The sequence below is a fragment of the Microcaecilia unicolor genome, chromosome 1 (genome assembly GCF_901765095.1).
Source record: "Microcaecilia unicolor chromosome 1, aMicUni1.1, whole genome shotgun sequence".
NCBI classification, from domain to species: Eukaryota; Metazoa; Chordata; class Amphibia; order Gymnophiona; family Siphonopidae; genus Microcaecilia; species Microcaecilia unicolor.
The window spans coordinates 323,057,629-323,201,807 of NC_044031.1; the positions used below are offsets into that span (position 1 = coordinate 323,057,629).

General features: G+C 44.3%; 1 protein-coding gene across 2 annotated transcripts; it reads right to left on the bottom strand.

The window, feature by feature from the left end:
• Positions 1-5,837: 5,837 nt before the first annotated feature.
• On the bottom strand, positions 5,838-95,601 carry BLOC1S5 (biogenesis of lysosomal organelles complex 1 subunit 5). 2 transcript variants are annotated; one of them, XM_030208982.1, is made up of 6 exons: positions 95,337-95,601; positions 91,029-91,111; positions 49,733-49,862; positions 43,816-43,874; positions 35,210-35,231; positions 5,838-7,497 (listed from the first exon to the last, which is right to left on the bottom strand). In XM_030208982.1, exons 1-6 carry the CDS (start codon positions 95,428-95,430, stop codon positions 7,340-7,342), a joined length of 546 nt encoding a protein of 181 aa, XP_030064842.1. In that variant the 5' UTR covers positions 95,431-95,601; the 3' UTR covers positions 5,838-7,339. The 2 variants fall into 2 exon arrangements, with proteins under 2 accessions (XP_030064842.1, XP_030064832.1); XM_030208972.1 differs by lacking the exon at positions 35,210-35,231 and having other exon boundaries at positions 7,406-7,517; positions 95,337-95,598.
• Positions 95,602-144,179: the final 48,578 nt, after the last annotated feature.

Consider the following 144,179-nt stretch of genomic DNA (forward strand, 5'->3'; position numbering starts at 1 on the left):
GATCTTGCAACTTATTGGCTTCCAGGAAATTCACTATCCTTTCCTTCAGCATTGCTTCCATTACTTTTCCAATAACCGAAGTGAGGCTTACCGGCCTGTAGTTTCCAGCTTCTTCCCTATCACCACTTTTGTGAAGAGGGACCACCTCCGTCGTTCTCCAATCCCTCAGAACCTCTCCCGTCTCCAAGGATTTATTAAACAAATCTTTAAGAGGACCCGCCAGAACCTCTCTGAGTTCCCTCAGTAGTCTGGGGTGGATCCCGTCCGGCCCCATGGCTTTGTCAACCTTTAGCTTTCCAAGTTGTTCATACACAGAACTTGCCCCCCACCCCCCTGAACACTTTGGTTCCTTCAGTCTTTTAAAACTCTCCTATGTACCCTGTGTGCTAATGGCCAGCATTGAGATTGTTTTCCTGTCCCAAATTTGCATGTCTTTCAGTCATTCACAACTCCCCCCCCCCCTTCTCCAGTTTAACACTTTCGTTTCCTTCAGTCTTTTAAAACTCTCCTGTCTACCCTGTGTCCTAATGGCCAGCATTCAGATTGTTTTCCTTTCCCAAATGTTCATGTCTTTCAGTCATTCAGAACTCCCCCCTCCCCCATTTAACACTTTCGGTTCCTTCAGTCTTTTAAAACTCTCCTATCAACCCTGTGTCCTAATGGCCAGCACTCAGATTGTTTTGCTTTGCCAAATTGTCTGTCACTGATGTCAGTGCGTGCCTGCCTAGCAGACCACTTCCGGCAAGCACGGTCCCAAGCACATCCTGTTGGAGGTGAGAATTATTATATAGGATAAGTGAGAGTTTACAAGTAGAAATCAGCTGGCAGTAAATGCTGAGACACCCACAGGAGTATCATAGCTTAGTGAAAGACCCCCTAAATTCCTTAAGATCTTTGGAGCTGGTCTTCTGGCATTTGGATAATTCATAGTGAATTATTTTATAAAACACACATGTACATTGCAATTCTGCCCCTGCTCTTCCCCAACTTCATCCTCAAGGACACCTATATATGGCATTTGTATGCACTATCTTGTTGGTCTGTGCATTTATATATACGTATACCACCATGCAATAAAGCCTTTTCCACATGTAAAACAACCTTTTCATAGGGAAAAGCCTTTATAAAATAACCCACAATATGATTTTCTTGCTGCTGAACAAATAATATTCATTCTTATTTGTCAGTTATTATAAAGGGAAGGAGGAAACCTAATACCTTTACTCTAACAGGTAAATGGAGTTATGACCTTGTCTAAAACTCGTCTCCCTTTCATGTGTCCCTTTCTAATTCATATATAAGAATCAGATCTTGAATTTTGGTCTTCCTGATAAAAAAAAATTAGTGAGTCCTGAACTTAGAAACAACCATGAGAAAAAGGAAGATTTCAAACTGATGTTGATTTTGAACAAGCCAAAGTTTGATAAGGGCGGAGTTGAAAAGAAAACCAGATCTACATCCAGGGATGGTGCTAGCTAGCAGTTGTGGGACCAGTTTAGAGGGGGCAGGCAGCCCCCCCCCCCCGCAACTGACAATCTGCCTCGTCATGCTGAAACAACCCTTCCCCATTCATTCTCACTTTTTGCGCATGCATGTGTGTGTGTGTGGGGGGGGGGGGGGGGGGGGGGGGGGAGGCTGGTATGGCAGTGACACATGAAAGGTGCCACAGACTGCCAGTTCATGGATGTAGGACCACTTCTGCTGGGAGGACATGGGGCCCATTGGAGCACAGGGCCCGGCGATACGGCCCCTAAAACTGGCCCTGCCTAGATCAATAAAGACTGCAAAACCCATCTAAATTGTACCTCATTTGATCTGGGGTTACCTTTGCTTTTTCGACAGGCTGAGCTGAAGCTGGAGCAAGCACTCTGTAAACTTGAATAGACTGTGAATCTAGTAAACCTGAAAGCTCCTCCTTCAGCATATCCCAGATATCCTCAGTAAAAGTAGGTGTCAGTACTTGCAGAGAAAGCGGTGTGGATGCAGATCGAGTTACAGCCTGTGCAGGCATAGGAGATCTTGAAGACCTTGATGAGAAATGAGCTGGAGAGGAGAAAGGTCACTGCACCATGGACGCTTCCTATACATTTAGGATATAGTTTTTCTACTTTTGGAACAAGTAAAACATCGATTCACTTCTACTTGTTTTATAACACTCAGGATTTTGTAGAGTTCAATCATATTTCACCTCATCTGTCTCCTTCCTAGCTGAAGAGACCTAACCTCTTAGCCTTTCCTTATGAGAGGAGTTCCATCCCCTTTATCATTTTGGTTGCTCTTCTTTGAACCTTTTCTAAATTTTGCTATATCTTTTTTGAGATATGGCTATCAGAACTGAATGCAATACTCAAGGTGAAGTCACACTATGGAGTGATACAGAGACATTTATAGTATATTCGGTCTTATTTACCATCCCTTTCCTAATAATTCCTAGCATTCTTTTTTGGCTGCCGCTGCACACTGAGGAAAATAATTCAGCATATTATCTACACCACCACCTAGATCTTTTTCTTGGGTGCAGTCTACTTGATCCTAGAAACTTCACAGTCCTCCTGTTTGGAAGCATTTCTATTAGTTTAGTCACCATTGAGGTCATACTAAGATGCCTGTACTTCCCAACCTCTTCCTTATTTCTGCTCTTGTGCAGAGGGACCACATTCACCTTTCAGCAGTCCTTCAGGCCACCCCAGACTCTAAAGAATTGAAAAGGTCAAACAACTGAGCCACAAGAACTTCTTTGAGTTCCTTGAGTATCCATGAATGTATCCCTATCAGGTCCCTTTGTTTTATCTATTTTTAGTTTAGCTAGCTGGTTTTTAGAGGTATTAGGGGCAATTATTTCACCACAATCCATAATCTCTTCTCTCTGATGTCTTTCATTGTTGCCCTATAATTCATAACCTGTAGTATTTATTATAAATACATTCCTGCTTTCCAGAGAACCCTGTTGTTTTTTTGTATATGTGTTGTAGAAGGACAATTCCCAAAACTGTACCCCATTTTCCAGAGCCCACTGTAACATTGCTAGCCTCCCAAATTATCCACAATTGCTCTACCACTCCTGCAATCTGCCTCCACTCTGAAAACCTATTACCCCCATCCACGATAATTATCCCCTGCAACTGCCTTAACACATGCACGTATGCACAGTTCAAAGGGGTTAGAAAAAAATCCCACGACCAATGCTCTGCATGCTTTCTTAACTTGATTTATAATTTCATTTTTTAAGTATTTGTATGCTCTCTGAAAATGTTTGGAAGAGATATACAATATTAGAAATCTGCAAGAGTGGAGGCGTGGCCTAGTGGTTAGGGTGGTGGACTTTGGTCCTGGGGAACTGAGTAACTGAGTTTGATTCCCACTTCAGGCACAGGCAGCTCCTTGTGACTCTGGGCAAGTCACTTAACCCTCCATTGCCCCATGTAAGCCGCATTGAGCCTGCCATGAGTGGGAAAGCGCGGGGTACAAATATAACAAAAATAAGTAAATACTGAAATGTCAGACATAAAGCAAAAAATGTAATCCTTTGGCCTGCTCCTGATGTCTCTTGATTGAAGATTTTGCTACTATGAAGAATGAGTATTTAAATTCCCAAGGAGAACAAAGAAAAACATTAACAAGCTTATTTGTTAAATTTAAATATAATAATTATTTATAGGAAGCATTTCCTGGGTATTAGTATACATAGGACAACATTACTACTTACATCCAAGGGCAGGTGACACAAGAAACCACAAGTTACTGGCCAAGTCTCGCTGAGTACCTTTCCGTGATAATCCTGCTGTACATCTAGACCAAATCACAAGAAGGTAACGACTGTTCCTAAAGTATGAAAGGAAGTGAAAAGCAAACTTCATGCAGGGGCCACCCTTGTCCTCGGCACTCAATAAGGTGACATGGTTCATCCCCTGGAATGTGTGTGAAACAGCGTAACATCGCTGTGCTAGAAAAACACTGGTATAGTGACCTTGAAGGAATAGCAGAGAATGAAAATGTTACATGATCACATTCATATTCCAGCTGATAAAAAGCTGGATGCAAGAAAACCAACGTTGTGATAAAGGAGATAAACACAAAAAATGGCATGTTCTGTCCAATGTATGAAGAGAAAGGCCTTAGAGAAGACCAAGAACACACGCGTATGCCTTGATACAAAAAACTAATGCAAAAGTATTTATCCTATATATTTAGATTGTAAGTTCTTTGATCAGGGACTGTCTTTCTTCTTCTATGTTTGTGCAGCGCTGCGTACGCTTTGTAGCGCTATAAAATGTTAATTAGTAGTAGTAAGTTACTGGCTTTAAACATTTGTTGTTTTTTCCCCCTTGAGGTAAAAATCTAATTATTGGGCTCAAACTGATGCAAGTCACAACATTAGCAATGAATAAGTGACCTTTAAAATTATTTGGCATGAGCTGGCTCCAATTTGGGTCCATCTAACCTCCTCTATCACAACACTGAACAATGAATGCACTGAAATATTGGCAGAATGGCCTCACAATGGATGAATTCATTGTTTGGCTCTATGATCAAATAAACATAAATAAGGATGGGAATACACTTAAACCCTAGCAGCATTTATAATAATTAATATCCTCTGACTACGGCTTGTTCTGTGTTAACAGACTATAGAGAAGCTTTATCAAACATTTGCTCTATATTTATTACTTTAAAAAAGTCCCTGTAAATTACAATGAGAAAAAAGATAGTATAAAACTAAAATAATGTTTGTGCTGGGGCATAGTTTTGATACCCTAATCCTTTGGGTTCTTTTAGTGTACTCTCCAAATTATAATTTGTGGAATGGCCCTGAGTACCCGATATGAAATATAAGCAAGCATAAAAATCTTTCATGAGATCCATTTTGTAGGCAATATTAAAACAGGAATCTTACAAAACTGCACTGTGAATCGGGATTTTTCCAAACTTCATTTTACATCACAGAAGCAATTGCTCACTCACATGTTTAACATAAGTTTTTCATAGCAATAGTACTCAAAGCCTATTAGTTTTAGACAGCATTAAGCATCATATACTTCAGCATACTCATCCCAAGATGTAGTTTTAAAATGTTAATATATTTTAAACAGAATTCTATTGTAATTCCTCTACGAAAGTTAAAAAGAACTTTACAAACATGTGGATGTTATTTAGATTTCTTTTCAAAAATCTCAACAGACACTATTAAAACACCATGACTCTTTGACAGACAGGCAGAAGTGCCTGCATATGAACACACTAACTTTGTTTGTAAGCTATAGCATCCATTCAGTGCTAGGCAAATTAGTGTGCACAGGCATTCCAGAAATCACCTCCATCAGATTAGGGAGGTGCATGTTTATCATATGGTCCCCTAGATTTTCCTATGTGGGGATTACTTTAGAGTGTGTTTTTCCATCCACCAAAGAGAATTAGAAAATTCCAGCATGTCTCTGTGTTGCTGAGCTCTCTTTTTAGGGCAGGTAGCTGCTGATGATTGATGAAGCTGTCAGACCTACAGTAGCGGATGGAGAAACTTGGCCAAGGTTCAGTGTTATTGAAAGAAATCTCAAATATTTGCTCCGTCTCCTCCACTAACTTTAATCACATTTTCAACATGCTGCCAAGAATGGAGCTTTGACCCCAAGCCATAAATTACAGAGACAACCATTGTTGGGCCGAGGCAGTCACAACACGGAGACAATATGAATGGATTTATATTTTCTTACCATTCTGTTCTCATTGCATAATGGTTATAATAATATTTCAAAGACCTGGTTTTCCCACAGATCAACACTAAAAAAAAAAAAGAATCTCAAATATCAGTTTTTTTATTATCATATTTAATTGTGCTATTTTATACCAGTCAATTTTAAAAAAAACAAACACTGTTCACAATATTCAGTTAGATTTTGGTACAAAATGGTAGTGATGAAACAATTGGGTGTACTATGTTCCCATTCATCTTGAACTGATCATGCAGTAAATGCAAAGGATCCCCAACTCAACAACACTACTGATCTGTCAGGCTTAGACCCTCTTTTCTTGCAGACTGAAAACTTTTTTGTGCTGGCTACCTTGGCAACTACACCCTTATAAGGCGACATCAAGTATTATTAAAATATCCTTCTTATGAAAATTGTTCCTATATAGTCTGCATAAAAAGTAGCACAAGAAATCCCTGTACCTGTTCTGCTAACCACCTTCTTACTAGTAACTATGGAATCAATATTCAGCAGTGAAGTATCCAGTTGAAGTTAATGTATTGAGTTAAACCAGCAGCTTATCTGGTTACAGTTATCTACTTTTATGCTGTCCTAAACTTAACTGGGAACCCCCAAAGAAAACCACCAAGTTGGGAGAACAAGAACACTACAATCCTGAAGGGAAGACAAGGAGTGTATGCAACAGGACACTTCCACACTCAATGAAAGACGACGATGCAGTCAAGATGTTCACAAAAAGGTGGTCTTTATTCTAAGAGTAAAAGACTCGACATGGCACCGTGTTGCAGTCAGATGCCTGCCTCAGGAGTCTTTAAAACTTATCACAAATGATGTATCAACCAATAAACCATATGCAAAGAATGCAGCAGTCGATATGCAGGATAGCGATAAAACACTTATGCAGCTATGTTTATGAAAGCCTTGTATGTTGTCTGACTTAAACTGGACAAAGTATCAGATAGTGCTAACCATCAATCTGGTTACTTTTAGGCTATGTCCGTTACTCTTCAAAAACTTAACCAGTAAGAAATTGTCAGGTTAAAATGTAACTGGTCACAAGTACAGAATTTTTAAAACAAAAGAGTTGTGCAGTTAACTTTGAGTATTAACTGCTCTACTCTTTTGAAAAAAACTGAACACTTGCTGTTATCGTAGATAGAGATCCATACCCTACATAAGCTTCAAGATACTCTAAATTGCCATTATAAATGCTTCTAGTATATATAATGTACACATGTCTTTCTGTACACGTTAATACTGGGATCCTACCTTCAGGACAGACCAGACATGCACACTAATAAGGGCTACAAGTTACTCACTATAGGCACGTTTTTCAGGAGAGTAGCCGGAAATTCCAGCTGATAGTCTTTATACTGGATCAAATTAGGAGCAGTTTCCTCCTCCCTCCCACAAAACGTTCAAATATAGATGTCTCCATCCTGACTGCCCTGGAAACACAGCAGGTAATATTTACAGGAGGTAATATATGCAAGCTATAATCTATTTTCCTTCCATAAGGAAACTTGGCACTGGTGGTTTGGTTTTATTAATGTGCATCCAGTAACTACAGAGCCCCATATAGCCTTATTTGTTTAAAGCAATGGCAAGATAACCTTAAAACTAAAAGGAAGTTCCTAGAAAGAAACACATTTAGTCAGATCCTTCTCCATCTCGGTGTACTGTTCTTTCAGATGCTTCATAGCTTTCCTGTGCTCATCGTCAACTTCTGCTTGGCAGCATTCTTGTTCTTTCATGAGAAGTTCTCGTTGGGCTTTATTTTCCATTTCATAGTCTTAAGTTGCTACCTGAAAGCTGATAGGAAAAAAAAAGAGATTAAAAAATCACACAGAAAACGGTGATGGCAAAGAACCCTACTAATTTGTTTTTTATAGCCACTCTGTGTGGTACTGGTATGAAACTGAGGAAGATCTTAGAGGGGTCTGTGTAAATAAAAGGAAAATTAAGTGCTGCAAAAGATGGAGGGGTTAAAGCCCGTTGGTGCTTGACTTTAATTTACATCCAAAATGTAAAACAAAGACAACTTTAAGAACTGCACTTCATTCCTAATGATTAAGCTAGTTAAACATATTAAATTACCGTCATGAGTCTTGGGATGGGGTTTATCATACGTGCAATTACCCCATCATAAATCCTTAAGTTCATACAATTCAGGTTGGATTTTTCACATTTATCATTCCACTATTTTATTCTAGTTTCAGTTTTTACTTAGTTTCTTATTGTTAATTGTAGTTTTATACAGTTTTAGTTTTTATTCTAGTTTTGTATTTATATTTCTAATTGTTAATTTTAGTTTTTATTCAGTTCTTTGTTTTTTATAAATAATTTGTGTTTCATGTTAACTAATATATCACTGTTTCATGTCAGGTACCTCAACTGGCAGTGGCTCAAAATGAGCTTTTATCAGCCGGTTAAGAGCATCGAAGTACACAAACCTGCTTATAATCGAAAGAGAGAAAAACGCCTATATTGACTACCCAAATCGGGAGATGGGCGTCTTTCTCCCCGTGGGCGCCCAAATCAGTATATCGAAAGCCAATTTTGGGGCGTTTCCAACTGCAATCCATCGCGGAAACGGGTAAAGTTGATGGGGGCATGTCGGAGGCGTGGTTGACGGCGGAAATGGTGTCGTGGTTAATCGGGCCAAGGAGAGATGGGGGTCTTTAGCTGATAATCGAAAAAAAAAAAAGGCGTTTTTACCGCGATTTTGGGTCACTTTTTTTGGACCCTTTTTTTTCACGAACAAGTCTCCAAAAAGTGCCCCAACTGCCCAGATGACCACCGGAGGGAATCAGTCTCACCTCCCCTGACTCCCCCAGTGGTCACTAACCCCCTGCCACCAAAAGAAACCCACTTTAAAAACTTTGTTTTTCAGCTTCTATGCCAGCCTCAAATGCTGTACCCACCTCTATGACAGCAGAATGTGTTCTATCCTCTGACAGCCTTTCCCTGGTTCTGATGTGGCTCTCGGGTGAGTGTGACACCTTTTCTGTTATGCGCACTGCAGAGTCACATCAGCAATGCATTGTGGTGGGTGTAGGGTATTGGGCTCCGTGATTCCACTAGCTTGTGTTAAATGCTCACGATGTTGGTAGTTGGTAACTCTACTCCCATGGTGCTTTTCCCCCTGCTTACTGGGTCAGAGTGTTTCCTGTTTTGTTTCCGGTAGTCCATGAGGTAGTGGCCATTTTTGTAAGCCAGTTTTAGTTCCCTTTTCTTGTGTTAGCCACGTTACAGAACTTAGTTCTTACTTTGAATGTGGCTGAAAGAGGGCATTGTACACCATTCTGCCAGCTCTGACCTACTGCTCATCTCAGTACCAGCGAGACTCGTTGCCAGTGGGGCAAAACCTCTGGGGTGGGGAATGGGGAGAAATAGATGGGTGATCAGAAGGTGAAGAAGTATAAATTTATGGTTTATAATGCAATAGGAAACCCAGACCTTTGCTAATTCCTTTCTTGTTGGTGTTAAAAGTATCTTATTATAACTTCAATTTACATGTCTGCATTGTTTTAAAATTTCCTCTTAGCATTCTGACCATAAGATCATTGATGTAGTGCTCTGGTCCTGAAAAACACTCACAGGTGTCACCTTGGTATGTTCAGTAGAGTGGACGTGGTGTTATGAGAACTTATTCTTGTTTAGTATCTTGTCTGTCTCTCCAACATATTACCATCTTCATGTTTTCTGCACTGAATATATATACTGCATCTCAGAAAGAGCATAAGAAGGATCGATCCCCTTATGTTGAATGTTTTTCCCATGTAGGTAATTATGGGGTCATCTGAAGAAAGTATGTGCTGGCACAATTTGCATCTTAATGTATTGCAAGGACTTTTGCTATTTTTGTTCTGAATGGGGAGCTTTCTTTTCACTATTTGGTGATTATTGGAAGACCAGTATTGGTGGAGATGGTACTCTCTCTCTCTCTGTAATTTATCCTTCAGGAGGAATAGTGACTGTAGACCTTTTATAGTTTTTCACAGTTTTCCCAGAAAGAGGCAAGAGTTAAGAGTGCAAGTGAAAAGGAAGTACAAATTCTTCTTTCTTGCCATGCTATCTCCTGTCTGCTGTTAGCATGAGATTAAGTGCTTTGCCTCAAAGTATACCAGTATTGAGAGAGGTTGGTAAGAAGGCCCTTTACCTTTGGTGAGTAGGGCCACTGACATTCCCATTGGGAATAGCAAGGAGAATGAGATGCCACTTGACAGTTTGGCTCATAACTTGCCTTAACCTTGGATTTGGGAAAAGCAAAAAATTAAATGTAAAATCCTAAATCTACTTTCCCATCCAGGGTACCACCCACAACAGAGCTGGCCCGATTAGAAGACTATGAATTTTCATGTGATCTATTATATGTCTCCATTTTCTGTACCACTGAAGAATCCTTAACTTGTCACATGGGGTAAGAAATGCTCTACCTCAGTAGTGCTCACATCCAGCAATTTTTACAAGTGTCAAGTGAATGGAGGAGAGGACATTCTCATACACAGCACTATATTACAGCTACAGAAGGCAGCATTCCCAAACCAAAATCCTCTTCACAAAGAATGTGGAGTCTCATTGTGGCCTTCACTTTGCCTAAGAACTAAGTACATCTGCTAAAAACAGCTGACATCATATTTATTATGCGTTTTTGCTAGACTGATGAAATAATTGCTTATTCAGCTGCTAATGAATTCTGCTTCTTTGCCAATTTGCCATGCCTAGTTTTGATGGGCGATTCCAGGAATACAGAAAACATGTCATCATGCTAGCTACAACATGGAAAAAGTAGACAGCAGGTAGCATTAGAAACAATTTCTTCTATAATTTTGCAAAATCTGAATATGTCCAAATCTCTAAATCAAATAACCAAAACACAGCCAAATTAGTGACACCAATGAGACTGGGTTTGGCATAAAAACAGAAAAATGAAGGCAGATAAAGACCATGTGGCCTATAGTCTGCCCATCCATGCCATCTACTATCCCTTCCTCTCCCTTAGAGCAGGGCCAGTGCTAGGGACTCTGGTGCCCACCTGCAAACTATCAGTAGGTACCTCCCCCCATTCCAGTATCTCATTTCTCTCTTCTCCCTCCCCCATTCTCCCACCTGCTTCCAGGTTTACAAAGTGCTAAAGGACATTTACCTATTACCTGCACCTGTTAGTAGATGTTCTGTTGCATCTCTCTCACCTGCTCGGTCTAACTTCCAAATGTTTATTTTTCTAAACAGAGGGTTTCTGGTGAAGGAGCGATTAAATGGAGGAAAGTCTGGAAATATGATAGACACATGTAAATACTTACGTGGCATAAATGCACAGGAGGAGAGCCTCTTTCAACTGAAAGATCTGGAATGAGGTGGCACAGATGAAGGAGAAAGGGGTTAGACTAAGAAGTAACCTGAGGAAATTCTTCACATAAAGGCTGGTGAATTTGTGGAATGGCCTCCTAGTGGAGGTGGTGGAAAAAACCTGTAGCTGAATTCAAGAAAGCTTGGAAAAAGTACATAGGATCTGTAAAGCAAGGCTGGCAGAATGTGGTAAGCAGGATATGCATGGTGGGGCACCAACATTTGGGGGTACCAGAAACAGTGCACGCAGCACAGCATGTCTTCCCCTTCTCTCCACACCTGTCCGGCGTCTCCCTCACCTGTTCAGTCTAACTTACAAATGTTTATTTTCTAAACAGAGGGTTTCCAGCGTGGGAGCGATTCAAACATGCTGCCTTTGGCCTCCTCAGGATTCTCCCTATGCCGTCCCAATGACCATCGAGTGAGGCCCATGTAAGGTGCCCAAATAAAGGGCACGTTGGTATCGAAACACCATGTCTACAAAAGCAAGGACATCCAGCTTGGGCATAGGAAACTGTTATGAAAACCAATCATGGCACTCCAAAATAAAATGACTCCTAGTTGAGTTATGAAATCTAAAGCCAGAAGACTACCCAAAGGAGATCCGAGGGTCAATGACTGCCAAACAGAGAGAAGATGCCAGCACCACCAGCTAACAGAGCTGCCATACAAGAACCATTATGGTCAGAGATGTATTGAGAAATCAAGCAAGGCAACAGGAGGCTAATAGAACCCTTCAATAAAGAACTTGCTGCAAGAAAACAACCATATATGAGAAGGAGGTCCTCCCAAGCCCATACCTGAGCAAGTCCTTTAGTGATATTCCCTCTTCTTTGTTTTTTTAATTCTCTCTCTTTTAATCTAAATTAATTTCTCATCGGGGGCACCCTTGGGAAAGGCTAAATCCTTCAGCTAACCGCAAAGTTCAAACTGGCAGTAGACTCAGACCTAAGTCTCAGTGAGGGGCAGAATTAGAATTAATTTCTAGAGACCAATGTGAAAGCCAAGCAAACTTCTCCTTTTGCACTTTTTTTTAAAAAACATTGCCAAAAGGTACTAATCACTCAAAAGGTGAAAATTTCAGGTTAAATAGAAGGTGGAACCAGGCATAAAAGCTAAGACATTGAGAACTGCAAAATTTGTAATGACCTATACTGGACCATGCAAAGCCTGGTGAGGATCTAAGACATCTGGATTCCATAAAGCACCTAATCCAGAAGCTAATTCTAATCTCAGTGCTGGTCATTCTATTCTGGCATCTGTATTCCGCCTACATATCAACTGTGGAATCAAAGTGGGTAACAAAATCTATATCCCTGAAAACAGTTGGTTTATCATTAAGAGGAAAGTAGAATACAAAATAATAATAATAAATTCACTAACAAATTATAAAATTTACTAAAAAGAAACATTTTCAAAACTTTTTGAAACTGAAAATAATTGGATAAAAGCTGAATCTGCAAAGATAAATTCCAGATCTTACTAGACAAATAACAAAAGGTGCTATCATGAAAGCGTATTAGCTGAATATTCTTAGCCGAAGGAAAATCCAATTTAACTGTGGCACTAAAACGATAACCTCAGTCTTAAAGAATGGAAGGTTAATAAATCAACAAGAGATAATGGACAGCAGCCCGTAGTAACTTTATAGATCCAACAGGTCACCTTTCATTCCACCTGAGCTTCTATGGGCAACCAATGAAAGTCTCTCAACAAAGTTGATGCCCGATCAAACTTTTTGCATCTGTAAATCAATTTAGCCACAGTGTTCTGTAAAAGTTGAAGTTTGTATAAAAATTTTTGTTGTAATCCAAAATTTAGAACACTACAATAATCAATCTGAGTCAAGAACAAAGCCTGCACCAGGTCCTGAAAATTCTCTAAAAAGAAGAAACCTTATGGTTCTTAACTGACACAATTTACAACCTATCCTTTTACATAAGCTATTCACTTGATTTCCTAAAGTCAGCTGGGAGTCTAAAATAAACCCTAAGACCCTGGATGAAGTTTCAAAGATAATTCTTCGCCTTATTGTAATGTAATAGGTTTGGATATATCTGAAATAGAACTACCAAAATATAACAATTTGGGTTTAGTGGTGTTAATTTTTAGTAAATTCTAGGAATTGAGTTTTTTCTATGCTATCCAAAATCAATTCATAACCCACACCGTAATCAAACCTATTGGGACCAAAATAAAGATATCATCGGCATAAGATCGAACCAAACAGTGTGAAGACTCTATAAAAGACCCCAAAGAGCTCATAAGCACATTGAAAAGCATCGGTGACAATGGAAATCCTTGGGAGACTCCATTTTTTTTTGTTACATTTGTACCCCGCGCTTTCCCACTCATGGCAGGCTCAATGCAGCTTACATATTGTATACAGGTTCTTATTTGTACCTGAGGCAATGGAGGGTTAAGTGACTTGCCCAGAGTCACAAGGAGCTGCCTGTGCCTGAAGTGGGAATCGAACTCAGTTCCTCAGTTCCCCAGGACCAAAGTTCACCACCCTAACCACTAGGCCACTCCTCCACTTTTTAGGAGTCCAGGACTTTGAAATTATGGCATTCTTCTTTACTCTATAGCTTCGTTTGGTAAGAAAACCCTCAAACCACTCCAGGACCTGCCCAGTAAATCCATGCTTAATTAGCCTTTCTAAGTATATGGTCCACTGTATCGAATGCCCCAGAGACATCGAACTGAAGGAGAACAGAGGGAATTTTTTGGCTTAAGGAAAATTCCCTTCACGAAACAAAGTGTTAACAAAATCAGTCAGCCAACTCACTTTCTTATTTGGAATGCTTCATAAAAAAAAGGACAGCAATCTAAGAGGCAAAATTTGCCTGCTAATGATTTCAATTTAAACAGTATTTCATTTTCTTGAACCACGGCAAAAGAGGGACCATAATCGGTGAACAAAGATTCCATCGCTTTTTGCAAGGTCTGCATCAGAAGACTGGTGAAGAAGTGAGTTTTGAGTATGACGTTGTTGAACTATAGATAAGCAGCCTGTAGCCTATTGAGTTTGTTGCCTCTATTAAGTTCTGATAAATGAGATAAAAGATATGCAATATTCTTGTTACTGAGGAAAGGAAAGAAGGTCCAGTGGCTCATTTCTATTTTATGTGACACTTTGATTTTACTTTTAAGAAATGTAAGCGAGTATTGAGGTAAGTACATCCATTGTTTATTTCAGCATCTTTTATTGGACAATGATCTATAGATCTTCGTCCTTCTGTGACTATTCTCTTGTGCTTGACTGCTTAAATACTTTAATTTAAATGCTTTACTTTGTCTATTAGATTGTAAGCTCTTTGAGCAGGGACTGTCTTTCTTCTGTGTTTTGTACAGCGCTGCGTACACTTTGTAGCGCTCTAGAATGTTAAATAGTAGTAGTAGTAGTAGTATATTTTTAGATGGAATACCATCATCATCCATAACCAGAACCCAACGTAGACTCTATAATGCTAATGCATGATCTTTATTGCTGAAGATGCCAACTTGGTAATGCCAAAATCCAGGTATCGACTACCTTAAGTAATGCAAGGATCACCAACCAGACAAGTCCAAAACATCCGCACAACCAGGGGGCTTAACTGGGTGGACAAAAGTGAATTCAGGGGTCACAATCCACAGGTCATATACAGGACCCCACAGCCTGGAGTCCCCAACCTGAAGAACAGAATGCTATAGAAAGAATAGAACAGGAGCACCAGGTCTGAAGGAAGCAGTTTGAGTCCCTGCAGATAAGTCCACAAAACTAAGGCCTCCTAGAAGACAAGAAGTGGAGGAGCAGTGGGCTGCAAACCAAGCATGCCCAAATCAAATGTCGCTGCATCTCCTTGTGACTCTGGGCGAGTCAATTAATCCTCCATTGCCTCAGATACAAACTTAGATTGTGAGATATCTAGGGACAGTGAAATACCTACGTACCTGAATGTAAACCATCCTCAGCGACAACTGAATAGGCATGAGACAACATCTAAATAAACAGAAATAAATACAGAGGTGTGGAATCTAGTGAATGCATGGTTAATTTTAGTCTAGAATATTTAAGGAAATATTCTACATTTGGTGGTAGAAAATGCTGAGACTGAATTCTCTTATCAGCCCTTTACCTGACCCCAGAAATACCTCAAGCTATTGCTCTTGGGGTTTGAAAGACCCTAGGTGCCAGCTGCATATCTAGAAGGTTAAGCTTGCCTACAGCAGCAAAAAACAAACAAAAAAACCCCCAAAAACAAACAAAAGGTAAACTCACCATGGGGCCGGACTCCATATTGGCAAAGGCTGCTGGTTCTGCGCCGGAACAAGAATTGCCATCAAGGGGGAGGGACCTTCAGCCACGCCAATGGAGAGTCCAGACCATGGTGTGCTTTAGAGCAGCAGCAAAAGAAGCTAGAGAAGCCTGATGTAGAAACTGGACTGGCCTATTTGGCAGATTCTTTGTATGATCTCAGCACGCATCGGCCAAACAGATCTCCATTGGAGTTTGTTGCATGACGCTTGTTATGGCTGCACCATGGGCAGCGGATGCAGCTTCCAAACATTGGCTCATTAGGCTACCATTTAAGGGCAAGCTTTTGTTTGGGGAGGACTTGGAAAGCGAATGCTACATACCTGTAGAAGGTATTCTCCGAGGACAGCAGGCTGATTGTTCTCACTGATGGGTGACGTCCACGGCAGCCCCTCCAATCGGAATCTTCACTAGCAAAGTCCTTTGCTAGCCCTTTCGCGCCCGCGCGCACCGCGCATGCGCGGCCGTTCTTCCGCCCGAAAACCGGCTCGAGCCGGCCAGTCCAGTATGTAGCAAGACAATACAAGGGAAGACACAACTCCAAAGGGGAGGCGGGCGGGTTTGTGAGACCAATCAGCCTGCTGTCCTCGGAGAATACCTTCTACAGGTATGTAGCATTCGCTTTCTCCGAGGACAAGCAGGCTGCTTGTTCTCACTGATGGGGTATCCCTAGCCCCCAGGCTCACTCAAAACAACAACCATGGTCAATGGGCTCGCAACGGCGAGGACCATAACTGAGATTGACCTAAAAAATTTACCAACTAACTGAGAGTGCAGCCTGGAACAGAACAAACAGGGCCCTCGGGGGGTGGAGTTGGATCCTAAAGCCCAAACAGGTTCTGAACGAACTGACTGCCCGAACCGACTGTCGCGTCGGGTATCCTGCTGCAGGCAGTAATGAGATGTGAATGTGTGGACAGATGACCACGTCGCAGCTTTGCAAATTTCTTCAATAGAGGCTGACTTCAAGTGAGCTACCGACGCTGCCATGGCTCTAACATTATGAGCCGTGACATGACCCTCAAGAGCCAGCCCAGCCTGGGCGTAAGTGAAGGAAATGCAATCTGCTAGCCAATTGGATATGGTGCGTTTCCCCACAGCCACTCCCCTCCTATTGGGATCAAAAGAAACAAACAATTGGGCGGACTGTCTATTGGGCTGTGTCCGCTCCAGGTAGAAGGCCAATGCTCTCTTGCAGTCCAATGTGTGCAGCTGACGTCAGCAGGGGCAGGAATGAGGACGGGGAAAGAATGTTGGCAAGACAATTGACTGGTTCAGATGGAACTCCGACACAACCTTTGGCAAGAACTAGGGTGAGTGCGGAGGACTACTCTGTTATGATGAAATTTGTGTAAGGGGCCTGTGCTACCAGGGCCTGAAGCTCACTGACTCTACGAGCTGAAGTAACTGCCACCAAGAAAATGACCTTCCAGGTCAAGTACTTCAGATGGCAGGAATTCAGTGGCTCAAAAGGAGGTTTCATCAGCTGGGGTGAGAACGACATTGAGATCCCATGACACTGTAGGAGGTTGACAGGGGGCTTTGACAAAAGCAAACCTCTCATGAAGCGAACAACTAAAGGCTGTCCTGAGATCGGCTTACCTTCCACACGGTAATGGTATGCACTGATTGCACAAGGTGAACCCCTTACAGAGTTGGTCTTGAGACCAGACTCAGACAAGTGCAGAAGGTATTCAAGCAGGGTCGTGTAGGACAAGAGCGAGGATCTAGGGCTTGCTGTCACACCAGACGGCAAACCTCCTCCATAGAAAGAAGTAACTCCTCTTAGTGGAATCTTTCCTGGAAGCAAGCAAGATGCGGGAGACACCCTCTGACAGACCCAAAGAGGCAAATCTACGCTCTCAAAATCCAGGCCGTGAGAGCCAGAGACTGGAGGTTGGGATGCAGAAGCGCCCCTTCGTCCTGTGTAATGAGGGTCGGAAAACACTCCAATCTCACGGTTCTTCGGAGGACAGAGGACAACTCCAGAAGAAGAGGGAACCAGATCTGACGCGGCCAAAAAGGAGCAATCAGAATCATGGTGCCTCGGTCTTGCTTGAGTTTCAACAAAGTCTTCCCCACCAGAGGTATGGGAGGATAAGCATACAGCAGACCTCCCCCCAATCCAGGAGGAAGGCATCCGATGCCAGTCTGCCGTGGGCCCTGAAGCGTGGAACAGAACTGAGGGACTTTGTGGTTGGCTCGAGATGCAAAGAGATCTTAACAAGGGGGTGCCCCACACCTGGAAGATCTGTCGCACTACTCGGTGAGTTGAGCGACCACTCGTGAGGGTTGCATAATCCTGCTCAGTCTGCGGCCCCAGACTGTTGTTTACGCCTGCCAGATATGTGGCTTGGAGCACCATGCCGTAACGGCGAGCCCAGAGCCACCTGCTGACGGCTTCCTGACACAGGGGGCGAGATCCGGTGCCCCCTGCTTGTTGACATAGTACATGGCAACCTGGTTGTCTGTCTGAATTTGGATAATTTGTGTGGGACAGCCGATCTCTGAAAGCCTTCAGAGCGTTCCAGATCGCTCGCAACTCCAGAAGATTGATCTGCAGATCGCGTTCCTGGAGGGACCAGCTTCCTTGGGTGTGAAGCCATCGACATGAGCTCCCCATCCCAGGAGAGACGCATCCGTAGTCAGCACTTTTTGTGGCTGAGGAATTTGGAAAGGACGTCCCAGAGTCAAATTGGACCAAATTGTCCACCATACAGGGATTTGAGGAAAACTCGTGGACAGGAGGATCACGTCTTCTAGACCCCCAGCGGCCTGATACCACTGGGAGGCTAGGGTCCATTGAGCAGATCTCATGTGAAGGCGGGCCATGGGAGTCACATGAACTGTGGAGGCCATGTGGCCCAGCAATCTCAACATCTGCCGAGCTGTGATCTGCTGGGACGCTCGCACCCGCGAGACGAGGGACAACAAGTTGTTGGCTCTCGTTTCTGGAAGATAGGTGCGAGCCGTCCGAGAATCCAGCGAGCTCCTATGAATTCGAGTTTCTGCACTGGGAGAAGATGGGACTTTGGATAATTTATCACAAACCCCAGTAGCTCCAGGAGGCGAATAGTCATCTGCATGGACTGCAGGGCTCCTGCTTCGGATGTGTTCTTCACCAGCCAATCGTCGAGATATGGGAACACGTGTACCCCCAGCCGCGAAGCGCCGCTGCTACCACAGCCAGGCACTTTGTGAACACCCTGGGCGCAGAGGTGAGCCCAAGGGTAGCACACAGTACTGGAAGTGACGTGTGCCCAGCTGAAATCGCAGATACTGTCTGTGAGCTGGCAGTATCGGGATGTGCGTTATAGGCATCCTTCAAGTCCAGAGAGCATAGCCAATCTTTTTCCTGAATCATGGGAAGAAGGGTGCCCAGGGAAAGCATCCTGAACTTTTCTTTTACGAGATATTTGTTCAGGGCCCTTAGGTCTAGGATGGGCACGCATCCCCCCTGTTTTCTTTTCCACAAGGAAGTACCTGAATAGAATCCCAGCCCTTCTGCCCGGATGGCACGGGCTCGACCGCATTGGCGCTGAGAAGGGCGGGAGAGTTCCTCTGCAAGTACCTGCTTGTGTTGGAAGCTGTAAGACTGAGCTCCCGGTGGACAATTTGGAGGTTTTGAAGCCAAATTGAGGGTGTATCCTTGCCGGACTATTTGGAGAACCCAATGATCGGAGGTTATGAGAGGCCACCTTTGGTGAAAAGCTTTCAACCTCCCTCCGACTGGCAGGTCGCCCGGCACTGACACTTGGACTTCGGCTATGCTCTGCTGGAGCCAGTCAAAAGCTCGCCCCTTGCTTTTGCTGGGGAGCCGAGGGGCCTTGCTGAGGTGCACGCTGCTGACGAGAGCGAGCGCGCTGGGGCTTAGCCTGGGCCGCAGGCTGTCGAGAAGGAGGATTGTACCTACGCTTGCCAGAAGCATAGGGAACAGTCTTTATTCCCCCGAAAAATCTTCTACCTGTAGAGGTAGATGCTGAAGGCTGCCGGCGGGAGAACTTGTCGAATGCGGTGTCCCGCTGGTGGAGATGCTCTACCACCTGTTCGACTTTCTCTCCAAAATGTTGTCGCACGGCAAGGCGAGTCCGCAATCCGCTGCTGGAGTCTATTCTCCAGGTCGGCGGCACGCAGCCATGAGAGCCTGCGCATCACCACACCTTGAGCAGCGGCCCTGGACGCAACATCAAAGGTGTCATATACCCATCTGGCCAGGAATTTTCTGCACGCCTTCAGCTGCCTGACCACCTCCTGAAAAGGCTTGGCTTGCTCGGGGGGGGAGAGCATCAACCAGCCCGCCAACTGCCGCACATTGTTCCGCATGTGTATGCTCGTGTAGAGCTGGTAAGACTGGATTTTGGCCACGAGCATAGAAGAATGGTAGGCCTTCCTCCCAAAGGAGTCTAAGGTTCTAGGGTCTTTCCCCGGGGGCGCCGAAGCATGCTCCCTAGAAGCCTTCTTTAGGGCCAAATCCACAACTCCAGAGTCGTGAGGCAACTGAGTGCGCATCAGCTCTGGGTCCCCATGGATTCGGTACTGGGACTCAATTTTCTTGGGGATGTGGGGATTAGTTAATGGTTTTGTCCAGTTCGCCAGCAAAGTCTTTTTTAGGACATGGTGCAGGGGAACAGTGGACGCTTCCTTAGGTGGAGAAGGATAGTCCAGGAGCTCAAACATTTCAGCCCTGGGCTCGTCCTCCACAACCACCGGGAAGGGGATGGCCGTAGACATCTCCCGGACAAAGGAAGCGAAGACAGACTCTCAGGAGGAGAAAGCTGTCTTTCAGGGGAGGGAGTGGGATCAGAAGGAAGACCCTCAGACTCCTCGTCAGAGAACTATCTGGGGTCCTCCCTCTTCCTTCCACGAGGCCTCACCTTCGGTGTCAGACACAAGTTCACGAACCTGTGTCTGCAACCTCGCCCGGCTCGACTCCGTGGAGCCCCGTCCACGATGGGGGCGTCGAAAGGTAGACTCCCTCGCCCGCATCGGCGAAGCTCCCTCCGCCGACGTAGTCAGGGAGCCCTCCTGGGAGGTGGCCGCAGTCGGCACCGCACGCGGTACCGACGTCGGGACCTCACCCCGGGCGATGGGCCAGCCGGCGCCACGCTCGACGGTACCGGAGGCGCAAGCACCGCCGGGTACCGGAGGGGTAGGGCGCAACAGCTCTCCCAGAATCTCTGGGAGAACGGCCCGGAGGTTCTCGTTCAGAGCGGCCTGCAGAGAAAGGCAGAGAGGTCGATGCAGGCGTCGACGTCAGAACCTGTTCCGGGCGAGGAGGCTGTTCCGGGCTGTCCAGAGTGGAGCGCATCGACACCTCCTGAACAGAGGGTGAGCGGTCCTCTCGGTGCCGATGCCTGCTGGGTGCCGACTCCCTCGGCGACCCAGAGCTCTCGGTGCCGACGCGGGGAGGAGACCGGTGTCGATGCTTCTTCGACTTCTTCCGAAGCATGTCACCGGAGCTCCCCGGCACCGACGAGGAGGACGTAGAATCCAGCCGTCGCTTCCTCGGGGCCGAGGCCGAAGGAGGTCGGTCTCGGGAGGGCTGTACCGCAGGAGCCCTCAGGGTAGGAGGAGACCCACCCGAAGGCTCACCGCCACCAGCAGGGGAATGGACAGCCCTCACCTGCACTCCCGACGATGCACCACCGTCCGACGACATCAGCAGACGGGGTCCCGGTACCACCGACGTCGATGCAGCTATCCGATGTCCCGGCGCCGATGCAGAGGGCCGATGCCTCGATGCACTCGATGCACTGGCGGCCGAGGATGAAGCTCTGGACGCTGACGACGTCGATGCACTCGATACCCTCGGTGCCGATGCCGACGAAGAGCTCGAGAACAAAACGTTCCACTGGGCCAATCTCGCTACCTGAGTCCGCTTTTGCAAAAGGGAACACAGACTACAGGCCTGAGGGCGGTGCTCGGCCCCCAGACACCGAAGACACGACGCGTGTCTGTCAGTGAGCGAGATGATCCGGGCGCACTGGTGCACTTCTTGAAGCCGCTGGAAGGCTTCGATGTCATGGGCGGGAAAATCACGCCGGCGAAATCAAATCCGAAATGACGAATTTGAGCACCCAAAAGTTTTAGGGAGAAAATCTCGACCGAGGCCAAAAAGAGGCCTACCCCGACGACGAAAGAAAACTTACCGGGGCAAAGACTGAAAATACGGGAAGGGGCAAACGAAGCCCGGGGGCTTCCGGAGTACTTCCCGACAGTTTTTAGGATTTTCCGAAGAAAAAAATAACACGCCAAAGAAAAGGACGCGCGAGGCGACTTTCCGGGGCTCGACACGGCGAAACACGACCGTTACCGAGTGCGGACAAAAGAAGACTGGCCGGCTCGAGCCGGTTTCGGGCGGGGAAGACGGCCGCGCATGCGCGGTGCGCGCGGGCGCGCGAGGGCTAGCAAAGGACTTTGCTAGTGAAGATTCCGATTGGAGGGGCTGCCGTGGACGTCACCCATCAGTGAGAACAAGCAGCCTGCTTGTCCTCGGAGAAAAACTGGTTAAGGATCTGGGGAACTCTAAGTCTCAGTTGTCTGCTGGAAGACAACCCCCAGGTGTTCTGGAAAGCCTGGGCAGTCAAAGCTGTGGTTCCAGGATAGTAAGGAGTACAGGCTGGGATGCTCCAGTTTTTCCCAGTGATCTCAGTATCAGCAGAAACAGTCCTTATGGTCAGAAAGGCGTTCAGAGGGGGGGACTACTAGAGCCCCCTCGGTCCCCTGGCCTTTATACTGATGGTGTCTCAGCCCACTCCAGTCCAGTTTCTCCGAGGGAGGCTGCGCTTTGACTCCAGCATGGCATCTGCCATCTGCTGTACCCATGAAAGGCAAGCTGGGGCTGCGTAAGAGCTGAAAAACTGCTGCACGGAGAGACAGGACCGAGACCTCAAACGAAAGCTTTAAAGCCGACTTCAGATTACAGTCCTGGACATCCTTGAGGGCTATGCCCACTTCTACGGGTAAGGTAGTCTTTTCAGTGAGTGCCACCACTAAGGCATCCACTTTCGGCAACACCAAGCAGTCCAGCTCCTCCTGAACCACCAGGCAGATGCGAGACATCACTCTGGCCATCCGGAGGCTAGCCTCCGGTGTGACCCACTGAGCAGAAATAAATTCCTGCATCACCTCATGGACAGGAAAGGTCCTCGGTGGCTTGTGGGAACTTGCCATCTTAAGATTACCCACTGCTGCTGGCTGTGCCTCTGGGGCCGAGATATTTAAAGCCTGCAAGGCTTTAGTAAAGAAGGTTGGGAGCTCCCCCTTATGGAAAACCTGGACTGTCTTGTGATCGCCCGATTCATCTCTGACTAGTTCCCCCTCCTCCAGGTCTTCTACCCACTGTGAGGAAAGGAAAGGCGCAGAAAAGCGAAGATACATACCTGTAGCAGGTATTCTCCGAGAACAGCAGGCTGATTGTTCTCAAATGTGGGTCAATGTCTGCGTCGGCCCGGGAATCGGACGGCATTTTGCAAGCAAAATATTATAAAAAAGTTTTTGCCAGAGTCTTCAGCCGCACGTGTAGCGCGCACCACACATGCGCTGACTGATTTCCTGCCCGTCGCGCGAGCGTGCCTCTCAGTGAAATCAAAAAGCATAACAAACTAGCAACAACTCCAAAGGGGAAGTGGGCGGGTTTGTGAGAACCATCAGCCTGCTGTCCTCAGAGAATACCTGCTACAGGTATGTATCTTCGCTTTCTCCGAGGACAAGCAGGCTGCTTGTTCTCACATGTGGGGTATCCCTAGCAACCAGGCTCACTCAAAACAATGAACATTGGTCAACTGGACCTCGCAATGGTGAGGACATAACACAGATTGAGCTGAAACCATAAACCACTAACTGAGAGTGCAGCCTGGAACAGAACAAAAAAGGGTCTGGGGGTGGAGTTGGATTCTAAACCCCAAACAGATTCTGCAGTACAGACTGCCCAAACCAACTGTCGCGTTGGGTATCTTGCTGGAAGCAGTAGTGAGATGTGAATGTGTGGATTGATGACCACGTTGCAGCCTTGCAAATCTCCTTGATGGAGGCTGACTTTAAATGAGCCACTGACGCAGCCATGGCTCTAACATTGTGAGCCATGACATAGCCCTCCATTCAGCCCAGCTTGGGCGTAAGTGAAGGATATACAATCTGCTAGCCAACTGGAGATTGTGCATTTTCCGATGGCGACTCCCCTCCTGTTGGGATCAAAAGAAACAACAACTGGCGGACTGTCTAAAGGGCTTTGTCTGCTCCACGTAAAAGGCCAATGCTCTCTTGCAATCCAAGGTGTGCAAACTGCTTTCGCCAGGACGGGTATGAGGATGGGGAAAGAATGTTGGCAAGACAATTGACTGGTTCAGATGGAACTCCGACACCACCTTTGGCAGGAACTTAGGGTGCGTGCGGAGGACTACTCTGTTGTGAGGGAACTTGATATAAAGGTGCATGCACTACCAAGGCTTGAAGCTCACTGACTCTACGAGCTGAAGTAACTGCCACCAAGAAAACGACCTTTCCAGATCAAGTACTTCAGATGGCAGGAATTTCGTGGCTCAAAAAGAGCTTTCATCAGCTGGGTGAGAACGACGTTGAGATCCCATGACACTGGCGGAGGTCTGACAGGGGGCTTTGACAAAAGCAACCCTCTCATGAAGCGAACTAAAGGCTGTCGAGAGATAGGCTTACCGTCTACACGGCGATGATAAGCACTAATCGTACTAAGGTGAACTCTTATGGAGTTGGTCTTGAGACCAGACTCTGACAAGTGTAGAAGGTATTCAAGCAGGGTCTGTGTAGGACAAGAAAGAGGATCTAGGGCCTTGCTGTCACACCAGATGGAAAAACCTCCTCCATTTGAAAGAGTAACACCTCTTCGTGGAATCTTTCCTGGAAGCAAGCAAGACTCGGGAGACACCATCTGAAAGACCCAAGGAGGCAAATTCTAAGCCCTCAACATCCAGGCTGTGAGAGCCAGAGACTGGAGGGTTGGGATGTAGAAGCGACCCCTTGTTCTGAGTGATGAGGGTTGGAAAAAACAGTCCAATCTCCACGGTTCTTTGGAGGCCAACTCCAGAAGAATAGGGAACCAAATCTGGCGCGGCCAGAAGGGTGCAATCAGGATCATGGTTCTGCAGTCTTGCTTGAGTTTCAGCAAAGTCTTCCCTACTAGAGGTATGGGAGGATACACATACAGAAGGTCTGTCCCCCTGTTGTGGGCCTGAAGCCTGAAACAGAACTGAGGGACCTTGTGATTTATCTGAGTGGCAAAAAGATCCATTGAGGGGGTGCCTCACGCTCGGAAGATCTTGCAGACTACGCCCATGTTCAGTGACCACTTGTGAGGTTGCATTATCCTGCTCAACCTGTCAGCCAGACTGTCATTTACACCTGCCAGGTAAGTGGCTTGGAGGAATATTCCGTGATGGCAAGCCCAAAGCCACATCTGGACGGCTTCCTGACACAGAGGGTGAGATCCGGTGCCCCCTGCTTGTTGGTGTAATACATGGCAACCTGACTGTCTGAATTAAAATGATTTGGTTGGACAGCCAATCTCTGAAAGCCTTTACAGCGTTCCAGATCGCTCTTAATTCCAGGAGGTTGATCTGCAGACTTCTTTCCTGAAAGGACCAGGCTCCCTGAGTGTGGAGCCCATCTACATGAGCTCCCCACCCCAGGAGAGATGCATCCATCGTCAGCACTTTTCGTCGATGAGGAACTTGGAATGGTCGTCCCATGGTGAAATTGGATTGAATCGTCCACCAGTGGAGAGAATTCCGAAAGCCGGTGGACAGTTGGATGACATTCTCTAGATCCCCCGCAACTTGAAACCACTGGGAAGCTAGGGTCCATTGAGCTGATCTCATATATAGACGTGCCATGGGCGTGACATGAACTGTGGAGGCCATGTGCCCCAGAAATCTCAACATCTGCCAAGCCGTGACCTGGTGAGACGCTCAAACCATGGACACCAGGGACAAAAGATTGTCCGCCCTTGTCTCGGGAAGATAAGCTTGAGCTGTCTGAGTGTTCAACAGGGCTCCAATGAATTCCAATGCTTGGACTGGGGTGAGATGGGACGGGATAATTTATGATGAACCCTAGTAGCTCTAGCACCCGAATAGTCATTCACATGGACTCCAGAGCACCCTCCTTCGAGGTGCTCTTCACCAGCCAATTATCGAGATAAGGAAACACATGCACTCCCAGTCTGCGTAGCAATGCTGCAACTACAGCTAGGCATTTGGTAAACACTCTGGGCGCAGACGCCAGGCCAAAAGGCAGTACACGGTACTGAAAGTGCTATGTTCCCAGCCGAAATTGAAGATACTTCCTGTGAGCTGGAAGTATCGAGATGTGTGTGTAAGCATACTTCAAGTCCAGAGCATAGCCAATCATTTTCCTGAATTATGGGAAGAAGGGTGCCTAGGGAAACCATTCTGAACATTTCTCGGACAAGAAATTTGTTAAGGGCCCTTAGGTCTAGGATGGGACGCACCCCCCCCCCCCCCCCCCCGTTTTCTTTTGCACAAGGAAGTACCTGGAAAAGAATCCCAGCCCTTTCTCCCTTGGTGGAACGGGTTCGACTGCTTTGGCCTTCAGAAGGGTGCAGAGTTCCTCTGCAAGTACCTGTTTGTGCTGGGAACTGTAAGAATGAGCTCCCGGTGGACAATTTGGAGGTTTGGATTCCAGATTGAGGGTTTATCCTGACCGGACTATTTGAAGAACCCACCAGTCGGAGGTTATAAGAGGCTACCTTTGGTGAAAAAATATCAACCTCCCCTGACCGGTAAGTCGTCCGGAACGGATACTTTTACTGAGGCTATGCTGAACTGGAGCCAGTCAAAAGCCTGTCCCTTGTTTTTGTTGGGGAGCCGCAGAGGCCTTAGGCCGCACGCTGTTGACAAGAACGAGTGCGCTGGGCCTGAGCCTGGACAGGCTGCCGAGAAGCAGGAGTGTACCTACGCCTAGCATAGGAATAGGGAGCATTCCTCCTCCCTCTAAAAAACCTCCTAGATGAGGAGGTAGTAGCAGAAGACGCCCGACGGGAGAGAGAATCCATAGCATCATTGTGCTTCTTGAGCTGGTCAACCAGATCCTCTACTTTCTCACCAAAAAGGTTATCCCCCCTCCCCCCGGCAAGAACATCCGCCATCCGCTGCTGGACCAAATGATCCAGGTCAGAGACACGCAGCCATGAGAGTCTGCGCATCACTGTACCTTGGGCAGCGATCCTGGATGTTACATCAAAAGTGTCGAACGTACCCCTGGCCAGGAATTCGACACGCCTTCTGCTGCCTGACCACCTGGCAAAAAGGCTCGGCCTGCTCCAGAGGGAGTGCATCAACCAAGCTAGACAGTTGCCTCACCGAGTTCCACAAGTGGATTCTCGTGAAGAGCTGGTATGTCTGGATTTTGGCAGCGAGCGTGGAGGGGCATAATCGAACGCGAACGCCCATCTCCATGGGCGTCTATGTCCGAGAACAGGTACGTGAAGGGGCGGGACAGAACGTATTTTCGAAAAAAATGGGCGCCCATGTTTTTTTTCGATAATACAGTTTGTGACCGGCAAATGCATCGGATTTGTGTGGATTTGAACTGGGCGGTTTCGTTTTTCAGCGATAATGGAAACCGAAGGCGCCCAGCTCAAAAACGAACAAATCCAAGGCATTGAGTCATGGGAGGGGCCAGGATTCGTAGTGCACTGGTCCCCCTCACATGCCAGGACACCAACCGGGCACCCTAGGGGGCACTTGTAACAATTAAAAAAAAATTAAAATACCTCCCAAGTCCATAGCCCCCTTCCCTTGGGTGCTGCGCCCCGCAAATCCCCCCCAAACCCACTGCCCACAAATCTACACCATTACCATAGCACTTATGGCTGAAGGGGGGCACCTACATGTGGGTACAGTGGGTTTTGGGGGCGGTTTGGAGGGCTACTATTTACCACCACAAGTGTAACAGGCGGGGGGGGGGGGGGGGGGGGGGGGGGGGATTGGCCTGGGTCCACCTGGGTGAGGTCCACTGCACCCACTAACAACTGCTCCAGGGACCTGCATACTGCTGTGATGGAGCTGGGTATGGCATTTGAGGGTGGAAAACAGGTTGGAAAAAAAAGATGTTAAAGTTGTTTTTTTTATGGTGGGAGGCGGTTAGTGGCCACTGTGGGAGTCAGGGGTGGTCATCCCTGATTCCCTCCGGTGGTCATCTGGTCATTTAGTGCACTTTTTTGGGAGTTGTTCGTGAAAAAACAGGGTCCAAAAAAAAATGACCCAAATTCTTTTTTCGATTATCGGCCGAAGGCGCCCATCTCTCCTCGGCTGATAAACATGCCCCAGTCCCGCCTTCACCATGCCTCCGATTCGCCCCCGTCAACTTTGCCCATTTCCGCGACAGATTGCAGTTGAAGACGCCCAAAATCGGCTTTCGATTATACTGATTTGGGTGCCTTTGCGAGATGGGCGCCTATCTCCCGATTTGGGTTGAAATCTGGGCGCCCATCACTTTCAAAAGTAAGGCTGATAGTGGCCTGATACGCCTTCCTCTCAAAAGAGTCCAAGGTTCTAGATTCTCTGCCTGGGAGCGCCAAGGCATATTCCCTAGTACTCTTGGCCCTTTTGAGAGCGGAGTCCACCACTATGGAATTGTGATGTAGCTGAGACTTCATGAATCCAGGCTCCCCGTGGATCCGATATTGGGATTCAGTTGTTTTCGGGATCACGGGATTAGACAGAGGGAACGACCAGTTTCGCATAAGGACTTCCTTCAGTACATTATGTAAAGGAGCCGTTGCAGCCCCTCTAGGTGGAGAAGGATAATCCAGGACCTCGAGCATCTCAGCCCTGGGCTCATCCTCAACCTCCATAGGGAAGGGAATAGCCGCAGCCATTTCCAGGACAAAGGAGGTAAGGGATAGACTGGACCGAACGCCGGCCTCGGAGGAGGAAGCACGCTGGCCAAGATGGCGGCCCCGGCGTCGACATCGCCCTGGTTAGGGGCGGATCAGCAGCGCAGAAGCTCCGCCCCCTCGCGCCGGATTGGAGCACCGGCGCTAGGACTCCGCCTGCATGGCAGTTCGGCCAATCGAGCCCCCTGTTGTCTGCCAGGACCAGGGGATTGGCTCTCTCTCTGTGGGAGGGGCGGATTGGCGCTAAATTTAAACGGACAGACTGGAGGAGTCCAGTGCTTCCGGTTCTTTTGTCCGAAGCCGACGCCACGGATCTGGGAAGCTTGATTCTTCAGAGACTGTGTTCCTTTGACTTGCTGGCCGTCCTTGCCAGCAGCCTTCAGAGACTGTGTTCCTTTGACTTGCTGGCCGTCCTTGCCAGCAGCCTTCAGAGACTGAGTTCCTTTGATTTGCTGGCCGTCCTTGCCAGCAGCCTTCAGAGACTGAGTTCCTTTGACTTGCTGGCCGTCCCTGCCAGCGGCCCCCAGAGATTGTGTTCCTCTTCAGGCTAGCCGTCCTTGCTAGCCACCTCCAGAGATTGTGTTCCTCTTCAGGCTAGCCGTCCTTGCTAGCCACCTCCAAGAGATTGTGTTCCTCTTCAGGCTAGCCGTCCTTGCTAGCCACCTCCAAGAGATTGTGTTCCTCTTCAGGCCAGCCGTCCTTGCTAGCCACCTCCAAGAGATTGTGTTCCTCTTCAGGCCAGCCGTCCTTGCCAGCCACCTCCAGAGACTGTGTTCCTCTTCAAGCTAGCCGTCCCTGCTAGCCACCTCTAGAGACTGTGTTCCTCTTCAAGCTAGCCGTCCTTGCTAGCCACCTCCAGAGACTGTGTTCCGCTTCAAGCTAGCCGTTCTTGCTAGCTGTCTGCAGAGACTGTGTTCCTCCTCAGTGCTAGCCGTCCTTGCTAGCTGCCCTTCAGAGACTGTGTTGCTGACTACCAGCCAGGCCGGCCGTCACCCTGCGGTTCCAGCAGTCCTGCTGACCGCCTGCAGCTGGGGGCTCAACCCTTGGTGAACGGCGGTCGCCGCGGGTGAAGATTCGGGGTGCGCGGCTGTCCTCGGAGGTCTTGCGGGGCCTCAGGGGACCTAAGGGCTCACCAATAACCGAAACAGGACACCTGGGATCCTCCTCTTCCTCCCACGAACGCTCATCTTCAGTATCGGACAAGACATCTCTCAGAGCAGTCTGAAACTGAGCCTGCCTCAACGCTGAGGAACGATGTCCTCGATGGTGGTGCTGAGAAGTCGACGCCCACCTGGACTCTGGCGAAGCTTCCTCCACCGACGTCGAAGGGGAGTCGACCTGGGTGGCAGCCAAGACCGATGCTGCAGGTGGCACCGAGATCGGGGACCTCACCACAGGCGAAGGGCCAGATACCACTGCAGCAGTTGGTCGTTCTGCAGCCATTACCTTTGCTCCAGACGTCGATGCGTCCCTCGATGTCGACGCTGCCGACCTCGGTACTGATGTCGAAGGACCAGACCGAGCCCCAAAAAGCTTCTCTCGTTGGGCCTCTCGAGACACTTGAGTCCATTTCTTCATGCAAAGACACAGACTACAAGCGGCTGACATGGGTACCGAGTACAACGTTTGAAGCCGCTGGGTGTCTGATGACATGGAAGGAAAAACGGCTTCGGCAAAATCAAAAGATGCGATCGTGCCTGGTAAAAGAAAAAAAAGAGCACGAAAAGAAGGGAACAAGCCGGCCGCGTCGAAAAAGAAAGGAAACTTTAAAAGGGCACAAAAAACCTAAAGAAAACTATGGGGAAGTTTTTTTTAAAACGGTAAATTGTTAATAAAAAGAAAAGAAAAAAAGGAAAGGCCTCAAAACGAAACAGATGCTTTCCCGGGCCTGAGAGGAGCGGGGAAAAAACTTGACCGCACCTCAATGCGGAGAAAAAAATAACTGAGAGGCACGCTCGCGCGACGGGCGGGAAATCAGTCCACCCACCAGAAGACTCTGGGAAAACTTTTTTTAAAAATATTTTGCTTGCAAAATGCCGTCCCATTCCCCGGCCGATGCGGACGTCGACCCACATGTGAGAACAAGCAGCCTGTTTGTCCTCGGAGAATACGTTACCCCTTCTTTGAGAAAGACCCCAAATGCGGCCTTTTGGACATACCCGCTTTTAAGTGAGACAGAGGGCCAACGAAGTTGCAAATGTACCTCAGGACTCTACTGTGTTCTGTTTAAGAGGAAAGCTCTGTGTAAGAGCAAAACAAATTCCGGGAAAAATGGGGCCTCCGTTTCTCCCCCCTCTGGGCCTGTAGAAGGAGCCCAGTACTCAAAGCATGCAAGAAGAGCACGTCCCAAGTCTGCACCAGAGCTCTGCAAAACACTCCCCGCTACTGCAGTGTCTGATGCAAGGGAATCCAAGATGGTTGCCGACACCGCAGGAGCGAGGGGAGAAGCTGGACTATGTCCAAAGCGTGGGATGAACTCATGCCTAAATCTGCTGCCGCATCCGAGGCCGAACACCCCCCCACCCCACCAGACAGTTCCCCGAAGCTGTCCTCCTACTACTACTGCTACTACTACTACTATTTAGCATTTCTATAGCGCTACAAGGCGTACGCAGCGCTGCACAAACATAGAAGAAAGACAGTCCCTGCTCAAAGAGCTTACAATCTAATAGACAAAAAATAAATAAAGTAAGCAAATCAAATCAATTAATGTGAACGGGAAGGAAGAGAGGAGGGTAGGTGGAGGCGAGTGGTTACAAGTGGTTACGAGTCAAAAGCAATGTTAAAGAGGTGGGCTTTCAGTCTAGATTTAAAGGTGGCCAAGGATGGGGCAAGACGTAGGGGCTCAGGAAGTTTATTCCAGGCGTAGGGTGCAGCGAGACAGAAGGCGCGAAGTCTGGAGTTGGCAGTAGTGGAGAAGGGAACAGATAAGAAGGATTTATCCATGGAGCGGAGTGCACGGGAAGGGGTGTAGGGAAAGACGAGTGTGGAGAGATACTGGGGAGAAGCAGAGTGAGTACATTTATAGGTTAGTAGAAGAAGTTTAAACAGGATGCGAAAACGGATAGGGAGCCAGTGAAGGGTCTTGAGGAGAGGGGTAGTATGAGTAAAGCGACCCTGGTGGAAGACGAGACGGGCAGCAGAGTTTTGAACCGACTGGAGAGGGGAGAGGTGACTAAGTGGGAGGCCAGCAAGAAGCAGATTGCAGTAGTCTAAACGAGAGGTGACAAGGGTGTGGATGAGGGTTTTGGTAGAGTGCTCGGAAAGAAAGGGGCGGATTTTACGGATGTTGTAAAGAAAGAAACGACAGGTCTTGGCAATCTGCTGGATATGAGCAGAAAAGGAGAGAGAAGAGTCAAGGATGACCCCAAGGTTTCGAGCTGAGGAGACAGGGAGAATGAGAGAGCCATCAACAGAAATAGAAAACGGGGGGGGGGGGGGGGGGGGGGGGGGGAGCGGGGAGGTGGGTTTGGGGGGGGAAAATGAGAAGCTCGGTTTTGGTCATATTTAATTTCAGGTGGCGTTGAGACATCCAGACAGCAATGTCAGACAAGCACGCTGAAACTCTGGTTTGGATGCAAGGTGAGATATCAGGGGTAGAAAGGTAGATTTGGGAGTCATCAGCATAGAGATGGTAGGAAAAGCCATGGGATGAGATTAATGAACCAAGTGAAGAAGTGTAGATAGAAAAGAGGAGGGGACCAAGAACAGAACCCTGAGGTACGCCAACAGGCAGAGGGATAGAAGTAGAAGAGGATCCACCAGAGTGAACACTAAAGGTGTGGAGGGAGAGTTAGGAAGAGAACCAGGAAAGGACAGAGCCCTGGAATCCAAGTGAGGACAGGGTATCGAGAAGTATGCTGTGATCGACAGTGTCAAAAGCAGCGGAAAGATCAAGAAGAATGAGGATGGAATATTGACCTCTGGATTTAGCCAGTAATAGGTCATTGGAGACTTTAGTAAGCACAGTTTCGGTTGAGTGGAGAGGGCGAAAACCAGATTGTAGTGGGTCAAGAATAGCATGTGAGGAGAGAAAATCAAGGCAGCGGCGGTGAACAGCACGCTCAAGTAATTTGGAGAGAAAAGGAAGGAGGGAGATGGGTCAGTAATTAGAGGGACAAGTAGGGTCGAGTGAAGGCTTCTTAAGGAGAGGTGTGACCACAGCATGTTTAAAGGCAGCAGGGACAGTCGCAGTGGAAAGTGAGAGGTTGAGAATGTGACAGATAAAAGGAATAAGAGCAGGAGAGATGGCATTAAGAAGGTGGGTGGGAATGGGATCAGAGGAACAGGTGGTACATTTTGAGGAAGAAAGGAGAAGTGTAGTTTCCTCAATAGTAACTTCAGGAAAGGAGGAAAGGGAATGAGGGGAAGGAGAGAGAGGGGAACGGACTAGTGGAGGAAGAGGTGGTGAGGTAGAGAAAGCAAGGTTTATCTTTTGAACCTTGTTGTGAAAGAATTCAGCAAGGGTCTGAGGAGATAATGAAGGGGGAGTTGGGGGAGGGGGCACTCTCCTCCTCAGGGGGAGGAATGCTGGCTTCGGCCTAACCCCTGGTAAGCCTTTCCTCAGCTGAGAGGTGCCCAGCTCTACCACCGGCTGCCTTTCAGGTGCTGTGGAGGACTTGCAGCTCATCTGCATATCCTGCATGTCCTCCACTTGCTACAGTGGGAACAGCACTTAAATACTTCTGCCACCATCCGAGGAACAGGCAACAAAGTCTCGCCATGCCAGTAATAACAAAAATAGCACACTCACCCTGAGGCAAGTCTAGGTGTCCCCGGAAGACAGTGCTGCAAGAGAGCCAATAGCGCTTGCTCTCCTCCAAAGCCCGACAGCACTAATAGTGCTAAAATCCACCAGACAGAGTTTTATTTTTTTTTCTCAAAAGACTGGAGGTGCTGTGAGGAAGGAGAAGGTGGCAAAGGGCTGGAGAGGCTAATGTGACAAAGGGCTGGCGGGACCTGGCCTCACCAGGTATGCTCCCTAAAGCTGGCACCGCTAAGCCTTGCACTCCCAAGCTTACTGAACCAGTTACCCGGGACAGAAGCTGCAGCCAGATGAAGACAGGAGCAGGTAGAAGATCGTCCACCCGTCTGCTGGAAATACAGAATAGAGTTCCACGAGCACACCGTCCAATAAGATAGAGTACAAATCAATGCTCTCTATCTCCACCTGCTGGTAGATGGTAGATGCCGACGCTAAGGAACCTATTACTTACAAAATATTGATAAGGAAATCAAATGGTTTATCAAGTGCTCTTCCTCAAAAAGCATGGAAGTTGTTTGATTTCCTTATAGTGCTTGCTCTCAGAATCATTTTATTAAATTAGAAGGAATACACTGCCATATCTGAGCACTTCTGGTGGGAACCTGGTTTGTTAGTATAGAAAATATGAAAGGGTAATAGAGGAACACAATGTGGTGCATCACGGTTCCTATAATTATGTGGAATTACTGGACAAATATATAGTTGCTATGACTGTATAATTATTGTATCTTGGTTATTATTGCTAGCTTGGCTTTGTTTGTCTACTGTTTAATTAAAACATAAAAACATATTTAAACTGAAAAGCCTGACTTTTACCTCACCTTGAGAACTACTTCCTTTAATATTTTGGCTAATAAAATAGATGTCTATATGGTCTTTTCTGAGATGGAGGAAAAAGCCTCAACAAACTCTTCAACGCCCCCAACAAGCCTGAAACCCCTGGATTGGCAGGCACAGAGTGAGAGTGGGCACACCAAATGTGGTTCGTGCCGCATGTGTGGAATGATGAGAGAGACAGCTAAGTTCAGAGACCCACAGTCAGCTCGACAGTTCATTTTAAGATCCAAGACGTCCTGTGCATCGGAATTTGTGGTATATTGTGTGCACTGTCCATGCAATAAGCTGTATGTTGGACAAACCATGAGGAAACAAGATTAGGAGAGCACAAAAGCAATATACACATGAAGAAATTGACAGCACCGTTGGCAGTACACTGTGTGGAAGAGGGGCATCTGTTTGAGTCTCTGCGGTGTGTTGTTTTACAACAAGTCGGGTTTAACACCAGGGAAGGAGATAAAAAACTGGTGTTACTGCAACAAGAACAAAAGTGGATTTTCCGATTACAGACTGTACCCGAGGGGGTTGAACACTAAATCGAGTGGGTTCATTTTTTCTGAAAAGAGGTGTGGAATACAATGTTGCCATTGGTGGAAAAACTGAAATGACGTTAGACGTCACCTAATAAAAGAGAATGGGAAGTGGTAGAACACTTCCGGAGTAACAGACTGCAGTGAAGTGAGGAACGCAGAGGGAACTCTACATATTGGAGTTATGTAAGGATTATCACTGATTCAATTTTTACTGCTGTTTTTGTATAGAGTCGCCAGCACCACAGACCCTGAGGCAGGAAGTGAAAGGAGCACCGAAACCTTGGCCATTATCGGCCGTGGCAAGGAGAGACTGAGCGACAGAAGACACAATAGCAAGATAAGTGCTGGTTTAATATCTAAATCTAAGACAGTAATTTGTAAAGAAAGAGAATGTGGGGAAAGGAGGGTTTTGCCAATGATGACAGCAAGAACTCCAGAGAATTAATAGCCACAAGCTACATTGAGGAGTCTGTTGAGGCTTTTTCCTCCATCTCAGAAAAGACCATATAGACGATTATAGGCAGAGTTCCGGGTTTGACAATAGGATTATAGGAAGATAGTACTAAGTAGGTTGATCCTAGTAGACGCTAAAGCGGAGTGAGTAGGTGTTAATAAAATAGATGAACAGCTCTATTATGATGTCTGTATTTTTACCATTAAGTGGATTATCAACTACACCATCCATACAACAGGATGGCTGAATATGCAGTCCTAAATTTCAGTCGATAATTATCAGTTTAAATTTAGGACTGCTATTATTGCATTCCACTTATATGGATAAATTTATATGCACAATAGCTGAATATCGCTGCTGAAACGGATAACTTTTGGCCCTCTCCCCAGAAAACTCCTGGGCCCTCTTGAACAGACAAATTTATATGTCAATATATGATCAGAGTTTATCTGTTTAGTAGCACAGCCTATTCTTAAAAAGCTGTTATAAGCTCTAGCACCCTACTTTGCTGTCACCTTCAACACTCCAGTTACACCCCCCCCCCCCCCCCCCCAATACACTATTTTCTCAGCTGTGCTAGTGAACATGAAATCCTGCTTTCAGAGTAAAAAAAGAAAATCAGATACTGTGTGAAAGACTGCTGGCATGTTCCATGCTCTAGTGCTCTAGCACCCTACTTTGCTGTTACCTTCAACACTCCAGTTACCCTCCCCCCCCCCCCCCCCACTATTTTCTCAGCTGTGTTAGTAAACATTAAGTGTTGAAAGAAAGAGCCCAAAGATTTGTGACTACTGAGACTAAATCTACCTCCTGTGCATTACTCACTGAAAAGTGGTATGTTATGGGATTCTTGCTACACCACCTTTCTCAAATAGATCAAAATGATTTACAATAACATGATTTTAAATATGAGAAAGGACAAAGACAAACATAAGCTAACTCTGCACAAAAGGATGGTTACATTGGTTTGTTACATGCAATAAAGAGAAGAAAAAGTATAGAACAGTAGATGACACACAAGCACATTCTAGGACTGTGCATTAAAAAATGTACTATGTCAATTAAAAGGCTTAATAGCCCTGTCTTCAGATCAGACTTAAAAGTTGAAATATCAATATGTGGTCACAAATCTCTGAAGTAAATTTAATTTAAAAAATGCAAACGGATTACCTGCATTCCTGGAAGCCATCATGCTAAAAAGTGTTATAAAAGACATGAGACCCAAACATGCTAGCTGGCTCATACAATCAGATGGACCTGATGACATTTTTCCTGATTATGAGCTCCTTCAACCAGAGGCAGCACATGTGCAATGCTGAGGGATGCAGTGCTTTGTGCAGACAGACTCACTGAGGGGCCTTATTTGCATATGTCAGCAGTACTGACAGCTGTTTGAAGCTCTTGGTGGGCAATACGAAGATCTTTGTTGGCAACTGAGAGCACAACCGACCTAGACTATTTGGAGAACCCTTCGGTGTGAGGTTACAAGGGGCCACCCTTCTTGGAAAAACGTTTGGTCTCCCTCCTGCCAGTAAGTCATCTGGGAGAACTACTTTTATGGCAGCTATGCTCTCATGGAGCAAGTCAAAAGCTCATCCCTTGCTTGGACTGGGGAGCTGGCTCGAACTTCTGGGTCCTCTACTGCCCAGGAGTGTGGAGGCTGGGGATTCCTGCTGAGGATTGGAAGCAAGAGTGAACCTATGCCTTTGAGAGTAGTAAGAATGTCTCTGATTCCTGCCAGAAAATCTCTGAGATATGGAGGCTGCAGAAGGGACAGGCCAAGGCAGGAACTTGATGGTATCAGTTCTCTCTTTAATGAGGTCCACCACCTCCTCAACCTTGTCTCTACAAAGAGTGTCACCTTGGCAAGGAATGCCCACCAGCTTTTCCTGATCCACTAGTTCCAAGTCTGAAACTTGCAGCCATGAGATTCTGCACATAACGACACCTAAGGCGGAAAGCCTGGATGCCACATCAAAAAAGAGGCCCTAGCCAAATGCTTTCTGCACTCCTTCTGCTTGTTGGTTATCTGGTGAAGGTGGTTATCTGCTCCAGGGAGAGATTATCCGCAAACTCGAGCAAGTACAGGCCCATGTAGAGCTGGTAGGTCTGGATGTGGGAAATAAGCATCGCGGTCTGAAAAACATTCCTTCCACATGACTCCAGACTGCAAGCATCCCTGCTCAGAGGAGCTAAGGCATGGGTCCTCAAGCTTCTGGTTCACTTGAGAGTGGATTCAACCACCATAGAGTGGTGGGGCAACTTGGTCTTCTCAAATCCAGGAGCTTTCTGGACTCTATATATAGAGCCCTCCTTCTTAGGGATAACCTGAACACAGAGAGAGTTCTCCCAATTCCTTATCTGCGCATCCCTGAGGACTTTGTGAACTGTCACTGTCAAGGCCTCTTTAGAAGGGAAGTCAAAATTGAGGATGGCCATCAGCTGTGCCCTGGGCTTGCCCTCTTATCTCCAATTTTAAGAAAATGGCCTCCGCCATTTCTCTAAAAAAAACTCACAAAGTAGAGTCCTCAGGTGCGGACTTCCATCTCTCCTACAGCTGGGAGGGGTCTGATGGAAGGCCAAAGGACCTCACCACTGAGAAACCCTTAGGCTCTTCTTCAGACAGCCAGGAACGGTCCGACTCAGACTCAGCAAAATACTCATCATGAGACTTCTCAGTCTGTACCTGCCTCAGTTTACTGGAATATCTAGGTCCCGAGTGAAGGTGCCAAGGCACAGAGCCCCTCCATCTTTCCAGGACAGCTTCCTACCCCAATGGGATAGAAACACAGTCACTGTATCGGATGGTGTCAGCTCTTGATGATCAATGAGCTGTCAGTGTCAATGACTGCCAAACAGGTAGAGTGTGGGCCTCCAAAATGGACTGGTGCGTGTCCAGAGGTGGCCTCGATGCCTCGGTGTTGTAATGTCCTAGGATGCACATAAGAACATAAGACTAACCACACTGGGTCAGACCAATGGTCCATCTAGCTCAGTATCCTGCTTCCAATAGTGGCCAATTCAAGTCACAAGTACCTGACAGAATCCCCAAATATTTATTTTTATTTATATTAAAATTTATATACCACCATAGAATCTAGGTGGTTTCCAATAATCCATACATAATAAAAATCAAACAACACAAAACACAAACAGTTTGTGTTTCCATCATTACCAACTGGATTTGATCAAACAAACAGTATAATAACCACTACTCAACAGAACACTGCCACAAAGATTTATGCTACTGATCTCAGAGACAAGCAGCGGCTTTCCCCATATCTTTCTCAATAGCAGACTAAGGAATTTTCCTCCAGGAACTTGTCCAAACCTTTTTTAAACCCAGATACACTAAGCGTTGATACTGAACCCTCTGACAGCAGGTTCCAGAGCTTAACTATTCGTTAAGTGAAAAAATATTTCCTCCTGTTCATTTAAAAAATAGTACCATGAAACTTCCAAGTGCCCCCTAGTCTTTGAACTTTTGAAAAAGTAAAAAATTGATTTATGTTTACCCATTCTACACCACTCAGTATTTTTTAGAACGTAATCATATCCTCCCTCAGCCACCTCTTTTCCAAGCTGAAGAGTCCCAATCTCTTATCTTTCCTCATATGAGAGGAGTTCCATTCGCTTAATCAACTTGGTTGCCCTTCTTTGAAACTTTTCTAATTCTGCTATATCTTTTTAAAGATATGGTGACCAGAACTGCACACAATACTCAATGTGTGGTCACACCATGGAGTGATACATAGGCATTATAATATTCTTCATCTTATTTTATTTATTTATTGCATTTGTACCCCACATTTTCCCACCTATTTGCAGGCTCAATGTGGCTTACTTACATAGTACCGTCAAAGGCATTTGCCCAGTCGGTGGATAACAAATACAAAGTTGTATAGTGATCGTATGAGGTATAAGTAGAGGGTCCAAATAGATGAAGACTGCGTGTTGTCCTGTGCGATCATAGTCATGTTGTGTTGGTAGGTGAAGAGGGTTACATGGGGTCGTTGGGGTAGGTCTTTTTGAATTCTGTTTGCTTTTACGGCTGCCGCCACACACTGGGCAGAAGATTTCAGTATATTGTCCACAATCCTGCTTATTTTCAAAAGAGAAGGGTGGCCATCTTCCGACACAAATCGGGAGATGGCCGGCCATCTCTCAAGTGTCTACCATCGGGGTCTCTCAGTGCTAAAGAGGAAACGCAGAATACAGGCGCTTCCTTGGTGTTGGGTCTGAGAATACTTGGCTTGCAGCCTCACTACTGGTGCTTGATGCTGAGGCAGGCAGAGCCCTCCTTGATGTCAATGTGCCACCAGTACCTGGTGCAGCTCCAGAAGCCATGGGGACCGATGCTCTCGATGCTGATGTGAAGGAATCGGACTTAAGCTTGCCAAAAAGTCTCTCTTGCACCACTTCTCTAGACTTCTGGGTCCTCTTCTGTATTTGATCATAAAGAGAACAACTTAGAGAGTCATGATCATGCCCCAAGAACTTGACACGTCATGTGGGTCAATCACTGACATGGTCTGAGTGCATTGGGAGCACTTTTTTAAGCCACTGGCAGGTTGCTGGGACATCGTTGGGAAGATAGCTGCAGTGAAATCAAATAGCTCAGTGATGGAGAGAGGAAGGGAATAAAACATTCTCTCAAGAAAAATAAAAGAACTCAGCTAGCAAGCCCAGGCCCAAAATCGCCGTGGGCCGCAGAAGAAAGAAAAAACAAAGAACCGAAAACACTAAGAAGAACATGGGAAGGGGAAGACAAAAGAATGACCCAAAAAACTCTGAGTACTCACAGAACAGCGAGAAAGCAGAAAAAAAAAAAAAAAGATTTCCTTGTGCTGTGAACAGACATGAGTCTCACCAGCTTCATGGAGAAAAAAGAACTGAGGGTCCTGCATGAGTCAGGCTGGCGGGAAGGCAACCATACATGCATGATGCAGGCCTGCCAAAGGCTTCTTAAAGGCACATGAAAGCTGTGTAGCTTCTGCACTGGGGCTCAGTCAGGGACATCACCCATCTGTGGTAATTCTTGTACTGCTTGTCCTCAAATATATATATATATACACACATATATATATATATATATATATATACACATATATATATAAACACACATACAGTGGGGGAAATAAGTATTTGATCCCTTGCTGATTTTGTAAGTTTGCCCACTGACAAAGACATGAGCAGCCCATAATTGAAGGGTAGGTTATTGGTAACAGTGAGAGATAGCACATCACAAATTAAATCCGGAAAATCACATTGTGGAAAGTATATGAATTTATTTGCATTCTGCAGAGGGAAATAAGTATTTAATCCCTCTGGCAAACAAGACCTAATACTTGGTGGCAAAACCCTTGTTGGCAAGCACAGCGGTCAGACGTCTTCTGTAGTTGATGATGAGGTTTGCACACATGTCAGGAGGAATTTTGGTCCACTCCTCTTTGCAGATCATCTCTAAATCATTAAGAGTTCTGGGCTGTCGCTTGGCAACTCGCAGCTTCAGCTCCCTCCATAAGTTTTCAATGGGATTAAGGTCTGGTGACTGGCTAGGCCACTCCATGACCCTAATGTGCTTCTTCCTGAGCCACTCCTTTGTTGCCTTGGCTGTATGTTTTGGGTCATTGTCGTGCTGGAAGACCCAGCCACGACCCATTTTTAAGGCCCTGGAGGAGGGAAGGAGGTTGTCACTCAGAATTGTACGGTACATGGCCCCATCCATTCTCCCATTGATGCGGTGAAGTAGTCCTGTGCCCTTAGCAGAGAAACACCCCCAAAACATAACATTTCCACCTCCATGCTTGACAGTGGGGACGGTGTTCTTTGGGTCATAGGCAGCATTTCTCTTCCTCCAAACACGGCGAGTTGAGTTCATGCCAAAGAGCTCAATTTTTGTCTCATCTGACCACAGCACCTTCTCCCAATCACTCTCGGCATCATCCAGGTGTTCACTGGCAAACTTCAGACGGGCCGTCGCATGTGCCTTCCGGAGCAGGGGGACCTTGCGGGCACTGCAGGATTGCAATCCGTTATGTCGTAATGTGTTACCAATGGTTTTCGTGGTGACAGTGGTCCCAGCTGCCTTGAGATCATTGACAAGTTCCCCCCTTGTAGTTGTAGGCTGATTTCTAACCTTCCTCATGATCAAGGATACCCCACGAGGTGAGATTTTGCGTGGAGCCCCAGATCTTTGTCGATTGACAGTCATTTTGTACTTCTTCCATTTTCTTACTATGGCACCAACAGTTGTCTCCTTCTCGCCCAGCGTCTTACTGATGGTTTTGTAGCCCATTCCAGCCTTGTGCAGGTGTATGATCTTGTCCCTGACATCCTTAGACAGCTCCTTGCTCTTGGCCATTTTGTAGAGGTTAGAGTCTGACTGATTCACTGAGTCTGTGGACAGGTGTCTTTCATACAGGTGACCATTGCCGACAGCTGTCTGTCATGCAGGTAACGAGTTGATTTGGAGCATCTACCTGGTCTGTAGGGGCCAGATCTCTTACTGGTTGGTGGGGGATCAAATACTTATTTCCCTCTGCAGAATGCAAATAAATTCATATACTTTCCACAATGTGATTTTCCGGATTTAATTTGTGATGTGCTGTCTCTCACTGTTACCAATAACCTACCCTTCAATTATGGGCTGCTCATGTCTTTGTCAGTGGGCAAACTTACAAAATCAGCAAGGGATCAAATACTTATTTCCCCCACTGTATATATACACACTCACACACACACACACACATTATACATATACACACACATGCACAGAGGGATCAAAAAGATTTCCATGAGCCATGCTCTGCATGCTTTCCCCACTTGTTCTGTATGTAATGATGGTCTGCATATTCTGGATATATGAGTAAGATGAGGCATTCTGCTAGTATACAGTATCTGTGTGGGGATCCATAGCATTCCACTTTATTTTATTTTCTCCAGCAGGTGGTCTTTTGGTGATGCAGTATTTGCAAAGCTACCTTTTTATAGGCTCTGTGATTGTTTACAAAGGTGAGGTTCTAGGAAATTCATGTTTGCCACAGGCATCAAGATACTCAGTTCCAGCATTGCATTTTCCATTTTTTATCCAGGGAAGATATTTATTCAAAATATTCCCAGACAGGAGCATCTTAAGCCCAGAAGTAGCAAAGTGTGGGGCAATACAGGAAGTACTGTCTTCCCTTTTTCTTTCCAGGCCACTCCATATTTCCTACTTTTGCTTTAGATTTTCCTTTATTGTCTTCATACTTTTCTCTTGCTTGCTCTAGCTCCACAATCAAAGAATCTAAGTAACAACTATCCTATCAGCCTATGTCTTTGCTGAGCATATGTGATATTAGTCTGCAGAGAAATAGAACAAAATCCAGAAACTTTCAGAAGGAAGGGCTGATAGTTACTGGGCAATGCTGAACAAACTAGTCATTTTTATGAGATAAAAAACTTAGGGTCCTATTTACAAAGGTGCACTAGCATTTGTAGGGTGTGCTAAAAATTAGCATACTAGGGAAATTATGGGCATCTACACAGTTAGTGCAAGCTAATTTTTAGCGCTTGCTAAAAACGTTAGTTCACCTTTGTAAACAAGGCCCTTAATGCTCATTTTGATTGGTAGGTAAAACAGTCTGTGTAAGAATGACAATCATTAATTCATCATAAGCATCATGTTGCTAATTTTATAAAATTATAAAAAAATTAAAAAAACTAAATTTTAAAAATCTCATTTGTATTATTTTTTGCAATTATCAATTTTTATCCACTTTAATTGTAAATGAAGGCTCATGGCGCTGTAGTGCCAGTAGGGGCTGGCTTCATTGCAGACAGAAAATCAAATGAGCAAGACAGACGCACTGTTAATGACAAATCAATTATGTGGCGTTTGTCTGAAGATGGGATATAGCTTTCTTTATGAAAATAATTAATTAGAGTTGCTGTGCTAGTCCACCTAGATATACAGAAATGTCAAATAAGGTGTAGATCAAGACAGTGAGTGAAGCCAATTAAAAAAAAAATAAAGGCATAATCTTTTGGCCCATCTTGCTATTTTAGAAAGTATAAAAATAACAACACAATGTTTGCTAGAAAACTGCAGCATCCTGAGACAGGACCATCTCCTTGGTCAACTGCAGGAGAGCTATGAGCAGCCCTGGTAAACTCACAGGCGGATTCTCAGAACTCCTGCAGTAAAGCCAGTAGCATACACCCCATACTGCCAGAACAGCTCAGAATACTAGCTCTCAAATGCTCAAAGGAAATAATATACAAATTACATGTACACTGTAAAAGCGAAAGTGAGGGTAAGGAACGTGCTTGGCGCATGCATAGAAGAGTTTCACGGTACGCGCAGCTCTTGTGTGCAAGTGCCAGGCAAACCCAACCGTAAAGCACACATCTGTGCCTTTAAATATAAGCTTTTCAATTATTATTAATATATATATATATATATATATATATATATATATATATATATATATATTTACTTGGAAGGCTTATATTTAAGCAAAGAAAACAGATGCCAATGTGTGCTTTCATTTTCGGGCTTGCTCGGAAATTTTGCACATTTCTTTCTCAGTACCGGTGCTTATAGGCTTGCGTGAGCTTTCTTCCATTTCCAAATGGAATTAAAGTTGGCAGATTTTAAATTAGAAATCAAAAGAAATCCTCTCTTCAAATCTCCCACCCTCAACTCTGAGGCAAGTTCTCTGAGTACTGGGAAGGCATAGGAAATAACGTCATTAACATATGTTTGATTACATTAAATGCAATTTGTGGCCATCTCTGGCATGCACGTTGTTTCCTGCGGTAAAGCTCTCTGAGCAGTCCACGCAGATTAAGATGCGTACTACGGTATTCCCGCGCTAACTGGCCTTCCTGCCGGTGTTAGGTTTTGAGAATCGGCTTGTCAGATAGCTGCTTTTGCAAGGAGTGACTGTGTAAGAGAGCACTCTATAAAATATGTTATGGTTTCTTCTTTTACCTCTGTTTCTTCCTGCTCCCTCTGCTGAAGCCTGTGGAATATGTGATTGGCAGTTTCCACTGAAAAAGATGGATTGCAGGCAATCAATCCTGTGTCCTGCTTCTAGGAAAAGCTTGTGTGGAGCAGGCTGTCAGCAGAAGACCACTGTGAAATAGTATTTCTATTAAGAGGAGACTGCTACCATTTTCCCCCTTTGGCCTACTAGGATAATTTAGTTTAGGAGGAATTAACATGCCCCATGGTCTGCAGGAAGTGCTTTAGGATGCTGGCTAGGTGGCCCCACAGCAATAAATTGCACCCTTGTGCTTTGTACAATCCAAATAGAAAAGGGAACCAGCTTTTCCACTGCCTTAAGTTACTGACAGGCTGCAGCACACTTCTCAGCACTTTGTAAAATAAATAAATGGCATGCAGATCCACTATGGGAACATATGAAAGATTCAATTATTATTTTTTACATATGACCATTATATTTAAGCAAAAAGGTTTTGACTATGGCAGTACAGCACATCTATTTTAAAAACATGTAATGGTAAAATTTATACATTTTCGGATAGACTGAAGAACCACACAAAACTAGGCCATGCCAGTTTACTTACAGTTTTGAAAGAAAGCATCTTTTGGCTCAGGGTTTTAATTTACTGCATCTGATGGGGGAAAATTTTCTATAAAATATACATACAAATTAAAACGTGCAAAAAGCACTGTTCCACTAAAAATAACTCTACAAAAAGAACTGCAGAACCTGTGTTTTCTTGCACTACATTCTTTCTTTCCACAAATGCAGAAAATTCAATTCCTGGACAATATGGATGTGAATGTTTGCCTACGTTCAAATGTGCTTTAAATCAGTGCACACAAAAATTGACTTAATATGCATTAATCAACAAATTAATAAACAGAAAATTTGTGTGTTAAATATTTCTTTTTCACGTCCTTTATTTAAAGTGCCGCCATGTTTAATCTGAATTGCCATGCGACCGTCGGCATACTGAACGGGCTGTAAGGATAGTCAAATTTTAAAAGGTGAATAAGTTAAGATAAAACCTTTTTATGTTTACTATTCTTTTTCTTTCTCCATTGTTTAGGAAAGAAGACCTTTGAAATATATAATTGAATAGCTGTGGTCCTGAAGCAGCGTAATGTGAAACGGGACCCGTTGACCACAGTTTTATTTCGGTTACGAAAGGACAGAGTTTAAAGTTTGCCTAAGCTAAGTAAAAAATTTTTCAATTTGGATGGCAAGGTGAAAAATCTTTCTTTTTTTGTAAAAGGAATAGTAAAAGTAAAAACAAAATAAAATAAAAAATAAGAATAATTAAATATAGGAGGTTTTTTGTATCGCCCATGATGATGAAATGATAGCTTTTATCCCACTTACAACTGTGGGAGAAGCTTTTTCTTGAGGCGTTTTTCCTCCTTTTTGAAAGATGTATACTTACATTTAATAACTGGGTTCTGTATTTATATGGGAAGATTGATTTATTCGATAGAACCAGTTTCCTACTGATATTTTTAGTTTACATCTAAATATTTCTTATTAACAAAAAAATGTTCAAACCAAAAAAAAAAACCTAACATTCTTTCAGTGCCCGTACCTATTACACAAATGATGCTCTATTTCAACATTTTGCAAGCAACCTGACTTGCAGGCTTTTTGTCCAAATTTTCTCTAAGGTGCACTGTAATTGTTTGCCATAATTCATCACATTAATGTTTATTGAGCCTCAGCAACCCCATGTTCAGGTCTAACATAAATCTTTGTATGTGGTGTTTTTATTTTGCACGTCTCCACAATTTATGTGATGCTGAGCGAGGACAAACAAATACACACGAAAATACAATAACCAATGACAGGATTAATTTCAACCATATTAATTTTTCTTTCCAACCAGCAAGGCTCTTTTTCTAGTGTGAGCTATAGCAAAGCTTTTCAGAGATTACCCACAAGCAGCAGGGGACTAGTACATTACCAGACCAGGTCAGAAGATAGAGCTCTGCTACTTTTAAAGGCCTAGGGCCCTGCTTACTAAGCAGCGCTAAGGGTGTGTTAGCTTTTTTTAGTGGGTGCTAATGATTAGGATGCGCTAAACGCTAGTGGTTAGGGTGGTGGACTTTGGTCCTGGGGAACAGAGGAACTGAGTTCAATTCCCACTTCAGGCATAGGCAGCTCCTTGTGACTCTGGGCAAGTCACTTAACCTTCCATTGCCACATGTAAGCCGCATTGAGCCTGCCATGAGTGGGAAAGTGCGGGGTACAAATGTAACAAAAAAAAAAAAAAAAAAACAGGCTTATTTTTGAAAGAAAAAGACGCCCATATTTCGACCCAAATCCAGAGATGGGTGCCCAAATTGGTATAATTGAAAACCGATTTTGGGCGCCTCCAACTGCAGTCTGTCGCGGGAACGAACAAAGTTGACGGGGGTGTGTCGGAGGCAGGACTGGGGCGTGTTTATCGGCCGAGGAGAGATGGGTGCCCTCGGCCAATAATGGAAAAAAGAAGGGCGGCAGTAGCGAGCATTTGGGCCGCAACTGCCCAGATGACCACCGGAGGGAATCGGGGATGACCTCCCCTGACTCCCCCAGTAGTCACTAACCCCCCTCCCACAAAAAAAAAAGAACTTTAAAAACTTTTTTTTGCCAGCCTGTAATGTCATACCCAGCCCCATGACAGCAGTATGCAAGTTCCTGGAGCAGTTGTTAGTGGGTGCAGTGGACTTCAGGCAGGTGGACCCAGGCCCATCCCCCCCCCCCCCCCACCTGTTACACTTGTGGTGGTAAATGTGAGCCCTCCAAAACCCACTGTACCCACATGTAGGTGCCCTCCTTCACCCCTTAGGGCTATGGTAGTGGTGTACAGTTGTGGGGAGTGGGTTTGGGGGGGGGGGGGGGGGTTAGGGGCTCAGCACCCAACGTAAGGGAGCTATGCCTGGAAGCAATTTGTGAAGTTCAGGTGCCCGGTTGGTGTCCTGGCATGTGAGGGGGACCAGTGCACAACAAATGCTGGCTCCTCCCACGACCAAATGCCTTGGAGTTGCTCGTTTTTGAGCTGGGCGGCTTCGGTGTCCATTATCGCTGAAAACCGATACCGCCCATCTCAAATCCACCCAAATTCGATGCATTTGCCCGGCACCAACCGTATTATCGAAACAAAAGATGGACGCCCATATTTTTCGAAAATACGGTCTGTCCTGCCCCTTTGCGGACCTGTCCTCGAAGATAGTCGCCCATGGAGATGGGCGTCCACGTTCGATTATGCCCCTCTAAGTCTCCCATAGGAACATAAGGGAGACTCTAGCATTTAGCATGCGCTACAAACGCTAGCATGGCTTAGTAAACAGGGTCCCTAGTTTCAGAATATTGTGGGCAAAAACAATTCCCACTTTTAGGGGTAGTTTCATAATTGTGCGCACAGATAGAAAGCAGAAAAATAATTTATTCTGTACAGGCTTTGACAAATTTTGAATGCTAAAATTTATACATACTTCTGTGAAAATTATCCCACAGAAATATCATGCACACATTTATACCCACCCTTAGGCATGTATCAATTTTCAGGGTTCACAGAGAACATACGGTCAAATTTTCAAAAGTATGCATAGTAACACAGGGCCCCTTTATGAAAACTTAGTACACGCTAACGGTATTAGCACATGCTAAATGCTAAGAAGCCCATTTTATACCTATGGGCTTTATAGTATGCGCTAATTCCATTGGCACATGCTAAGCTTTCGTAAAAGAGCCCCACAGTAAATGATAGCCGATAAAGCATGTAAACACAAACCCTTCCCAACTCTAACCTCAACCCTAGAAGCATCCCCACTCAATCCAGGAAAATGAAAGTAGTAGAGCCTGTTTTATCTGCCTATCAGATAGGTAATTTTATAAAATTCTATTTCCATTGATAAAGAGTGGAGGAGTGGCCTAGTGGTTAGAGTGGTGGACTTTGTTCCTTGGGAACTGGGTTTGATTCCCACTGCAGGCACAGGCAGCTCCTTGTGACTCTGGGCAAGTCACTTAACCCTCCGTTGCCCCAGGTACAAATAAGTACCTAAGCCGCATTGAGCCTGCCATGAGTGGGAAAGCGCGGGGTACAAATATATTTTAAAAAAAAACCCTGCTTTTCGTGGAAAACGACGTTTGAAAATTACCCTTTTAGAAGCAGATTTTATAACAGAACACCTATAAGTCTATTTTATAAAATGGGTCTCCAGATCCAGCCTCACTAACATGCAGATCCTGGTGCACAAATTTACCCCTGCTTCAAGATAGGTGTAAATGTGTGTGTACTCTAAGCTTATGCTTACATATTTTACAAAATACACATGTACATTACAGCTCACATCCAAATTACAGCTCCCTCTACCCCCAGACCCGGGAATACCTCCATATGGCACATATATAAGCAGGTACCATCTTGCGAGTGCAAGGCCTTTATAAAACTGTGCAGTGGTGTAAACACATAGAAGACCTTATCTGCCAGATTCTACATATCACTCCTGAACTGTCACATGGAAATCAGAGCATAGTCTATAACAATGCACATAACTTAATTGGTTAACTAGCTAGTCAGTGTTGTCAATTGGATATTAAAAAGCAATTATCAGAATTAATTGGCATTAAGATTTACATGTACACTTCGCTAAGTGTATTCTGTAACGTAGTGCGCGTAAATTCTAAGTTGCATAGTTGCCATGGGTGTTTCTAAAACCTAGGCACATTGTTATAGAATACACCAGCTCTGCGCCTAATTTAGGTATCAGGATTTATGCCAAGTAAAATGTGGCGTAAATTGCTGTGACTAAATTTGGTCATGTAGAGAGGCCCTTGGCGTATTCTACATACCGTGTGGAAATTTAAACCTATTCTATAAAATTTAGGCATACTTCAGAGAATACGCCTAGGCGTATTTTTTTTCCGCACGGCATTTTCAGTCGCCATATTTAGAATCTAGCCCTATTTGTGTGAATACCACTGCACAACTTTATAAAAGGCCTTCTTGGAGGAGTAGCCTAGTGGTTAGTGCAGTGGACTTTGATCCTAGGGAGCTGAGTTCAATTCCCACTGCAGCTCCTTGTGACTCTGGGCAAGTCACTTAACCTTCCATTGCCCCTGGTACAAAGTAAGTACCTGAATATATGTAAACCGCTTTGAATGTTGTTGCAAAAACCTCAGAAAGGCGGTATATCAAGTCCCATTTCCCTTTCCCCTTTATACATGAAATACACGTTATAAAATTACACCCCACATTAACAATTCTACCGGTGGAGGGCTCATGACTAGCAAAGGTTGTAACAGAAAATATGATTGCAATTATAGTTAATTCATGAACTAAGGTAGTACATTCTCTTTAGAAAACCCTGCATGGAGCAGTAGGCTTTTACACAAGCATTTTTCAAATTCTCTAATATTGAGGCAATTTTCAAAAAGTGAGCCCAGGTACAAAATCTATGGGAATAAAGCCTTGCAATTAAATTTCAGCAAGAAACCATACGGTTCGTTTGCCTTTGAGAATTATCTATACGGTCTAGAAGTAAAACATACACGTGGACTTGCACATATATTTTCTGTGCCAAAACTGCTTTTAAATTAACCCACACAGAGATCTGGAAACCCAGTCTATATATATTTTCCAACCCCGTCCTCAATTTCCTCCATAAATATGTCTCCTCGCTAGGGCTAAAACTCTGCACAGGTTGGGAAAGTCCATGAACATTTTAGCCTCTGTGAGGTTGCTGATCAACTCGGGTAAATGACTCTTAAAATTGTTCTCTACATCAAAACAACTGGACTTCTTACACAATTAAAAAAAAAACAAAAAACAAAAACCCAAAACACCTTCTATACACTTCCCTAGAGAGGCTCTCTTTAGAAGACTGTACTACAGAGCAAATATGGCAATCACTGTTCACTTACGTGTTTGGAGAGCTTGGTTCAGGTTATCATGCAAGGCTTCTTGACAACTTGGCAAGGTCTGATTGTTTGTTTCAGAAACCACACTCTTCAGTTTCTCAAGGACCCTAAGTTCTCGAAGTCCACGTTTCTCCTGTTAGGAAACAACAGACAATCAGCGTTACCAAGAAAAATATAATCTTGTATCTGTTTTGCTATATGGGGTTGCCTCTACCTGTGTCTCTGTTATAGGCTACTAGTATTTCAGCCTCTTTTTGCTAAACTGTGCCACTTATAGGGTCTTTTTGTTATGCATTCTTGCACATGCACTACTGCTCTTTGTAATTACAAACAGAAAAGACAGGTTTGCTGAAACTTCAGTATCTAATTGTTATGATGCTGCTCATATAGTGGAACTGAAATTTTAAATAAAAGATCTGTTTGTGAACCAGTCCAACAGCCACAGGTACATGTGCTAAGTGGAATAAAGTCTTGGGTTGGTCTCCTGGCTACTGCTCTTTTTACCACATCAGTAACAATTACATGTTGCTGAAATAAGAACTACATTTTTCTGAAGGATGATCTGCAGTATTAATAGCTCGTAAGCTACAACCCATTTGAATTCACAAGTCTCCCTTGTGAAAACTGTAGCCTTAGGAAAACCGAGACCATCAGTGTCCAAGTTGGCACCATTTTACCTCTCCTTAGAATTCAGCACATACAAGACTCAGGGGCTGATGCTCAAAAGTCCCCGTTAAAAAACCATATCCATTTAGATACACAGTAGAAGTTACTGATTTTGAAATAGTGAGTGATGCTCAAAGGAAATCACATGCAAATGAGATTCACATAAATTTAGCAAGCAGCTCGGTAAGTAAAACGCCTAGCACATGTTTTACTTATCATAGGGGCTTTCCCCCACCCGACTGGCTGTCTGTCCCTATGATTTCAGCTGGTAGAGCTTTCAGCAAGGAGTAGACTCCCAAGTGAAAACAGCTGCAGGAGGGTCACTTGATATACCGCCCATCCATCACAGACCAGTCAGAGCAGTTTACAAAACAGTCCAGCTACAAAACTACTTCACTAGTACATATAACTATCTTAAGACAACAAATACAAATTCCACAACATTATTTATCCAGTGCTTTTTGAATTGCTATATGCTCCCGCACCATTCCAATCATTCACAACCTGAAAAAGCCAACATAAAGAAATAAGATTTAACCTCTCTTTAAAAATGATTCAACTGTACCTCTGTTCACAAGTTCTGTAGAAAAGAATTCTATAATGAGGCTGCAAAAAAGAAACCTGAACCTCTAGTAGAATCTAGCTTAGATCGTGAGTTTGATGAATTCCTAATCAATTGTGTACTATGATCACACTAGAGAATGAAGCAGGACAAAGTTTGTCCCCGTCCCCACCCCATCCCCGTGGACTCTATCCCCGTCCCCGCGAACTCTATCCCTATCCACAGAAGCCTCGCTGTTTAATCACACTTAAGATTTACCTTTGGGTTTAAAGAGCAAAATCAAGTGCATGTAAGGACTGCATACATGAATTAAAACAAATGCCCTTAAAATGTAATAATACTGGACTGGTCTGGCAAGCAATAATGAAACAGTGATGAAATATTCATTCACAAAACAAGCAATAATGAGCACTAATTTTTCTAACCATTCTACTACTCCAAGCACATTTAATTGTTTTCTCACTATACAAAACAGGGAACCACAGAAAAACTGAAATAGAGATCTTCCTCAAGAAAGCCAGGTAAACAATGGTAAAAGAGAAACAGAAATGTATTTTCTCCTGCACTCTGCAAAATACAAAAATAGAAAAGACGTACATTTCACAAAGCAGGCACATCTCAGTTCTTAACAAGTATTAAATAAAAATATTTCTTTTCTACTTTTGTTGTCCAAGCACTTTATTTTTTTAATTGGGCTGGTCCCAGTCTCTTTTCCACTTTCCACATGTCCGTCTTCTCTAAATTCTTTTCCACGTTGGCGTTTCCATTTCTTCTCTCTCCTCTTGGCTTTGTCCTTTCCTTCTTTACATCTGTCTGGCAGTGACCTTTCATTTCATGTCCCCGCCCCTTATTTGTGTTTATCCCCTTTTCTCTCACCTTAGTCTCTGTTTCACTTCTCATCTACCTACTAGCTATTACCATTGCTCCCTCTGTCTCTCACTTAATATCCAGTCTCATAAACCCCTATCTTTTTTCACCCACTTCCTTAGCCCTCATCTACCCTCCACTGGAATTCATCACCCTATCAGTCCCCAGCTCCATCCGTTTCTCTCTTTCATTCCCTTGCTTCCAAGGCCCTATACCCAATGCCCTTCCTTCCTCTTCCCCCTTGCAAGGTCGTCTCACTTTCCCTCCCTCTCCCTCCACAAAGTCTAGTGTTGCTTTCCTTCCCTCCATCCATCCTTGTCCAACATTTCTCCTCTCTTCCCTGCCCTCCACTCCACCCATGTCCAGCATTTCTCCTCTCTTCCCTCCATCCATATGCATCTCCTTCCTGACTTCCCTCCCCTCCGTCCATCTATGTCCAGCAACTCTCCAGTCTCCCCTGCCCTCTCCTCCATCCACCCATATCCAGCAAATTTGCTCTCGCCCCTGCCCCTTCCATTCATCCAAGTCCAGCAATTCTCCTCTCTCCCCTGCCCTCCCCTCCATCCATGTCCAGCAACTCTCCATTCTTCCCTGCCCTCTCCTCCATCCATCCATATCCAGCAATTTTCCTCTCTCCCCTGCCCCCTCCATCCATCCATGTCCAGCATCTCCCCTCTGCCCCCTCCATCCATCGAGGTCCAGCAATTCTCCTCTCTCCCCTGCCCTCACCCCCTCCATCCACCCATGTCCAGCAACTCTCCATTCTCCCCTGCCCTCTCCTCCATCCACCCATATCCAGCAAATTTGCTCTCTCCCCTGCCCCTCCATTCATCTATCCATTCCAGCAATTGTTCTCTCTCCCCTGCCCTCCCCTCCATCCATCCATGTCCAGCAATTCTCCTCTCCCCTGCCCTCCACGTCCAGCGATCTCTTCTCTCCCCCTGCCCTCCCCTCCATGTCCAGCGATTCTCCCTGCCCTCCCTCTGCTCCCCGACAGCCTTCCTCTCCGTTCCTTCCTGCCCCCTCCCCCGCTCGTTTAAACCTTTTATTTTCCTCGCAGCGACAGCAGTGAAACACACAACACAGCGGGCTCACCTCCAGCATTTCCCTTCCCTCACACAGTGTCCCGCCCTCGCGGAAACAGGAAATACATCATCGCAATAAGGCGGGATACTGAGGGAAAGGAAAGGCTGGAGGCGAGCCTGCTGTGTTGTGTGCTTCACTACCATCGCTGCGAGGAAAATAAAAAGGTTTAAACGCGCGCGAGGGGGGGGGGGCAGGAAGGAACGAACGAACAGGAAGCCTGTTCAGGAGCTGAGGGCGGGAAGAGCTGCCTGCAGCGTTGCACCAGCCCTGCGTTTGGGGGGGGAATGCCCCCCTCGCTCCCCCAAACTACGCCCATGGGTAGGCGTCTGTTGTACCGCGGGTGCAGGGGTTATTACTGCTCCTGAGGGCAGGGAAATAACCTCTTTTTGCACCCACGGTAAAACTTTGAAAATTTTCCCCATTCCTGCGGATTACTGCCGTTTACCGCGATTACCTACTCCCGTGTCATTCTCTAGATCACACAGCTTAGCTTAGACAATAGGGAACCAATAACTTTGCCAGATAATGAGGTAGTCCCATTTAGAATGCATAGTGGGCTAGTACTAACATTTTATACTTCATATGATGTAAACATGGCAACAAATGCTTTCTCAGCAATGTTGTAATATGGTCAAATCTTTGGGCTCCTACAATAAGTTTAATGGTGAAATTATGTCTTACCTTATAATTTATTTTCCTTTAGTCGTCTGCACTGTTCTGAACAAGTGGGTGTTATCCCCTACTACCAGCAGATAGATGTAGAGAAAAAGCTAGGTTTTTCCAGTGAACTCACCAGTATAAGTACGCATCTGCCAAAGCAACAGAAGGGTCCCTTTATAATGCATACCCATGCCCCATCAACCACTGAAGCTGCTATAGAAAAGAATGAAGAGATGATCGGACAGACAAAATTCAGTGGTTTCTTCTAAGTAATGAAGCAATATTCCTCTTGACATTTAGCTTATGTAGTCCAAAAGCAGAGGGATCAAATCCCTTTTCTAGAAAGGAAGGCAAAGACCTCCTAGTTCACATGGAATGCCGAGACCACCTTGGGCAGAAAGAAGGGAACCGAGTCCTCCGAAATTCTGCAAGCCAAAGTGATAGCCACAAAGAAGACCGCCTTGAGGGTAAGGTCCTTAATCAAGGCCCACTGCAAAGGGTCAAAGGAAGCCCTGGAGAGCACTTAAAGAACCAAATTCAGTTCCAGGAAGGAAACGGAAGGATGCACTGGGGTTTGCAAACCAGGCAACCTTCCCAAGCATTGCCAGGGAGAGACCCTGTACTTTGCTCCCAAAACTGGAGAGGCCAAGCCCTGATCCAAACCTCACTGCAAAAAACCTAAGACCTTGGGAATCTGCGCCTTCCATGGGGACACAGCCTTCTCAGAACACCACTGTTCAAAAATCTTCCAGACTCTCACATAAACCAAGGACGCTGAAGACTTCCAGGACTTAAGCAAGGTGGAAACCATCATGAACGAAAAGCTGCGTTTTGTCAACCGCTGCCTATCAAGGGCCAAACCGTAAGCCAGAAGGGATCCAGATCTTCCCTTTCCACTGGTCCCTGCCGAAGAAGCCCGCAGCCCCAGAACAGAGGAAGTGGCTCAGCTACGAGCAGGTGAACCTGGTCCGCTTACTACAGCTGGCAGGGCCAATTCGGAGACACCAGAAGAAGAAAGATGATGATGGAACGCAATTCTGTGCAAGAGGTAGCCTATCAGAGGCCATGGAGGGAGACATACAGGGGCTTCTCCGCCAGCCACAACTGCACCAGGGTATGTTTATGTTTTCTTTAAACTTAATATACCACTTACCTTTTTGAGATCAAAGCAGTTCACAATATAAAATCAAACATTAAAAAGTATTGAGAAAGGAAGTACAAGAAAATAAAGGCAGACTTATCACAATCACACAAGAAATACTATCCCTACCTTAGCAATATTATATATATATATATTTGCAATTTTTCTAGCAAAAAAGGTGCCGGTACTCAAATGTCAGGCCACCCTTCAGGGGTGGGGTGATCACTGAGGGACTCACTCCACAATAGCCAGGCCCCCTGCAACCAGTCACAGAATTTATGGCAAAGGCAGAATTGGTGTCTTGAGCCTGAGCTCTTTCATTAAAACTTGTGGTCCATGGGTCAATTTTAGGAGACACTGGAAAAGGTGCCGGTACTCAGTACCCCCGAGTACCCCCTCAAAAAAAGCCCTGTTTAATATTATATATATATATATATATATATATATATATATATATATTACAGTGCAATCCGCTTAAGTGCAAGGGTCTGGGACCAAAGAAATACATGCAGTTAACCGGAGCGTGCACTTAACCGTTGTGACTCAAAGAAGCTTGACATCTGATAAACATATGTACAGTACTGTTTATTATACGTACAGTATACAGTCTCCGTTAACTGACGTTAGGCTTACTTGAAGTAATCAGTCATAGTCTTCTGTACACTATTGTGTCTGTGAGTTCCATAGACTACGTCTGCCAGACAGTAAAAACTGTCATAGCACTGACATCCAGTGGCCTCCAGATAGGCCCGCACGGTGTTGAGACTCTCCAGCGCTCTTGCAAAAGTGACTGGAGGTTGTTGAATTTCATCAGCATGTGTCTTGCTGCTCATTTCATCATCTGTTTCATCATCAGCCGTTGCCTGCGTGTAGGCGCATATCTCGATATCAGCGCTGTCGTCAGCTGTTTGTAGATCGTAATCAACAGCTACGTAGTGATGAAACTCCTCTTCAGTAACACCGGCTGAGATATCAATAGCCTGTTCATCTGATGCGTTTGCAACAGCTGCATCTGTTTCGTTCCTCTCCACATCCTTAACAAAGCTTGCCCGCTTGTAGCAGGTCACAATGGTTGCCTGTGTAACATGATTCCAGACTTCTTTCTGCATATGTAGGGAATCCAACAGTGATAGATTACGAGCCAGTTCAATACCACTCTAATCCTTGCCAGTCTGGTCATCCAGAATGTTCATCAGACGATGTAGCACAAGAGCCCGATAATGTTTTTTGAAATTGGCTATTATGCCCTGATCCATAGGTTGGATCAGAGAGATAGTGTTTGGTGGCAGGAAGACCACCTTGACGTTAGACATCCTGTTGTCATCACTGTGTGCAGCACAATTACCACAAAGCAATAAAATCTGACGCTTTTGTGCCCGCATTCTAGTGTCTAACTTCTTTATACTCTGCTTCCAAATTTCCCCAGTCATCCATGAATTTGTGTTAGCCTTGTATGACACAAGAAGTCGCTTAACATTCTTGAAGCAACGGGGCTGTTTGCTCTTTCCAATGACGAGTGGTTCCAACTTCTCACTCCCATCCATATTGCAGCAAAGGAGGATTGTCAGTCGGTCCTTCGATGTTTTACTTCCTTTAATTTCGGCTTGTTTGAATGCAAGTATTCCATCAGGAATCACTCGCCAGTAGAGACCATTTTCGTCAGCATTGAAAATGTCACGAGGTGCAACCTTGTTCAAGATGGTAGGAAGAACTGAAACAACCCAATTTTCAGCACCAAAGCCACCAGCGTCTTGTTTTTCACCATGCTGTTTCTTGAATTTTATGTTGTTCCTCTCCTTCCATCTTTCCAACCATCCAACAGTGGCTTTGAATTCAGTTAGTCCAAGACTTTCAGCTAGCTGATTAGCTTTCTCCATAAGCAGTGGACCACTGACAGGAAACTGCTCCTGACTTGAGAAAACCACCGAAGAAGAGCATCTTCTACATCCTCAGCTTTTTCCGCCTGTTTACGTTTCCTTTGTGGATTTGTATTGTTTTGCCAGTCTTCCAGAAGCTGATCTTTCTGCTTCAAGATATGTGAAATTTGACTGGGATTGACACCATATTCTTTAGCAATAGATGCTTGACTGTTTTCTAATTTTTTTTAAAGAAGTATTCGTTCAGCCAGTGTTAGTCTTACAGTTGTGCGATGATGACGATGACTCTAGTGTACACCGTAACAACTTTCTTTCGCTTATTCTGCCTGTGGCAGTTAACCAACGAGATTTCAAATTTATTGCCCCTTTGTCACGTGCCAATCGGCTTCCATATTCCTTGCGTGCGCTTATGCGGAGTCTTTCCTGCAGAGGAGCGGTCTTAAACCATGCATATAAGTGATGCGCTTAACCGAAGTTTGTCCCCATAGAAACTGATGGTGCCAAAAACGGGACACAAGTACGGCATGCAGTTAAACAGAGCATGCGCTTATCCGACGTGCACTTAAATGGAGTGCACTGTATGTATGTGAATTATATATATATATATATATATATATATATATATATACTGTATGTTGCTATGTTACATCAAAGACCACCAGTGCTGGGCAGAGCTGGGCAGACTTCTACAGTCTATGCCCTGAAAATGGCAAGGACAAATCAAGACCAGGTATACATATGAAGTATCACATATCACATGCAATGAGCTTATCTTGTTGGGCAAACTGAATGGACAATACAGGTCTTTATCTGCTATCATCTACTATGTTACTATGTTATCTCTGGTGGCTGAAGAATCACTCCATCTTGGCACTGGAGCTCACGGCCATCACATTGAACACCAGCTGCTCCCAACAGTCCTGAATGAGCCAGTAGACCTCTGGTCCCAGTTCCCACTCCCCTAGATTCAACTGGGAGCGGCTGAAAAAGTCTGCCTGGACATTGTCCTTGCTCACTATGTGTACTGCTGATAGGTCTGCAGGTCACCTCTGCTCAGCGGCAGACTTACAACTTCCAATGTCATCACCTAACTTCAGGGGCTGTCGTTTGTTTACATAAGCCACCACGGTGGCACTATCACCACCTGCACCGCCTTTCCCCACAGCAGGGGAAGGAACTCCTTCAAGGACTGGTGTACCACCCACATCTCCAGGCAGTTGATGGAACACGACAACTCCAGAGAAGGCCAAATCCCCTGGGTCACCCAGCCCAAGCAATGTGCTCCCCAGCCAAGGAAACTCGCATCCGTGGTAACCACCACCTATTGAAAGGCTTTCAAGGGAACCCACCCCGAAAGAAGTGCCCTGGACAGTACCACCAGTCCAGACTAGCTCACACACTGGCAGATAGAGGCAAGGGGCACTCAAGTCCTGGGAGACCAGAATCCACCAGGACAACAGGGCTGACTGAAGAGGTCGCATATATGCACTTGCCCAGGGCACCTCCTCCAGGGTCACTGCCATAAAGCTCAAGAGCTGCAGCTAGTCCCAAACCCTGGGAGTCCCCAGCTCACACAACATGCATTCCTGAGCCTGCAGCTTTGCAGCCCGATCCTCCGGGAGGAAAAGCATCCCTCCAGCTTTGTCAAAATGAACTCCCAATTACTCCATGACCTGTGTTGGGAATAGGTGACTCTTCAAATGATTCACCACCCAGCCCAGATCCTCCAGAAAAGCAATGCCCCAAGCAGCGGCCTCTCTGGACTCCACCTCCAAGTTGGCTCGGATAAACCAATTGTCTGGGTAGGAATGTACTCAAATGGGCTGCCACCGCCACAAAACCATCACCTTGGAGAAGGTTCAGAGAGTCATAGCTAGCCCAAAAGGTTGAGAGTGAAACTGGAAATGGAGCCCAAGCACATAAAAGTGGAGATACCACTTGTGATACTCCACAATGGGAATGTGTAGATAGGGCTCTGTGAGATCCACTGACATCAAAAACTTGCCTGGATGAACTGAGGCGATCACCAACCAGAAGGTTTTCATGTGAAAAAGCTGCACGCGAAGGCAAGCACTCACTCCCTTTAAGTCCAGGATGGGCCAGAAGGAGCTGCCCTTCTTTGGGACCACTAAATAAATGGATTAACGGCCCAGATCTCACTCTACCAAGGGAACAGTTTCTCCAAGTCAAGCAAGTGCTGTAAGGTAAGGGTGACTGCCCACCGCTTTAGTTCCAAGCCACAAAAAGACACCATGAAGAAGTCTGGCACAGTGCGAGTGAACTCCAAGGAACATCCCTTTCAGATCACCCACAGAACCCACTGATATGAGATGATACTGGCTCACTTGTGGTGGAAGAGAGACAGTCTGTCTTCTACCTGCACTGCCGATAGGCCCAGCACACTCCTATTGACAGGTCCTGCCCTGTCACAGGGGCTAAAGTTGCCAGCTCTTTTTGGCCCAAGAAAGGAGCCCAACTTGAAGGGTCTGGATGAACCAAGGGTCAAAGACCCTGAGACGTGAACAGGCCAAAAACAGCCCATTCCCCTGGGGTGGCCCCTAGAGATCGAGGACATCTGACAGCCCTTCTGCCGCGGCTCCAGAAGACAGAGAGACTACATCTTTCCCATATTCTTGGAGTGGAGGAGTGGCCTAGTGGTTAGGGTGGTGGACTTTGGTCCTGGGGAACTGAGGAACTGAGTTCGATTCCCACTTCAGGCACAGGCAGCTCCTTGTGACTCTGGGCTAGTCACTTAACCCTCCATTGCCCCATGTAAGCCGCATTGAGCCTGCCATGAGCGGGAAAGTGCGGGGTACAAATGTAACAAAAAAAAAAAAAATTCTCCAGGTTGTCCCTGAACAGCAAGCGCCCCCTAAAGGGTAGCTAAGGAGCTTCTTGGAGGCCATGTCCACATCTCAATGACGGGCCACGGACAGTGGCACCCCACCATAGAGACCACCACCAACCAAGAAGAGAGATGGACAAAGCCATAGAGAATATCTACTAAAACTGCTGTGCCAGACTCCAGATAGGAGACTCTGGCAACTGCTGCAACCAATACAGCATGATCCTGGCCACATGCCTGATGCCACAAAAGAGAAGGCAAGCCTAAACTACTGCTCCACCCGGCTTTTCATGAAGCACCCAAAGAGCTGAGTTTCCCTGCAAAAGAATAGCTGGCTTCTTGGTGACCGCTGTGACCAGCACATACACCTTGGGATATACCCAGTACTTCTTTACGTCCTCAGGCCAAAGGTATACAAATGCTTCAGGTTCCTGGCCCCTTTAATGGGCCTCATCAGGGGACTCCCATTCCACCAACATCATGCCAGTGAGGGCCTTGAAAAGAGGAAAATGCTTTAGAGAACCCGCGAGGCCCTCAGGCAGGGGAGGCCCTCTGTGGGATCAACAGTGGAAGCCTTATGCAAGAACTCTCACTGTACTGTGCAAAAAGCTAAGTTACTCACCTGTAGCAGGTGTTCTCAGAGAAAAGCAGGCATATATTCTCACAAATGGGCGACATGATCCGACAGAGCCTGGTGCAGACACTGGCAAAGTGTACTGTTGCTTTACTTTAAGGCAGTAACCCCACCGAGCATGTGTGGGTGTTTCATACCCAACGTGTGAGCACAGGCCCGGCAGTACAGTGCAAAAGCTAAGAAGACAACTCCAAGGGGAGGCAGGCGGGTTCTGAGAATATATGCCTGCTGTCTTCAGAGAACATTTGCTACAGGTGAGTAACTTAGCTTCCTCCGACAACAAATGGGACTCACTAGCTACCAGGCTTACAGGAGAAATGTATTCTGATAATGAAATAGTGTGCCTGGTGGAAAAATGGGCTAGAGGGTGGAGTTGGATCTTAAACAGAAAAAAGATTGAGTAGAACTGCTTGTCCAAACTGGCTATCCCACTTGGAATGCTGCTCCAGACAGTAGTGAGTCGTGTAGGTGTGGATAGAAGACCATGTAGCCACATTGCAAATGTCTTGAATACAGGCAGAATGGAAATGGGCTACTGAAGCTGCCGTTGCTTACACATTATGAGCGGTGACATGGCCATGGAAGATCAGCCCAGCCTGAGCATACAAGTAGGAGATACAGTCAGCCACCCAAGCAGAGACTGCCAAGTGTACAACGGAAAAGCGAAGATACTTACTTGTAGCAGGTATTCTCCAAGGCAGCAGGTTTATTATTTTCACAAGTGGGTCGACGATCCGCGGTGGACCGGGAACCGGCATAATATATAGCAAAAAAGTTGCCAGAGTTTTGTGCTGCACGTGCTGTGCCCATTGCTCATGTGCGGAGTGCCTTCCCGCCCATCAGTTTAATTCAACAGCATAAGAAAAAAGTAGAAAGAAACAACTCCAAGGGGAGGTGGGCGGGATTGCGAGAATAAGCAGCCTGCTGTCCTCAGAGAATACCTGCTACAGGTAAATATCTTCACTTTCTCCGAGGTCAAGCAGGCTTACCATTCTCACAAATGGGGAATCGCTAGCATCCAGGCTGACCCAAAACAAGCACTGGTCAATTGGGCCTCGCAAAGGCGAGGACTTAATGCAGATTAAACTGAAACTATATACAAACTAGATGAGAGAGAGTGTAGCCTGGAACAGAATAAAACAGGCCTAGGAGGGTGGAGTTGGATTCTAGACCCCAAACAGATTCTGCAACACTGACCACCCAAACCGACTGTTGCGACAGTTATTCTGCTCAAGGCAGTAGTGAGAGTAGCGAGTAGTGGACTGAAGACCACGTCGCAGCCTTGCACATTTCTTCAATGGAGGCCGACTTTATCTGAGCCACTGATACAGCCATGCCCCTAATATTATGAGCCATGACATGACCCCCTAAAGTCAGTCCAGCTTGGGCATAAGTGAAGGAAATGCAATCTGCTAGCCAATTGGAAATGGTGCGTTTACAGATGGTGACTCCCATCCTATTGGGATCAAAAGAAACAAACAACTGGGCAGACTGTTTGAAGGGCTTCGTCCGCTCCATGTAAAAGGTCAACGCTCTCTTGCAGTCCAAGGTGTGCAAGCTGCTTTCGCCAGGATGGGCATGAGGTTGGGGAAAGAATGTTGGCAAGACAATCGACTGGTTCAGAACGAACTCCGACACCACATTTGGCAGGAATTTAGGATGCATGCAGAGGACCACTCTGTTGTGATTAACTTTAGTGTAAGAAGCATCAACTACTAATGCCTGAAGCTCACTGACCCTACGAGCTACAGCCACCAAGAAAACAACCTTCCAGGTCAAGTACATCAGATACCAGGAATTCAGTGGCTCAAAAAGAGCTTTCATCACCTGGGTGAGAACGACGTTGAGATCCCATGACACTGGTGGAGGTCTGACAGGGGGCTTTGACAAAAGCAAACCTCTCACGAAGCAAACAACTAAAAGCTGTCCAGAGATAGGTTTACCCGCTACACGTCGACAATAAGCACTAATTGAACTGAGATGAATCCTTAAGGAGTTGGACTTAAGACCACACTCTGATAAGTGTAGAAGCTATTCAAGCAGGGTCTGTGTAGGAGAAGTAAGGGGATCTAAGGCCTTGCTGTCATACCAGAAGGCAAACCTCCTCCATTTAAAAGAATAATCATCTTTCCTGAAAGCCAGCAAGACTCAGGAGATACCCTCCGAAAGACCCAAGGAAGCGAATTCTAGGCTCTCAACATCCAGGCCGTGGGAGCTAGAGACTGGAGGTTGTGATGTAGAAGTGACCCCTCGTTCTGTGTGATGAGGGTCGGAAAACACTCCAATCAACCAAGGTTTTTTGGAGGACAATTCCAGCTGGAGTTTCAACTAAGTTTTACCCACTAGAGGTATGGGAGGATACACATACAGAAGACCTGTCCCCCAATGAAGAAGTAAGGCATCCAACACTAGTCTGTCATGGGCCTGAAGCCTGGAACAGAACCGAGGGACCTTGTGGTTGAGTGGCAAAAAGATCCACCGAGGAGGTGCCCCACGCTCAGAAGATCTTGCAGGCTACGATATTCAGGGACCACTCATGAGGTTGCATTATCCTGCTCAGACTGTCAGCCAGGCCGTTGTTTACGCCTGCCAGATAAGTGGCTTGGAGAAACATGCCATGATGGCGTGCCTAAAGCAATATCTGGATGGCTTCCTGCCGCAGAGGGCAAGATCCAGTGCCCCCCCTGAATGTTGGTGTGATACACTGCAACCTAATTGTCTGTTTGAATTAGAATAATTTGATGGGACAGCCGATCTCTGAAAGCCTTTAGAGCATTCCAGATCGCTCGGAGCTCCAGGAGATTGATCTGAAGATTTGTTTCCTGGAAGGAACAAGCTCCTTGATTGTGAAGCCCGTCTACATGAGCTCCCCACCCCAGGAGAGATGTATCCATCATCAGCACTTTTTGTGGCTGAGGAATTTGGTCAGACTGAACCAAATCGTCCACCACTGAAGGGCCATCTTCCAGGCTCCCCATGGCTTGATACCACTGAGAAGCAAGGTCCATTGAGCAGATCTCATGTGAAGACGTGCCATGGGTGTAACATATACTATGGAAGCCATGTGGCCCAACAATCTCAACATCTACTGAGCCGTGACCTGCTGCGATGTCCGAACCTTGGACGCAAGGGAGAGAAGGGTGTCCGCATGTGTCTCCGGGAGGTAGGCTCGGGCATTCTTCGTATCGAGCAGGGCTCCTATGAATTCCAATTGTTTAACAGGATGGAAATGGGACTTGGGGTAGTTTATGACAAATCCTAGTAGTTCCAGCACCCAAACAGCCATCTGCATTGACACCTGAGCTCCTTCCTCTGAGGTGCTCTTCACCAGCCAATCGTCGATGGATGGTCCCGGGGAGCCTGATTGCAGGAGGGAGGCCTCAAGGCAGGTTGAGACTAGAGAGTTGCACGGGGACAGAAATCCTACCCATCCCCGCCCGTCCCTGCTGGAATCTTACCCGTCCCCACCCATCCCCGCTGGAATCTTACCCGTCCCCACCCATCCCCGCAAAAATTTAAACCATCCCAACCCGTCCCCACCCGTCCCCGCAAGAATTTAACCCATCCCCACCCATCCCCGTAAGAATTTAATAGTATATAAAAGAAAGTTCCAGTCAGCTCCCTTTCTGGATTTGAGCCACAGCACTGTAGGCAAGGACGGACCGGAAGTTGGAAGTTGGAACACTCTGGTGCGCACATGTAAGATTTGTCTCTGATTCACTGGGATTGTGTGCTGAGAGGCCGCCACATGCACGCGCCAGTACGTCAGGTGACATCTGATGCTCGTGCCTGTGTCAGAGCTGAGGTCTGTGCACCAGCCTGGGAGCAAAGAGGATTAATAGTAACATAGTAAGTGACAGCAAATAGACCTGAATGGTCCATCCACTCTGCCCAATAGTCACACTCATGATCAATTCATCATTAAATCAACGAGTGTGATATTATATACTTGATTATGGTCTTTCTTTCGTGTTTCTAGAACAAAGACCACAGGAGTCTATCTGGCCCCATCCTTATGTTCCAACTGCTGGAGTTGCCATCGCAGCCCACTCCAGCCTATTCATGTTCTCATTTGTGGGACACAGACCGTAAAAGTCTGTCCAGCACTGTCCTCATGTTCCAGCCACTGAAGTTGCTGTCTAAGCCCTTTCCAGCCCATCCTACACCAGATTGCCATGTATGAGACACAGAACATACAAGTCTGCCAGGTATCAGCTCTAGTTCATCACAGCCAGAGTCGCCATCTAAGCGTCACTTGACACATCCACACACATGCAGCCATTTAAGGTTAGCTTTTATATAACTTCCATTTTCTAATTAGAGATCCTCTGTGTTCATCCCACGCCTTTTTGAATTCCGTCATCATTTGTGACTCTACCACCTCCTTAATGGTAGACTTTCCACATTTATGCTGTTAAATCAAGGAATAAGAGGAGGAGGAGACAGCACTCAAATAAATTGGTATTCGGTAGATGAGAGGCAGGTGCAGCTTACACTTCCACGGGAAGCCCACAGAACTGGTTCCATCCCCGCGGGAACCCCGCAGGAACTGCCTCCGTCCCCGCGGGAACCCCGCAGAACTGGTTCCATCCCCGCGGGAACCCCGCAGGAACTGCCTCCATCCCCGCGGGAATCCCGCGGGTTCCGCGGGATTCCCGCGGGGACGGAAGCCGTGCAGCTCTCTAGTTGAGACCCACTTGATGCCTCACTGCTCCAGGTGTCTTGAGGTCTCGCAGCAGCCATCCCTATCTCGACTACTGATACCAGTGCTTCCCTCAATGTTGACGCTAATGTCGCCGACCTCGAAGAACCAAACTGAGCTCCAAAAAGTTTTTTGCGTTGAGCTTCTCAGGAAATTTGAGTCCTTTTCTTCATACGAAGACAAAGGACACAATTTGCCAGGCTATGGTCTGGCCCGAGGCACTGAATACACCAAGAATGTGCATTGGTACCCGAGATGGTCCGGTTGCACCGGATACAACGTTTGAAGCCAGTAGGCGTCTTCAATGACATGGAAGGGAAAATGGCTTTGGCTAAATTAAAAGTGTCGATTGTGCCTGAAAAAAATGGAAAAGGCACAAAAAGAGGAGACCCGACTGAGCAGGCCCGTGCTGAAAAAGAAAGGAAACAAACGCAGACCAAAGGTAAGAACTATAAGGGAGGTTTTTAACAGGGGCATGCCTAGAGTCTCTGGTGCCCCCTGCAGAATATCAGTTGGCGCCCCCCCCCCCCCCCCCCCCCCCCCCCCCCGTGTGGCACAAGATAGCAAGGCTTACAAGCCTTTCTTGCAAAATACTTGGAGTGGAGGAATGGCCTAGTGGTTAGAGTGGTGGACTTTGGTCCTGGGGAACTGGGTTCAATTCCCACTGCAGGCACAGGCAGCTCCTTGTGACTTTGGGCAAGTCACTTAACCCTCCATTGCCCCAGGTACAAATAAGTACCTAAGCCGCATTGAGCCTGCCTTGAGTGAGATGCGGTGACCAGAATTGAACACAATATTTGAAGTGCGGTTGCACCACGGAGCGATACAAAGGCATTATAATGTCCTCACTTTTGTTTTCCATTCCTTTCCTAATAATACCTAACATTCTATTTCTTACCTGCCACCGCACACTGAGCAGAGGGTTTCAACATATCATCAACGACGACGCTGAGATCCCTTTCTTGGTTGCTGACTACTAACGTGGAACCTTGCATTACATAGCTATAGTTCGGGTTCCTCTTTCCCACATGCATCACTTTGTACTTCCTCACATTATACGTCCTCTGCCATTTAGACGCCCAGTCTCCCAGTCTCGTACAGTCCTCTTGTAATTTTTCACAATCCTCTTGCAATTTAACAACTTTGAACAACTTTGTGTCGTCTGCAAATTTAATTACCTCACTAGTTACTCCCATCTCTAGATCATTTATAAATATGTTAAAAAGCAGCGGTCCCAGCACAGACCCCTGGAAACCCCACTATCTACCCTTCTCCATTGAGAATACTGACCATTTAACCCTACTCTCTGTTTTCTATCCTTTAACCAGTTCTTAATCCACAATAGGACACTACCCCCCTAGCCCATGACTCTCCAAATTCTTCTGGAGTCTTTCATGACGTACTTTGTCAAACACCTTTTGAAAATCCAGATACACAATATCAACCAGCTCGCCATTATCCACATGTTTGTTCACCCCTTCAAAGAAATGTAATAGATTGGTGAGCAAACTAGTAGTTGTTGAAAGACAGAAATCTTCAAAAGTAAAACTGCAAAACACACACATAATGATATGCAGATGATACCCACGCACTTGTAGGCAGAAATCAATGTTTTTGGGGAGGTGACCAGTTATAAGGAACATCGATAAGATGGAAGCATTATGCTTCAACCTTTCCAAACAAACAACTTTTGATCCCTTTTAAGATTGCAAACCGTGGGGTGTGGTACCTAGGTATTACTATTATGGACCAGCAGCCTAAGCTGTATGATCTCAACTATGGAAAGCTTACTACACAAGTGAAATTTCTCTTGAATAGATGGAATCCTTTGTATTTCACCTGGTGGAACAAGGCTGTGGCAACACAAATGATGATTTTAACTAAATTTTTATTATTTTTCTCCCAATTACCCATTCATATTCTGAAATCTAAATTTAGGGTCTAGGAAAACATGTCTCAGGTGTTTATTTGGAAAAACAGATGGCAGAGAATTTGCCTTAGTGTTCTATCCATGTCCAATGCAAGAGGAGGTATTGGCTTCTCTGATTTGTGCACATAATATCAGGCAGCTGTACTGAATGCCATACTGAGTCAGACCAATGGTCCATCTAGCCCTGTATCCTGCTTCCAACAATGGCCAATCCAGGTCACAAGTACCTGGCAGAAACCCAATTAGTAGCAACATTCCATGCTACGAATCATGGGGCAAGCAGTGGCTTCCTCCATGTCCATCTCAATAAAAGATTATTGACTTTTCCTCACCTTTTTTAAACCCTAATATGCTAACGGTTGTTACCACATCCTCTGGCAGCGAGTTCCACTGCTTAATTATTCTTTGAGTGAAAAAGTATTTCCTCCTATTTGTTTTAAAAGTATTTCCACGTAATTCACAAAGTGTTCCCTGGTGTCAGGCATGCCAAGTGGAGATGTGAGCCCTTGTGCCCGATGAAGGAAGAATCCCCACCGAGCTGTCGGCCAACCCCGAGTTCCCCCTGTGTCTCCCTCCGTTCTCCATGGGTTGAGCCCCCCAGGTGCGGGAAGCCAACAGCAGGAAGAACTGAGCCCAGAAAAAAGTCCATGGGGCACAGCCAGGCAGTGGGCAAAGACGAACCGGGAGCAAACAGTGGTCAGTACCAGGCAGCAGACAGTAGAAAATCCCGAATCAGGCGAAGGTCAATACCAGGCAGCCAACAGTAGAAAATCCAGGTTCAGGCAAAAGGTCAATACCTAGAAAGTCCAGGATCAGGCAAAGGTCAATACTAGGCAGCAAACAGAAGCAAAACCCAGAATCAGGCGAAGGTCAATACCAGGCAGCAATCAGTAGAAAGTCCAGGATCAGGCGAAGGTCAATAACAGGCAGCAGACAGAAGAAAAACCAGAAGCACTGCAACTACCCAGGGAACTGAATAGAAGCCGAAGCGTGGAAGGACTGGTAGTCGGGCTTTAACTAGAACAGGAATTAGGCCCAAACATGTGCAGCTGTCAACAAGATGGCTGCCCCAACCGGAGACGCCCTTATGCCCAAATATGGCCTTCCTTCCTGAAACTGCCCAACTCCAAGATGACTGCCACAACTTAAGACACCCACCTCTAAGATGGCCGCCCTATCCTGGAGATACCCACATCCAAGATGGCCGCCCCATCCTCAGATGCCCATATCCTGAGCGGTCAGGGAACATGACACCTGGCCTTTGTACTTTTTGAAAAAAGTGAAAAATCGATTCACTTTTGCCCGTTCTATGCCATTCAGGATTTTAAAGACAGCCGTCTCTTTTTCAAGCTGAAGAGCCCCAACCTCTTCAGCTTTTCCTCCTATGAAAGGAGTTCCATCCCCTTTATCATTTTGGTTGCTCTTCTTTGAACCTTTTCTAATTTTGCTATATCTTTATTGAGATATGGCAACCAGAACTGAATACTCAAGGTGAAGTTGTATTTATTTATTTAGTTAGATTTTGCTGACACCTTTTTCAGTAGTAGCTCAAGGTGAGTTACATTCAGGTATTCTGGATATTTCTCTGTCCCAGGAGGGCTCACAATCTAAATTTGTACCTGAGGCAATGGAGGGTTAAGTGACTTGCCCAAGATCACAAGGAGCAGCAGTGGGACTTGAACCAGCCACCTCTGGATTTCAAGGCCGGTGCTCTATTAGGCCACTCCTCCAGGTTGTACTATGGAGCGATACAGTGGCATTATAATATTCTTGGTCTTATTTTAAATCCCACTCCTAATAATTCCTAGCATCCTGTTTGCTATTTTGGCCACTGCCACACACAAGATTTCAGCGTAATGTCTACAGTGACACCTAGATCATTTCTTGAGTGCTGACTCCTAAGGTGGACCCTTGAATCAGGTAACTATGATTCGGATTATTCTTCCCAATGTGCATCACTTTGCATTTGTCCACATTACATTTGATCTGTCATTTGGATGCCCAATCTTTCAGTTTCCTAAGGTCTTCTTGCAATTTTTTACAATCTGCTTGAAATGCGTACTTTGAGTCTTGACAGAGGATTCCGATATGTGGTATAATCATTCTCTAGCTGCAACTTTGATCTTGACCACAAAAATGGCCATTGACAAATATTGGAAACATAAGTATTATGGCCATCTAAGGCGGAATGGATATTTCCCTAAGCTGTAAGAAGAAAAGTTGGATATTTGTTTGGGGTTGTACAAATTCGAGAAGCTAACTTTTGCATTCAAAGGAAAGACCTCTTTATATGAAGCTAAATGAGTTCCTTTTCATAAGGATTTATAGGGACCCAATAATACTTCTTTGTTATGTGCTAACCTTCAACACTGCTTGTTTCCTGGTCTTCCTGGAACATACTCTACTATGGAGACTTTATTCTGTACATCTTGTTCCTGGTGTGTGTGGAGCTGTGGCTTTTTGGGCACACAGGTTCATACACATGGTCTGTGCAGGGGGGTGGGGTGTAATTTGGAAAGGGTTGGAGGAAGGATAACTTGGCAAAATTACCACTTTTGAAGATTGTACTGTATGGTTATATTTGATGTTTATTGTTTGGTGGTACTGAATACAGATTATCTTGGCAAAAATGTATTAAAACTAGTCCAATAAAAAGATCTTATTTTAATTTTCTATTTAAAAATGTTTATTAACAGCTACAGTACCACTTTATCCTAAAGCAAAAACATTTTGTTCTACCTTCGTTATCGCTGGTTTCTGATTTCCTCATCTTCTCTTCACTCTTTTCTTCCATCCAGCGTCTGCCCCTTCCCATCCAGTCTGCCCTTTCTCTCCCCTCTTCTATACACTATCTGCCCTCTCTCTCCATTCCATTCAGCACCTACCCCTTCCATCCAGCCTGTGCCCCCTCTCTTTCCTTTTCACATGATCTAGTATCTCCCCTCTCTGAATCTTTATATCTGTATGTCCTCGCTTTCTGCCTCCCTACCACAGATGCTGCAGCTGCTCTTACTCCAAACTAACAGCAGCAGCGGCAAAATAAGTTAAACATATCATGATTGTGAGGTCTGCATTCTACTTATCTGTGGCTGCTAGCTCTGCTCCAGAACTGGAAGCAATATCAAAGAGGGACAGGATTGACAGCCTTGGGATATGGGTAGGTAGAATGTAGACCACGCAATCATGATATCTAACTTGTTTTGCCACTGCTGCTGCTAGTCTGGAGGAGAAGCAATAGCGGTGGGGGTGGTGGCTGGAAGAAGGTGCGGAACAGAAGGCATGGGGCCACACACTACAGTTAAATTGGATCCCAAGCATCATTCCCTCTTAAGCACCCCCTTATTATCTACACCCGGGGTGGGCCACCCCCATCACCCCGCCCTTGGTATGCCACTGGCATAACTTAATCTTCTACCAGGGTCGCTACACTCACAAAACCCCTCTATTTGAGTCACTTTATTGGCTCCCTATCCATTTCTGTACACAATTCAAACTTCTCTTTCAGACTTACAAGTGCATTCAATTTGCAGACTCTCCTCTCTTATCTCTCCCTACACCTTTCACCAGGAATTCCATTCATCTGTATCCTTCTCCTCTACTGCCAATGCCAGACTCCGTTCCTTTTATCTGGCTGCACCATAGGCCTGGAATAGACTTCCTGAGTTGGAAAGTCATGCTTTTTCTCTGGCCCAATTGAAATACAGGCTAAAAACCCATCTTTTTGAGGCTGCTTTTAACTCCTAATCCCCTATTCACCTCTTCAGTACCCAAGTTTGTTTTAATCATTTGAACAATAAACTCACTAATCCCTTATTTGTCCTGCTTGTCTGTCTTGACTCTGTTGAGAAGAGACAGTCTCCTACATGTGTTGATTAGTAGTAGTAGATATCAACCAGAAGCGCAAGATGATGAAATAAATGAAGACAAGCTAAGATGTCAACTGAAAAGGAAGAAGAAAGACCCAGAGGTGGAGGAATTAACAATTGAGCTGTTATCCTATTTGGAAACAGATTAACTATGCTGGGTTCCAAGAGAGGGTAAGATTGCTCAAGTTGAATTTAACACCTAGGGGCAGATGCAGCAACCAAACGTAAAAAAATCAAAATCGTTAAAGTCCCTAACGATTTTTAAAAAACGAAGAATGCACCAAAAAATAAAGTCACACGTGCTCAGATCGGTATTCAAACGTACAATGTATCAAAGAATCACAATACACATCGGTAATCGGCCCCTAAATCATGCGCAGAGCAGCCAAGCGTTTTGCTGGCTGCTCTGCGCATGCTGCAAACGTAAAAACAAACAAAAAAAAAAAGCCACAACACATACACGTGGCTACCCGGTCAGCAAAATCCAAAAACAAAGGATCGGGAGGGGGCAAGGGCGCTCATCAGGAGCGTCCTGTATGGACGGCCTTGCCCCCCCCCCCGCTGCTCCCCACTTTCCGCCGCTCCCCCCCCCCCCCGAAAAAGCAAAATGCTAGCTGGCTGCCCCGGTCCCCCTCCCTTCCTGTTCCTGTGTTCTGCAGAGCTAACTCCGCCTCCCGTCATTCTTTCGCACCGTGCCCCGCCCCCGCTGCCCCCCCTGAGGTCGACTACGCCGCTCCCCCCCTCCACCGAGACCCCCCTCCCTATTAACGACCCGAGCAGCGCCTCTCACCTCTTTCAGAAGCGCTGCACGGGCAGGAAGATCTATTGTGTTGGTTGTAGAGTCTCCATGACGTCTCTTCTAACCTGGCCCAGGCCCCGCCTCCTTCTGACGTAAGTAACCTACGTCAGAAAGAGGCGGGGCCTGGGCCAGGTTAGAAGAGACGTCATGGAGACTCTACAACCAACACAATAGATCTTCCTGCCCGTGCAGCGCTTCTGAAAGAGGTGAGAGGCGCTGCTCGGGTCGTTAATAGGGAGGGGGGTCTCGGTGGAGGGGGGGAGCGGCGTAGTCGACCTCAGGGGGGGCAGCGGGGGCGGGGCACGGTGCGAAAGAATGACGGGAGGCGGAGTTAGCTCTGCAGAACACAGGAACAGGAAGGGAGGGGGACCGGGGCAGCTAGCATTTTGCTTTTTCGGGGGGGGGGGGGGGGGGAAGCGGCGGAAAGTGGGGAGCAGCGGGGGAGGGGGCAAGGCCGTCCATACAGGACGCTCCTGATGAGCGCCCTTGCCCCCTCCCGATCCTTTTTTTATTTTTTTTATTTGATGTGTTTTCTGACGTCTTTTGGACCAATCACAGCGCTTTTAGCTCTGCTAATGCGCTGGGATTGGCTCAAAGTTTGTTTATTTTTTCACTTAATGATTTTTCCTGGCACAGAGCTGTCCTAACGAGAGGTCCAGACCTCTCATTAGATTTCCTGCCTTTTTCCTGCGTAAAGGCAATCGGAAAAGGTTAGTGCATGTCGTTTCAATGGGGTTTTCACACTAATTGCTCATCTCCATTCCGTTTTCGTTAGCTGCTGGCTTCCTCGGTAAAAGCCCTTTGATGCATGCAACGGATCAAATTTTCCTCGTTGGAGGGTCATTAAAGGCTCATTTAGCTTTAGTGCATCTGCCTCCTAGAGTAAAGAGTATGATAAGTAAGATGAATAAGTCCATTACCTGTATAAAGGGACAATCTATTAATATCATAGGAATTAACTGAATACAATACTATGCAGTAAAACGTATTAGTGGGAGAACTCTACCAACAAGGAAACAGAGCAGAAGAATAAAACGATAACGATTCCTCCTTGGAAAAATAAATATTGAAGGAAAAATAAAATCACTGTGAGCCGAGGAGCCCTTGATAGATGGGTATTTAAAAAGATTAATATCAGTCAAAACAATGAGAAAGATCCAAAACATCAAACTGAACATGCTGTATTAACAGAGGAAGACCTTAAATTTATATCCTACAATAATAAATTAAAATTAAGGCATGTAGATAGCTGGGTGACTGGTGGATGTGAGAATTGCCTGGTTACTTGCTTGCCTGGTTTGAAGGTGGCAGACCTCATGCATCACCTAGCTAGGATTTTAGATAGTGCTAGGGAGGAGTTAGCTGTCTTGGTACATGTGGGTACTAATGATATAGGAAAATATGGAAGGGAGGTTCTGGAAGTCAAATTTAGGCTTAGGTAGAAAACAAATTCAGATCCTCCAGAGCAGCATTTTCGGAAATGCTTCCGTTCCATGCTCAAGACCCAAGAGGCAGGAAGAGACGTCTCAATGTGTGGTTGAGACGATGGTGCAGGAATAAGGGATTTAGATTTATTAGGAACTGTCCAACATTTTGGGAAAGGAGGAACCTATTTAGAAAGGATTGACTCTTAACTGTGATGGAACCAGGCTGTTGGTATTAACATTCAAAAAAGGAGACAGAGCAGGTTTTAAACTAAAATTGGGGGGGTGGGGGGGGGGGGGGGGGGACAGTTGCCCGGGAGTGCATGGTTCGGTGTGGAGAAAGTTTTTCTTTACTCAGTGCGTACTCTGGAACTCATTGCCGGAGAAGGTAGTGACGGCAACTGGCCTTGCTGAGTTTAAAGGGGGTCTGGACAGATTCCTGAAGGAAAAGTCCATTGATCATTATTAAATTTTGGGTTTTTGACAGGTTCTTGGGGCCTGGATTGGCCGCTGTCGGAGACAGAGTGCTGGGTTTGATGGACCTTTAGTCTTTTCCCAGCGTGGCAGTGCTTATGTACTTATGGTGCTATTTAACATTTATAAATGATCTGGAAATTGGAAGAAGTGAGATAATCACTTTGTTAAAACACATGTGGACTGTGAAAAATTGCAGGAAGACCTTAGGAAATTAGAAGACTAGGCATCCAAATGACAGATGAAATTTAATGTAGACAAATGCAAAGTGATGCACATTGGGAAGAATCAGTGCTTTTTTGGTAGAAAAAAAGGTGCCGGTACTCATTATGGGTGGGGTCACCACATATGGCTCCACCCGTATGATAGCCACACCCACATTAACCACACCCCTTATACCAGCCATGGCGCATATAAACAGACAACATTGAAAATATTATACTAGTATATGAGAAAAAAATTACATGATTTTTTTCATTATAAATAATTTCTGTAAGCTGTTACAGCTCCAGTATACCCAGTGCAAAATAAGATAGCAGATGTAAATTCTCAAATTGGACATATTCCAAACACTAAAATGTGGAGGAGTGGCCTAGTGGTTAGGGTGGTGGACTCTGGTCCTGGGGAACTGAGTTCGATTCCCACTTCAGGCACAGGCAGCTCCTTGTGACTCTGGGCAAGTCACTTAACCCTCCATTGCCCCAGGTACAAATAAGTACCTGTATATGTAAGCCGCATTGAGCCTGCCATGAGTGGGAAAGCGCGGGGTACAAATGTAACCAAAAAAAAAAAAATAAAATAGAATGATTTTCTACCTTTGTTGTCTGGTGACTTTGTTTTTCTATCCATATTGGTCCCAGTCTCTGATTCTGCTGCTCCCTATCTGTTCTCTTAACACCATTTCCAGGGCTTCCTTTCCATTTATTTCTTTACTTTCCTCCTTTCTTCTTCATTTCTTCCCTACATCCATAAGTAAAAGCTGGGTCCTCCTCTGTAGAATTGACTGGAGGAGGTATAACGTGGATCCAGCTTTTGCCTATTTTCTCCATCCATGTGCAGTTTTTCTCCTCTCTTCCCTTTCCCTCATCTCCATCCATGTGCATCTTCTTTTTTCTTTCCTCCCCTCCATCCATGCCCACCACTTCTCCTCTCTCCTCCCCTCCATCCATGTCCAGCATTTCTCCTCTCTCTTCCCTCCCCTGTATCCATATAAAGCAATAATTCTCTCTCCCCTCTCTTCCATCCAAGTCCAGCATTTCTCCTCTCTCCCCGCCAACCCCTCCATCCATCCATGTCCAGCAATTCTCTATCTCCTGCTCTCCTCTCCATCCATTTCCAGCATGTCTCCTCTCTCCCCTTCCCTCCCCTCTCATCCATGTCCAACGATTCTCCTCTCTCCCCTGCCTTCCATGTCCAGTGAATTTCTCTTCGCTGACCTCCCCTCCCCTCCATGTCCAGTATGTCTCATCTGCCCCCTGCCCTCCCCTCTCATCCGTCCAGCAATTCTCTCTCCCCTCTCATCCATGCCCAGCGATTCTCCTCTCTCTCCCGCCCATTTCCAGCAATTCTCTCTTCACTGTCCTCCTCTCCCCTCCATGTCCAGCATGTCTCCTCTCTCCCCTGCCCTCCCCTCTCATCCATGCCCAGCAATTCTCCTCTCTCTCCCCTGTCCTCCCCCCTCCATGTCAAGCATGTCTCCTCTCCCCCGTGCCCTCCCCTCCATGTCCAGCAATTCTCTCTCCCCTCCATGTCCAGCAAGTCACCTCGAGGGCGGGACGCGCTGAGAGGGAAGCAACGCGAGAGGAGACGAACCTGCCTGCATGCCTGCCTCAGTGAGCACTGCTGTCTTCACTGCCGGTTCGCCACGACTTGGATGAGAGGGGAGGACAGGGGAGAGAGGTGACATGCTGGACATGGAGGGCAGGGGAGGGGAGAGAGAATTGCTGGACATGGAGGGGAGGTCAGGGGAGAGAAGAGAATCGAGACTTAGGGTAATCAAAAGATTTCAACGGAGTGTGGGAGCAGGAATGGACGGGAGCGGGCAGGTGAGCCGGACCTCAGGAAAAAGGTGCCGGTACGCCGTACTGGTGCGTACTGGCACACAAAAACCACTGGGAAGAATAATCCCAATCATAGTTACCTGATGCTAGGGTCCACCTTGAGGGTCAGAACCCAAGAAAAAGTGTCCAACTCCTGCAGCAGGATAAAGGAAGTTACATCAGAGAAGGTGGGATGCTAGAGAGGGAGGGCTCCGGTTACAGCGAGGAGTGGAGCACTGTGTGCTTAACACCTCCATGTGTACAAGGCAAGTTCAGAGGGTTGTGGGCGGGCGGGATGAGATCCCAGAGAGCAGGGTGGCAGGAGAGAAAAGGCTGCCGGCATATGGCGGCGGATAGTGAAGTGTAAAGCGCTGCCTACGTCTAGTAGCGCTATAGAAATGATAAGTAGTAGTAGAATAAGATGCAGGAGCACCGGGGAGGGAGAGAGGCAGCGGTAGGAGAGAGCAGCATGAGGTGATTAATCAAATTAAAATCATTAGCACAAGCTAAACATTTTAATGCCTTAATCGCATTAAAACGCAAATCAACAGTCTTAGATTTTATACTTTTTCAAAAAGTACAAAGACTAGGGTACACTAAATGAAGCTACATAGAAGTACTTTTAAAACAAATAGAAGGAAATATTTTTTTCACGTAATGAATAGTTGGAACTCATTGCCGGAGGATGTGCTAAAAGCGATTAGAATATCCAGGTTTTTTAAAAGTTTGGACAAGTTCCTGGAGGAAAAGTCCATAATCTGCTATTGAGATAGATATGGGGAAGCCACTGCCTGCCCAGGGATTTGTAGCATTGAATGTTGCTACTAATTGGGTTTCTGCCAGGTACTTGTGACCTGGAGGATACTGGGCTAGATGGACCATTGGTCTGACCCAATATGACTATTCTTATGTACTTATGAGTTTTTTCATTTTAACCAACAGGGAAAGGTTTGCTATGAGATGATCTGGAACACTGACAAAACATTTATTAAAGGTGAAATAATAAGCTATTCAGCCAGAAGTAAAAATAAAACAAAAACAACAGCTCGGTTCTTCGCAAGCTCTTGAAGTAGTCTTGCTTGTGTAACTAGATTGGACAAGTTGCACAAGCAAACAGGAGAGACAAAGCACTTTTACAGAAGATAGTTCAGCTAAAATACCACTATAATTCAGTTCTCTCTCAGATGGCCCAACAACCTGTGTTTATTGCCAATACAAATTATTATGTGGGAGTGCACAAAGTGGAAAGAACATCAGTTCATTACTTAAAGGCCATACATAGAACTATTTGTAATATCCAGAAAAGGAATACAATTAAGAACTTGATATTATTGCCCAATTACTGAAATTTTATTCTGATATATATATATATATATATATATATATATATATATATATATATATATATATGCCAAATCAAACAGTCCTATCAAAAAATCACCTTTGACATCTTTTCTTGAACAGCTGTAAATGCTTAAGTTTGAAAAGAATATGTTCCAGCCGGATCCACCATTACGCTATCAGAAATAAAGTAAACTACTGGCCAGCTGAACACGTGGAATGCTCTGAGTAGGGAAAGGGTCACAGCAGTTTTACCAAACATGTTCAGTGCTCCTAGCCTCTAAATGCTTTTGTCTCTGTGAGGACATTCTGGCTAACGGCATGCTCCGATAACAAAACTTGTTAGAGTTTTATTGGAGCATTTTAAAATCATCTTTCATGTACTTATTATTTATTGCATTTGTATCCCACATTATCCCACCTATTTGCAGGCTCAATGTGGCTTACATAGTTTTGTAAACATTGTCATTACAGGATAGCAGATACATTTAGTGTTGTGTAGAAATTAAGTGAGGGAAGAGAGAAGAAGGAAGGGGGTGAGTAGGGTAATTATAGGAGGTGGGTTATCTTAACTGAGTGGGTTGGTGAGGTGGACTACTTGTCTGCTAGTTTTTGGAATTGCCTCCTGAAAAAAAAAATTACATACCTATCGATTTGTGTTATAGGAACCACCTGAAAACATGGCTCTTTTAGAAATATCCAAGTTAAGCTTCTCTGTATTTTTTTACTAAGTAGTGTTTTGATGTATTATTCTCTGGGTTGTTCCTAGTTCTCTTGTTTGTAACCCACGTTGATCTGACCAGGTTTTGTGGAATATAAGCTTTCATGTCATGTCATTTTACTGTGCAAGCCCAATGCAGATCTGATGGATTGCTTGAATGACTGTCCCCTTTCCATTATTAACGCTGACTAAAAAATTTAGACCCAAGGTTTTAGTTATGTATCTACTATAGTGATAGGGGATATTAGCCATCCAGACCAGGTACACTTTTTGAAGGGACACTATGCAGCAGAAATTGCTAGTCTTTTTTTGTCATATATTGTTTAATCCCCTGTTAGGTTGCGGATTATCAAGAGAGTTAAGTCCTTGTGGAGAGTCACTGGGGGGAAGTGACAGAGGTTCCAGGATGGGAGGAAGCCCTGCCCAAGGGGTGTAGTTTGAAATAAAATGCAAAGAGATAATGCCCTGGGACTGAAGAGTGGCATGGGGGAGGAGATTAGAAGGAATGTTTGCCCCTTAGGGGGGTCTTTGGTTGCATGATGGTCCCCTGCCATTGACTTGGAGGAGGGAAAGGGGAATCCCAACTGGGAGAAGTGTGATCATTGGCTGTAAAGGGGAGTTGTGGCTACAGGTGGGCAGAGGAGAGATCCAGTTTGTGAGCCCGGGATTGGAGCCAGGGAGTACCCATCCCAAGACCAGGGTGGGTCCAAAGTAAAGGTCACCCTGGAGGGAGGTCAGGCCACAGGGCTCTGGGCCTGTGAAACTGAGAGGCGCACAGCCTTTGGGACACTAGTCTCTGGGATAGACATGGATAAGAGTCTATAAAATGTGTACACAGTCCTGCTGAAAAGCATCTGTAAATATATCCAAGAGGAAGAATACAGGAGTTCCCCTGGGGAATACCAGAAGGATTATGGTTTTAAAAAATATGCATTCAATGTTGAGAGTTACTACTACTTATTTTTAAAGCACTACTAGATGTACACAGCGCTGTACATTAAACATGAAGAGACAGTCCCTGCTCGACAGAGCTTACAATCCAATTAGGAGTAACAGGACAAATAAGGGATAAGGGAAATACTAAGGTGGAAATGATAAAACAGACATGGGTACTGAACAAGTGAATAGGGGTTAGGAGTTAAAAAAGCAGCATCAAAAAGGTGGGCTTTTAGCCTACATCTGAAGACAGCCAGAGATGGAGCTTGATGTACTGGCTCAAGAAGTCTATACCAGGAATATGGTGCAGCAATATAAAAGGAATGGAGTCTGGAGTTTGCAGTACACAAGGATACAGATAAGAGAGATTTACCCAAAGAACAGAGATCCCAGGGAGGAGTGTACGGAGAGATAAGGGTGGAGAGGTACTGTAGAGCTGCAGAGTGAATGCACTTGTAAGTCAGTAAGAGGAGTTTGAACTGTATGCGAAAATGGATAGGGAGCCAATGAAGTGACTTGAGGAGAGGGCTAATATGAGCATAGCAACACTGGCGGAATATAAGTCGTGCAGCAGAATGTTGAACAGGTTGAAGGGGAGAGAGATGGCTTAGTGGGAGATCTGTGGGAAGCAAGCTACAGTAGTCTAAGCGAGTTGTGATAAGAGTGTGGATAAGGTTTTTGGTAGTGTGCTCAGAAAGAAAAGGATAAATTTTGGTGATATTATAGAGAAAGAAACGACAAATTTTGGTGATATTATAGAGAAAGAAACGACAGGTTTTATCAGTCTGTTGGATATATGCAGAGAAAGAGATAGAGAGGAGTCAAAGATAACCCCAAGGTTATGAGCTGATGGGACAGGGAGGATGAGTGTTATCCATAGAGATTGAGAATGGGGGTTAGAGGAGAGGTGGGTTTAGGGGGAAAGATAAGAAGCTCAGTTTTGGTCATGTTTAGTTTCAGGTGGCGGTGAGACAGGCAGACTGATACTTGGGCCTGGATTCCTGCTGAAATTTCTGGTGTGGAGAGGTAGATCTGGGAGTCATCAGCATAAAGGTGATACTGAAAACCATGGGATGAGATCGGAGCACCAAGGGAAGAAGTATAGATGGCGAAAAGAAGAGGTCCCAAGACAGAACTGAGGTACACCAATTGATAGTGAGACAGAAGTGGAGGAGGAACCACCAGAGTATACACTAAAAGTGCGATGGGAGAGATAAGAAGAAAACCAGGAAAGAACAGAGCCCTGAAATCCAAGTGAAATCAAGGAGTAGGTGGTGATCAACAGTGTCAAAAGCAGCAGATAGATCGAGAAGGATGAGGATAGAATAGAGACCTTTGGATCTGGCCAGGAACAGGTCATTGGAGACATTAGCAAGCACTGTTTCAGTTGAATGAAGAGGGCAAACGCCAGACTGAAGTGGATCAAGAATAGTTTGAGATGAAAAAGTCAAGACAATGGTGGTGAACAGCACTTTCAAGTATCTTGGGTAGAAAAGGGATGAGGGAGATGGGGCGATAGTTGGAAGGACAGGTAGGGTCCAATGAAAGTTTTTTGAACAGTCGCAGTGGAAAGTGAAAGACTGAGGATATGACAGATAGAGGGGATGACAGCAGAAGAGATAGTGCTAAGTAGGTGGGTGGGAATAGGATCAGAGGAACAGGTGGTTAGTTTCAAGGAGGAAAGAAATGTGCAGTCCTCTTCAGTGTTGATATGATGTTCCTGTTTTTGCAGATTTGAAGAATAAACAGTGAGTTTTTTTTCATAAACTGCTGACTCCAGCGTAATCTTTGGACCTGAGAGAGTGTGTCTCCCGAACCTGAAGATCTTCCCAGCGCTGGAACACCCACCACAGCCGGACCTGTGGAATTTGATGGCCAGCCTTGTTCACAGCAATTTCCCTTTGGATTTGTATTTCTATGATTTCCTAGGGGAAGAAGAGGGTAATCCCACGTGCTAATGCTTTCTTTCCCTAGGTGGAGGCACTGAGCGTCAAGCAAGTAAGGGATCGATGGAGACTGCCTTCGGGAGTTCCAACTGGTTCAGACCTGGAATCCAGGAGCACCTAGTACAGGGACATTACAATTACATCTGGCCAAATCGCCTATATTTGTGGCTGCTTTCTCTCTAGATGCAGAGAAAACACTTAACAGTAATAGAGTGGGTTGATGTTTTATTTATTTATTTATTGCATTTGTATCCCACATTTTCCCAGCGTACGTGGGAAAATGTGGAAACAGGAGAAGTCTAATACATAATACAGAAGTACAATACACGCTTAGGTTGATATATTAGCATATTGTGAGAGAGGTTAATATTATTGTTTTCCATTTCTAAACTTTTCGTGATATATGGTGGTGTGGGATTAGGCAGATCCAGGGGGGAAAGACTCCTTGAAAAGATGTGTTTTCAGTTTTTTTCTGAATTGTAGTGTAGTTTTCTGTAAGTTTCAGGTCTTTGGGTAGTGAGATCGAAAGTTGTGTGCCTATAAACGACAGGCTGGCGGCATGTAAAGATTTGTATTTTATACCTTTGCAATTGGAGTACTGAAGGGTTAGGTAGGTTCTTGCTGTTCTCGTCAAGTTTCTTATTGGTAGATCGATAAAGTTCTGTCATGTAATCTGGTGTGAGTCCGTAAATGATTCTGTGGACTATTGTGCATATTTTGAATGTTACGTGAGCGTTAATAGGAAGCCAATGTAAGCTTCTTAGGAGGGGTTTTGCGCTTTCGAAGCGTGTGTTTCCGAAGATAAGTCTGGCAGCTGTGTTTTCTGCTGTCTGTAGTTTTCTTATGATTTGATCTTTGCAGCCTACGTAAATACTATTGCAGTAGTCTACATGGGTTAGCACCATGGTTTGGATCATGTTGCGGACTGAATCCCTGGGAAAGTAAGGTTTTTATACATTTGAGTTTCCACATAGTGTGGAACATTTTCTTGGTCGTGTTCTTAGCTTGTTGGTCCAGTCTTTCTGCAAATGGCTAATCTATTCTGTTCCTTCCTGATGGCTACACTATACATGAATGACTATCTAATAAACGTTATTACAAAAGTATCAGGCAGGGTTTCTCATTTTCAACCCCCCCCCCCCCCCCCATTGTTATTTGCACTGGAACCTTCCCACCCCTGCTCCTTTCCCTTCTCTTCTGTGTGATTGGGGTGCTGTCCTATTGATAGTGTAGTTCCTTTTCTTTTCCTTTGTTTTTTTTAATTATTTAGTCTGTACACCACTCTGCTAGTTAGAGTGGTAGAGCAAGTTTAGGGCCCTGTTTATAAAGGTGCTCTAACTTTTTTAGCAAATGCTAACCGTGTAGACGCCCATAGGAATATTATGGGCATCTACATGGTTAGCACATGCTAATTTTTAGCACACGCTAAAAATGCTAGCGCCTTTGTAAACAGGGCCCTTAATAAACTATAACTATAATCTTTGGCCATGGCTATAAGGGCTCTCGCCAGACTCAATGGATAAAGTCTTTCAGAATATCTATTCATATATGATGATTAACATACTCATATTTAACCAATACAAAGTTTTGGTTATACTACTATTCTCTCTTCTTCATTCTCTCATATCAGACAACAAAATAAACTGGAATAAATTGGAACCAATGCCCTTCAACTGTGATTGTCATCATGGCTTATTAAAATGAGATGCAGAAGGTTTTAGGTACCTCAACATCTATTTTCATCTAATGTAAAGGATACTTTTCAGAGGAAAAACGTACCACTAATTTAATTAAATACACCAGTAAATATTCAGCTGGCCGTGGTCAGCGTTTTTTTTTTTTAATGCTGATGATTGCTAACTAAATTAGACCTGCATATTCAATTCGAACCATGTCCAGCTACTGGCATTGACTATCCAGGTATGACCGGACGTATGCTGGCTGCTGGGACTTATGGAGGTCTCAACTAAATATCGTCTAGAACCCACATAAGGGGATTTGTCATTTACCCAACTCTTATCCCATCCTGATCCTCCCAACTAGAGAAGACCCCCCCCCCCCTCCCACATCCCAGCAGGCCCCCCCGACCTTATCATAATGTCCCTGGTGGTCTAGTGGATAGTTGCAGAGGAGTGAACTCCACTCACTACTGCCTTGATGGCTCCAGCTGAAAAATGGCAGCCATGATCTCTAGCAGCCACACACGCCCCTGGATTTCTCTGAAATTCTGGCCAATCACTCATTGTAAGAAAAAAAAAACCCCTGAATATCTTATGTATTTAAAAATGGGGAAAATGTAAATGTCTGAATACAACTTGCCAAAGCCAACAAATACAAATTAAAAGGGATTGGGGGTAAGCCCTGGGGCAGCACATTTAACAGTTATATAACTTGTGACTCATCTCTCTCACCCCCAACTTGAAAAATTCTATCTAATTGAAATGATATGATTAAATTAATGTGTGGTTTTTGTTTTTATTTTGAATTATTAGATTTTTGTTGTTTTATTTAATGGTTATTATGTATATTTTATTTGTCATCTATGAAGAACTGTAGCCTGTGCGAGATATAAATTAGTTACATAAAAATAAATATATCAATGTTGTTTCTCTTACCCCAGCCTGTGGTAGCCTCTCCTGTAAAATGGCATGATTCACAGAAACTGGTCTACCTGAAAGGTGGTCTTCTGTTGGTCCCTGGCGGCATTGCACATACACTGCCTCCTGCCTGCCCAGAAGTCTTACCTCTGGCTCATCCTGCCAATGTAGAAACAGGAAGTGATGTCCAAGGAGGCTTCAAAGCAGGTGGCAGGCAGAGTATATGCAATGCTACTGCTGCTGCTGGGGACCAACAGAAGACCACATTTAAGGTAAGCCAGCATGGGAGAGAGGGTGATGCTGAATCATAGGTGGAAGAAAGATGCTGGATCGTAACGAGGACAGGGTTTTGGGAGTGGAAGAGAGCAGAAAAGATGTTTGGAGAAGACAGGAGACCCTACAATGTGATTATATTCTTTTAAAATCACAATTAATAATTAATGCATCAATCACAGAGTTAGCTGCGATTAATTTGCAGTTCTACATAGAATTAATAATCAGTCTAAACATTTACGTTAGTTTTGGAATGTAGGCATACTTGAACATACACAGGTCAATATTTAAACTCCATGGTCAGTTTTTTTTAAACACTCGCTGTACTTTACGTTTATTCAGTGCTTCTATCTGTAGAAGTGGCAATCATGGACAGGGCCGGTCTTAGCAAGTGCGGGGCCCTGTGCAGACCAATTTGGTGGGGCCCCATCCTAGCCCCGCCCCCTAGCTCCACCCCGTTGATAAGATTATTCCATTTTTAGAAATTTTTTTTATTTATGAAATTTCAAATAAAGACAAATGAAGCTAAACTTGTACAAAAAAAACTGATTGAAATAATAAGCACAATGCTATCATCATGAAACCTCCCCTCCCCAGAAATTATTCAGTTCAAGTCCACTACAATTAGTAGTTCCAATTCTCATAACAAAGGAGAAAATAAGGAAAGATCCAGCACAGTGCTACAGTGTACAAGGTATGCCAGGAATGCTTTATCTGCCTATGGCTGGAGAGAGGTTGAGTGACTCGATGCGGTCCGGGTCAGAGCGGAGGCACGAGGCAGAGTTGAGGCACGCTGAGCGGGGCCCCCTTAGGCGCGGGGCCCTATGCGGCCGCCTTGGTCGCCTCTGCCTAAGACCGGCCCTGATCATGGACGCGCACACACACATGTTGGGGACTGGGTAGGATTGCCTATAAATCCTGGCAGAGACTTTGTTGGCAAAGTATGCAGCAAAATCATTGCAGTTCAGTTTAGACTGGGCAGGCTGGTTCTGTTGTGGGGGTTGCAGTAGGCTGTTTACTGTACTGAACAACTGCTTGGTTGAATTGGCAGCCTGTGCAATGCATTGAGAGAAATATTGTTTTTTTGGGTTGCTGTTAAGGCTTGGCGGTACTTTGTTGTGTGCTTCCTACAGTTTAGCCTGTCTTTATCCAAGCGAGATTTACGCTATCTACTTTCCAGTTTTTGTCCTTCGTGTTTAAGTATCCGAAGTTCTGGAGAGAACCAAGGTGAGCGTTTGTGAGTGGGGCATACAAACACACACCACTGACCTTTACTGGCTGTTCTGATAACGGCGATATGCACCCACTATCCATATACCTACAAGGTTTAAGTTAGAACAAGCTTTTAGCTGTCTTAAACTAAACCGTATAGCTCTATGGATAGTGGCTGAATATTGCTAGCTATCTGTAAAGTTATGTGGATTGCTCTCGCTCTGCCTTGGCACTATCCGGATAATCTGTAAGAATTTTCAGCAGCAAAAACTGACAGGGGTTTTTTACATTTAGCATCCACCTTGAATACTAGACTGATGATTTAGGTTAATTGTATAGGAACAAACTGAAACATTATTGAAACTGAATTTAGAGATGTTCTCAACAACCTGAGAAAGAGAAGCAGGCTGACTGAAATATTAACTTAACACAAAGAACAGACAGAAGAGGTGATGGGGAAAGATATACGGTAGATAACCAGATAGAAACTGCTGTGTGGTGGGGTGGTTGCAAGAAGAGTATGCACGGGGATGATTTACAGCAAGAGCAAATTAGAGAGAGGGTGATGGGGAAAGCATTAGACAGGATAATGGGGTATGAGGAAGTCAGGGTGCAGACGAGAAACATGAAAGGAGGTAAGTGAAATTGAATGGTAGAAAGGGTAAGAAAATCAGTGTTGAGCTGAGAGAGAGAAAGGAGAAGGGAGCAAGAAACCAGAAGACTAACTGGGGTAGGGTTACCCATTGAGGAGGAAATGGAGAGCTGAGAGGGGCAGTGGAGAGCAGGGTTGAAGAAGTGAAATTTAGGGATACTGAAAACTGGAGAATGAAAATGGTGAAGGAAAGAACATGTTGGAAAACAAGGGGTGATATCAAGGAATGAGTTCATAAAGTGAAGTCATAGTGATGTAAAGAAGAAATTTAGAAGGAAAGAAAAGAGAAACACAGATGACAACAGAGGGGAGAAAGTAATGCAGACAGGGGAATACCTGGAACAGGATTAAGGAGAAGACAAATGGGGTGGGGGGAAGCCCCCAAAATAAGACCAAAAGAGAACAAGACCAATACATACTCCATCCCATCCCATCAAAAGAAAGGTTTTAAAAAATTATTTTCACTATAACATAAAAAAAACAACAGCAGATAAAAGCCCTAATTTTTAAAATTGTCCAAATAAACCAGCAAGACCTCAGTAACACTTGTAACTTTTGTATTAACGGGATTGTTTTTCGGAGAACAACAAAGCAAAAGGAGGGTCAATTGTGATTGTTCAATGAATTATCTGAATCTCAGGGGGGCCGAAACTCAAAACTATTGCCCATTAACATGCGGTTAATGTCAGGTTTGAACACATGTTATTGTGCGAAAAATGTTCAAATAGCTTCAGCACGAGTTTAAACCCGCACCTCACAGCTATGCACAAAAAAAAAAGTTCTCTCATGCGCATTTAGTGCAGGAAACTGACAGGGCTGAGGCAGTTTAGAAGGTCTGGTTGACAGGAGAGAGTCTAGCAGTTCCACTGAAAGCAATGGAAGTAAAACCCGGCTGGCTCAATCCGTCCTCCTTTTTCTGGTAACCCTAAGCAGCACCCCTTTCTCCCCTCCAACCCAACTGCTTGCTGGCCTCCACCCCCCCCCCCCCCCCAAGCTGAGCCCGATCCAACCCAGCCCGGCCTCCTCCCACCAATAAAAAATGAAAGAGTCCTAGGTGGTATAATAGCCCCAGGCCCCTTCCTTCCCACCCACACAAATCCCTGGTAGTGTAGAGGTCTTTTCTCTCATTTCCCCCCACCCCAGTACCATTAAAAAAAAAAAACTCTCCCTGGTAGTCTAGTGCACCCCACCCTGCAACCCAAACCCAAGGCCCGCCAACCTAGTAACTGGAAGGAGGAAGAAGTGATGCCCACACCTTGCAGATAATGGCTGAAGAACACGTGGGCATCCCTCCTGCTTCCTTTTAGGTATGAGGTCAGGGGCAGTCATGGGTCTGGGTCGTGGGGGACACTAGATTATCAAGGAGGATTTTTTTTTTAATGGGACTGGGGGGGGTGAGAGGAAAGCTGACATTTAGTGCTAAACTGCAGATTACTGCTGCAATTTTCATGGAGCAGTAATTTGCATGCTCATTAGTTTGAGCATGCTGTGACAATCTTTTTGCAATAAGTTCATGGTAGAATGAGGACTGCATCATAAACCTTTGAGAATTGGCTCCAGGGAGAGGACCATGCACCATGCCCTGCACCTTAAGTACCTTTCAAGGTCTCGGTCTGATTTTCTAGTTTTTTGAGGAATGTCACTCATGTTGTGCATCCAATCACCAAGAACAAAAAGCTTTATACATGTAAGCAAAGAACAGAAATGTACTTAAAATTGCATCTGTCTTGAGTGGAAAGAACGGGAGTGGCTGGGGAGACTCCATCTCTCTAGCAAACAGCCAAGTGAAACTTGTCACATATTTGTTTCACAGTGATCAAACAGCACCACCTGGTGGTAGACATCTGCCTCCACTGGACAGAGTCAGTATTTTAAAAAGCATAGCACAGGGTTTACTGCAGACCAGGATACATTTTTGATCCTTCCAACTTTTCCCAAAACAAAATACTTTAAAACATAATTCCAAAACATGTGTAACATCATACATTGTGTTTTGTTATTGTTACTCAACAGTCTCCAAAAGAGAGACAAGTCTGTCATGATTTTTCAGTTTGTGCCAACCTTTTACAAAGGTGCACTAAACACTATAGTGACACCCACAGAAATAAATGAGCATCTCTAACGTTTAGCGCGCACTAAAAACGCCAGCGCACCCCTCACCTATCCACACCCATCCTGTTAGAATATCAATGATATGCTTTGATGTCCCCATGCATACCTCCTACCCACCCCCATCCTCCCACCCTGTCAGACTGTCATAGTAATGCTTGAATGTTTTCACTTATATACACTGTCAGCTAGCACATTTGCTTATTTCCGATCTGACGAAGAAGGGCAACCTTCGAAAGCTAATCAAGAAATGTATTAAGTTATGTCCAATAAAAAAGGTATCATCTTATTTTCTTTTCCATGTTTTATTTTGTTTGATTTCTATTGATAACATCAACAGAGAGAGAAAGCATTTGGAAATGCCCACCTCCTTGAAGATATGCCAAATAAAAAGGTGGGCTTTTGCGGTGCTTTCTTTTGCCGCATGGGAGGCACGCGACAGAGGGAAAGCCTCCAGACTGCCAGAAGAAGGTCTGTTCTAATAACTGCTGGCAACCACAAAGTTTGTAGAATTGAAGCGGAGGGGAGAGGCCTGAGGGGTGGGAGGAGGAAGGTAGGGAAAGATATTGGACCTGCAGGAAGGAACACAGGTGGGGAGGAGGAAGCGACAATACCACAGAGGAAAATGAGTGAAATGCTGCACATAAAGGGAAGGGAAGAGGGGATACAAGCTGCACATGAAGGGAAGAGAGAGGGAAACAAGACAGATTTGAGAAGGAGGCAGAGAAATTGAAGAAAGCTGAACATGAAAGATCAGTGCTAAACAGACAGGACAGGAGTTGAAAAAAGAAACAGCAAATGGAAAGGAGGCCCTGGAAACAGTTAAGAGCACAGACAGAGGAAAGCAGAACCAAAGATTGGGAACAGGATGATTGGAATAATAAAATCATCAGACTACAAAGGTAGGAAAATGATTTTATTTTCAGTTTAGTCATTGAATTATGCCAGCGTTGAAAATTTATCTGTTGGCTTTATTCTGCACTGTACAGGAGGAAATGCATTTCTTTCTATTTCTCTGGTGTTGCACAACATGCAGCATCTGGTATCTCTGCTTTCAGTTTTTGTCTCCATTTCACTTTTTGTCTGCATGTTTTCTGCGGTTCCCTATTTTGAATCAGGTGAGAGTCATGTTCTGCACCTGCAACTGAGGTGAAAGATTCTGCTGGTATGTGGTGTCTGTGTAGGAACCTGTAACAGTTCATCTTGTTTCAGTTTCCCAGTAGAAGGTATATTGGTGCTTTAATGTATTTCAGTACCATGTTTCCCTGAAAATAAGACACTGTCTTATATTAATTTTTGCCCCCAAAAATGCGCTAGGTCTTATTTTCAGGGGCTGTCTTATTTTTCGGGGAAACATCGGGGTTGGATCGGGGTTGGCCGGCCCGCCGTCGCTCCCGGAACTAACCTTAAACGCCTCCTTTCACCTTCGCAGCAAGCAGCAGCAGGGCAGGCCACTTCTTCCTTCCATGTCCTGCCCTCGCCTGACGTAACGTCCGCGAGGGCGGGGCACGGAAAGAAGGAGAGGTCTGCCCTGCTGCTGCTTGCTGCGAAGGTGAAAGGAGGCGTTTAAGGTTAGTTCTGGGAGCGACGGAGGGTGGGTGGAGGGGGGTCCCGGCGACCTCGGATGGGGGTGGGGGGGGGGGCTGGGGTGGCCTTGTCCGGCTCTCGGTGGCCCTGCTTTCAAACAAAAATTTGCTAGGTCTTACTTTCGGGGGAGGCCTTATATCTACCAATTCAGGAAAACCTCTACTAGGTCTTATTTTCGAGGGATGTCTTACTTTCGGGGAAACAGGGTAGCATAATTAAATGAGATAACTACTTCTGAAAGTTACAAAAGTTACAAGTATAGGTGGAGATGGAGATTACTTGCGGGGATGGAGTGGATCTTAGCAGGGACAGGTGGGTATGGGTTAGATTCCAGTGGTGTGCCTTGACTAACTTGCGCCTTGTAAGTGTGCCACAAGATGAAAAAGGTTGAAAAATCACTGCTTTACAGGCTAGTGCCTCTAAGACTTGTGGAAAGCTTCAGACTGCATTCAGAAACAGCTGTGGTGCTCTCATTAAAAATGCAGTCTCGATGGCTTAGGTGAACATGTCTTTCTTAACTACAACACAGTTGTCACAGTCAAAAAGTACAGAACTAATTACTATTCTGTAACATATATTCAAGAAAGCCTATAGGGGAAGAAATATTTATATGGTGAAATGAGTCAGAGCTAAAACTGAAATATGACTGAAAGGGACCACCCATCAAGACTGGGGTGTTCTATACCTGAGCCTGGATAAGGAAAATAAAACATATAGAGCCAGCACACTACAACTAGCATATCCATATATAACATGGACAGTAGCCAGCATGTATAAAACAACTTCACACAGCATTATTATTTAGTGAAAATTCAGTCCACCTTCCTCTGAAGTCAGTGCTTGCATGCGGCTGAGTGCTGGGAAAACAAGTGATTTCAGAATACCCTTTCCTTGACCTTTAAGACATCAGTCCTCAAATTGGTCCTTGGGAGATCTCCAAATCAGTTGGATTTTCAGGATATTAACATTGTATATGCATGAAATATATTCTGATATTCTGAAAGAAACAGACTCATCAGATCACCTCCAAGGAACAAGTTGGCAACTACTGCCCTGCTTAACATGCTGCTCAGAACATATATACATCTGACATTACACTAGGGAATGCTCACTATTATAAATGGGAAGGGGGCGTATCCTATAGTCTTATTTTATGGTATTGTATATTTTGGGGTATGCCCTAATCCTCTTTGATTGTGAGCCACGCTGATCCAATTTTTAGTATATATGGCATACAAGCATTGATTGTAATGTAATATAACTATTAAAAGCTGCTATGGAGGAATATAATAAACCACACTTTAAGTATTCTGAGCAACTCTCATATAAAGAAAGTGTAAGGAAATTGGGGCTCTTCAGTTTGGAGAAGAGATGGTTAAGGGGAGACACGACAGAGGTTTATGAAATCCAGAATTAAGTGGAACAATTGTTTACTTCTCAAAAGTAAGAAGACTAGAAGAGAAACTGTGGAAATAGTAAGAATTAAAAAAAAAAAAAAAGCGAAAATATTTTCTCTCTCAAACACAGTTATCCTCTTGAAACAAGTTCCTGAGCTTGTGGTAAAAGCATTTAGCATAGCTGGGTTTAAAAAAAGGTTTGAACAAATTCCTGGAAGAAAAGTCTATAAACTGTTATGGAATGGGGAAAGGCACTGCTTATCCCTGAGTTAAGAATTAAGGAATGCTGCTATATTTTGGGATTCCGTCAAGTACTTATAATCTGCATTGGCCACTGTTGGAAACAGGATACTGGGCTACATGGAATGTCTGTCTCAGTACAGGAGACCTAATGTTATTAAAAAGATTCTTCAAGACAATAGGCTGGGCCTGAAAAACAAAACACAGTCTCCAAATACTTCCAAATTACACTGTGTAATTACTGAATATAAAAGAAAATTAACTTTTTCCTACTAGCTGTGTATCCCAAGTCAGAGCAGCCAAACACAGGGACCTCAAGTGGCTCATTTTTGCAATGAAATTTTCTCTAGCATGGTGGATCTATACTTTAACCATAGGACATGTGCAATTCTCTATCCCTTCTCTACATGTACAGTAAAATTTAGTCAAAGCCCCTAGGGGTATGTTTACTAAGGTGTGTTAGCGTATTTAAGGTGCATCAAATGCTAACACGCCTATACATTTCTATGGGCACGTTAGCATTTAAACGCGCGTATACCATTTACGAGCGTTAAAAATGCTAACGCACCTGTAGTGCCGCTTAGTAAACCTAGCCCTTAATTTTTACTATGAAAATTTACTATAAAACACCTCCTTTTGCTGAATATTGTTGTGTTTCATGATGGACCTTTACATGTAGCAATGGGAAAATCAAAAGGCAATTGAAAAATACTTACTTCAAATTCCTTAATAAAGTATCGTGCTTCTCCTTGAATAATTGGTCTGTGATCCAGCAGCCTGGAATGAATTTCTCCAAGATCTGTAAAAGCAGTAGAGGAAACAGACTAAGGCCCCTGTTTACTAAGCCTCATTGCAGGTGCGCTAGTGTTTTTAGCACACACTAAAAATTAGAACACACTAACGCTAGAGACACCCATATATTCTTAAAAAAGCTAGCGCGCCTTAGTAAACAGGGCCTTAATTTTTGTTGTGACAGAAAACTTGGACTTAGTGGCTAGATTTTATTACATTAAGGGGCCCTTATACTAAGCTGCGTAGGCACCTACATGCACCCAACGCATGTCAATTCAGAGTTACCGTCCAGCTACCGCATGGCCCGGGTGGTAATTTCATTTTCTATGCACGTCCTCTAGGTGCGCTGGAAAATATTTTAAATTTTCAGGTGTGTGGTGCTAACCAGGCGGTAATTGGCATTCTACATGTGTAGACCATTACTGCCAGGTTAATACGTGAGACCATACCACTAAGTCAACAGGTGGTGGTAAGGTCTCAGGCCCAAAATGGACACGTGCCAATTATCATTTTGCCGCATGTCCATTTTCAGCACCCCCCACCTCAAAAAGGCCTTTTTTGCAGGTGCGCTGAAAAACGGACCTGTGAGCGTCCAATACACACATCTACACCAGCGCAGTCCATTTTTCAGCGCACCTTAGTAAAAGGACCCCTAACCCCTCCCCCCCCCCTGTTTACTAAGCCGTGCGGCAATGCTGACACAGCCTATTCAAAGTGAAGGGCTGTGTCAGCATTAGTGCACGGCAGCCGCTAACACAGCTTAGTAAATAGGGGGAGGGGGTAACAGAGTTTGACTTAGGCTACCAAGGGGTCCTTTTACTAAGCTTCACTTTAAAGTAGCCTTAATGCACCCTTTCGTGGGTCTCTCTCATGTGCTAAAGCCATTTTTAGCACAGATGGAAAATGGCTAATTTTCCATTTTCCAAATTAATGGCAATGCGCTAATTTTGCCATTGGCACATGAGCCCTTACCACCACCACCTATTTTGTAGGCAATAAGGGCTCACACGCTAATCAGTTAGTGCGCAGGAATGCAGACACGCTGACCAGTGCAGAAGTATGCACTCTCCACCCCCAGACACGTCCCTCCGCAAAAAAATAATTCTTTTAGCATGCAGTTTGCATGCACACAATGCAAAATTACTGTGAGACATATGCACTAGTGCTTTCTGCAGCTTTGTAAAAGGACCCCTATGTGATAAAGCAACTTGTGTGCAAATGTAACTCCTTCTCCCCCGTTTCTACTAGAAGGTTTTTGGCAAATCAATTTGCACTTACTACAAGCTTCATATATTTCTAACTTGAGATGAGTAAATAAGCATAAAGGGAATTGGGACTTGATATACCGCCTTTCTGAGGTTTTTGCAACCACATTCAAAGCGGTTTACATATATTCAGGTACTTATTTTGAATCAGGGGCAATGGATGGTTAAGTGACTTGCCCAGAGTCACAAGGACCTGCAGTAGAAATCGATCTCAGTTCCCCAGGATCAAAGTCCACTGCACTAACCACTAGACTACTCCTAGTGGGAAGCCCTAGGACAAAATGAGTCTCAAAACATAAAGCACTTAACACTTTCATTTACTTACTTAAAAATTGTATAACCCACCAATCTACAGTTCTTGACAGTGAAGAATAAAACATACATTAAAAAGACTATCAAAACAAATGACAAGACAAAAATCACAGCTATTTCCCATTCATTATTCCAGCACCACATTGTTTCTACCAGACCTGGATGCAGATGCATTGCATATTCTTTTTTGAGTCAAGCATAAGCTATTAGTTCCCTAGATTCCTGGATTGTGGGTTCTGCATCTCTAGACAGAATTAATACTCATCTATTGACTATTGTCAAAAAGAGCAAAAAAAATAGAGAATAGGCTGAAAAAAAAGGAAGAAGCAGAGCTAAAAAAAAACTGGAAACAGTGAGTGACTCTACAGAACCACGACTGAAGGAACAGCCATTCCAGGCTAGAACCAGTCTAAATCAAAGGTTGCAAGCATGGTAAGTATTGAGCAGCGGTGCCTAGCATGCACTGAGATGTTGGTTTGAATTCCTTAAGGGAAACAGAATTATATTTTCCTGTGGCACTTCTTCCATTCCTGTGGAACTTCTTCCATCCCCACGGGAATCCCACAGGATTCCTGCAATCCCTGTTCCCGTGCAGCTCTCTACTCTGTAAGCAACAGTTTGATGACAGTTCATCATCATGTCACTTCATCACTGCAGACATTTCATCACGCAACACTTCATGTACTGAAGCTTGAGATATTCAAATTATATGAGAGGAAATCTTGTGGCAAATGTGAGGGGGGCTGCCAGTAAACATTGGCACCTGTTCTTTTGCACCTAAATATAAGTCTCATTAAAACTTCTTGCATATACAACTATGCCCATGAATACGACTAAAAGCTGGTCAAGTAAAAATGCATGCCTGCTTGTCACAGTGCTCAGATTTAGTCATGTAATCCTTGGGGAAATTTTGAAGGCTTTTATGTGCATAAAAGTGTGAAAACTCCTTTATAAAACTACTCCCTTAGTGGGTAATTCAATAAGAAGGCAGCTAGATTTGAACACTGTTCTTCTGCGCCTAATATGAGCCTTGTGAAAATTTAATGTGCAAGAAATTTTAGTGAGGCTCATTATTTAGGTATAAAAGAATAGTCACAAATGTATGCTAGCACTTCCAGTTTCCTTTGGACATGCGCACAAAGACGCTGTGATTACCAGCACACTTCCCTCTCCCCTATTTGCTACAAGTTTTCCAATGCTCATAAGTTGAATGTATTTAGCTTGAGTATGTAATGAAGTGTTGCATGATGAAGTGTCAGATTTAGGTGGCAAGAACATGGTTCTTCTGCACCTAAATACAAGTCTCATGAAAATGTTATGTGCAAGAAGTTTTCGTGAGGCCCATATTTAGGTGCCCATAAGTTTTCCACATATGTATGAATACATTTAGCTTAAATACATGGTGAAGTGTTGGGTGATGAAATATCCACGGTTATGAAGTGTCTCGGTGATGAACTGTCACGTGATGAATGGAGAACAAAACTGAGAATATTATAATGCCTTTGTATTACTCCATGGTGTGACTGCACCTCAAATGTTGTGTGCAATTTTGGTCACCACATCACGGTACAGAGAAGAGCAATGAAAATAATAATAGGACTACTTCCCTATGAGGAAAAGTTAAAGAGGCAAGGACTCTTCAGCTTGGAGAAGGGACGACTGACGGAAGATATGACAGAAGTCTATCATACTGAGTGGCATAGAAATGGTAGACATGAATCGCTTGTTTATTGTTTCCAAAAATACAAGAACTATTCATTGCCAGATAATGTGGTAATAGCAGTTAGTTTAGAAAGGTTTAAAAAATATTTGGAGAATTTCCTTAAAGGAGAAAGCCCATATGACATTATTAAGCTGGACTTGAGAAAATCCACTATTTTTTCTAGGATAAGCAACATAACTGTTTTACTCTTTCGGTATATGGGCAAGTACATGTAACATGGATTGGCCACTGATATAAACAGGGTGCTGGCTTGATGGGCCTTTGGTCTGTCCCAATATGGCAACGCTTATATTCTTATGAAGTGTCCATAGGCAAATGCAACATGTGGCTTGCCCTCTTTAGGACTAGCCGGCTGGTTCCTATGTTGTAAAAACTAATTCTGCTACTGTTTTACAGACCCTTCAATTTGAACATACTGATAGTCCACTACAGAATTGGGGGGGGGGGGGGGGGGGGGGGGAGGGGTACCTTCAGGTACTATGATATTTTCTCCAGGGTTGCTTATAGTACAGGTTTCAGGACAATCCTAAAGAACTGAAATATTTACTGGGACCTTATTTAATGGACAGGTTTTGCTTTTTTAAATCTCTTTTCCCAAGTATACTCCTCTGCTGCCTGTGCCATACTCATAATCCCGACAAAAAAGTCAGTATGATGAGGGTCAACACGAGGGTTTCCCATTTTACTGAGAAGTGGCTAAACAGGAGGACTGAATGAAAACTCCAACACTGATGATATTTTACTGCCTTTAGCTTTTGTTTCTTTAAGATGGGGGTCTAATGGCTCCCTCCTTGTTCACAACTATAAAAAGAAAGGGCTTAGTACAGGTGGTTCTGGTCAAACCTGTGACCCCACAACAATCTTAAACTAGTAAAACAAATCTTATACAAATTAACGTTCCAGCCAAACGAGTGAGCCAGCCCCTACCTTACCCTTTATAATGAGCTGAGCCGAGGTGGCGGCCGGGACTGGGGTGTCCCGTTTCCGCAGACTGTGAAGCGGTGACCCCGCCACCCTGCTGTTCATCACGAGGAATCGGACCCACCACCGACTCACTCACTTCCTATACGGTGTCACTGATTGAAAATGGGAAGAGGCGGGGATTGAGAGTGTCACCATAACAACCACGCCCGCCAAGGAGATTTAATCAATGAGGTATCCTTCTTCAATAAGACCTCCTTGACAGCAGAACACACTTCCTGGGGCGCGGGCTGAACACGGCCAGCGATTGGTTGCTGAGTGCTCTCTTCGGATTGGTGCATACCACTTGGTGGAAGACGGGCGGGGCGGGGCTGGCTTTACTTTAGTATGGCTGGTGTTGCGTTCTATTTCTTTTTTTGGGCGTCATCATAATCGATGAGCTTTTAAATCCGTTTTTATTGTTGTGCGAAACGGTGCTGGGGATTTTCCAGGTTGGTCGTTGCTTTATCAACAGGATTATAGTATATTTAATACAAACTAGTCCGGAACAGTAGAGTCAATCCCGACGCTGGCTGAAGTCGCAGCGAAGGAGAAGGGGAAGTCGGGAGCAGTGGCGGAGAACGGTGCACGGTTCTTGGGAAGATGCCCGTACTGGAAAACGCTGTAGACCATGAAGTGACTGCGCACGCGCAGCATGGACAGAGAAGAGGTAATTGCCAAGAGAAGTTGGGATGCAGCGGCTGGCTGCGAAGACTAGAGGATGTGGCTGTGTAACGGACAGGAGCGGAGCCAAAGGCTGAAAAAAAAATCCTGAGTTAAATACAAGGAGGTTGGAGAAAGAACAGGAGACCCGCTGAAGCCGGTTTCCCTCGGTAGCCGCCATATTGGTACACTCAAAATAAAGCAAGGTGTCTGTCATCCCAGTTATATTTAGAAACATGCCGGCTTGTGCAGCATATGGATGTATAGAGGAACTATCACAACGGAATAACCCTTCTTCGGTTACAGTAGTAACCTGTTCTAAATTCTTGTTCAGAACCCTTATTTTATCCTCGCTTTAATATTCCTTTATCTCTTATTTGTCCTGTTTGTCCTAATTAGATTGTAAGCTCTGTCGAGCAGGGACTGTCTCTTCATGTTTAAGTGTACAGCGCTGCGTACATCTAGTAGCACTATAGAAATGATAAGTAGTAAATCTTAATCATTGTATTTGGAGGGCTGGTTATAGGAGGCGTATTGGTGCTGAGATTTATTTTTCACCTAGTAAAGGAGCATCAAAACAGACATCAGGTGTGCAACATTAAGAGTTTAACCCATTAGTGCCCAACGTTCACATATGGGATTTTATTATGGGAACATTGGGCACTAATGGTTTAAGTACAAAGTTTTTTTTAAATTTTTTACTTTAATTAGATTGAAACCTGGGAGCATTTAAAATCTTATTTCCTGGGGTAGATCAAACGAGAAAGTATGTGGGAACTTCATCCTTTTTTTTATTATTATTTAACAATTTTAACAAACTTTACAAGATAAACTTGCAAATAGAAATACAGTGTGAGATTGAATACATCTAAATCATAAGAAACACATTAAGGAAACTTTATTAATTACAATTTATCAGTTCCTTAGACCACAAATTTTGTGGGGGGGGGGGGGGGGGGAATGATTAACAGATGAGGAGATCCAAAAGAAATAAAAAAAAAATTACTGTTGAAAAATGGCCAGACCTGAGTATTCCCATTATATTCTCTACTTAATCAGTTGTCCTCTCTCTTATTCCTTCAGTCTATTAGATAGCTTTTTCATATCCAAAAAAGTTTTAAGTTGTTCCGGTTCAAAGGAAACATATTTGTTGCCCAGATATCTTACTAGGCACTTGCATGGATATGCCAAAAGAAATGTTGCTCCCAAAACCCTTGTCTCTTCTCTTAAGAGCTAAGAATTGTTTCCTTCTATCTTGTGCTGTCTTTGTAACATCAGGAAACATCCAGATTCTTTGACCACAGAATGTTTTTAAGGAATTCTTAAAGTATAACTTCATTACTGAATTCATATCTTGCTCAAATACAAAGGAAGCTATTAAAGTTTGCCGTTGAGCCACCTCAGACATTGAATCTTCCAATAATGCTGAAATATCCTGAATTTCTTGTATGAAATCTTGATTTAAAGGCAAATTCCTTAATCTAATAGACTCTGATCCAGAATGTGATGGTATCGGTAAATAATAAGTCTTATTAAATGGAGGAACAGCCAAAGCAGGATAATGTAGAATTTCCTGTAGGCATTTTTTGAAGAAATCAGTAGAACTCATTCCTACTACCATAGAAAAATTCAATATTCTTAAATTCAAACGTCTATTGAAATTCTCAATTTGCTCTATCTTCCTGTGTATCATAGATTTAACTTTTATCAAAACTTCAGTAGTGGATTTTAAATTTACCAACTCTTATTTATTTATTGTATTTGTATCCCACATTTTCCCACCTATTTGCAGGCTCAATGTGGCTTACAGAGTCCTGTTATGACATTGTCATTCCAGGATAGTAGATACAATTAGTGAAGTACAGAGATTAAGTCAGAGTAAAAAGGAAGGAGTTAGGTGGGTAAGTATAGAGGTAGACTTTCTTAACTGGTTGGGTTGGCGAGGTAATTTAATGAGGCTATGGGTTTTCTTTGTAGGCCTTGTTGAAGAGATATGTCTTCAGAGATTTACGAAAGTTGGTTATTTCGTTAGTAGTTTTCAAGTCAGTAGGTAATGGATTCCACAGCTGCGTGCGCATGTAGGAGAAGGTGGTGGCATATAGCAGTTTGTATTTTAGTCCTTTACAGCTGGGGAAGTGCAGATTGAGGAATTTGCGGGATGATCTTTTGGCGTTTTTAGGAGGCAGGTCCACGAGGTTTAGCATGTAGGTTGGGGCGTCTACGTGGATGATTTTGTGTACAAGCATGCATATTTTGAACGTGATACATTCCTTGAGTGGGAGCCAGTGAAGTTTCTCTCTTAGTGGTTTTGCACTTTCATATTTATTTTTGCCAAATATGAGTCTGGCGGCGGTATTCTGGGCCGTTTGGAGTTTTTTGATAGTCTGTTCTTTGCAGCCAGCGTACAGTGCGTTGCAGTAGTCCAAGTGACTTATTACCATTGACTGTACAAGGGTACGGAAGATGTATCTTGGGAAGAAAGGTTTTACTCTTTTGAGTTTCCACATGGAGTAGAACATCTTTTTCATCGTATTTTTCACGTGGGTATCGAGTGTGAGGTTTCGATGGTAACTCCCAGTATTTTCAGACTTTGTGAGACGGGGAGCAGTATGGTGTCGTTATAGTAGTGAAGTTGTTTGTGTTATGTTGTGAAGTGGGTACCAGGCATTGTGTTTTTTCTGCATTAAGTTTTAGCTGGCATGCATCCGCCCAGGAGTGCATGATTTGGAGGCTTTGGTTGATCTCGTTGGTGATTTCTTTTAGCTCATGTATAAACAGGATATAAATTGTGACATCATCTGCATATATGTAGGGGTTTAGGTTTTGATCGGCTTGTAGTTTGGCTAATGGTATCATCATTAGGTTAAAGAGGGTTGGTGAGAGGGGGGATCCTTGGGGAACTCCACATTCAGGTGTCCATGGAGCTGATATGTCCGTGTTCTTTGTTACTTGGTATGATCTTGTGGTCAGGAATCCTCTGAACCATTTGAGAACTGCACCTCCTACTCCGAAGTATTCTAGTAGATGTAGTAGTATTCCATGATTAACCATGTCGAAGGCACTGGACATGGCGAATTGTAGGATTGTTAGATTTGTTCTGTTTGAATTATTGAATCCTGTTTAATTTTTTCCAAAGAAACAGTTAAAGTATCAACTTTACTCACGAGATGAGACGTGTCCTGAGCTGCTTAAATCTTGCAAAGCTCTCCAAATAGCCTCCAGAATAACCTCTGTGGGAGCTAATAGCTCCAAATTTACTTCCCCTGCGATCTGGGTAGGTGCGCTGCCGTTCGAGGTCCGGCCGACATTGACTCCTGACTCAGCTAGGGCCTCTGCACTCCGCCCCAAAAAATGCTGGGCATGGAGGGGGATTAAGATCCGGAGGTGAAAGCGATGTTTCTATTCCCAAGAGAGCCGTCACTCCTCCATTGGCTCTCAGCTTGGGTTCAGCCGGTCCAGTAAGTGGGACACCAGTTGCGTAGCGATCTATCGTCTGCTAAATCAGGGACGAAGTTCTGGCCAATGGCATTTGGCCCTTCACTGTCCCCGTCCTTTTAATGTGAGGCATCGTAGGAAAAAAATTAGAAAGAAACGCCAGCAAACAATACCGATCGATCGGCAAGCGTGTTCAGGTTGCCATCTTGACATGCCCCCCCCCCCCCCCCCCCCCCCCCCAATTTTGGCCAGAACTTAATCCTTTTGTTTTGTGGAATGCATTAGTATATTATAAAAATGCACTTGATTTTTTAAAATTATTCCTATTAAAAGAGAGATATTGAATAATGAGGGAAGAGCTACCTTCATGCAGAAGTTCTGTTTGGATGTAAACGCATGTTTGTTTGTTTTTTAAATCTTTGTTTCCTAGCTGTGAGTTAGTATTTAGTTGAGTCCTGGGAATAATGATGACTAAGGGAAAAGAGCTGATGAGTTGGAGCTGAATGAAATTTATATTTTTCAACTGATGATGCATAGCTTGATGGGATGTTCACGTCCAAACAGAGTAAATAATTTCTTAGCTATTTTGGTGGGTGGAAACAGTCTGATAGACTTATAGGGAGAGAGGGGAAAGGTTCTTGGGGGTATGTTTCTCTGTAAAAGTTTATATTGTGCCATTTTGGATTGTTCCACTGGTTTGTCTTGTTCTGTATGAAGGTTATCTTCCACCATGTTGTGCTTTGAATACAGATGAAGTTTTGGTTGTACTCTGTAGACGTTGTTTACTTTTGCAATGTGTATATAGATGCCTGTGCTGGTGTGTGCATGTGATTGAATAATTGTCTATACTTAGGGCTATGATTTCTGAACATGTGACATCATTAAATTACATACTTTTAAATGCCTAGTTAGGTATATATGGTAATCTCAACTTTGTTAAATGTTTGACGTATCCATTGATTTGCTCCATGATGTTACTGAATTCTATTCTGTTTCACTGTATTTTCAAATGTAAGCCACATTGAACCTGAGTTTGCCTGGGATAAGGTGGGATTTAAAAAAAATATATATATATTTATCCTTCACCTTTTAAGGTACTGCCTATCCAACTAGATGGTGATGGCATAAGCAAAGCAGGTTTGGTCTAGTGAAGACCAGCTCAAAATAACCTGTTCCTTAGCTGTACTCTAGTATCAGCATATTGAAAATGTGACCATATCATGCCATTGTGTTTATGTTCCACTAGTAGGATAAATGATTAGTTGGCTTTCTTGAAAGGATGATAAAACCTTTGGATGCATAACTAGAAACCAAAACACACACTTATGCATTATTACAATGTCTCATGTACAGCCACAAAACAACATTTTAGGGTGGATTGTGTTTACAATGAGCTCCTTTTTAATATTGACCAGAAAGAAGGGAAGAGATTCATAAGTCATCACAAGAACAAAATGGACTGCATTAGGGACTTATAGCCCATTTAGTTAAACAAATGAGAGATCTGCATAAAACAAAATATTTTTATTATATTGGTTTATAAAATTACTTGTCTCTGAAATATGTTCAACAGAGCAAAACATTTGTGTATCTAAATGTAAACTTCAACAAAAGAGATAAAGATGTGATTCAACTTGTGCCCCAATGAAAGGAGAGTTTAATTTTACTTCCCTTTAATTTCAGTATGTTCCATCTTTATAACACCAGGCTTCCTAAGGCAGTTTACAACAACAGTTAAGATGAACTCCTCAGGAAACAGGATATCCTTACTGAAATTTGGCCATACTATATTCTATAGAACAGTATTGAAAAATGAGCACAAAGTGAAGAGTTTAGTACTGCTGTTTGTACAACCTACAATAATTTTTTTTTATGTAGGTTGAAGTAACATTGTGTCACCCAAAACAATAGCAAACGCCATTAGAAATAACAGACTGCGTAGGTATGGTCCATCTGTAAGAAGTCTACAGCTGTTTCATTTGGAAAGGCAGTGTCTTTAAAGTGCCGTTAACAAAATTGTAATTTTTATGTTAAACTGTATCTGCTGTACACCACCTTGGGTGAATCTCTAAATCCCAATAAATGAAAGGTGGAGGATAAAGATTTTTTTTTTAAATTTATTTGACAGCTTCCCATATGTTGATACATATCGGGGAAATAAAATGGGTCCGGTTGTGTGTGTGTGGTAAACCTTCAGCTTTACTCCTATTCCCCCTCCCCCATTTAACCTTCAGCTTCCTACCACCACATTTTGATTGCTTTTTGCTGGCCCAAAGAAGCTGGGCCAGCCACTAGGCCAGTGGTTCCCAAACCTGGTCCTGGAGGAACACCAGCCAGGCAGGTTTTCAGGAAAGCCACAATTATGAGTATTTATGAAAGAGATTACCATGCAAATGTCTCTCATGAATATTCATTGATATTAATACTGTGACTGCATAATCAATTTCCAGTAACCTTTATTATCCTTTCAATCCACACTTCAATGTACTTTAACTCTGTTTGTACTTGTATCTCTGTACTCATATCACATTCTTTCCTCACAACACACTCATTCCAGCTAATACATACTTAACCTTGAACAATTTGTACATGTATAAGTCCATGAACCTGAGATAACACCAAGTCCCATAGAGAAACTCCAGTTCTCGCACAGATGACAAGTTGTTGTGTCTCTGTCAAGGTTCCAGCAATTCAGTTCAAAACCAAACTAATTTCTCCAATAAAATTGTCATGAAGTACCTTCTCCAGTCTTCACAACTCCAAGGTCTGTATTACACTGAGTCCATGATTCTTCCTCGAGCAATTATTACTTCACTTGATCTCCAATTTAGTTTCTTAATGGTAGATCAAAAGTAGATCCAGCGTCCCATATTGATATCCATCAATTTGGAACAGTCAAACATTAAAGTTATAGAATGGCCTGCAGTAACACTGGAAGAGATTAAAAGAATTCCAAACTGGAAAAGCCCTGGCAGTGCATTTTCTGTGGCAGAACAATAATAATAATAAACTATTCAGGGGCAAGAAACCCCAGATGGCAGGGTGGAATTTCTATGGCCCATGGCGACCTGGTGCTTGGGATTTGTCGAGTCTTGGAAAGGGGTGTATAAATATCTAGGAATAGAGGAAGGAGAAACAACCCAGTGTAAAGTACTGAGAGAAAAGACCAGCAAAGAGTATTACAGGAGATTAAAATGAATATAGAAAAGTGCTCTTATCAAAGAATAAAATACAAATCTACTACTATTTAGCATTTCTATAGCGCTACAAGGCATACGCAGCACTGCACAAACATAGAAGAAAGACAGTCCCTGCTCAAAGAGCTTACAATCTAATAGACAAAAAATAAATAAAGTAATCAAATCAAATCAATTAATGTGAACGGGAAGGAAGAGAGGAGGGTAGGTGGAGGCGAGTGGTTACAAGTGGTTACGAGTCAAAAGCAATGTTAAAGAGGTGGGCTTTCAGTCTAGATTTAAAGGTGGCCAAGGATAGGGCAAGACGTAGGGGCTCAGGAAGTTTATTCCAGGCGTAGGGTGCAGCGAGACAGCGCGAAGTCTGGAGTTGGCAGTAGTAGAGAAAGGAACAGATAAGAAGGATTTATCCATGGAGTGGAGTGCATGGGAAGGGGTGTAGGGAAGGACGAATGTGGAGAGATACTGGGGAGCAGCAGAGTGAGTACATTTATAGGTTAGTAGAAGAAGTTTGAACAGGATGCGAAAACGGATAGGGAGCCAGTGAAGGGTCTTGAGGAGAGGGGTAGTATGAGTAAAGCGACCCTGGCGGAAGACGAGACTGGCAGCATAGTTTTGAACCGACTGGAGAGGGGAGAGGTGACTAAGTGGGAGGCCAGCAAGAAGCAGATTGCAGTAGTCTAAACGAGAGGTGACAAGGGTGTGGATGAGGGTCTTGGTAGAGTGCTCGGAAAGAAAGGGGTGGATTTTACGGATGTTGTAAAGAAAGAAACGACAAGGCAATCTGCTGGATATGAGCAGAGAAGGAGAGAGAGGAGTCAAAGATGACCCCAAGGTTTCGAGCTGAGGAGACAGGGAGAATGAGAGAGCCATCAACAGAAATAGAAAACGGGGGGAGCGGGGAGGTGGGTTTGGGGGGGAAAATGAGAAGCTCGGTTTTGGTCATATTTAATTTCAGGTGGCGTTGAGACATCCAGACAGCAATGTCAGACAAGCACGCTGAAACTTTGGTTTGGATGCAAGGTGAGATATCAGGGCTGGTTCAGACCCTTTCAGTCCACTCTGACCACATGTACCCCATAATGCGATTTTCTTTCTACTTCTATATATGCTGTGATAACAGTTTCTTTCCTTCTCTCTCTTCCTGTTTTTTCCTAGCATAGGATTACATTTTTTTACCTTTTTATTTATTTATTCTGCACTCACTATTCTTTGCACTTCTTTGCAGACTTCTCTCCATGCACACTGCATCTGGCTCATTTTGCTGACTACAGAGTCTTGCATTCACAATGCTGAATCTGAGTTCTATCCCTTAATATCAAAGGGATAGTTCATCCCATCAAACGAAAGAAACTTCTCTACCTGAAAAGGAAAAATGCAGATATCAGCTTTCTGCAAGAAACTCATCTGGACGCCCATGAGGGGTCCAAGCTTTTAGGCATATGGTTTGACCAGTGTTTCATTTGTCCAGCAAAAGGCCGGAAACGTGAAGTAATCACCCTTATTAGGACGTCCCTGCCTTTTCAAGCAACCTCTCATGGCACTGTCTTTTTATAGGTGGGTTAGGGCTGTTATGGTGTGGTAAGTTTTCAGTATAGGTTTTGGGTGTCTTTTTGCAGGGGTTTGTGTTATTTTACAAAGTGTCAAGCCCTATTTGAAAGTAGGCTCTGGGGCAATTGTCACCCAAAACAAAAATGCTCAAGACTAGTGTTCTTCACATCCTGTAGAGTCACCACACAAACAAAAGTCCATCTTGATTTAAACAAGGTGTCTAGCAGTGGAAGGACTGGGTGTGCTATTCCTGAGGTGATGGTCACAATTTGAATATTTTTATTTGAAGTTAAGAAGACAGGTTGCCTGCTCTGGCCAGTCCAGGGACCTCTTCTGTGTCCTGCCTCCTGATGTAACTTACTGTTTCCTTGTAAGCAGGACGTAACTGAGACAGCCTGTATTAATCTTTGCCCGCCACAGCCCCTGAGCAACAACACAGACACTGCTGTCTAGCTGACACCAACCAGCGTCTATTTTATAAAAGTCTGCTCCCCCTGAGATCAAAACCTGGCTACACCTCTGGGCACAGACTGTATAAGTCTGCTGAGCACTGGCTTTGCTTCCCAGTTACCGATGTTGCCACCCAATCTCCGCTAAGAGTCCATGGATTCATTCCTTCTAAACAGGATTCCTTTGTGTTTATCCCACACATGTTTGAATTCCATTACCGTTTTCATCTCTACCACCTCCTGCGGGAGGGCATTCCATGTATCCACCACCCTCTTTGTTAAAAAATACTTCCTGATCCTGCCCCCTTCAACCTCAATTCATGTCCTGAGTGGCCTAGTGGTTAGGGTGGTGGACTTTGGTCCTGGGGAACTGAGAAACTGAGTTTGATTCGATTCCTGGCACAGGCAGCTCATTGTGACTCTGGGCAAGTCACTTAACCCTCCATTGCCTGCCGTATTGAGCCTGCCATGAGTGGGAAAGTGTGGGGTACAAATGTAACAAAAATAAAATACTGCCTTCCCATCTCTGGAAAAGGTTTGTGTGCGGATTAATACCTTTCAAATATTTGAACGTCTGTATCATGTCACCCCTGTTTCTCCTTTCCTCCAAGGTATACATGTTCAGGTCAGCAAGTCTCTCATACAGTTTGCAATGCAACTCCCATACCAATTGTGTAGCTTTTCTTTGCACCACTTCTAGTCTTTTTATATCTTCAGCAAGATACGGCCTCCAAAACTGAACACAATATTCCAAGTGGGGCCTCACCAACGACTTGTAGAGGAGCATCAACACCTCCTTTCTTCTGCTGGTTATACCCCTCTCTATGCAGCCTAGCATCCTTCTGGCCACAGCCGCCGTCTTGTCACATTGTTTCTTCACCTTCAGATCCTCAGACACCAACACTCCAAGGTATCTCTCCTGAGTTGAGCTTACTAATCTCTCCCCTCCTATCCGATATCTCTCTTTTGGGTTTCTGCACACCAAGTGCATCACTCTGCACTTCTTGGCATTAAATTTTAACTTTCTTTATAACAAATAATCAATATAAATTCTGTGCTCTTTAAACAGATTATATCAAGCACAGTACTATGATATTTTAAATTCACAGTGTACACACAGGAACAACTTTGTACAACAAACTGCAGTCTGAGAAACTAATTTTCATTACAATAATGCACTCGAGTAATAAACAGAAATGCCTGACATGCATTCTTTATTAGAAAACCATATTAAGAAAATACACCTAAAAATGTCTTTGCGATGTCCAGGTTGTCCATATCATAATGAATGTATCCATGTACCGGAAATTTCAATAGAAAATCATATCGATCCTCCCAGCATAATATTGAGTTCAATCCCCAATGATGAAGGGCGATAAAGTTATGTAACCAATCCTGGATCTCACAGATGGCCATTAACTTCAATGTGCTGCTCAGATCCTATATAATAATTTGCACCTCCAACGTTCCATCGCTGTCTGGCTACCTGGGTTTGTAAAAGGTCATGATGTCAGCCAGCCTCCAGCGTTCCATTCCCCCTCACTGCCCCACCCTTGCGTCAAAATGTTATGACATCAGAGGGCAGAACAGTGAGAGGGAAGGGAATGCTGGAGGTGAGCTGACGTCAGGATGTTACCAATGGAAGGGAAGCCAGCCAGGCCAGCCAGAAAATGATGAGGTACAAAGGAAGAGAGTATCGCTGCATATCGAGGGGAGGGCAGGGCGGAGCAGAGCAGAGCAGATTCGATGGACATGGATGGGATGGGATAGGAGGAGAGGACAGGAGAGAAGAGAATCGTGGGACATGGATGGGAGGGGAGGGAAGGGAAGAATCGCTGGACATGGAGGGGAGGGGAGGGCAGGGGAGAGACAAAAAGTCGCTTACAGGAGAGTCTTTCTAGGGCCCGTTTCATTGTTGAGAAAACGGGCTGGGTACCACTAGTCTCAAATAAACACAAAGTGCTACTTTCAGTCTCCGTCTTTTTCATCTTTTGGCAGCTGTTGCTTTAACTACAATAACCACATCCTTTTTATATGTATTGTTAAAATAACTCCTTCTTTTCCATGTGAAACCTCTTCTGCGGGAGGATTCAGGCACAATCCTCCCGCAGAAGTTCCCCTATGATCAGCGTTAATAACACACAGAAATTTGCATGTTATTAGCGCTGATCATTGGGGAGTTAATTCCTTGTGCAATTGGGAACAGCCCAGGGAACTGATCATCAGCACCTTAGATTCCAGTACTGAAACACTGAGTACAGCTGGCAGAACTTTAAGATTTTACTCTTGAGTAAAGCACAGCTTCTGACTTCAGCAAGCAGGGTGGAGCAAGCTCCCACACCCGGAGAGAGATGGAAGAGCTGACACAGTCAGAGACAAGGTAACAAACAGTGCACTGAGATTCCAGCACAGAAATGCTGAGTAGTTCTACTCTGGAAAGACACTTTGCACTCCATTCCCTTTCTCTATCAATAATGGATTTGTCCCTTTAGGACACAAGTCTAGCTCCTGGCTCATTAATGATAAGGGTCTCCTCTCTCTTAGCCTTCACAGGTAGTCTGCATGCACCCTCAGTTCCCTAATGATGCAGACCTCTCATACAGCTTTTAAACTACTTACAAGCAGTGTTGTCTCTGTCTCTGGGCAGGTCACCAGGTAGACAGTATGAAGCAGCCTCTTTGTCCAGCATCTCTATATTCTTTTCTTCCTTCCTCCCTTCCCCTGTGATCTTTCAGATTTACTTTATTGGTTGGCAGCAGCAACTCATACAGAATGCTTTCAGCTGGCTTCCCTCTGCTGCATCTTGCTTAGTGGCATACCTAGCTTGATTGCAACCCAAGGTGGAGCACCTCCCTCCTCTAGGCGCATCATCCCCTCCTCCAAGCAGTAAAATGGTGCATCAAGCAGTCTCAGAGCCACAGTCTACATGTGAGCAACTGTTGGCTCTGTCGGTCCCCTGCCCTGGAACAGGAAGTTGATGTCAGAGGGGGGCAAAGGACTGGCAGAGCTGACAGCTATGCCTTTGTAGACTGCAGTTTTGCGACTACTCGATGCACCCTCTTACTGCCTGCACCCGGGGTGGACCATACCCACTTCCTCGCCCTTGGTATTCCACTGATTATGCCTACTCAGAAACAGGTAGTTGCATTAGAGAAGGCATGATGTGGCAGAAGGAAGGCCTCAGAGCTGGCCAAAGGCAGCCTTTGTGAGTCGCTGCTGTCACCAATAAAGTAAGTTTGAAGGACCGTGGGGGGAACAAGGGTGGGAGGAAGGAAGGAAGATGGATGGAGAGAGCTGGATCCCAGGAGAAGGAAGGAAAGAAAAAGAGAGAGATGCTAGATGTGAGGATAATGGAAAGAGAGAGAAAGAAATGCTGAACCCACAGCAGGAGAGAGGGCAAAATGCTGAACAAGGGAGGTGGGTTGCAGGGGAAGAGTTGGGAGGAAGGGAGAGGGAGAGATATTGGAATGGTAGGGCCAGAGAGGAATGAGACATAGCCACTGGACCACAGTATAAAGACACAAAAAGGAGATGATGAGCATGGTGGAGCATAGGGACAGGTTCATAAAGGGGAGATACTGGATGGGGATGGTATAGGGACACAGAGGAGCAATACTAAACATGGCTGGGGCATAAGGACACAGGAGCAATGTTGGGGGCATATAGTCTCAAAGGGGCAATGCTGGACATGGGGGGCAGTTATGCATACTGAGAAACAATACTGGACATAGAGGGTATATTGTCACAGAGGGGGAGATGCTGGACATGGGGTAAGTGGTAGGAACACAGTGGTGATACTGGATATGAGGGGGGATAGTGAAACAGGGAAGATAGAGAAAAAGAGGGGGTGATGATGTACAAGGGATATGAACACAGAGATGCTGGCCAGGGGAAGATGGGGTCACAGAGAAGGGAGATTCTGAAAATGGGGTAAGAGGACACAAAAGTAAGCGATGGATGATGTACATGGAACGAGAGGAAATATCAAATGGACAGGAGACCCTGGCAAGGGAGTTAAGAGAAGACAAAGGAAAGCAGAAACCAGTGATTGGGACAAACATGATGAGAAAAATAAAATGATTAGATTAAAATATGTGATTAGAATATGTACATCTGCCAGAGCTGATGTTAGATATGGTTGCGGCCAAGGCTGGAAATTTAGGAGGGGACCCCAAAGCTCACTACCAGGTTGTGCCTTCTTCAGCTTCTGGCAGGCTTGGGTTCCTCTCCAGCCTGGAGTTCAAAGGCAGTTGCCCTAGTTGCACTCCCCTAACACCATCTCTAACATCGGCTATCCATATATTTTGCACAGTACAGGAGGAAATACATCTCCTTCTACTTCTCTGGTGCTATACTACATGCAAGGTCTGGCATTAATTTTGGTTTACATATCTGCTGAGATTTGTGGATCATGTGGACTATAAATAAATATTTCTAGTGGACTATAAATAAATAAATATTTCTAGTTTGTGGTCCCTTATAATATTTATTTAAATAATTATATTCTGCTCCATTCATAATCATTTAATAATCATCATCATAATAATAATGATCTTTTGTATTTAGGGTTTGTGTTCTGTGGGACCAAGGCCAGGCATTTCATTTGCATGAATTTTTTTTATGTAGCATTCTGTATTATTTTGGCTTGTTCAGGATTCTCAATAAGTGTCTTAATTTTTTAGGGCCCACTGAAATATTTAGGGCACTGCCTTTTTATAGGTAAGGTCTTTGTTTTGGAAGTTAGTGTGGGCATGATAGATTTGCTCTAAGACCTAAGTTCTTTTTTTGTGGAGTTTTGTGTTACTTCACAGTCTGTATTTCCAAATCGGTAAAAATTCAGAGAAACAGAGGGATTCACAAAGAGAATCACATGCAAATGAGCTGCTTGTAGCTTTTGCGACCCAGCTCATTTGCATGTGATATAGGGGAAGCCATTCGGTGAGCTGAGCATGCGCAGAACAATCAATTGCTATGCGTGGCTTCTCTGCGCATGCTACAGACGGCTCTCATACAAGCAGAAAAGCTGCGTGTATGAAAACAGTGGATGTACCCTTTTTTTTTTTTTTTAAAGCATAAAAGCACTTTTTTTTTTTGGATGGGCAGACCTGTGTTGGGGCTCCCTGCCTTCCCACTGCTGGGAAAAAGTGGGAAAAGCCTCTCTGCTGCTCTTGGCTCTCATTTTCTGTGAGGAATCAGCATCAGGGCTTGGTTCCACCCCCAGCTGTTCCTGCTGCTTCCTTCTATTGGCCGGTTGACATCCTAGAACGCCCATCGCCCTAAAGATGGACTCTCATTGGCTGGCTGCTGTCCCAACTCCTCCTCCATGCTTTACAATTCGGTATTCCCCCCCCCCCCCCCCCCCCCCCCCCGTCCCCATTTCTTGCCAGGAAAATGTCATTTGAAAAAGAAGCATGGCACGGCTTTCATACATGCAAAGAAGCTGCGTGTAAGCCGTTGTACTTTTTCTTTTGTGCTCCATCCTCCTTGCCTTGTTTCTCCCTTTCTCCATTTTCGTTAGCTGCTACCGTGACAGGAAAATGGCTCGGAGAACCCTTTTGTGCATGTCTCGTTTTACTACTTGCTTGCTAAACCGGCTAGGGCTAGTTTAAAAACCACGTTGCTGGCTCGTTATGTTTAGTGCATCTGGCCCATAGTATCCACCCACCCTACCTGTTGGTCTGCCCAAAAATTGTCTTCTGGCTATGCCACTGTTTCAGCTGTGTAGCATGGAGTTCCATTAGAGGTTTGTTTGAAGCAGAACACTGTGCTTTCTATAAGGCTGTGAAAGCTTGGTTATTTCTCAAGGTGTTTAATGATGATGGGGAGGCAAATCTTGTTTTGTTTTTTTTAATTGGGGGTTTTATGTATCTGTGTGGGGGCAGAGTCTTGGTATGAAGGTTGCATACTTTATGTGTGTGGGAGCCGGGAAAGGTTGATGTGAGTGGGATGGGAGGGGTGTACAAATATACTGTTGTGAATCACACACCATTATGACCTTATCCTTGAGTAGTGGCTTATCAAATACAGTTTAATTATTTTTCCTGGCAACAGTTCTTCAGTCATGCATTGAAGTTCTTGGTACAGGTGATCCTTATCCTCCCATTTAACATTTACAGATAATGCAACAAAAAGGCTACTGATTTTGGTTAAGATCTTTCCCCAATACAATGAACTTTTCTTGTATGACCTTGGCTTTCTTGTGAACCATGTCATTTGTTCTCAGGTGGAAGTATAATTCCTCTGCCCCAACAATGCTAAGGATAGGCATCATATCAAACCTCGTCGTGGATTCCAGTCTGCACTTAGCTGTCTTATTTCACTTATATTGTATCCTCAGTCTCTCCCACCAGAAGCACTTTCCTCCCCTGGGGTCTTCTGTCATCCTTTCTGTATCCTCCTTTATAGTGGAACTCTACCTTCAACTTTCTCTGTACTACAGGAGTCACTTTGGTGCACATCCTCAATGACATCATAAAGGTGATGTGTAGTGGAATAGCTTGGAACGCATGTGTTTGGCTCACCATTCTTGCCCAATTCTAAGCCCTCCTCCTTGGGCTCTTCTGTGTCAGTGGAATTAAAATTGGAGAGATCTCTTGCATTTTAACAAAATCTGCCCAAATCTAGGTAACCCTCATTCTAGTTAGTATCTGTCTGAACCTGTGTTGTGCAGTAATTATTTTAGTCACTACCAGTACAAAAATAAAAGGATAAGCCTGCAGGAATGCGGGCACAGCAACAAGTAATCATTATAGAGAAATCAAATTCTCAGTCTAATCTATTATAAGCCTTTCTGTAACCCTAGAGCTGGCACCTAATTGAAATAGTTCAGTGTAATAAATCCAGGGCAGGAGACATGAATCAGTGAGATATGAAGACCTGTATGTATCCGAAGGCTTTGTACAGTATAGAGATATATGAAAGCAATGCTCTTCCATCGCTTTTGCAATAAAATTCACCCTAAGCCTGAAGAAGGATGAAGGGTGTAATTCAGATCCAATATATCAAGGACAAAATTAAGATTGTCAAATACCTACAAATATGCTCAGGTGTATGGAGCTTATGAAATTTAAAGGTTGAGTAATGGGCAGTAATAGGATTATCTAATAATGTAAGCTGAGAAGGAATATTGGTTTCTAAGGGCAAATGTTAAATACATTAATCCATTAAACTGCAAATGTCCATGACTTTAATACAAAAGTTAAGGTTCATAAAACATATGATGTATGCATTGAAAATGAATGTGGAAAAGTGAAAGCTGGGAGGAAAATGGAAATGTCTTCTACGCCAAATGTTATGGTTTTGTAGGCATTACTAACTCCACACTGGAAGTACCATTCTGATGATTGTCATGAGCCATCAGCCTGAGTGGCACACTTAAAACCATTTGCACAAGTTAGTGAATATTTTCTTGCTGCGACTTCAAAAAAAATCGCAGCAAGAAAATATTCACTAACTTGTGCAAATAAGTTATATCACTTTCTCTGTAATACACAATTTGGCATTCATTTTCAAAGCACATGGATGTCTCAAAATGGCAAAATGTTCATCTGCCTAAAACATCCAAATTGCTATTTTGGAACGGCAGAATTTGGATGTCTTACAGTGCAATTCATCTAAATAACAAGGGGGCATATTATGGATGTGTTTTGGGTAGGACTAGGGAAGGACAAAGTTAGGATGTCCAACAGCAATAATTGAACAGGAAGAAACATCCAAGTCTAAAAAGAAGGACGTTTTTATTTAGACCTTTTTCAGTCACATCCATTGTACTAAAAGGTGCTCTGATTGAGCAGTTGACTACTGGAACGATTAAGGCATGATCCCTCATGAATCCCCCAATGGTTGCTATCCTCTTCCTTCTCCCCTGACAGTGAAACCGGAAAGCAATACCAGGCTCTATGACAACATCAGGTATTGTGAGTATTCTGAACAAAGCAGAAAGCAAATTGGTGGAAAAGCCTACGGGTCAGTGAAAAGGACTGTAAACCAGGGGAGCCAGTTCAATTCTTACTTCAGTTCTCTCTCTCTTTTTTTTCCTTTATATTATGAACCCTCCAGAAACAGACATATACCTACTGTAGCTAAATATTTATGACACCTGAAAGCTTGAAGGCTAATGAGGTGGTGTAAAGTCAGGCACAGTAGATGCTTTCCTGTTCCTGGAGGGATCAGCATTTAAAATGAAAGAGATGTAGGGGGATATGAACCTAGGTGCCCTGGTTTACAGTCCACTGCACTGACCACTAGGCTGCCCCTCTGCTCTGCAAAGATGTCTGTGTGGGCATTTCTGTAAAAATGCTGCCAGACAGATGTCCTTGTCCTTGGATTTTTCGTTCATAATTTGGACATTTCAGTTTGTAAAATGGCTGTTCATTTTGGACGTTCTCACATATTTTCGAGCAGGAACCCCAATGTATTTCCTTTTCAAAAATGGCTATGAGATGGACTTTTTTTTTCTTTTCGCACTATGGACAGGATTTCCCAATACTGACTTGACTGTCTTTTCGAAAATGCCTCTCCATGTCTCTATGCTGACTTTTTAAAAATTGTGTACAGTACATGTTAAATCCCTTTATATGGCTTTTTAGGGTGACAAATGTAACATATAATCTTTATTACAATACTCATGACCTTCAATAACCCCTTTTTAAGTATGCAGAGTCGTTCTTGTGAGATCAGCAGCATATGGAATTGGACAGTGAGAAAGCAGTAAGCATGCATGGCCCGTGATATCAGTGTGATAGAAGAACATAAAGTCAAAACTTTTGTCCAAGCTTTTGTCACCACAAAACTTCATCTGAATCTTGCCAAGAGCACTTGCATGAGCCAACTTCATAGGATTGAACTGAAAAGAGTATAAAAGAAGTCTAGGAAGTATGACCTAGGGACACTGCACATTTAAACCAGCAGATTACACATCTATAGAAACTAACCGGGTCTTGCTGGCAGGTTGGTGGTGGCTAAGTATTGTACAGAAAGAAAAGTATTGACAAGAAGAAAACATGAGACAGCTAAAGGAAATAAGTGCTAGCATCACCACAGACTAGGGGATAGTTAGGCTGGAACTAGCAGCCTGTAATTCCTTGGATATTAAGTGGCAATGTGTTGGTGGCAAAGCTGTTTAGGTTACTACAAAACGTGATATGGCATTGAGGGGAGGGGTCTGGATATTGGATTAAATATGTCAACTTCTCATCTACTCAGGTTGGTAGAGAACTGAAGGGAAGGACAACAAAATAATTGTATTATGGAGCAGTACTCTACAGGCAATACTCTACAGGGATATAGAACTTGGCACACTCGATAGGCCAAATGATCTCATTCTACCATGATCTACTATCCAGCTTATTTTTGAAAGCCGGCCAAATCGGTATAATGGAAAGCTGATTTTGGCCGGCTCCAACTGCTTTCCATCGCAGAGCCGGCCAAATTTAAAGGGGGCGTTTCGGAAGGGTATGGAAGGCGGGATAGGGGCGTGGTTATGAGATGGCCGGCTTCAGCTGATAATGGAAAAAAGATGGCCGGCTTCACTTGATCCATTTATTTTTAGGACCAAGCCTCTAAAATGTGCCCCAATTGACCAGATGATCACCCGAGGGAATCGGGGATCACTTCCCCTTACTCCCCCAGTGGTCACCAACCCCCTCCCACCCAAACAAAATAAAAAAAAACATTTTTTTGCCAGCCTCTATGCCAGCCTGAAATGTCATACCCAGCTTCATGACAGCAGTATGCAGGTCCCTGGAGCAGTTTTTTGTGGGTGCAGTGCACGTCAGGCAGGTGGATCCAGGCCCATCCCCCCTACCTTTTACACTTGTGGTGGTAAATGGGAGCCCTCCAAATCCCCCTCAAAACCCATTGTACCCACATGTAGGTGCCCCCCTTCACCCCTTAGGGCTACGGTAGTGGTGTAGAGTTGTGGAGAGTGGGTTTTGGGAGGGGGATTTGGGGAGCTCAGCACCCAAGGTAAGGGAGCTATGCACCTGGGAGCAATTTTTGAAGTCCACTGCAGTGTCCCCGAGGGTGCCTGGTTGGCGTCCTGGCATGTGAGCGGGGCCAGTGCACTACAAATGCTGGCTCCTCCCACGACCAAATGCCTTGGATTTGGCCAGGTTTGAGATGGCCGGCTTCAATTTCCATTATCGGCGAAAACCGATGCTGGCCATCTCAAACCCGGCATTTGGCCAGCCCCAACCGTATTATCGAAACAAAAGATGGCCGGCCATCTTTTTCGATAATACTGTTGGGGACAGCTCTTTACGGCGCCGGCCATATAGATGGTCGGCCATCTATTTCACCGGCGCCGTTCGATTATGCCCCTCTTATGTTATTTTATAAATAGTGACATAAATGTCAGCAGATAAAGATATGAGTGATCCATCCAGGCTGCCCATCAGTCACACTCCTTATGAATTCATGATTAAATCAATAATGAATGTGGTGTAAAATACTGATCATGGTCTTTCTTTGGTGTTTCTGTGACATAGACTATAGAAGTCTGCCCAGCCCTGTCCTTAAGTTCCAACTACTGGAGTTGCTGTTGAAGCCCACTCCAGCCTGTCCGACTTGTCATTTGCAGGACATAGACCATAAAAGTCTGCCCAGTACTGTCCTCAGGTTCCAGCCACTGAAGTTACTGTCGAAGTCCTTTCCAGCCCATCCTAAACCGGATTGCCAAATACGGGACACGGACCATACAAGTCTGCCCAGCACTGGCCTAATTTCATCATAGCCAGAGTCACCATCTAAGCATCACTTGACACATCCACACATAAGCAGCCATTTAAGTTTTACACTCTACTCAGGAACAACAATATCCCAATCCTGTTAGATCTCAGGAAGGGAACTTATATAGGAGCGGTAGTGTTCCCAATGTGTCTATCTTCATGTGTGTTGATTCTGAAGTACTTATTCAACCTGCAAACCACCATGATGTCTGCAACAAATGGCAGTATACCAAGCTAATATATAAATAAACTCCCTTCCATTTGGTAACATTTGCATCTGTGTTATAATTAACTTTTAAAATGTCCTCCAAATACTACGTCTACACTTAAAACAGATAAACAGAGTTATTATACTAATCACATTAATGTCTCTCAGAATCCTTCAAGAGAACTATTTAGAATATTTGGCCATTTAACTGATGCTACTGCCCCCACTGCCTGTACTTTTATATGTCATTTAGAAGTTTACTTAAAGTCCACTTCTTTAGATCTGTGTTCAGCTAATATGAAAATACATTTTTTAAATAGTTGTATTCTAGTATTAATATTAATTGTCTTGTAATGCTTCTTATTAGTTTGTTATGTAAGCCGCATTGAACCTGAGCTTTCTTGGGGAAATGTGGGGTAGAAATGTCATAATGAATCAATAAATAAATACATAAATTTTCTTGAGACTTCTGGTACCTTGGGATCTTCCTTTTATTGTTTATTTATTGGTCCTTTTTGGTCACAAGCTGTGTTTGGGACTGGTTAATGTAGCTCCTTTGTAATGGCCTGTGGAACAGTGCAGAATACAGATGAATATTTAGGCTACGTTCCAATTTTCCTATCAAAGAAGGCATCATAAGTCCCTTCTTGCAAACTTTCTGCCAGTGAGACAGAAAATATGCACTTACCATCAAAGCAATCCCAGACAAACCTATCTATGGTGTAGTTCTTTGGGGCTTTCCAGCCAATATTGACACTGTGTAGCCCCTCTGATGGTGTCTTGCAGTCTTCTGGCTCTTTGCCCATCTTTTTGTTTCCATGGGTTCTTCAGGTAACTCTTTTTGGAGTGTTGTTGCCGCTATGGCAGCTGCCAGCCACAAGCTTTAAACAAGTTTGATTAAAAATAGAATGGAAAATCCCACTACTTTCCCAGTTGACTTTAATTAACTGTATGATCCAAATGATTCAGAGAAAGATGAACTAAATGAGTCAGGGCCAGTCTTAGCAATTGCAAAATCCTGTGCAGACTAGTTCAGTGGGACCCCCTACCCCCACCTAGCCCTGCCCACACCTTACCCTGCCCTACCTAGTCCTGATCCTACTTAGCCCCCCCCATTTTTTGACAAGATGTGGTTTACATTTTTTATTTAAAATAAAGACAAATCAAGCAAAACTATGTAATACTTGGTAACAATAATGAAACAGTGATTGAATATTCACATAGCAAGCAACCTGAACCAATCAGATTTATTTTCCACTGAACATAATTAAAGTTGTATGAAGTTGGCGGTTAATAGTGTGCCGAACTGGACAATGTTGGCACATTTAGACTGACTCTGGACAGCTCTGCACGAAGGAAACTCTTCCCTCATTATTCAATACCTTCTCTGTGAAATAGTAGTAATAAAAAAAAGGCAAGTGCATTTTTATAATATACCACTGCATTCCACAAAGCAAAAAGAGCAAATTCCCACATGCCATCTTTTTCTTTTTGATGTAGGCACAGGAAAAAAAGATGTTAAATGCTCCCAGTTTCAACCTAATTAATGAGTTTTTAAAAAAATTGTACTTATAAATAGAAAGTCTGATTGATAAGGACCTGATTCTCATCACATGATGTCTGTTTTGGTGGCCCTTTATTAGGTGAAAACATCTTTGCACAAATGCAGAGAGTCCCTATAGCCAACCCCCTCCAAATGACACAATGATTTAAAAAGTAGAAAAAAAAATTAGTACTCTAACCGATGAAACCAGCACTTCCTCTGTGTACATCCATATGGGCTATTTGGACAGTTCGAGCTTTTAATACTTAATTGGCCAGCCTTTGTTCTTTTACATCTGTCGCCGTCTTTCTGGCATAGAGTTTACCAGCTTCAGGAGTTGATGATGAGTGATGTCATGGTACTAGGCAGCTATACGAGACACACTAAGTTTTCTTTGTTCACTGGCTGTCTGTTAGCTATTTCCAGTGATACCTCATGCTATAAATTCTCAATTGGATTGCGATCTAGTCACCGCGTCTCAAAAAAGATATAGTGGAATTAGAAAAGGTTATAAGAAGAGCAACCAAAATGATAAAGGGGATGGAACTCCTCTCATATGAGGAAAAGCTAAAGAGGTTAGAGCTCTTTAGCTTGGAAAAGTGATCATCATTTATTCATTTTATATACCGTTTCTTATTGCAACTGCAAAACAGAATGGTTTACATTTAAAAAAAATACAACTCATACATACACACAAATAAGAACTCCAATCATTGACAGAAAAGCACAGCAAGCCAAAAATGACAAAGAAGGACATAACTGGGGGAGGGGAGATATGATTGAGGTCTACAAAATCCTGAGTGGTGTAGAACAAGTAGAAGTAAACTGATTTTTTACTTGTTCCAAAAGTACAAAGACTAGGGGACACTCGAGAAAGTTACATGGAAATACTTAGAAAACAAATAGAAGGAAATATTTTTTCACTCAAAGAATAGTTAAGCTCTGGAACTCTTTGCTGGAGGATGTGGCAACAGCAGTGTATCTGGGTTTAACAATGTTTGGACAAATTCCTGGAGGAAAAGTCTATAGTCTGCTATTGAGACAGACATAGGGAAGGCACTGCTTGCCCTGGGAAAGGTAGCATGGAATGTTGCTACTATTTGGGTTTCTGCCAGGTACTTATAAATTTGATTGGCCACTGTTGGAAGCAGGATACTGGGCTAGATGGACCATTGGTCTGACCCAGAGCGGCTATTCTTATGTTCTTATGACTGTGCTGGCTATTCAATTGTCTTCACCCAGTTCTTTTTCTTCTGCCACTGTTTTTGCTTGATTACATGGAGCACTGGAAGAAGTAATCTCTGGGAAACAACTGCTGAGCTGATGGTCGTATATGCTTGGTGAGGATTTCAATGTATTTGCCTGCGTGGACCATCTCATCAGCAATGTGAAGTCTGCCAACTCCACTGGCTGCCATGCATCTTCAGATCATTACTTTTGTTGGATGCTTAACCAAGAGATTTAGGCACTCTGGTTTATATTCTTCTTCTGGGAACCTTCTCACAAATGTTTTTCTGTGATTTCCATGGGTGTAGAAAGTGCTTTAATCACTAAGTAACATTTTCTCCCATTGTTTCTTGCTCCAACAGGGGTATCTCTTTGCTCATGTCATACGCCTCTTTCTCTGATCATCTGTCAGGATCAGCTTTGCCCTCGCTCTACAACCTATCTGTCCAAATTCCAAGCATCTTCAACTTACAGTTCAACTGAAAACATCAACCGAGCATTTCTCTTTCAATCTTTGAACAGTTGAGGAGAAGTGAGCTTCCCATTGTTCATGGATATCCTGAGCAACACACGATCCTTTCTTTTTGCCAACTTCTTAGGTGACCCATGTTGATACGGAGGGGCATAATCGAATGAAAACGTCTATCTCCATGGGCGTTTATCTCCGAGAACGGGTCTGTGAAGGGGCGGACCGAACCGTATTTTCGAAAAAATAGACATCCATGTTTTATTCGACAATTTGTGAGCTGGGCGTTTTTGTTTTTCAGCGATAATGGAAAATGAAAGCGCCCAGCTCAAAAACGAATAAATCCAAGGCATTTGTTTGTGGGAGGGGCCAGGATTCATAGTGCACTGGTCCCCCTCACATGCCAGGACACCAACCGGGCACCCTAGGGGTCACTTTTACAAAAAAAAAAAAAAAAAAGGTAAAAGAGCTCCCAGGTGCATAGCACCCTTCCCTTGTGTGTTGAGCCCCCCAAATCCCCCTCAAAACCCACTGCCCACAAGTCTACACCATTATTATAGCCCTAAGGGATAAAGGGGGGCACCTACATGTGGGTACAGTGGGTTTGGGGGAGTTGGACGACTAAGCATTAAGCAGCACAATTGTAACAGGTAGGGGGGATGGGCCTGGGTCCATCTGCCTGAAGTCCACTGCACCCCCTAACAACTGCTCCAGGGACCTGCATACTGCTGCCAGGGAGGTGGGTATGACATTTGAGGGTGAAAATAAAAAGTTGTGAAACATCATTTTTTGTGGTGGGAGGGGGTTAGTGACCACTGGGGGAGTCAGGGGAGGTCATCCCCGATTCCCTTTGGGGGTAATCTGGTCATTTAGGGCACTTTTGGGGCCTTATTCGTGAAAAAACGGTCCAGGAAAAGTGCCCTAAATTCTAGCTACAAACGCATACTTTTTTTCCATTATCGGCGAAAGGCGCCCATCTCTGTTCGGGTGATAACCATGCCGCAGTCCCGCCTTCACCACGCCTCCAACACGCCCCTGTCAACTTTGTACGCTTCCGCAATGGAGTGCACTTGAAAACGTCCAAGTTCGGCTTTCGATTATACCGCGTTATTCGTTTTTGTGAGATAAACGTCCATCTCCTGATTTAGGTCGGAACTTGGGCGTTTTTCTCGTTCGATTATAAGCAGGACAGTCTCCTTAAGGCTGTACTTTGATTACAACCAGTGGTTTTTTTTTGGGAGGAGAAAAGGTGCTGGTACCCCCTTCCCCACAACCACAATGTGACTCTCTCGCCCCCTCGCAATCATAGTGTGAACCCCTGCCCCCCCCCCCCCCCCGTGACCACAAGCTCCCCCCTCCTCAGGCCTACCTTAAAAGTCCTGGCTTGTTCAGGGCAGGAGCGACTCCCAATCTCTCCTGTTCATGCTGGTGCTGATGCCTAAATTACGCATGGATCTGGTGTATTTTACAGCCACACACATAGATTTTAGAAATGCCCATGACCTGCCCATTCCATGCCCTTGGTCACACCCCCTTTTCAACTATGCGCCTTAGAATTTACATGCATCACGTTATAGAATACGCTTAGACAGTTCTGCACCTAAACACTAATTAATGCCAATTAGTGTCAATAATTGATTAAGTGGTAATTTTCAGTGCTGATTGACTTGTTAACTAATTAAGCTGCATGTGCAAATCCAGAATACGACTGAATTTGCATGTGCAACTTAAGTCATGCTATATAGAATCTGGTGGAATGTGTACTCTTTAAGAAAAGTGTGCATATTATTGTCAAACAACTTTTGATGCAAACAGCCAATCCCTAATTTATAATAAGATATTGGTTTTTGCTGCTAGTGTGACTTAGTGGTTAAGACTGTCAGTGAGATGTACACAGCTGAAAGTACTGTGTCTTTTGCCAAAGTTTTAATTATAAATTCTGGAAGGGGGAAAAACTGTTAAAATAACAACACACAACGCTATGGAGCCTTTGTCCTGTTCTTACATTTTCAAGCACAATTCCCATAGAAGAGCTCTGTGTTTGCATGCATGACTGGAATAAATGGAATGGGAAATAAATCCTGGCTTTCTAGTTCTAGCCACCCTAGAACTGTATCATCATTAAGGGGTCTTTTACTAAGCTGTGGTGAAAAGTGCTCTGCGGTAGTGGCAGGGGCTGTTTTTGTCATGCACGGAGGTCCTTTTTACTGCAGCAAGTAAAAAGGCCACAAAAAAGACATGGTCATGTGGTAAGATTTCACTTACCGCATGGCCATGATGGGGGAGCACAATGTCACCCATTTAGGTGGCAACAAGGGCTCCTGCGCTAACCTGGCAGTAACTGGGTAGTGCGTGGTGCTGCCCGATTACCGCCGGGTAACTGCAGCGCTAACAAATAGGGCCCTATTTTTCCTAGCATTAGAAATGGCGTGCGCTGTGGCTGGAACTACCACTGGCACCCACCAGGGGCGTATCTGCGTGGGGCCACAGGGGCCTGGGCCCCCGCAGATTTCGCCCTGGACCCCCCTACCACAGACCCTCTCCACCTCCCCCTCCCTCCCGCCCGCCCGCCACCAACCCGTCGCCGATGTTTGCTGGCAGGGGACCCCAAGCCCCCGCCAGCCGAAGTCCTCTCTTCCGTGCAGGATTCAAGTTGCAATGCTTCCTGTTCTTCTGAGTCTGACGTCCTGCACGTACAATGTGCAGAACGTCAGACTCAGAATTTGGAATTCAGTCTGATGTCCTGCGCGTTGTACGTGCAGGACGTCAGACTCAGAAGAACAGGAAGCATTGCAACTTGCAGCGGCGCAGCCTGCATGGAAGAGAGGACCTCGGCTGGCGGGGGGTTGGGGTCCCCCGCCAGCAAAGGTAAGTGACAGCAGCGGGGGAGGGTTGGTGGCGGCGGGAGGGGGTGGAGAGTGTCATTGGTGGCAAGGGGGGGTCTAACAGTGGCGGGGGGTCCGGAAATGGCGGGGGGGGGGGGGAGATCGGTGGCGCCGGGGGGGGGGGCTAAAATGTGCCTCTCCCTCTGGCTCTGGCCCCCCCTACCGCCAGAGTCCAGATACGCCCCTGGCACCCACATTGGGCTTACTGCCGCTTTGTAAAAGGGCCCCTAAATCGTAGTCTGAAGTATAATTGCTGGGCTCTTAGAAAATTATTGGTATGCTAAAGGGGCTGCCAAATCCTTGTGGGTCCTTAGCAGCTGGAGAGTTCTCAATTGAATCTGGGTCCTCTTATCTTTCCCAGAAAATTGAGAAAAACTCATGTTCAGTTCTTTAATAGCTTTATTCAGGAAATGAAGGTCATTTTTTGAAAGATAGAATAATCTGTTGCATTTTTGTTTTCTGTGATAACTCTGCTTAGTGGCTTTGTTTCCCACTAGTTTTCTTTGCCTTCTGGATGCATTATACATAGAAAGAAACGGAGTTTTGATATAAATAGGTGTGCATTGCACAATACGTCAGTGACCTTTTGAGAAATTTGCTTGTATAATGACTTGAATACATAATTCAGGGCACCGTAATTGGTTTTTGCTCCACAGGGGTAGATTTGAGACCCAGGTATTAGTTTATAAAATAAAACACAGGGAGCTAAATGACTTGAAATCCATACTGATTTTCCTATCTTTTGTTGTGGGGGTGGATGGGGAAATGAGGGTCTGTGAGAGGAAGCCTAAGCAGACCTACAGAAAACAATTTCATATAAGGCTTGCTCTTGCCAGCAAGGGAAATTTAATCCATTCAAGCTATGGAATCAGTGACTGCACCGTACACTTATTTAAGTGATTGATCAGCAGAAAAAAAATGAAACTTTCTCTTTGTATGCATTTTAAATTTTGTGTGTGTGTTGGAGCTAGGGGAGGGGGGATGTTTGTAAAAAAAAAAAAATCAGAAAATGATAGCTATCTCCTTCCAGATGGTAGGGTAGGGGCTTCCATGGTCCCTCACACGCTTACTTAATCTACCCATGAGGCAGGGCTTTTCCACATTTCAAGGTAACATCACTAGGAAAATATTGATAGGTGAAAGGAAGAGGCAGTGTGAGTACTGGTCTGCTCTCAGGGAGTAGTGGGAGAGGAAGGAATGTTTACCGCCTTCTCCTTCAGTAACAGGAAAGAAGGCAATCTGGTAACTTGGGAAAAAAAACTGACGTTAACACTTTCTGAGAAATGTGCCTTTGCTTGGGAAACATTGTAGAACTACAAGTTAAGGATACTGCACTCAATGGTAGCTTGGGCACTTAGACCAACTGATGGTTACACCTGCTTAGATGGAGAACCACACTCAGTCCTGCAGTCCTGTAGGTTATTGTGCTTCCTTGTTATTGCCCTTGCTTTTTGGGGAAAATGATAAACAGCTCCTAGACACTGCTGGCATCTTCTGGGTTGTACTCACCCTTGGGCAGTTGCTTGCTCTGGTATTGGGGACTACTGGAAAAGGAAACAGGGTATAACTTGGTCCTCCAGCAAAGCTGTCACCTACCTTTTTGCTGACTGTTTATTTCCTTCTCACATGCTTGTTGTGGCATTAAGGTGCAAATCACATGGCTAGGAATCAGCCGCTTTGTGCTACTACATTTTTCTGATTGGATTCTCCTGAGGTAGACTGGCAGTCAGGGGTAGACATACCATTCAGGCAACCAGGCAGTGCCTGAGGGCCCAGAGCAGTGCAGGATCAAGTACCTTTCTCTCACATATACAACATTGCTTTCTCCATCCCCTCTGGTCCCAGATCTGGCACTCCTCCCCCCCCCCCTCATCTGCTGTATCCTGCCCCCTTCTGACCTAACTTCCTGCTTCTGCAAGGGTGAGATGCAGCAGAAAGCAGGATCCAGGCTCGGTGACAGATGGCCTGTGTGATTCTCTACTGCTGCCAGTGACTTGTACAGAAAAACACTTGGTAGACTTGGGGGGGGGGGGGATGTTTCAGATACAAGAGGACTTAGGGAGAGGGGAGTGCCAGACCTGGGGGATGGTGGAGAGGGAGAGGGAGATGGAAAGATATGTTAGACAGTGACTGGGTATGAGGGAGGGAGGAGAAATGGAAAGAGATATTGGACCCAGACATGGAGGAAATGAGAGGAAGGGAGGAAAGGAAGCTAGATGGAAAGATGTTTTCCCCAGAGGTGGAAGGAAAAGAAAGAGATGTTGGACAGTGGCTGGTTAGGAGGGAGGGAAGAGAGATGGAGAGATGTTGGACTGAGGGGATGGAGAGGAGGGAAAGAGAGATGTTGGACAGTTACTGGGTAGGAGGAAGGTAGGGGTGGAAGAGAAAAGGAGAGATGTTGAACCTAGGGCAGAGGGGAGGGAAGGAAGGATAGTTACTAGATAATGGGAGGGAGGGAGAGAAGAGAAGTGGAGAGATGTTGAACTTAGGGGAGGGAGAGAGATACTGGCCAATGGGAGAAAGGGAGGGAGGGAGGGAAGGAAGAGAGATTGATGTTGAATCCAGGGGTTGAGGGGAGAGAGGGAAGTAAAAGAGATGGAGGGATGTTGAACGTGGCTGGGAGGGAGAGTAGGAGGGAGGAAAGAGAGATGGAGAGAAGTTGGACCTGCGTGTGGAGGAGGGGAGGGAGAGATACTGGACAATGTGAGGGAGGGAGGGAGGGAGTGGAAAAGAAAAAGAGATAGTGAGAAGTTGACCTGGGGGTGAAGGAGAGGGAGGGAGAGAGATAAGGAAGAGAGAGATGGAGAGATGTTGGACACAGAAGGGAGGGGAAGGAGAGAGACAGATGTGGCACCTGGGAAGGGAAGGGAAGTAGAGAGAGAGGGAGAGGTGTTGAACCCCAGGGAGGGAGGGAGAGAGGGAAGATGGGAGGAGAAGAGAGAGAGAGATATTAGATGCGGGGGTAGAGGGGAAGGAGGGAGAGGGACAATGGAAGAGAGGGATTTTGGAACAAGGGATGGGGAGGGGGAAATGACCTAGTGGATGAGGGGAGGAATGCGTGCTAGACAATGGGAAGAAAGCAGGGAGGGAAGAGAGAGGGAAAGATATTGAACCCGTGGCAGAGGAGAGGGATGCTGGACAACAAATACATGGAGAGAAAAGGGAAGGAGGGATAGATGCTGGACACTGGGAGGGAGGGAGAAAAGAGAGGGAGACAGGCTGCATAATGGTGGGGATAAGAAGGAAAAGAGATGGGACAGGGATAGATGGGAAAGGACAGGACTCACTCACTTACCCAGCACTCTATATACTGTTTCTGGGTTAGTGAATGCAATATATTGTGGCTGTGTGCTTGAGTGCTGTGGGCTGGGCGAATGAGTGATGCGAGCGGGAGATATCAGGCTACAAAGATGGTGGGGGGGGGGGAGATAAGGAGAGAGAGAGAGAGAGAGAGAGAGGAGATGCTAGGCTATAAGGGTGGAGGAAGAGAGAGGGAGGGGAGATACTAGGAATGGTGGACTCGTGGGAGAGTATGAAGGAGATGAGTGAGAGGAGGATAGTGTGTTCAAAAGGTAGAAATGTGGAATGGGAAGCAGATGAAAGTTAGAAGGGAATAGGAAGTTGGAAAAGGGGTAAGACTGAAAATTGGAGAGATTTATGTAGCCATTGCTCAGATTACAGCCAATCTAAATTATTTTTGCTACAATGGTCATACAGCCTCAGAGGCAACTCATGTCACATGAACACCCAGGTCCATGGCTCACCTGTCTCCTCATCAGCTGTTCAAACTTTTTAGACTTTTAACTTCAATTTTTTAATTAAAAAATAGTCTCAAACAAAAGTATAAGCTCCCTGTTTACTCTGAGCAACATGAGATTGTAAACTGCTTTGTTTTTGAAAGGTGGTATATAAATAAATATACACCTCTAAAAATGAGTGCTTGTTAATGTAATCTATATATGCAAATGAATTAAGTTCATATACTACTACTTATCATTTCTATAGTGCTACAAGGCATACACAGCGCTGTACACCATACACAAAAAGACAGTCCCTGCTCAAAGAGCTTACAATCTAGATAAGACAGGTAAACAGACAGAACAATAAGGGTAAGGGAATAAAGAGGTGAGGATAAAAGGACAGGGCAAGTGAGTAGTGGTTAGGAGTCAAAAGCAGTGGTAAAGAGGTGGGCTTTAAGTTTGGACTTGAAAACGGCCAAAGACGGGGCTAGACGTACAGACTCGGGTAGTCTATTCCAGGCAAGAGGTGCAGCAAGATAGTCTGAAAAATAGGCTTCAGAGCTGCCATGTAATTCAGTTCAAAGGGGAAAACTTCTTTATGAGATTTGGAGGGGCATTGTCAATATGATGTCCAAATCAGATTTTGGATGTTTTGCAAAAAAAAAAAAAGTCCAAAACTCCAGTGCTAAACATGGCCATTTTCAAATCAGAAAACCATCTATCTTTTTGGTTTGAAAATCACCCTATTTTAGATGTTTTTGTGCTCAGTGCATCTTTCTATTAGAACCATTTTCAAACAACAAACGTCCAAGGGAAAACACACACAAAAACAAACCATTGGGGTATCTGGGGGCCAGCAGTCTCACTAGACTAGCCACACAGACATCCCAGCAGAGCAGTGGGGCAGCCTAGGAAGCACTGCTGTGAACTTCACATAAAAGGTCCCAGGTGCACATCACATCACATCATAACCCCCCTTATATTGTATGGTGAGCTCTCCAGGAATAGCAAAAAATGTAATGAGCCCAACTGTACACTACTACCATAGCCCTTATGCCTGCAGGTGCCACCTATATGTGGGTTCAGTAGGTATTTTGTAGTTTTTGGGGTGCTCACACTTTCCACCACAGGTATACCAGTTAGAGTGGGATATGGACCTGGGTCTCCTTCTCTACCATCCACTGCAACAACCACTAGGCTACTCCAGGGACCTGCTTGCTGTTTTTGAGGAATGGACATTATATCTGCAGCTGTCATAGAGCCTGGTCTGTACTGTCCCTTTCACCTCCTAGGGGGGTGGGAGAGGGTCAGTAATCACTGGGGGATTAAGGGGGGATCATGCCTTTATCCCTCCAGTGGTCATCTGGTAAGTTTGGGCACCTTTTTGGCACGTAGTCATTACTGAAACAAGTCTAGCCAAAAATGTCCTTTTTTTTTGCCCCTATACAATGTTCCATTATTGAAGAAAAATGTCCACATCATAAGCCTGCCCTAGTCCTACCCAAATCATGTCTTCAACATGCCCCCTCGAGATTTAGATAAACTGCATAGAAAAACGTCTTAAGTATGAGTTTCAAAAATAGCGATTTGGATGTTTTTGCGAAAAATGTCCATCTACTGCTTTGTGCCATCTTTTGGACATTTTTATGTTTTGAAAATGAACCCCTTGATGTCTCACCTCACTAAACCAGTGGTTATAGCCACAGGGGGATCCTGGGGGCCTGGCCCCCTCAATTTTGGGCTCAGGCCCCCTCCAAAATTGTGGCACTGAATGTGTGACTAGTGAGGATGCTCAAGCCTTTCCAGCCAAAGAGATTTGCTGCTGGATTCTCCACCTGTGCTGTCTGAGCAGCAGAAAGTTCCCGGGGGTACTCCAGCTGCCGATGCCAGCACTTCCATGCATGCTCAGTTCATGCAATTGAACTGAGCATGCGCAGAAATGCTGGTGTCAGAGGCTGGATCAGCCTACTCATTTCCTTGCTCCTCAGGCAGTACAGCCCTGGGCTCCAGCGGAGAAAGGCAGGGCTTGAGCATTCCCGTCAGTAAAGGTATGATGGGGTGTGAGGGTGACAGCAGTGGTAGCGGGCGGAGAGGGGATGGACGACTGAGAGGAAATGCTTGCCCCCCCAAGTTCACCCCTTGGTCCCCCCAAAAATCAAGTTCTATACTCCTGCACCAAATAGCTCAAGGCAGGTTACGAGAAGGATGGTCATATATCATACATTTATATATCTACCAACCCACTTGTGAGTTTTGAATAAAATCCCAAGGAAATATGGTTGGCATTTGAAATTAGCGCTATTAGGTCCATAATGCATCAGTATGGTGGTTGTATGAAATCCAGGGCTGGCCTAAAATTTCCCTTCTTCAACTGGGTCGCTTTGCACTGTGGAGACCTATCGGGAGCTGAGTTGGGGAGAAGGGAATTTGGAGGATCTGAACTGAGAATGACTGGATTAGGCGTCTTCTCTGATGAAAACTATTGTAGTCTTCATGATATAGGGGTGTTATGTATGGTTCTCAACCTTCAACTACCAGATCTGGTTCCCTGGGCAAGTTAACTTGGTTCTCAGACCAATATATGCGCAAACTTGCAAGGATATTCATTGCCGATAACCTGCAACCTAGGAGGCCCATAATTCTGTATCTCTGTGTTATGAGAAAAACAGAGTATTGACTCTTATCAACAGAGGGAGCTCAAGTCATTTGCTGGGGAGTACAAAAGAAAAGTCTTGAATAGTAAGATTAAACTCTTATCATGGTATGCACAAAACAACCCCATTTGGAGAAAGAAATTCCCCTTCACAGGACAATAAAAGATATCACACCAAAGATTTAAAATTATTTCATGACCAGTACAGCTGCTTGAACTCTTGACCACAGGAAATCCCCCAAATATACTGCATACTGAAATAGAAACAACTTACAACTCCCTGGAGCCCATTATCACAAATAATGCTGTGCTAAAAAAGGAAAAATCCCATTTATTTTATACTAAGTGCTCTTGAGAGATGTAATTCACTGATATTTCAGGACCTGAACAGGCACATCAGTTGTTTTTCCTTTACTTTTTTTTTCTCCTGTGAATCTGCCATTTCTATGCGCTTCTAAGTTCCTCAAATGCAGTCTCCTGCTGAGTTCCTTATTGTTTATTTCTTTGTACTTAATTTTATTATTTCTGTGAATTATGCTGGATATTATTTAGGCTACAGACATTTATAATATCACTGAAGCACTCAACTATGAGATTTATTTCAGGGATGTGCCTTGTGTTTACAGCCATTGTCATAACTTTTTCATGCATGCTAACAGAAAATAGAGCACATTCCTTGTGTATAATATTTTGTATTAATAACATTGTTTTGTGTGCTAAAATGGAAGAAAAATTACTGAAACAAAAAGAGAAAATATTTCTTCTGCCACAAACTCTCGTGGGGATAAACATATCTAAATCATACTTTGTTGACATTCAACAGCAGCAAGAAACTAACACAAACAGGTAAAAGAAGAAAATTATTGTGGATGGGGCAGCAGGATACCCTTTCAATTGGAGGAGGATGGAAGCCATGCAAATCAACCTCCGTCCCTCCCCCTCCTCCAAGCTGCTGATGTTGACTTGGGTAAACAGCGGGTTAGCATATGACCCTGGTGGCTTACCTAATCCTGCTGCCTATTAATTGTAGGAAAAACAGCCCCTGGGCAGTCTGTAAATAAGGGCGTGCAGCAGCAAAAGTCCCCCAGCAGGTGTTTCATGGACTGAGATATGTGTTTCTGCATAACAGCTTGCATTGGGGAATTTGGGGAAAATTTAGTTCTGAATTTTACTGGTCATATTCTTCAAGAGCTGCTTCTGTTCACTAAGAGGGGCTTTACATAACATAAGTACATAAGTATTGCCATATTGGGAAAGACTAAAGGTCCATCAAGCCCAGCATCCTGTTTCCAACAGTGGCCAATCCAGACCACAAATATCTGGCAATATCCCCCAAAAGTACAAAACATTTTATACTGCTTATCCCCAAAATAGTAGATTTTCCCCAAGTCCATTTAATAATGGTCGATGGACTTTTCCTTTAGGAAGCCGTCCAAACCTTTTTAAAACTCCGTTATGCTAACCGCCTTTACCACATTCTCTGGCAATGAATTCCAGAGTTTAATTACATGTTGAGTGAAGAAACATTTTCTCTGATTCGTTTTAAATTTACTACATTGTAGCTTCATCACATGCCCCCTAGTCCTAGTATTTTTGGAAAGCGTAAACAGACGCTTCACATCTACCCGTTCAACTCCACTCATTATTTTATAGACCGCTATCATAGACCTCAGCTGCCTTTTCTCCAAGCTGAAGAACCCTAGCCGCTTTAGCCTTTCCTCATAGGAAAGTCGTCCCATCCCCTTTATCATTTTTGGCACCCTTATTTGCACCTTTTCTAATTCCACTATATCTTTTTTGAGATACGGCGACCAGAATTGAACATAATATTCGAGGTGCGGCCGCACCATGGAGCGATACAAAGGCATTATAACATTCTCATTTTTGTTTTCCATTTCTTTCCTAATAATACCTAACATTCTACTTGCTTTCTTAGCCACAGCAGCAGAAGGTTTCAACATATCATCAACGGCTTTCCTCTTTTTATATGCTAATTTTAGTTAAAAAACAAAAAAATGCCTGTTGAATTAGTTTGCTGAATGCTGGTAGTAGCTTAAGCTGGGGAGACAGCGAAAATATAAAAGCTTAAAACGAATTAAAAAAAACTAAACACAAACAAAACAGAGAGCAGAGAATGATATGGAGGCAGTGACCTCCGGAATCTCAAGATTCCAGATCTGATTTCTCATTGTAGAATCATGGTGAATGTTCCACAGTGGTCAGAAATATCAGTCCAGAGGCCAGCCACGGACGGAGGATATATCTATGGGACCCTATTACTAGAATGTGGTAAGTTTTGTACTTACTGCATGTTGAATGCAGAAATTAATGTGTGGTAAATTAGGGGTGTTTCCTGCATCTGCCCCGCATTTAGGGGCCCTTTTACTAAGCTGTGGTAAAAGGGGCCCTGTGCTAGCGGCGGTGGCCAATTTTGCCACACGCCAGGGCCCCTTTTACCGCAGCGGGTAAAAAGGCCATAAAATGAAATGGCCGTGTAGTAAGTTCGCACTTGCCATGTGGTCATTTCAGGGGGAGCACTTACCGCTACCCAATGAGGTGGTGGTAAGGGCTCCCGCCCTAACCCAGCAGTAACCAGGCAGTGCATAATGTTTCCTGATTCCTGCGAGGGCCACTAGGAAATATTTCTGCTAGCGCCGGAAATGGCATATGCTGGGGTGAAGCTACCACCGGCACTCGTGTTAGGCTGGAGGTAGTTCAGGGTTGCCACAAGGCAACCCTTTAGTAAAAGGGCCCCTTACTGCACAGGGCAGTCAGGTAATGCACGACGGCCACCGTGTTGTTTGCAGTACCTGATAATGAGGGAAAACCCGTGATGCGGGCCCACAGACAATAAATAAATAGGAACTGATACAGCGGCACCCCTCTCATATCCCTCCCCACTATCCTATACCCCAGTCATACCTCCCCCACACTCTGATCCCACCTAATTCCCACACATGTCAACAACCCCCCAAATGTCCCCCACACATGCTGAACATATCCTTGATGCCCCTCAAACATACTAATAGTCTTGCAATAAGCCTCGTCTCTGACATCAAAACCTAGGACCTCCAGATGCCTACTCGATCTCCTCACCCCCAGATCTCAGCCCTGGGATTTATCCAGAGTTTTATGGGTAGTTCAAGGGACCTAGGCATCAGTGGTCACCCTCCATTGCTGCCCAGGTTGGTGCCATCCCACAAAATGGTACCAATGACTTGTAGTTGTTGTGGGGTGGTGCTAATCTGAGCAACAGCGAAGAGTGACTGCTGCTGCCTAGGCCCCCCTGAACTACCACTGAAGCACCTGGGTATGTCCCAGAGGGCATTGGGGGAGGGGAAGGGGGCTGGGGAGCTGGGTTTTGATGTCATGGGGTGGGGCTTATTTCAGGGGTGGGATTATGCATTTGGGGGGGAGGGAATATTGGCCCTTCCGGGGGGGGGGGGGGGGGGAGACATGAGGAGAATTGTTGGCCTGTGCAGGGGACTTTATGAAGGGGGGATTGTCTTTATATGTTTAGGTATGATCGAAGGGTCTCATAATGTGTGAAGGTGGTTTGGGGTAATGTCTGGGGAAGCGCCGCCACACTTCCATTTACCGCACACCCCTAGACTGCCAGTAGTGCAGCTGCATCTATTGCTTCCTTTTAAGGTGGCAGTAAATTCAGCTGCACTATCAGCAGTCATATATGTAAACCGCCTCGATTCGTGCTTTGAAAGAGGTGGTATATCAAATTGATAAACTTAAACTTATGACTGCTATTATGGACTGCTGAGAGTGGGGGCAAAATTCCCCAGGTGCAGCGCAGGGGCCTGTCTCTCTCCTACTCCTGTCAAGACCCAGGTGATTGTGTTAACGCGATAACCCAATCTCGGGACACAGGAGCAGGAGAAAGACAGACCCCGGCACTAGTCTCCCCTTGGAGGCGAGTGTAATAGAAGTGAATTTTAAAGATTGTTTTCAGCTCTGTCTTGACTGACAAGTGCACTCGGGGTCTGTATTTTTGATTAAAAGTAATTCTGTTTGTGTGAAAAAGAAGGTAAAACACAGCTCTAATTAATTTGGCATGTGAAGAGGGAGGTGGAGCATGTTTCAGGTTCAGACTGGCCACCTGGACTGAGAAACGTGACCATATTCCCACAGTATGGCTTGTTTACCTAAACAGAGAAATTCTCAAGCATTCTGTAATTTTCCTTAGCTCTGAACATGAGTTCTAAGCCTAATAAAAAAGAGAATTTCAGTCAGTGAAATTGGGAGCTCGTTTGTGAGTAACGTACGTACTGCACAGAGAACCATATTTCCTGGTCAAAGAAACTCCTGGCTTTCACTGTGAACAGGGCCCCCCCCCCAAGCTGATGATAAGAGCCTTGATGATGTAAGGACTAGTGATGTATGTATAGTGTATTATTGTTTCTTTTCCTGGTCAGGAGACTCCTAGCATTGCTTGGATGTAGAGGTGATGCAATGATTGTTTCTTTTTCACTATAGATAGGTATTGTTTCTTTTCAGTTATATAGCTTAATCATTGTGTATCTTAGAATCTCTAATAAAAGCCTCATTTACCTAATACGAATCCAAAAGAATCCTCAGTAATTACTGAGTAGTCTGTGTCATTGAGGCAGGCTGTATAACCAGGTCAGAACAGCGGGAGAGGAGTAGATGCACTGACGCAGGTGGGGGGTGGCAGCGGCAGCTGCAGCTGCGTCCCGAGTGGGGAGGGGGGAATGCGGCGGCTGCAGCAGCCTGGGCCCAGCTCTGTCTCTTGGCGGCCCAGCTGCTAGCATGTGGCACTGACCTGTGCGCTAGTTGTTGCAAATGGACACACCTCCACCTACCCATCTCCTACCCACTCCCAAGATAGTCAGCTAACTTGGCATTTTTTCCACAAAGTCTGCCTTTTTAGTACAGGAGACAGTAGTGCAGGCCTGTGCTACTGACTACCATGTGATAAATCTCATGCTAGCTGTTTAAAGCAGTTTAGTAAAGGGGTCTCTATAACAATATCTATATCTACAGTGGGGGAAATAAGTATTTGATCCCTTGCTGATTTTGTAAGTTTGCCCACTGACAAAGACATGAGCAGCCCATAATTGAAGGGTAGGTTATTGGTAACAGTGAGAGATAGCACATCACAAATTAAATCCGGAAAATCACATTGTGGAAAGTATATGAATTTATTTGCATTCTGCAGAGGGAAATAAGTATTTAATCCCTCTGGCAAACAAGACCTAATACTTGGTGGCAAAACCCTTGTTGGCAAGCACAGCGGTCAGACGTCTTCTGTAGTTGATGATGAGGTTTGCACACATGTCAGGAGGAATTTTGGTCCACTCCTCTTTGCAGATCATCTCTAAATCATTAAGAGTTCTGGGCTGTCGCTTGGCAACTCGCAGCTTCAGCTCCCTCCATAAGTTTTCAATGGGATTAAGGTCTGGTGACTGGCTAGGCCACTCCATGACCCTAATGTGCTTCTTCCTGAGCCACTCCTTTGTTGCCTTGGCTGTATGTTTTGGGTCATTGTCGTGCTGGAAGACCCAGCCACGACCCATTTTTTAAGGCCCTGGCGGAGGGAAGGAGGTTGTCACTCAGAATTGTACGGTACATGGCCCCATCCATTCTCCCATTGATGCGGTGAAGTAGTCCTGTGCCCTTAGCAGAGAAACACCCCCAAAACATAACATTTCCACCTCCATGCTTGACAGTGGGGACGGTGTTCTTTGGGTCATAGGCAGCATTTCTCTTCCTCCAAACACGGCGAGTTGAGTTCATGCCAAAGAGCTCAATTTTTGTCTCATCTGACCACATCACCTTCTCCCAATCACTCTCGGCATCATCCAGGTGTTCACTGGCAAACTTCAGACGGGCCGTCACATGTGCCTTCCGGAGCAGGGGGACCTTGCGGGCACTGCAGGATTGCAATCCGTTATGTCGTAATGTGTTACCAATGGTTTTCGTGGTGACAGTGGTCCCAGCTGCCTTGAGATCATTGACAAGTTCCCCCCTTGTAGTTGTAGGCTGATTTCTAACCTTCCTCATGATCAAGGATACCCCACGAGGTGAGATTTTGCGTGGAGCCCCAGATCTTTGTCGATTGACAGTCATTTTGTACTTCTTCCATTTTCTTACTATGGCACCAACAGTTGTCTCCTTCTCGCCCAGCGTCTTACTGATGGTTTTGTAGCCCATTCCAGCCTTGTGCAGGTGTATGATCTTGTCCCTGACATCCTTAGACAGCTCCTTGCTCTTGGCCATTTTGTAGAGGTTAGAGTCTGACTGATTCACTGAGTCTGTGGACAGGTGTCTTTCATACAGGTGACCATTGCCGACAGCTGTCTGTCATGCAGGTAACGAGTTGATTTGGAGCATCTACCTGGTCTGTAGGGGCCAGATCTCTTACTGGTTGGTGGGGGATCAAATACTTATTTCCCTCTGCAGAATGCAAATAAATTCATATACTTTCCACAATGTGATTTTCCGGATTTAATTTGTGATGTGCTATCTCTCACTGTTACCAATAACCTACCCTTCAATTATGGGCTGCTCATGTCTTTGTCAGTGGGCAAACTTACAAAATCAGCAAGGGATCAAATACTTATTTCCCCCACTGTATATCTGTTCACCATGGCTGACCTCCGAATATTTCTGACTATTTTGGAATATTCATTTTTAGGGTAGAACACTAATGCAGTCCTGAGGTTCCGGAATTCACTACGCACCATTCTCTATCCTCTCTGTTTTGGTTTTGTTGTTTTTTAAAATTTGTCTTTGTAATTTTTTTTTTTGCTGTCATCCTATTTGTCTACAACCATTACATTGCTGAACCATAGTACACTTTCCCGTTGCCTTCCAAAGCACTTAGAGGTCCTTTTACCAAGCTGCAGTAAAAAAAAAGGGCCCTGTGGTAGTGGCGGGAGCTGTTTTTCCGCTTGCTAGGGCTCTTTTTATCACAGTGGGTAAAAGGTCCCACCCCCAAAATGTCCATACAGTAAGATTACTCTTACCGCATGGCCATGTGGTGGGGAGGACTTACTGCCACCCATTGAGGTGGTGGTAAGGGCTCCAGTGGTAACTCGGTGGTAAGATTACAGCTGGGTCGGTGCCACGGTAAAAATTCTAAAAATATTTTCTGACATGCCAAAAAGGGTGTATGCTCAAGCTGGAACTACAGACAGCAGCTGTGTTGGGCTGGTGGTAGTTCTGGGATGCCACTTGACAACCCTTTTGTAAAGCATATCATGTATTTAGATTTTGCTCACACCTTTTTCAGTAGTAGCTCAAGGTGAGTTACATTCAGGTACTCTGGATATTTCTCTGTCCCAGGAGGGCTCACAATCTAAGTTTGTACCTGAGGCAATGAAGGGTTAAGTGACTTGCCCAAGATCACAAGGAGCAGCAGTGGGATTTGAACTGACCACCTCTGGATTGCAAGACTAGTGCTGTAACCACTAGGCCACTCCTCCACTCCCAAACAGGCCACAGTAAATAAGGGGCCCTTTTACTAAAGGGTTGCCATGCGGCAACCTGGAACTACTGCCGGTCCAACGTGGCCTCTGGCCATAGTTCCGCGTCAAGTGCGTGCCATTTCTGGTGCAACAAAACATTTTTACTGTGGTGCTAATCCAGCGGTAATTAGGCAGTGCCGTGCACTGACCAGTTACTGCCAGGGTACCGCGGGAGCCCTTACCGCCTCCTCAATGGGTGGCGGAAAGAGATCCCCACTACATGGCCACGCGGTAAGAGTAATCTTACTGCATGGCCATTTTTTAAAGTGGCTTTTTACCCACTGTGGGACAAAGGGCCCTGGAGCACAGGAAAAATGGCTCCTGCCAGAACCACAGGGCACCTTTTCCCGCAGCTTGGTAAAAGGCCCCTAAATACGTCAGAAGTTTTCTACTGGTTGCCACAAGCTTTGCTTAATACTTTGAACCCAGGAGAGCACTGTGGTGGAAATCCTTAATCCTGCAAGAAAAAGAAAAATAGCCCTTGCTTGCCATTGTATCATTTGCATATTTCTACTATGTTCCTTGTATGCTGGCATAGTTTCAGCTTCCTCACCATTCTTTCACTGTTGGCTGCTAACATCCCTTTTTGGCCATATGAGGTCACTGTGGGACTGTATATAATCAGCATTTTCAATTATTTTATAAAACAGCAAGGATCTGCTGGAGAACAGAAATAATAGTTTGGTTTTCTAAATGCATGTTCAGCTTATAAATGTGGGAAATGACTGTCCAGTTGAAGTTTGAGGATACCTACAAAGAATATTCAGATTTATGTTATACCTATTCATTGTGGACATCCTGAAAATCCACTTGTTTGTGAGGTTCACAGGACTTGTCTGGCATACTTTTATCTTTAATGAAGATGCACTTCTAGGCACTGTTAATAGAAAGCTGACTGAGTTAATGAATTTAATTGTGCAACCTTGACAAACTCAATACGAGCTATTAGTTCATCTGTCTTTTTCCTGTACAGAATGCTGTTGGTCTATATTTTACGGCAAAAGGCATAACTTAATAATTAATGTAATGAGCAGTACAGTATTCTGAGCATATCATTTGGAGTACTGTGTACAAACCTGAAGACTGCATCTTCAAAAAGATATAAATAGGATGAAGTCATCCCAGAGGGTGGCTATTAAAATACACAACTATACACAACACGACCTCTAACTGTAACACATCTTTTCATTTAAGAAATGAACTAAAACCATAGGAGCCAACTTTTCTGAATTATGGGGGTGCTAAGCCCAATGGAAATAACCCCTCCCTGGACACATACAAGGAATTGTCTCAATACTGGGGGTGCTCAAGCTTCCACAGCACCCACAGAGCTGGCTCCTATGACTAAGGCATAGCTTCTCAAGAAACCCAATGACTATTCCATACACACTAATAGTTATCTCAACCACTGTAAAACAAAGCATCATACAGCCTTGTAAATGTAACTGAATCAATGTAATCTCTAACAACTGTTACACATAAGACACATTGAACCAAAACTCATTTTTGGATAATTGTGGGATACAAGTATGAATAAATAAAATGGCCAGTGGTCTTCATTGTAAAGTATATGGAGACAGACTTAAAGATCTCAATATGTATATTTTAGAAGAAAGGCGGGAGGGTAGAGATGGTATGAGAGTGAGGTCTCAGCATCATGACTAGAATTGTGTAGCTTCTCCTGAAGAAACCTGTGGCAGTGAAATGGGCCCCCGTTGGGATCAGAATGAAGATGGAGCATAATTGAGTTAAGTTCTTTTCTCTGCTGTGTGACCGCATATTGGTGGACAGAAATGTGAACACACTACTTGTTTGATGCGTCATTTGGGTGGCATTGAATGATATTTTGGAAATTCAGAAGATTGAAATTTTTGAAAAAATTGATGGGAGGATTTTTGGCCGATGATTGATTGGTCTTAGGCAGAAGGTGCTGTGGTCCTCGTGTTGAGTGGTTTACTGGGTTATATTAATAATGCCCAGTTTCCACAGCGTGAACCTGTGACTGCTGAGACCTTTTTTCTTCCTTTTAAAATTTTTAATTTTTGAATAAAAAAGAAGAGAGAAAAATGGAATGAAAAGAATAAAAATAGATGTGTATTTATAAATCACTACTAGAGGTTAGCGTTTTGATTCCACACTTTTTTGGTTTAAGCTGAGCTTTTCATTGTGGAATTATTCAGTGATTTTTGTGTACTTTGTGACATTTAATTATGTCTATAGTAGGGATGTTTGTTCATTTGAAATGACATGGAAAATGTCATTTCATGCCATTTAAAATCCAAAATAACAGAAGAATCCTTGAAATTTTGAGTTTTTAATAGGACACTTATTTCTCCATAATGTGCACTATTTGTCAATAGATATACTAGTTTAGTTTATTAAAACTTACTATACTGCCTTTCAATGAAAATCAAAACAGTTAAAAATGGTTATAACAAACAATAAAAACAACCGGAGAAAGGAACAACAACTTATAAAGAGAAAATTAAAAGAAAGAAAAATAAATACACTATTAAGCATATTTTCAAAGCACTTTGGGAGGCTAAGTTCCATAGGTTTCTATGGAACTTTGGGAGGCTAAGTGCTTTGAAAATGAGCCTCCTTGTCTGGAAAAATCTGAGCCCTCCCTAAACATTTTGCAATAACAACCTTGAACTTGTACCAAATTAATTAAAATTTTATGTGCACAAAGTGAAATCTATTTGCGTCACTGATGTCAAACTACATAGGAATCCCTTGTCCTGTTTAAGAGATTTTTAATTTTTACAAACTGCTGTCACAAATCTCAGTTACAGGCTCATTTTCAAAAGAGATAGACATCCAAAAAGTGACATAAGTCAGCATTTGGACATTTATCTCACAGAAATGTCCAAATCAGTATTATCAAAACCTCTTTTTAGACGTCTTTCTCTGAAGTTTGTCAGAAGGATGTCCAAATCTGAAGGGGGCGTGCATTATGGCTGAAAGACTTCGAAGTTTGAGGAACGCCCAAGGTGGGACTTGGGCGTTCCTCAGACTTGGACATCTTTCAGCCATAATGGAACAAAACAAAAACGTCTAAGACTAAAACTTGGATGTTTTGAACTAGACCTGTTTTTATTTAAAAAAATTGCTGCAGTGGGAGTTCAACCCACTTCCCCAAGATCAAGGCCTGCTGTACTAACCACTAGGTTACTCCTCTACTTCGCACAACAGGTGCCCCAAATGACCAGATGACCACTGGAGGGACTCGGGGATCACCTCCTCTTACTCCCCCAAATCACAAAACATTTTTCCAAACAGCATTTTCAAAAGGAAAAGATAGACTTTTTTTTGTAGAAAATGACCTTTCCTGTTCTGATTTTGGTCGTTTTACAAAAAACATCCAAATTCAGACTTAGATGACATATCCAAAAATGCCCTCTCTGTATTTGACTTGCTCAAAGTCTCAAGAAGCTATAGTGGGAATTGAACCCATGTTGCCAGGATCAAAGCCTGCTGCACTAACCAGTAAGCCACTCCTCCTCTGTTTTGGATGTCTTGCATTTGTATGCTTTTTTTTGTTCAAAAATGGACCAAAACCCAGGACGTCCAAATCACAGTATGTCCATCTTTTTTCGAAAATGACCTTCTCCATGCCTTTGAGTTTGGACATCTTTGTAAAATGTCCAAATTCCGACTTAGACATTTCTTTCGAAAATGCCCCTCTATGTCACACTCAGAAATTTGATCATGTTTCTCCACTACTACAAAAGTATCACTGGCTCCTTATTGAACAGTGCATAGTATTTATACTTTTAACTTTCATTTTTAAGGCCCATAGGACTGGTCTTCCCAACTATCTGGCAAATCTTACCATTCCATATTCTCCTCCTCATCTTCTTTCTCTGTCAATGATCATCATCTGGTACTTCCTAATCCCAGATCTGCTCGTCTGGAATCTACCAAGGTATCACATTTTGATAGAGCCACTCCATTATTATGCAAGCTGCACTGGTTGCCCATTAAGGTCAGGATTATTTTAAAATTATGTGTTCTTGTCTTTCAAATATTATATGGCATGACACCGGATAACATGCAGCCTTTAATAACTATTCCCCTATGCAAATGGTTCTAGGGACTACCTTAGACTTCCAGATTGCAAGAGAGTGCACTAGAAGTCAGTTCACTCGCATACTTTAGATACCAAGGTGCTAAGTGGTGGAACTCACTGCCAATGGCAATCAAGGGTCAGCCTGATTACTTGGTATTTCACAAAAGACTGAAAACTTTCCTCTTTGAGAGGTTTCTATCAATTGATGGAGTGTGTTAGATTGTAACTGGCCATCAATGGTTTACTAATTAGTTCTTATTTGTATCATATTTGTGCTATTCTGCTCTTACGTGATATTTTGTTTATGGTACTGTAAACCTTGCCTGTTGTTTTGTTTATTGTAAGCCACATTGAACTCGAGTATATTCAGGATAATGTGGGATATAAATGTCAAAATAAATAAATAAAAACATGTAGGCTGCAAATTAATCACAGTTAACTACGCGGTTAATGCATTAATCAACAAGTGTGATTAAAAAAAATAATCTTGGTTAGAGAATTTAATCGCTCTGCAGCATCTCCTGTTTCCTCCAAACATCTCTTCTGCTCTCTTTCATTCCTGACCCCTGTCCTCAGCATGATCCAGTATCTTTCCCTCCAACCAAGATCAACATCACCCCTCACACATCAGCCTACCTTAAAAATGGTCTTCTGTCCCCAGCAGTGGCAGTGTTGCACATATGCTACCTGCAGTCTGCTACAAAGCTTTCCCTCTGGCCCAATCTGCCTTCTCTGATATCACTTCCTGTTTTCACATGCCACTGTCAGAGACCAATAGAAAACAACCTTGAAGGAAGACTGGGGTGGGGTGGGGGGGGGGGGTGGAGAAGGAAATCAAGAGGGGGAGTGGGAGGAGTGGAGTGGGCTGCAGACCTGCAACCAGCACTGGAGGGGTCACCAGTGGAAGCTATTGCCAAGACAACAATCTCCAGCAGCTAGAAAAATAACTTTGTGTTGCTCACCACCAATATTGTGTTGCTACTCATGAGGGTGGAGGGGAGGAAGGATGAGATGCTGAACAATAGGAGGGAGGGAGAGAGATAATGGACTTGAAGCAAGAAGGAAGGGAATGAAGGAAGAGAAAGGGAGATATGTTGGCTCTGGGGGGCAGGAGGGAGGGAGATTATCAGTCCTTTAGGGAAGGTGAATGAAGATGGGATTTGATATTCCGCCTTTCTTCAGCTACAATCAAAGCGGTTTACATATTATATACAGGTACTTATTTTATACCTGGGGCAATGGAGATTTAAGTGATTTTGCCCAGAGTCAGAAGGACCTGCAGTGGGAAATAACTCAACAAATGAACTTTAATCGTGATTAATCCCAATAAAAATGTTTTAATCGAAATGCAGCCCTAATAAATTCCAGACATCATGCTTTTTTCTTCATGGCCCCCTTCTTTTGGTATTCCCTCCCTCTGAACATTCATGCAGAATTATCTTTTAAGAACTTTATATCTGCCATAAAAACATGGCTTTTCCATCAAACTTTGAAACCTACATAAGATTTCAGAGAAACATGACAGCTGGGTCCATTGCTTTTCCTTGTCTCCCTCATCTCCCTACTGGTCTTTCTGAGTCTCTCATTTCTCCTACTTTTTTTTTTTCTCGTTTGGCTGAGTTTGATCATTTCTTGGATGAGAATGATGTTCTTTCCTATCAGTTATTATAGTTCCTTTCCTCCTGTGGAATGTTGTTTTTAGTTTGTAAACCATTTAGGTATGCGAGTTAGTTTAGGTAGTATAGTAAGTTTCAATAAATCGTAAACCATAGTGCAACTTCTCTGTCTGGACTGACCCTCTTTTCTTTGGAGATTCTGTTTCTAAAATATTTCTGTTTTAATCTATATTTAGTCTGTGACGTTATGGTAAAGTGCAGATCAGTGCGTAATGCAAAGTACAGGCTGAAGCATTCTAGATTTTGCCATGTATGGACTTGCTGCTGTCGGTTTTCTTGAAAAAAAAACAACAACTGGGACTACAAATTCACAGGTGAGATAGAGGAGTGTGGTAGCCATGTTAGTCCACTCTTAAGGTTATCAATAGAAATCAAACAAAATAAAACATGGAAAAGAAAATAAGATGATACCTTTTTTATTGGACATAACTTAATACATTTCTTGATTAGCTTTCGAAGGTTGCCCTTCTTCCTCAGATCGGACATTTGCTTATTTCCGATCTGAGGAAGAAGGGCAACCTTCGAAAGCTAATCAAGAAATGTATTAAGTTATGTCCAATAAAAAAGGTATCATCTTATTTTCTTTTCCATGTTTTATTTTGTTTGATTTCTATTGATAACAGGTGAGATAGAAATAAAGCCCAACCTGTCTGAATCTGTCCCTTATAACGTGGTAACTTTAGGGAGGCTTCACACGTTTTCAAAGCACTGGACCATCTTTTCCATTTTCACACTGGACATTTCTGAAGAAGTCTCTAGTCTGACTTTTCCACTGTACTTGCTGGAAAGCTGCTTCCATGTGGTTGAGAATATGATACCTGCCCTAACAGCAGTGTTGCTGTCTTCTTACTGCAGTAACACATTACCCTAGCTAACAGTCAGCTTAATCAGCTGCACTATTTCTTACAGTGGTGTGCAATACAGAGAGAGCAGATGTAACTGCAGGCAAACATGAACCATCCGCTATGACAGCAAGGTGACCAAAGAATGGCTTTATTTTACTTGTAACACCGTATGTAACAAACTCTCTGTAAGTTCATTCAAAAAACATGGGGGAGGGGGGAGAGGAGAACTGCTCAGCATCAAGAGTGATGGCAGCTTAACTACTAAGCTCCCACTGACCAACCAACAATCTAAGGCAGCACTCACCATCAATCTTTCTATTTAGATTCAAAACAACCTTCTGTGGATTGTTCATCATCATGGCTTCTGGTAAGTCTGGTAAACAGCATGGAATAGAGCCTATGTGGAATAAGTATGAGAAAATGGTCTTTCAGCCAAACTGAGATCCTACTCAAGTATTGCTCCAGTGGAGTGATCTTAGGGGTTAGAGATAATAGTATGATGTACTATTATGATTTGGAGGGGCATTTTCAAAAGAAATGTCTAAGTCAGAATGTGGACGATTTACAAAGACGTGCAAATTCGGAGGCGGGGAGGTAATTTTCAGAAAAAAGATGGATGTCCATCTTTCGTTTCGAAAACACCAAGGACGTCCTGTGATTCGGACATCCTTTTTTTTGTCTATTTTCGAATAAAAAAAACATCCAAATGCAAGATGTCCAAAACAGAGGAGGAAGAGTGACTTAATGGTTAGTGCAGCAGGCTTTGATCCTAGCAACATGGGCTCAATTCCCACTGCTGCTCCTTGAGACCTTGGACAAGTCAAATACAGAAAGGTCATTTTTGGATATGATTAAGTCTGAATTTGGATGTTTTTTGTAAAACGTCTAAAATCAGAACAGGAAAGGTCATTTTCTACAAAAAAAAGTCTATCTTTTCCTTTTCAAAGTGCTGTTTGGAAAAATGTTTTGTGATTTGGGGGAGTAAGGGGACTTGAGCCCTAAGTCCCTCCAGTGGTCATCTGATCATTTGGGGCACATGTTGTGTGCAGTAGAGGAGTAGCCTAGTGGTTAGTGCAGCAAACTTCAATGCTGGGGAAGTAGGTTCAATTACCACTGCAGCTATTTGTTATAAAAATAGGTCTAGCTCAAAACATCTAAGTCTTTGTTGTGTTCCTTTATCACTGAAAGATGTCTATGTCTTAGGAACGCCCAAGTCCTACCTTGAACACACCCCTGGCACGCCTCCTTGAGATTTGGACGTCCTTCTGACGGATTGCAGTTGGAGACGTCCAAAATCGGGTTTCGATTATACTGATTTGGACGTCCCTGCAGGATGGACGTCCATGTTCCAATTTATGTCGAAAATGAGCCTGAAAGTTTGTGGCTTGTTGACTGACTGGCAGGTTTTCATGCTCTATGATTGCCCCTTCTTTGTGAGGATTCCCTATTCAATTAGTCAACTCTTTTAGGTATCTGGGATTTATCCTAGACCATCAGCTCTCATTCGATGCACATATTGCCTTTGTAACAAAGCATTGTTTTTGCGCGTTTTACCAATTCAGAGCGATACGAAATTTTTTGAATCATTCCTACCAACATGCCATACTTCATGTGCTTATCACAACAAGGCTAGATTATTGTAATGTAGTTCATGCAGGTTTACCATAAGTCTTTCTGGCCTGTGTTCAAACTATACAGCAAACAGCTATTAGAGTTTTATGTCAGGCATGGAAATCTGACCAATTTTCTCCCCTTCTTTACAAATATCATTGGCTCCTGCTGTGTTTTTGATTTCAGTACAAAATTCTTTTGCCACATAAAGCACTCTGTATGGAGATTCCATCCTACTTTGCTACCTTGATTACCCCTCATTGTCCCCCTGCGTCATATTCAATCTTCCACTAAGCTTCAACTAGCTATTCCATCACCAGTTCATGCGGGTCTAGATTTGACAAGACAATCTGCATTACTTTTCTTGG

Coding starts and splice junctions, on each gene's coding strand:
- BLOC1S5 (XM_030208982.1), bottom strand. CDS start 95,430: ATGAACAGCAGGGTGGCGGGGTCACCGCTTCACAGTCTGCGGAAACGG. Junction 49,863..91,028: donor ACTTTATTAAGGAATTTGAA/GTAAGTATTTTT, acceptor GTTTCCTAACAG/GAGAAACGTGGACTTCGAGA. Junction 35,232..43,815: donor GGGAGCAGGAAGAAACAGAG/GTAAAAGAAGAA, acceptor AGGGCCCAGGAG/TTTTCTGGGGAGAGGGCCAA.